Below are 127,143 nucleotides of genomic sequence, written 5' to 3'. Positions count from 1 at the left end.
ACAAAAAAGCAAGAATGGTTCAAAAAATTCTGTAGACCCTTTGCCTAGAAACCACACTCAAGCCTTAGCCAATTGTTCCAGAGTTTATTTACAGCAGAAGCATCCAAGCTAAGAGCATGTGTTGTACCCATGTGACATGTTGCTCAATCCTCCTTCAATCTAGATCAATTCTTCAGGCTCTTGGACATACTATCCCTCTCCCTCTCTTCCCCAGGGCTAACTTCTTAAGTTGATATATCAATGTCTCTTTTATTTTCTACTTTCAGTGAATTTTTTTATGTATCTGTAAATGATACTACTTATCTTCAAACTATGTAATGGGTATATATATGTTTACTTTTTAATTAGGGATATAGTACTTTTGTTTTTGTCTGCTTTTATTCTTTGTGGATCGATTTCTTTTGTGACTCATAACATTTAAACCATATCTTCTGTTTTACTCATTTTTAAATAAGAAATGGATGACCAGTTTAAAAAGTAATATCTAAAAATAAGTAACATTGCTTTACACCAGCTACCAATCAGAAAATATAACAAAAGAAAATATTTCATTCCTAGCAGTATCAGGGAAGTAGATTTTCTAGGTGTATGCAATTATTTTGCAGGACCTGTATGGAGAAAATTATAATTCTCCATTGAGGGCCACCAAAGGAAACTTGACTAAATGGGGAAACCTTGTTTTTAGTTAGAAAACCCCATATAATAAAGATATTCACTGTATTTAAATTATTTGTTTAATTTTTGGCAACATAGCTTTTTTTTTTTAAATCATTCTTAGTGACTTGTTTTAAAAATGTTTCTTCTGTCAGAGGTACCTAAAGGATATCACTGCCCAATGAGCAATTTTGGTATGAAATTCTTTCTTGGCTTGGAAGTTCCAAGATCATTTAGCTGTTATAGATTTAAAACCCAAATCAGTGGGAGTACACCATAATTATAAAATTTCAGGAAATACCCTGTCCCTTTTCAGAGCTTGTTCTATGACAGAAAATCTTCCTTAGCATCATATGGTTTAAAAGTTATGAGACACAAAATAAATCAATCCACAAAGAGTAGAAGCAGACAAACCAAAAATATTAGATCCCTAATTAAAAAGTAAACATCTATATACCCATTACAAAGTTTGAAAATAAATAGTATCATTTACAGATACATAACCATCATTCAGACATCTTCCCCATCAGCCATGGGGTAGGTTTTATCTGGTCTGCCCTTCTACTGAAGATACAGAACTTCATGATTTTTAATTTATGTGTATATATGAGGCTATGAAGTGGGGATGGGGACACTAATTGTTACCAATTCCTGATTGTAACAAAGGTCTAAGGTCTTTTCTCTAGTTACATACAGTATTTTATAATACACTATTTTTAAAATTGACATATTTATTGTATACATGATATTTTGAAATATGTATATATGTATTGGAATTAATAAACTGGGCTAATTAACATATGTATTATCTCACATACTATTTTTATGGTAAAACACTTAAATCTGTTTTCTTAGTGATTTTCAGGAATAAAATATATTGTTATTAACTGTAGTCACCATTTGGTACAATAAATCTTGGGCTCATTTCTCTTATCTAACTGAAATTTTGTATTCTTTGACTAATATTATCCAACCCCTATCTATTCCCCCCTTCCCCTGCCCCTTGTAACCACCATTCTATACTTTGCTTCTATTAGTTCAACTTAGATTATATAAGAGGGATCATACATAAGTGAGATAGATGGTATTTCTTTCTATTTCTGGCTTATTTCACAAACATAATGTCCTCCAGGTTCATCCATGATTTTGCAAATGACAGAATTTCTTTTTTTAAAGGGGTTGGGGTTGTGGCTCAGTGGTAGAGTGCTTGCCTCGAATTTGTGAGGTCCTGGGTTCGATCCTTAGCACCACATAAAAATAAATAAATAAAAAGGTATTGTGTTCAAATACAACTAAAAAATAAATTAGAAAAAAAGACGAAGTAGCATTCCTTTGTGAATATAAATACTACATTGTCTTTATCCACTCATCACCACCTAGGTTTAAATATTCAGACATCTTCCCCAACAGCCATTTCCCCACTCAAGATAGGGTCATGTTGTGTACTTATGGCTGTGGTATCCATTTCCTTCTTTATTTCTGCTGCTTGGATATTTTCCTATCTTTTTTGCAAGCTCAAGTAAGCAGTAATTTTTCCCCTACATTTTATTGGGCATGTATTTCTTTTTCTTTTTCTTTCTTTCTTTCTTTCTTTCTTTCTTTTTTTTTTTTTTTTTTGTGTGTGTGTTTGTGCCAGGGATTGAACCCAGGGTGCTTAACTTTTGAGCCATAACCCCAGCCCTTTTTAAAAATATTTTATTTAGGGACAGAGTCTCTGTGAGTTGCTTAGAGCTTCAATAAATTGCTGAGGCTGGCTTTGAACTCTCGAAACTCCTACCTCAGCATCCCAAGCCACTGAGATTACAGGTATGTTAGCTCTTTCCTTCCCTTTTCCTCCCTGCCCCAACTCTTTCTCTCTTTCTTTCTTTCCCCCCAACATTTCTAAGTGTTTGTAGTGGAAGAGTTTTCATGTTGTCTAATCTATCTGTATTAAGGACTGATTGTGTTCCAATCAAGTAATAGACGCCTGGCTACAATGACTTATCCAAATATGAATTCAATTTCTAACCTACTATGAAGTTCAGAGGTTGGCAGTTTTCTGTTTCTTTTCGGCCATTCTTATGTAACTTTCATTCCAATGTCTCCAGATGCCTTTAAGCCATCACTTAATATTTTCAAGGAAGAAAGAAGATGAAGACTAAAGTCAAAGGTACATGCTTTCTCTTTTTAAAATCAAGATATCACTTTTTCCTAAGTCCCACTGAATAAATTTTTATTGATATCATACTAGCTAGCACTGGATCATTTAGTTTCCTATAAATGCAATAGTTTGGTAAACACAATCTGCCTTTTTAAGACATAAGAGTATCTATAAGAGTATAATAACTCTTATTTTTTAAAAAAACTATATATTGTCATTTTGAACAAACTGGGATTTCTTTTAGCAAGGAAGGACAGAAGAGTTACAGGTTAAGCAATATCAGCATCTGCCCTGCTACTTTAAAGCAAGAAATGAAAATGTCCCATGCTTACTGAAATTTCCTTTCAGTTTTTAGTCTGATAAACAGAATCAACTACATAAATTTGCAAGGACCAGTGCAAATGAAAATATGGAGCCCTTTGTAGGAAAAAAGTGCTGTTAAAAGGTGCTGAAATGTAAACAAACAAAAAAACAAAAAAAACCCCACTTTCATTTCTACTGTGATCTCAGAACTTATCATAGTATTTTAAAAATTTGCTATTTAATGCCATTCTAAGCAAAAAACAAAACAAAACAAAAGCAAAAACAAAAACTTAAATTATTAGTCTGGATTTTTACTACACATCTTCATATTACACAATGCCAGTTGTAATATGCCAATACAAGAATAGTTAATATGTGTGTCTAATCATTGAAATACATAATGCTGTTTGTTTGTTTATTGGTATTGGGGATTGAATCCAGGGGTGCTTCACCAATGAGCTACATCCCCAGCTATCTTATTTTTTATTTTGTAACAGGGTCTTGCTAAGTTTCTGAGGCTTACCTTGAACTTGCTTTCCGCTTACCTTAGCCTCTCAAGTAGCTGGGATTTACATAATGTGTATTTCATACTGTATATGCATATGTGTCTTTTTCTTACCAACATAGTAGAAATGCTGCATAGAACTCACTTGATTTTTAAGTTTCATTTCTTGATATGTGCACATTCTACTAGTTATCTCAACCTTTGACTTGCTGATGATTAAGGTAAGATTGAAAGGAGGAGGAACTATGGACTTGCCCTTGTCTTCTAATATCAGTTAATTGTGTGACAGCTTCCATACAACACTTACCTTGTACTCTCATTGATCTGCTGAAATTCTTTACTCTTAAGTGTATTGCAAAAACTGTATGTGAATGGGGCCTCAAGGAATGGCAGCAGATATGTATCTTCTGTAAGTGTTGATGTAGAAAGATGTTTAAGACACCATATTTGCCAGGTGCAGTGGAACATACCTGTAATCCTAGCAACTAGGGAAGCTGATGCAGGATGATCATCGAGAGTTCAAAGCGAGCTTCAGCAACTTAATGAGGCCTGAAGCAACTTAACAAGACCCTGTCTCCAAAAAAAAAGGGGGGGGAGTGGAGTGGGGTGGGGCTGGGGATGTGGCTCAGTGGTTAAGCACCCTAGGTTCAATCCCCAGTACCAAACAAGTGAAAACAAACAAAGAAACACCATATATATATATGAAAAAGCAAGGTGCAGAACAGTGTGTGTCCTTTTATGTAAGTAAAAAAGGGATATGATTATAAATATATTAAATCCACATATATCTGTATAAGCAGAACTTTTTAAATAAAGAATTTTAAGAAAATATATACAGTAGTTGCCTTTGTGAAGAAGAGCTGTGGGGTAAGGAGTGGGAAGGGGAGGAGATTTTCACTTTCTATTTTATATTTTTCTATACAGCTTGGATTTTCAACCTGTGTGTGTTTGGGTCTATGTATAGATACACATATTAACCCATTTTTTTCATACTTTTATTTTTGGAGTTTAACATAAGAACTTAACTGATTTAGTAATCATATTACATTATCATTAAAAGTATTCAAACACCATACAAATGAACAATGAAAGAAGCAACCAGCAATCCCAAGTACCACCACCCAGAAATAACCAGTGTTAACTTTTGGTGACTGTATTTCTGCACATAAATACAGACAAAGAATGAATGAGAGAGAACGAACGCTCCACCACAGAAAACAAAAAGAAAGTCGTAAAAGATATAAATTAAATATACTTGAGTTTAACAAAAACAAAAAAACTAGAGTGAAAAGTGGATAGCTAAGTTTCATATTTCTTTCTGACAAGAGATTTTAGATCCTAAAAGACCCCTCTCAGAATCATTTTGTTTGAAGTTTTCTTTTTAGCTCTCCTTTTCCAAACTATCTGTTTCAATCTTATACATCATCTGTTAACTGTTAAAGATGAGATAATGGGATCTTTTGTTTCTTGATCTTTCCTTTATCTCCCTACCAATTTGGTTTGATTTGATTATCTTTACTTTTGGTAGAAGGTTAAACAGGGAATCAGCAATTCTGTGTAATTAGAGGGTATTAAAAAAAAAACAAGCATTCTCAAATGCTGTTGGAGGAGGTATATGCATTCATTAAGATATTTGGAAGGGTAATTTGGTATACTTATCAAAATTATAAAACATAAGTTTCTTTGACCCAGCAATTCTACTTGTCAGAATTTATCCAGAAGCAAGTTTGTACAAAGATAAGTATATAAATACATTTTTGTGACATTGTTTTTTATTTTTGGACATCAAGTCAGATTTTATTGTTCCTAAATAAAAAATTTTTGGAACATAGCCACACTGTTTTTTTTCTTTTCCTTTCTTTTTATTTATTTATTTATTTATATTTTAATTTTTTTAGTCATACATGACAGCAGAAAGTATTTTGACATATAATAAAATTTTTAAAATTTATTATTTTTAGTTATACATGACAGTAGAATGTATTTTGATGTATTTTACAAACATGGAGTATAAGTTCCCATTCTTTCGGTTGTACATGATGTGGAGTTAAACTGGTTGTATATTCACATAGTGACAGTGTTTTTAATACCAGAAAATTGGAAACATGTTAATCAGTAAGGAAATAATTTTATGACTTGTAACACACTCCCAATGTAAAATATCATGCAACTGTTAAAAGAATTATGGAGACAAATACATGTTGAAATGCAAAAATTGTGAATTTATAATGTCTTTTTCTTTTTTTGTGAATTTATAAAGTTAAGAGAAAAATTCATTAACACACAGTGTAATTCCCTGTGTTATAAAAGTGTGTGTGTGTGTGTGTGTGTGTGTGTGTGTGTGTGTTCATACATTTACATTGGCACAGAGTGGTGAACATAGAGAAAAACTGGGGAGAAGAAAAGGACTGGGGAGATAAACAAAAGTCATTTTCATATTAATCCTGTATACTTAAAAATCTGCTTTACCATTTACAATGGAAATATATACACTGTATAAAAGAGGAAAAAAGAGGAGAAAGGGCAGGAAGAAGAGAAAGAGCCCTTCAGTCTCTTCTTCCTCAAAGTTTAATTTGTGAAAGTAAATCTAATTTTATCTTGTATTTCATGTTGAAAAATTGACATAATGATTAAGTCTGCAGTATTTTCAAATGTAAAGTAAAACAAAACAACTTTGCCTTTAACACAATCCACACAACTTGCCATAGATATTAGCCATCAAACTCAAATTTTTCCTTACCTCAAAATTACATAGTTCCCTTCCTATTATGCCTACGATCCTATAATAATTTAGTTCACCACACCCTTGATCCTGAACAAAAGTGCTAGGCTACTGGCAATGCTCTTTTCTTTCAAATGATTTCTAGAAATATCTTGTCCTTTATGTCCATGTTTTCACTGGAGTGATTGAATTTTCATTCCAGTATAGAATAGAGCTCCATTATAATTTTATTTTAAACTTTAGTTAGTGATATTATCTTGTGACTTAGAATGAAGACTAAAAAGAAGAGTAAAATAACAGGTTGGCCCACATTGTTGTAATTTAGGTTAATATGACTCATACTAGCAATAAGCTTCCTGTACTGAAGGGCACATATATTTTACTGGTGCTTTGAGTTATGGTAGTAAGGAAAAAATATCATCAAATAAAGTGGTATGTGTTTAAACTCTTAAGTTCTCAAAGAAAAGTTTAAAAAGACACAGTTATCAGTTGCTTACATATCCGATGAGCTAAAAAACACCTATTATGAGCAATCTCTACGCTAAGTTCCATGGAAGACACCAATCAATATAAGATATGGTTCATTCTGCTGGGACTGGTGGCACAGGCCTGTAATCCTAGATACTAGGAAGGCTGAGGCACAAGGATTAACAAGTTCAGGGCCAGCCTAGGCAACAGAGCAAGATCATTCTCATAGTAAAATAAAGGGGCTAGGATGTAGCTCAGTAGTAGAGCACTTGCCTAGCATGTGGAAAGTGCTAGGTTTAATCCTCAATTAAAAAAAATATTGTCTTTTCTGTCAAAGGACACCACATTATCAGATATTATGGAAATCTCAATCTAAGAAAATCAGGCTTGGAATACATTCATTCAAATTATTGTGGTAAAGTTAAAGTTAAGGATACTTAGAAGTCTTGCTAAGAAGGACAAACCATGACCCTGTGCTCAGAGCACATAAAGTTTTAGACACACACACACACACACACACACCCACACATACCCACACACAGACAACCTAAATGGTAAGGCTTGTAATGCCAAGGATTGATGGAGTTGAATGAATAAGTTACAGAAAGGACATATTATTTGGGTGGAGTAGTTAGATAAGCCTCATGAGATGAGACATTTAGTGTCCAATGTCTACAATGGAATTAGAAATATGTGATTAAAATTGGGGGAGACCACCAGGTTAAAGATATAGACTTTGGAGTCATTTGTGTAAATGTGGTAGATAAGATTCCCAGCAGGAGATAAACAGAATGAGAAGGTAAGAAAGACTAAAATCTGAAAAGATAGAAAGATACTGTGAAATTAAGGACAGATTAAAAAATTGAATATCTAGAAATTTAAAATAGTCATTATAATAAAAAATTTAATGGACTGACTAATAGCATGTTGGGTACAGATGAGATTATTAAATACAAAATAATACAGATGGCAGCATGGAAAAACAGAAAATGAAAAATATGGATCAAGAAAAATGAGAACAGAATGAGAATGCTAAATATACTATGAGATTTCCTGAAAAGAAGATATAAGAAGTTTTACAAAGGGACTAAGAGAGATCTGAGCTTGCACTCTTGCTCTGTCCTCTGTCAGTTATGATGTATCAGGAAGGTTCTTGCCAGATGCTGGTCTTCAGAACTGTAAGGAATAACTTTTTTATATGTAAATCATCCAGTCTCAGGTATTCAGTTAGAGCAACAGAAAATTTACTGATTTTTCCTCAGCTTCATGAACTTCTGGCTTCTACTTTTGTTTTTGAGAAATCTGTTGCTGCTCTATTGCTAATGTAATAGTTATTTTTTTTCTTGTAGGTAGTCTGTCTTTTATATCTGATTCCTAGGCACATTGGAATAGTCTTTTATATCTATATGCCAGGTACACTGTAGTGAAATTATAGTATTGCAAAGACAAATTATAATTTTTACTACAATGTACTTAGTATATACTTCTTTTTATTTTGCTTGATAGAAATTTCTGACTCTTGACCTCTAGAGTGTCTAGTTTCTTTGCTTGTCCTCATCTTTCTAATTTTTAATTAAAGTTCCTCAAGGTATAATTCATTTTCACTATTCCTTTTACTCTATAACACAGATAATTGCCTCCACTCATATATATCTATTTATATACAGATGACACCCAATTTTCTTTTATTTCATTCACTAATATTTTAACATCTACATATTTAAAAGATAAGAACTTTTTTGGTAACTATAACCACTATACCATTATTACACCTAAAAGAAAATTAATAATGATTTCTTAATGTTAGCATATAGTCAGTAGACAACTTAGTAATTCTTATAAATACCATAAAATTTTACCAAATTTTAAAAATTAAGGTTTTAATTAAGTTCCTTTCTTGATTTCAGCTGTTTAGTGGTTTCTCTTTAGTGGTTTCTTAGGGTAAAGAACAAAAACTGTTACCTAGTCAATAGGCCCTGCATGATCTCTCATTGCTTATCTCGTCACCCAGATAGATGGAATGCAGTTGGCAGATCTTAGCTTATCTTGAGTTGATATATAAGTAATAATAATATATCAAAGAGCATCTGAAACCTTTATGGTGAAATTTGCATTTCTTGGAATTTGTTTTGACCAAAAAGGAGACAGTTAAATACTGATGTGGGAAATGGTGCAGGCCTGTCTCAGCTAAGGTGGATATGCTACTGAAAGGGTCTTGGTAGACATCAAACTTTGACAGCTCATCCCATAGTGCTCCCCAGCAAACTCTCAGGGTTTGGAAAGAACCCAATACAACTGAAATTGTTTTCTTTGTTACAGCAAGGACAAGCTTCCCAAGGACAGACTGCCTAGATTCACCTCTTGGCTGCCAGCTAGTCAATTTATTTTGAAAAATGTAGAAATGAGAATAAGTGTTCCCAGACTTTCTGTAGTTTTTATTTTCTCTCATAAGTATAATTTTTGCCCTTGTTCCTTTGTGTCTTTATACGTGAAAAAGTTTGTTTACAGGTAAATAACCATATGTCTTTGAGTTTATCTTTGATATTAAAAGTTTGGTCTTACTCTTCAAATCCATCCTCTCTATTCTTTCTCATCTCCATACTTCTATCCACTTTGTTGTTCAAGATACAAATTTGGGAGTGTTTTCAGTGTGTCCTTATCCCTCACCCCTAGCTCTTTTCCAATGTCCATTTCATCTTCAAGATCTGAATAGATTTTCAAGATACATCTTTTCTTTTTTTGTACTGGGGTTTGAATCCAGGGGTGCTTTCCCACTGAGTTATCCTCACTCCTCCATCCACTCCTCTCACCCCCAACCCTGCCAGGCTTTTTTTTTTTTTTTTTTTTTTTTTTTTTTTTTTTTTAGAGAGAGAGAGAGAGAGAGAGAGAGAGAGAGAGAGAGAGAGAGAGAGAGAATTTTAATATTTATTTTTTAGTTATCCGCGGACACAACATCTTTGTATGTGGTGCTGTGGCACGCATGCCAGCGCGCTACCGCTTTAGCCACATCTCCAGCCCCCTGCCAGGCTTTTTTGAGACAGGTCTTGTGAAATTGCTGAGGCTGGCCTTGAACTTGCTATCCTCCTGCTTTAGTCTCCTGTGTCACTGGGATTACGGGCGTGTGCCCTGTGCATGGCTCAAAATACAATTTAAGCCTTATTTTTCTCCCTACATTTAAACTTATTTTCCTCCATTTCATTTTATTTTAGGAGCTGTGATGTTCTTTTAAAACCATGTGTCTCATCATATATCTCTCCCTATTTAAGCATTTCAAATGATTTCCACGGTATCTATGATAAAGTAACAAAACCTTCAATGCTTAACTTGGCCAAATCTTGCACAGTTCTGTTTGATCTGGCTCTTATCTACCTCTCTAAACTCATCAAGCACAATTGTTTTCCTTCCTTATAATCATAGCCACACGGTGTTTCTTTCAATTCCTTCAGGCAACAAGCCTTTTACCACCTTAAGAACTTTTAAGTATTCTATTCCCTTGGCCTAAAAACTCCTTTTTTACTTATTCTTTAGAAGTTCTTCAGAGAGGCCTTCCAAAACTCCTACTAAACAAACTAAATTGAGGATTCTCTTATAAATCCATTATAGTTATAAACACAATTTATAATTATATTCATTTATATAATAATTTATTTAATAGCTTATCCCTGCTAGTCTATAATTCCAAAAGTTATTTTCTTTAAAAAAATTTTGTGTAATACATGCTTAGCACATAGTAGATAATACTTAATTTGAATGAATGATTGAGAGAAGTCATTTGTGGAAGATTTCAGTCTAGTGCCTAATACATAGATAATACTCAAATTGGTTTTTCTTCTCTATGTTAAACATATCTGCTATTAGTCTTTTACTTAATAGCATATTATTAGGTTTCTTTTCTTTTAAAGGGTGTATTTAAAATTTTTTGAATGATGTAGTTATTCCACTAGATGTCAGGCTAACCTAAAAAAAATTAATTGCTATAAAATTAAAACCATGTGTCTCATCATATATCTCTCCCTATTTAAGCATTTCAAATGATTTCTACGGTGTTCAGTTGAGCTAGAAGATGATTCTCATACTATAATTTAATGAAGAGAATGTTTTTGTAGATACCTTTGAAATTGAGATTGTGGATGCTCCATGATTGTATATTAAATAAGAAGAATGTATTTTTCCTGTGCTATAGAAGGTTATGGAGATTTTGAGTTTCTCATTAAAAACTTGAACTCTATCATTAATAATACTTTTATGAAATACAAAAAAATTAGCTTCTCATATTTTCATATTTTGCTTAATACAAACTATATGCCAAACACTTTGCTAAATGCTTTATCATATTTAATCATAATTAATGCGTTATATCAATAAATGTATCTCCATTAATAAAGCAATCCTGTGAGGTAAACAGTATTAGTCTAGTGCACCTCACAGACCTAAAAGCTCTGCCTCTGAAACTTGCTGCATTGGGAACCATGCTTCCAACTCATGAGCTTTTAGGAATATTCCAGATCCAAACCATAACATTCATATTTCTAAAAAGTAAAGATATTTTAATAGTCTTGTTAACATCCATGACTCTTAGAACTCAGTTTTTTTTTTAATGAGCTAGCTAAATAATGATGTTGATTAGGAGAGTTTAAGACAGTCATGGAAAGAGCATAGGAGTTGGAATCAGAATTTGGTTTGCATCTCAATATCATTATTTTCTAGCTTTAGACTGAGAGTTGGCAAGTTATTTCACATCTTCACTGAACCTCAGTTTCCTTATCAGTTAGGTGTGCATTCAGAATAATGTCTGTCTTGTAGTGATGAAATAAAGATTATTTTATTTATGTAATCGATTTTATTTTTTAAAATACACAACTGAGGAATGCATTACAATTCTTATTACACATATAGAGCACAATTTTTCATATCTTTTTCATATCTCTGTTTGTATATAAATTATGTTGACACCCAATTCATGTCTTCATACACGTACTTTGGATAATGATGTCCAAGAAATGAAGATTTAATGAGAAAATATGTGGCAAGTTTCTACCACAGTGTCTGCTGTCTAATAAGCTTACTTAGTTCAGTAATTTTTGTTTTTATTATAGTTACAAATTTCTCAGTCTGACAGCAAAAGATATTACTTTTGTAAGTACTATGGGTTAAAACCCCTCCTATTTTGGTCATGTATAAAATAGCAACATCACATTCATATCTAACTGACTTAAAATATCTATTGACAGTGTATATACAGAGGCTAATTAATTTTCAAAATGAGAATATATCCACTGAGGAGCTAAGAATTAAAATATCTTATACTTAGTCAATGTTTTTCAAGTACCTTTGATGCTTGGATGTGATAATAAAGCTAGAGAAATTTATTTATATTAATCTGTTCTTCTCTAGACTCTAATAGATCCCAAATTATCTCTCAATTTCAGCTTTCTTTACACGGGCTTTCAAGATGAATATTCCTAAAAGTATGGCTCAAACTGTATTACAACTTGCTCAAGCATCTGCAGGTTTCATTGCCTGTCAAAGTAAGTGTACAGTAATCTTGGTTAGTCATGTCATAGACTATTTCCCCCACTTTTTCTATATAGTATACCTCTGTATGCATGCAGAGCTAAACCAAGATATGTGGGTACAACACTTGATGTCCGTAATTCAAGTTTACATTTTGAAAATATCTGTAAATTTATTTAATGGGCCTGAAATTAGATTTTTATTTTACATTTTAAGAAATTGAAAAAATCAGGGAGAATACAAAGGACAGTATAACAAAACACTCTCATTCTCCTGATATAAAAATAACAATTAAAAAATCATATCAGTTTTTTTTCAAGGGCTAAAACATTATGGTTTAAACTTAAGACATAGGTAACAAAGTCAACACCCTCAGTCTCATTTACCTTTCTGTCCACCACCCAAATCTTCCTCTATGAAGAACCAATTTTTCAAATACTTATTTATGCTTACAAACAAATATAGTACAGTTTGTTTTAATTTATGTACATTATATCATTCTGAATTTTTCTTAATGTTATATATTTTAAATTTGTTTAATATAGATTAAATATTGATATTATTTATTTCTTTTAGCTATTGTACAGAAGTCTACCCAGTCCCCTACTTCTGGATGCTTAGATTTTTCCAGTTTTCATTCTGAAAAATATTTCTACAGGGAATGTCTTTCTTTACATGTCCTGAAACACAAACATGTAGGAATACCTCCTGTAAATAACATGCATGTTTTTGAATCTTACTAAATATAGCCAAGTTGTCTCCAGAAGAAAGTCCTATTTCCTCCCATTTTTACTAAGTAAAAGTTAATAGATATAATTTGCTGGAAATAGTATCTTTTTTATCTGCAGTTTTGGTACCTTCAAGATTGAGACATTTTTTTTCTACATTTTTTGGTCTTTTAAATTTTCCTCTATAAAATTCATTGTTGGTGTGCTTTTGCCCATTTCATTGTTGTTGAGTTGTTGATATGTTTTTTTCCCCTCTTTTTTTTGGTCTGGAAAATACCTGCTTCTTACTGTCACAAACTTGTGTGTTATTTAAATTATTACTATTATTATTTTTAAAAATATATTTTTTAGTGTTGATGGACCTTTATTTTATTTGCTTATTTATGTGTGGTGCTGGGAATTGAACCCAGTGCCTCACAAGTATGAGGCAAGTGCTGTATCACTGAGCTATAACTGTAGCCTGTAAATTATTTTTTAAGAAATATTTTTTAGTTGTCAATGGACCTATATTTTATTTATTTGTATGTGGTGCTGAGAATTGAACCCAGTGCTTCACACATGCTAGGCAAGTGCTCCATCACTGAGTCACTAGTCCAGTCCTTAAATTATTTTTTATTATGCTCTCATATGTATTAATAATCAAAATTCAAATACTTAAAAAATTTTAAAAGGCTAAAACATTATGGTTTAAAACATATTGGGTATTTTAATATATGAATATGATACGTTTATCCTTCAGATCTTTTTGAATGGTCTTCAGTGATATTTTATAGTTTTCTCTATCAATTATGCATTTTGAGTTAGATCTTTTTTTTTAGGTACTTTATATTTTATTCCTAAGTGAATGTGAATTTTATAAATTATAATTTCTGGGCTGGGGTTGTGGCTCAGTGGTAGAGTGGTTGCCTAATATGCTTGAGGCACTGAGTTCGATCCTCAGTACCACATAAATATAAAATAAAGGTATTGTGTCCTCTTAAAACTAAAAAATAAATATTAAAAAATTACAATTTCTAAAAGACTTACTTATAAATAAGGACACTATTAAGTTTCATACATGGAAATTTTCATATTCATATTGTTTGGTTGCATCTTTTAGTATTTCCAACTAATTAGATTTGTTACTCTATAATAGTCATACTTTTGATTTATTATCTTATCTTTTTATATTGGTTAAGGCCATCAGTGTAATACAGACTAATAATAGTGCTCCCTGCATCTTGCGGAATACCTAACTTTAATGGGAAATCTTCTAATGTTTCCTTGATATTATAATGCTTGGTATAGTATTGTCTTGGTAATCTGATTAAAATTCCTTTAATATCCCAGTATGATAAGTTTTTCTTTTCTTAAAAAAATCATGAATTGATCTGGAGGAGTAGCTTATTCTGTAGAATACTTGTTTAGCATGCATAAGGCCCTAGATTTGATCCTCAGCACTGTTAAAAACAAAAACAAAACACATACACACAAACAAAACAAAACAAAACAAAACAAAAACAACTTTCAGGCTAATTAAACTAGGTACTGTGGTGCCGTTCTGTAGTCCCAGCTACTTGGTAATCTCCAAGTAGGAGGATTACTGGTTTGAGTACAGCCTAGGCAATTTAGCAAGATCTTGTCTCAAAACAAAATAGAAAGAAAATTTTCAGTTAGAAATATGGCTCAGTGAAGGTGCTTGCCTAACATGCGTCAGGACCCAGGTTCATGCTCTAGGTCTAGGGAAAAAAATCATGAATGGGTAGTTCAAAATATCAAATGTCTTTCCTCTTTTATACTCATTACTTTATTTCTTAATCTGTTAATATGGTGAATTTCATTGATAGGTTTCCTTATTATTAGTAGTAGTTTTTGTTTTTATTTCTTTCATTTGAAATTCAGGTATAGAACTGAGTGAATAATTCTTCTCAATGGATAATACTCTATCATCATTGATCCTTGGCCTGCTATTGTACTATATTTTTATTTTTACTATCTATATTCGATTCCCTGTCTCTTAAATTCAAAAGCTTTTACTTTAACACATTTGTTATATATTCTGGTAAAATAATTTGTATGTCTCTGTGTGTGTGTGTGTGTGTGTGTGTGTGTAAAATATACATAAGTTTTGTGTATAATATAAAAAAGTTGTTTTTACAGATCTTACTTTGTTTCCTGCTTTTTAAATGGAGCACTATATTTTTAATATCTATTTTATTATGGTATACACATCTACTGTATTGTTTCTAACTGGATTATAATATTTCAAATTAAGCATCCATTGTATTTACTTTTCTATTCTAGTGATTGACACCTAAAGTTGCTTTCAAATTTCTGTAACTACAAAATAACACTATCATAAATATCCTCATGTAAAGTTGGCTTTTGATTTGTGTGCTGGTTTCTCTGATACTTATGTCTGAGTATGTGATTGTTGGGAGGCCAAGGTAGGGTGTATATTGAATTCATTAAATACCACTATTTTTTTCCCATAGTGTTGTTTCAGTTATACTTCTGACAATAGAAGATAAGAATCATTATTTTTTCATTTTCTCACCTCCAGTTGGTATTATTTGTATTTTAATTTTTATCAACCTGATGAATGTTAAGGTATTATTGCAATTGATGTTTCCTCTAATTAATAGTGCATTTCCTTTGTTTATACAATTATTTGCCTTTGGGCTTTTGCTGTGGTTTAAATATGGTTTGCTTTCTTTGAAACCTAAGTTGAAATTTGCCACTATGGTGGTGTTGGTAGGTGGGACCTTTAAGAGGTGATTAGATCATTAAGAGGGATCAATTCCTTTCTTACCAGAGTGGGTTATCACTCTTTCAGGTCTGGATTAGTTATTGTGAGAGTGGGTAGTCATAAATAAGGCTGTCCTCATGTTTTATTTCTTCCACATATAACCTCTTTCTCTTCTGTTTTCTATCTATCTGTATTTCTGTCAAGAGTTGAGGCAGCCTGAAACCTTAGTAGATATGGCTGCCTAATTTTTGGATTATGAGTCAAAATAAACCTTTATCTTTTATAAATTTCTCAGCCTCAGGTATTCTGTTATAGCTAAGATTTACTAATCTTCTTCAAAATTAGATCAATGTTTATAAACCTTTATTTCATATAATTTAGATTATTAGATAATTTAGTTATGTAGCCATAGATAACTAATTATGCCATGACTTAGTGGCTTAAAACAACATTTATTATCTCTCAACTTTTGTGAGTCAGGAATTCAGAAGCACCTTAGCTTCCTTGTGCTGAGTTGAGGTCTCTCATGTGATTGCAGTAAAGATGTCAGTTGGGTCTACAGTCATTTGATGGCCTGACTGGAGCTGGAAGATCCTTCTCCAAGATGCTCACTCACATGGCTGGCAAAATGACACTGGCCTTTGCAGTGTCATCACTTCTTACCACATGAATCTTTTGATAGAGAAACTAGTATTCTCACAACATGGCAGCTGACATTTCCTAGAGTAAGTGAGTAAGGTAGAGGCTGCAATGCCATTTATAACCTAGCCTTGGAAGTCACACTCCAACATTCCTGAAATAACCTAATTGTACAAATAATCTTACCTAACTGTGGTAGAGGACTATATAAGTAAGTAAGTGTGATTGGGGGGCCCTCTTGGAGGCTGGTTATCTCAGTCAGTCCTCTGGCTACCAGTAATTACTGTCCTTCCCACATATATAATCTACTTATCCTTCTAACAAGGCTTCCAAAGTTTCATTCCATTATAGCATTAGATTGAAGTATAGATTCTCATATAAATTATGTTTAGGGGCAGATGAGGCTCCTTGGGTGTAATTTCTCAAGTAAAGTTCTACTTGATCTGAAGACCAGTGAACTGAGAATAAGGTTCATACAATGGTATATATACCAGGAGGCAAGAGTCATGGGGGTATATCTTGAAGGATGCTACCACATTTCTTACAAGGCAGGTCTTCCAGAGAAAAATTTCCTTGATTGTTTTTCTAAGAAATTTTCTATTTCTCTTTTACTTTTGAAGAACAATTTTTCTGGGAACAGAATTTGATGGTGTTTTTTCTTTCAACCATTAAAAAATTTATTGGTACTGGAGATTAAACACAGGGGTGCTTTACCACTGAACTACATCCCCATTCCTTTTTATTTTGAGATAAGGTCTCACTAAATCACTGAGAGTATCCCTAAGTTGCTGAAGCTGGCCTCTAGTTTTAAATCTTCCTGCTTCAGCCCTCGGCATCACTGGAATTACAGCCATATGCCACAACACTGGGCTGTCTTTCAGCATTTTAAGAGTTCACTTCAATATCATGTGCATATACAAATATATAACAATGAATTCCATCATTATGAACAACTATAATGTACCAATTAAAAAATGTGGGAAAAATGTCTACTTCATTCTCTTTTTGCTTTCATGGTTCCTGAAGAGAGTCTGATGTAATTCTTGTCCTTATTTTTCTATAGGTAATATTTTTTTAATTTATATTTTTTCAAGACCTTGTCTTTATCTTTACTTTCTCAAGTTTTAATGTGATATACCTATTTATAGTTCTTTATTGTGCTTGGTGTTCTTTGAGTTTCTTGGATCCATGGTTTAATGTCTTTCATTCACTTGGGAAAATTTTTAGGTATTATTACTTTAAATATTTATTCTGTTCCTTTCTTCTTCTTATTCCCATTTCATGTATGCTATACATTTTTGTAATCATTCCACAGTTCCTGAAAATTCTTTTCAGTTTGTTTTTTTCTCCTTTTTTTCAGTTTTGGAAGTTTATACTGATATATATTAAAGCTACTAATTATTTTTCAGCTGTGTTATGTCTACTGATTAGCTCACCAAAGGCATTTTTCATTACTATTACAATATTTTATATTTATAGCATTTTTGATTCTCTCTTAGGATTTCTATGTCTCTCCTTCTTATGATTACCCATGTCTCATTCTTGCATATGGTCCCCTTTTCCATTAGAAGTTTTCTCACTCTGACCACAGTTACTTAAATTCTTGGTTTGATAATTCCAAATTTTTCATTATATCTCAATCTGGTCATAATGTCCTTTTTCTCCCACTTTCTCTTCAGATTTTTTTCTTTAATATGCCTTGCAATTTTTCATCAAAAGTCAGACATGATGTTTTAGGTAAAATGAACTGTGGTAAACAGGCTATTGGTGTGAGGTTTTATATTACCTGGCTAGAAGTTAGATTGTGTTTATTGTTTGCCCTAGCTTTAGGTGTCAAAAATTTTCTTTAGGGTACTTTTGTTAACTCCCTGGTTATCTTTGAGTTTCCTTAGAGGTACTGTCTTAGATTGGGTTTTAGGTTTCTAGTTCTTTCATCCATAGTCTCCTTTTCATATATAGCAGCCTATTAATGTAGTGGTATGTTGTGTGTGGAGGACTATCATGTAGTCCTAAACCTAGGTCTCAGTCTTTTAGTGTGCTTGTCTTTCCAGGGCTGTGACTTTCACAAGTGCTTTTCAGCCTTTTATTCCCCTTTGATGAGAAGGAATACTAGAGGACTCTTAAATTGGGTATTTTCCTCTTCCATATGGAAGAATATAAGAGACTGGAGTTGAGTATTTTCCCTACTCCAACTTGGTTAGGCACTAACTAACCAACTAACCTAAGGCAGTTAGGCTTCCTTGAGGACAGGCTTTTGTTAAGGTGAACAGAATTCTCTAGGCATATTTCCAAATTGTTATTATTCTTCCTTCCTTCCTGAAAGTCTCTCATTTTTCCTTAGTGCTCACTCTAAGAATGTGGTGAGGCTCCTAGACATGTTTTAACTCTCAAGCTTATCCGCTCAGAGTTTTTTGCAATTTATCATTTACAGTTTCATCATACCAGTTTCTACTGGTATTTTCACTGGCAGGTTTCTGTTCCTGATAATCTATGATTTTCTGTATTTGCCTGTCTCTCCAATTTTCTGGTAGCAGATTGCAGTGTGATTTCAGTTCTCTGATAGATCTAAGAAGAATTGATGATTTTCAGTACACCTTTTTTCTTGTTTTAAAGATGAAAGTAATGACTGGGTGCTATTGATTTTTTTTTATAATTTATTTTGTGCCTGGCAGCTTTTCAGTTGAGTTTTGTTTAATTTAAATTTTTTATTCTATTGTATTTTTATGTCACCTGCAAAATTAATATTTTTTTCAATTATTATATCTTCTATTCCTTTTTTTTCCCTTATTGCATGGGAACTTTGCTTTTTTCAGTACCTGCTAAAGCTCTATTATTCAGTATACTGGTCAAGTATAGGAACATAAATTTACCATTTCCTGATTCTATAGGCTTTCATAATTTCATAATCTATAAGCTTTCATACAACATTGATAGAATTTTTTTATTTTCCTGGAATTTAGAATTATTACTTTTTGATGTCTAATTTCTTATCTCTACCTGGAGATTCAATGCCCTTTTTCTTTATTTTCAAATGATCAGAGTTTGGACTTTAAGGCTAAAATATTAGCCTAATAATTTTCAAAAATTTCATTTTGAATGAAGAATGATGGTTGAATTATAATATACTTTTCTATGTGTATTTAGATGATAATCTAATTTTCCTTTATAATCTGTTAATTTGGTAAAATATAGTAATCTTTTAACTTTTTTTAAAATCTTTTTTTTTAGTTGTAAGTTGACACAACAACTTTATTTTATTTATTTATATATTTATTTATTTATTTATTTATATGTGGTGCTGAGGATCGAACTCAGGATCTCACGCATCCTAGGTGAGCACTCTACTGCTGAGCCACAACCCCAGTCCCATGATTTTCTAATATTAAGTTGTCTTTGATTTTTGGAATAAATCCAACTTGGACATGATATATTATTATTTTTTATATTTTCTTATGGGTTTGGTTTGCTAATATTTTATGATTTTTTATATAACTTCTTCTTTGTATGTATTTGAAAGCTTTTTGAAATTTTGCCCATAAACAAAGGATTTTCCTTTGATATAAAACTCCCTCTCTCTCCCCCTCAGAAAAATCCCACCATTGCAATATTAATAGCTTAATTTATATTATTAGCTTATAAATTCCATTGAGGTGATATACAATTAATTTTATGAACTTTATATATTGGCTCAGACAATGTTAAGTGGCTAGCAAATTACATGAAGTCCTCACAATAAATAACTATGTGCATTGATATTATATGAGCATTTTTGATGTAATAGGGTAAAATTTGTATTTCTTTTGAGAGGATAAAAATATTCATTAGCATATTTAACAAGTATTATTGAATATATACTACATATCAAGTACCCGTCTGGATGCTAAGCATAAAAAATTTCCTGTCCTAGTGAACCATCTTGGTAATACTTTTAGGACCTCAGAATAAAAATAGAACTTTATTGTGATGTTCCACAATTTATATGAAATAATACTCTTGCCAGTTATTTCATGCTTAAGGCTGAAACTTTGATACACTACTTTCAATCAATGAAAAGAAAGTAAATTTTACCTCCTAAGGTCAAAGGATTTCTTTTTATCTTTTGAATCAGAGTGTTTCCCAGGCTGACTTTGGATCATTTATCATTGAAAAATTATCTTTATAGTAATTTTGGATTACAGTTTATGTAAACATTAAGTATTCACTCATAATCAAGCATATATACATCGTTCTAAAAAATTCTATACTACTGTGTATACATAAATATTTTTTAAATAACTTGTAAAAATTTTGACTTTGTTAATATACTATATAAATCTGTGCATACTCTGAAAATGTTTCTTATGAAGCCCATAATTATAAATATGTATTTTCTTTCATATTAAAAAATATTGGATGGATTGTTTGAAGATAGGAATTATTAATTTTGATGTACATTTAGTAATTTGATTGGTATTAACTCAAATAATTAAGAAATTTATAATTTTTATACATTTATACACTACAAAGAATTTTGTATAGTTTAGTAAATTACTTCTAAATAGATGTTTACCAAGTATATGTAACATTGAATTTTAGTTAGAACAAATTTTTAGTTTAAAATACAGATAAAATTGCAGCTAATCCCCAAACTGTTAAACTGATTGCAGAGATATTGGTACCCAAAGCTGGGATGCTAGTTTCCTTTGGAGGAATAAACTTGGTTGCTTGTACAATGTTAGAAACCTCTGAAGTGAGATTGGCTTCATTGATAGCTTGAATTGCAATATAGAACTTGGTGCCATTTTCTATTTTAAAATGTTCTGGTTTAAATTCAAAAATTTCTTTTGAGCCAGCCTCCTTAGGTATTAGAGCAGAAGTATTTACTGAAGCAGCATTATCGAAATCTTTTTGGAGATCCAGGAAACATTTACTTATTCTTATATTGTAGCTCTTAGCTGAAAAACAAACACATAAACACATGTCTGTTAAAATCACCAGGATGCTTTACTGCGGTCACACTACCTTTTGTTTAGGAGCCATCAAAAATTCACAGTAGGTTTTAGTTGTGGAATATATATATATATATATATACACACACATAATTTTTTTTAGTTGTAGATGGACACAATACCTTTATTTTATTTGTTTTTATTTTTATGTGGTGCCAGGGATCGAACCCAGTGCCTCATGCATGCTAGGCAAGTGCTCTACTACTGAGCCACAACCCTGGACCCTCAGATATATTTTTTATCTAGTTATTTAAGGACAAATATATGTAAAGTTTTTTTTAGGTATAGTTATCTAGTCACAGAAAAATTTAATTCATTATCATATACTACTTACAGAACCAGAATCTAAATTTCTTTTTTAAAAGAGAAATATATAGAACTGAATCCACTTTTTAATTTAGAACAAGAAATACAATAATGTTCAAATACATTAAAGACCTTTAGTACCTTGCATTTATGTTATTTCTTAAGAGAGGGAATATTGGGAGTAAGAAAGAAGATAGAGAAGGAAAGAGAGACAAGGACAAAGAGCAAAATAAGGTAGAGATTTGTACTAACTAAATATGTGCTCAGAAACTAGGCAGACCTTGATTAGGACCAGAATTCTTCTATTCTCAAACTGTGTAATAACAACAAGGAAAAAAAAATAACCTTTCTTGTCTCCACCTGTAAAATAGTTATTCAATAATTCTAGTGGTGAGAATGGTAAATGATAATGCATGAAAAGTGTTTAGCATAATTTAATAAACATTAATGAATTAAAACATTCATTGGCTATTATAATTATGAAAGAAAAGGAAAGAAGATGCCTGTGTAAATGTTTCATGCCACACTGCTTTTAGATATACACCAGTAATTGACATAAAAATATCTTCCAACGTTCTGAAACACGAGAGTAAAACATCAAATACCCTTTTCTGAAGTGAAGACTTTATGTTTTCAGGAAATGTTGAAGATATTTCAAGTGTATGAAGAATATAACTGATTCAGTTTTTTTCCATTAAAACCTTCTATTTAATAATTTCTCCATAGATAGGCCTAATTGAGTCATTCTACCATTTACACAAATCCCATGTTCCATTAAAGTGGATCTAGGTACCAGTCCCTTACTTTAATTCTGCTATTCCATTGTGAAGTTTTGCTTTCTTGACCTTGATCATGTAGTGTGAAGGTTCCTTCTCTTCCTGTAGCGTGCTTCTCTCTTGCTATATGCAATTTATACTCACTTTTTTTAAGGTCCAACCGAGGACCAAGTTCTCATGAAATCTTGGTCAAATACTTCATGCACCCTGATGATTGTCTCCCATGAACTCATATTACATGGAATGGAGTTTTCCAGATTATTATGTGGAAGTTCAATTTTCTTACTTACTTTCTTTTCTTTCTTTCTTTCTTTTTTTTTTTTTTTTTTTTTGGTACCAGGGATTGAACTCAGGGGCACTAAGCCACATCCCCAGCCCTATTTTTGTATTTTATTTAGAGACAGGGTTTCACTGAGTTACTTAGTGCCTCGTTGTTACTGAGGCTGGCTTTGAACTTGTTATCCTCCTGTCTCAGCCTCCCAAGCCGCTGGAATTACAGGCATGTGCTACCATGCCTGGCTCGGGTTCATTTTTCATTCAGGTGAGGTCCTGTTATCTAAGGTCAAAGGTTTTCTTTTTCTTTTTTGAATCAGAGTGTTGCCCAGGCTGACATTAAACTTCTGGGTTCAAGTGATCCTGCTTTTTGAGCCTTCCAAGTAACTGGTACAACAGGCATACACCACTGTGCCTGGCTCAAAGACTATTTTTTATACTTCTTTTGTATTATCTAAGGCATCTGATACTGTAATGGGCATGTATTTGGTCACCTTAATTACTTATTGTCCAACATTACAGTTGTTGACACTTGAAATGATTGAAGTAGAGTATCATAAAATACTAGAATTCTATCTACATGTTTTAGTAATTTTGAGATCATCTGGTCTAATTTACATATTTGACAGGTATGTAGTTTTGTCCCATTGGGTTTAAGTGCCTCATTTGAGATTATATAGATGTTCATTTATTTATTTTATTTTTGTGGTGCTGGGGATTGAACCCTGGGCCTTGATGCATGTGAGGCAAGCACTCTACCAACTGAGCTACATTCCCAGTCTTCATTTATTCTTTAGGATACTGCTACTACCTTACTTTTGTAATGTCTGAAGGTAATATTTGATGGTTACTTTTACCTCTTCCTGTATGTCACAAGAAAAGAGGGAGATTAGATCCCACCAATTTAGGCACTTTCTCTTATGGATCTCAGTGTCCATAAGTAATGCATTACTTCTAATTCTAGTTCCTATAATAAGCATGAGGGACATTTATTAAGACACAATCTTGCTAAAGGTTTGGTCTTTACTGAATTGAATTTTGAACTAAATATTTGGTTAGGTAATTTCATTTGTGACTTTTTTAGTGCAAGTATTAGTATTTTAATTTTATTTGATTTTGTCATATGTTTAACAATCATTATGAGAAAATAATATATTTTAGAAGCTGTCACAGTGAGTTTTCAACATTGAAGTACAAAATATCTATTTGTGGTTGTATTATATTTTCTCTGACTTGTGAAAGATTTTGTTCCCTGGTATAATATTGCTAAAAAAAGAAATACAGCTTTAAAAATGCTGTATAAGTTGGTATAAGATTAAAAAGCATCTTTTATTTTGAGAACCTTAATATAGTAAGCATTTTATTTAAACCCAAGAGAAAGAGTTACTGACTACCTGGTGTTTCAGCACCTACAGACCTTGAGATAGAATGTTTATCAACATTATATATTGCTTTCATTTTCTCACTGTACAGGGGAAATAGCAAGATTCACTTTGTCATGTAAAAATCTACTAGTCTATATAATACTGGAATATGACAGATATTCAATAAATACTGATTGAATTTAGCTAAGTGTAAAGCAAAGATACAAGTGATATAAACTTTTTGAAATTAGGGCAATTTATTATTAGGAATTTGAGTAAATGAGATATTTCGGTCTTGAACTTCATTCAAATTCCATGGCCAAATCTCCTGAACTAGTGAGTTTCTTTGCACATGAGCATCTGTCAATGGGTCATCTTCACCTAATTTGGTCTGCAAGTTTCATTATTCAAGACTCAGGTCAGAGATAGACGCCTCTGGTATGCCTTTTAAATATATATACTCTGTGATCCCAGTGTCAACTGAACGTTTGTAGTCCACCAAAGAGATGCCATATCGTTCTGTGTTTATAAAAACCTCTCTCTTATTTCACTGTATGAAATTATCTGTCTAATTGTGTGTCTTCTGTATTTGATTAAATATTGAAAGTTGAGACTGTTTCTTGGAATTTAATAGTGTTTGAAAACTCAACAAAATTATCAGTAAATAAATAAAATTGTGCAAGTATGGAAATACTTTTAAAAATTTTCCCTTGTTTGGGGGAAAAGAATTTAATAGAAAACTGTTTGCTCAATCTTCTCAAACTAATTTCAAGATGGTTCCAATTGTGAGAGGGAGTTTTTGGCACAACAGAATCTGACAAGAGGGGTTTAGAATTCTGTTTCTAAATATTATAGAAGTGACCTGGGCTAGTTCTTTATTTCTTGGAGCTTCAGTTCTCACATTTGAAAATAAATGAATACTGGCCTATAGTAGACACTCCATAAATATTATTTGTAAATGGGACATTAGGAAATTCTCAGTAAATTAAAGCCAATGGTATTTCTTTAGTATATTTTATTAGTATCAAACTTACCTTTTCCTTTATCAAGAACATTGCCGGGAGCAGTCCATAAAAGTTGAATATGATCTCCTTTAAACTCAGCCTCAAGGTCTTCAATTTTACCAGGTGGGAACACATGAGTTTGGTTACCTTTGGGTGGCACTCCTAACACAGTAAATGACCCTCCAGAAGTTAGTCTGCTGAACTCTTCCATTTTGGATTCTGCCACATCATCTTTGACTTCAGGTCTGAGTGGGTTCAGTATAATTTTACCTACCAACCCCCCAATAAAAAAAAGTAATTTAAAAACTTTTCATTTTGCCATGTCTATTCTTTATCTTGTAAGCTGATCTTGCAACTATAGAGGATTAATGTTGTTTGATAACAGATTTTGAAAAAGTAACAGCTTTTAGTGGAAAAAAACTTGTTTTAATATTATTTTGACATGAAGAAGGAGGCATGGTATGTTAAAACTATCCTTTAACTTATCTTTCTCCATTATTTAACTCAAATTCTTTGAGGATAAGGATTATTTTATTTATCTTTGTAGCTCCTGTTTTATTCATCTTTGCTTGCTCAGTGTGTTGAATATACAGATGATTACATAGTTATGTACTTAGGTTTTTCAGAGTACATTATATGTTCAATGTTTGCCATTTGAAATTTAGGTAAACAAGTGACACATTCTATTTTAATGATACTTACCATTTTCAACATAGCCAGGTATATACAGAGCCTTGTTGGGTTGTTGTCTTAAACTTAGTCTAGCTGTGTTTTTTCTTGCCTGAACATGCACTTTTAAACTGTATCTACCATTTCCATGGTAATCTGTAAAGTACCTTGAGTAGATGCCATCATTTTTCACAGTATCAGCACCTTGATATTGAAATATAATAATTAGTTATTCAGTAAAGTAAAAAAATGACAATTACTACCATTAGTGAGCACTATTGATGTCAGCAATTTGGGAGGTAATTTAGCACAGTTTTTTAAGTATGTAAACCCTGGAATCAGAATGTTTTGGTTCAAAGCTTGGCTTGGCCATTTGGTAACCTGGTGATTTTGGGAAAAGTATAATTCATGGTAGGCATTCAATTAATATTAGCTAATTCATAAAAGAAGCTAATCAAAATAAGGAAAATATGCTAGAGAAAGAATATGTGAAACACTAATGAAAATGGAGAATAATTGCATTCTTAAATTCCAGAGGTAAAGTAAAACTGTTCATGAAATTTTAAGAAGATAAATGTGCTTATGCCTGTGCTTTGTCAAGATTACTGACAATTACAATTTAAAATTAATTTTCTTTAAAATATGATTAATAAGCATACACGGGTAATATTGACTTCTAAGACATGGAATCCAATTGGAGAATTTCAAGTTCAATGGAAGTTAATGCAGATTTCTATTACCTATACCATTGTCCCAGAGCTCCAATGTTACTTGTTGTCCATCTTGAGTTTCTATAATGGCTGTTACATTGACTCCCAGAACAGGCAGAAACCCTTGACTGACTCGAGCATAAACAATCATTGGACTAGGGTAATGTCCTGTGTTTTGATTCATGTGAGCAGTTGCAATTATTGGGAGTGTGGCAGGATTTCTTGCTCGAGTGGTCATTGTCACTGTTAGCAATTGAGAGTTGGGATGATTATTTAAAAGGCTGTAGGTCCAAGTGCCTGTCTGAAAAAGAAAGTTTCCTTGAGAGTTTTGGTAATGATTTCCTTTTCTTTGTTTGAGATGTAAACTTATTTAGAAATTTAAAGAGTAATAATAAGGATTTTTAATATCTGATATTATAAACTAGCAAATAGTATGAGTATGCATCCCTAATTATTCTATTTGACATTTTTATGACAGATGATCTGTCACTGTTATAATATTGACAGCATATAATATATTGTCTTTATTTTTTAACATAGAAATTGATTAATAAAACAGTATAATTTGATCAATTTCATTTTCCAGTGCCTCCTCTTTCCCTCCCCACAATCCACTCTTCTATTTGACTTGTCTCCCTTCTATTTTTTAAAAATATTTGTTTTTTAGTTGTAGGTGGACACAATAACCTTTATTTTATTTTTATGTGGTGCTGAGGATCGAACCCAGTGCCTCATGCATCAAACCCAGAGCCTCGCGCATGCTAGGCGAGCACTCTATCACTGAGCCACAACCCCAGCCCCTCCCTTCTATTTTTTAAAATTTGTTCTGATTAGTTATACATGACAGTAGAATGCACTTTGACACATTGTACACAAATGGAGCACAACTTCTCATTTCTCTGGCTGTACATGGTGCAGAGTCATACCAGTACTGTAATCATATTCTGTACACATATGAATCTATTATAACAAATTTTTTAAAAAAGGATACAAGTAACAATAAATGTTGGCAAGATTGTGGTGAAAAAGGTACATTCATAAGCTGCTCGTGGAACTGCAAATTGGTACACCCACTCTGGAATGCAGTATGAAGATTCCTCAGAAAACTTGAAATGGAACTACTATTTGACCCAGCTATCCCACTCCTCAGGATGTAACCAAAGGACTTAAAATCAGCATACTACAGTGATGCAGTCACATCAGTGTTTATAGCAGCTCAATTCACAATGGCTAAGCTATGGAACCAACTTAGGTGCACTTCAACAGATAAATGAAGAAGAAAATGTGTTATATATACACAATGGGGTAGCCACAAGGAATGAAATTATGGAATTTGCTGGTAAATGGATAGAAGTGGAAAATACCATGCTAAGTCAAATAAGGCAATCCAAAAACTAAAGGCTGAATATTCTCTCTGATATGCAAATGAAATACATAATAGAGAGGGGGGAAGGGAAGAACAGAAGTTCACTGGAGTAGACAGAGGGGAATGAGGGGGGGGTGGAAGAGAGGGGAGGTGGGAATAGGAAAGACAGTAGAATTAATTGAATGTAACGTTTCCTATGTTCATATATGAATACATGACCAGCGTAACCCCACATCATGTACAACCACAAGAATGGGAAGTTATACTTCATGTATGTATGATATGTCAAAATACAGTCTACTGTCATGGATATCTAAAAAGAGCAAATTAAAAAATGCAAAACAAAAAGAATTTGATTAATAAAACATGATGAAGATAAAAGATGTACCTCTGCAATGTCTGGTATTCGAAGTCGGGCAGAATGAATATTTAGTTTATCATCTTTGAAATCCAAGGTTTTATATATTTTCCCTTTTGGATCCTGAAGAATAATTTCTGGCTTTCGTATTGTCCAGGTGACAACAAAGAAAGTGTCATTTCCAATTGTACTGTCCACGGGAACTGTACCATTTATCCACTCCCTTCTTGTAATATTCAAGGCTTTACTTTCCAACTGTTACATAATTAAAAGAGACACATAAAATCCATTTGTTATTACAGGTAATGACATTTCAAAGTTTATTCAGTTCAAAGTAATTTTAAATTTGGTTTTAATATTTCAACTAAGGAGTGGGTATGTGGCACAATGGTACAGTACTTGCTTAGCATGCATGAGGCCCTGGGTTCCATCCCTAGCACAAAATACACAAAAGATTTCAATTAAAATAATTAAAAATGAAAGAATTTTCCAAATAAAAGCATATGTAATTATAAAGAATAGAAGAATGGAATAGAATGACTGTAAGTGTCATGGAGAAGCAAACACAGCAAAGATATTTTTCTTCCATATACCTGATAAAATTTTAAGCAAAAGATTTGTTATTAGAGAAAGAAAAGTAAATAATTAGGACAACAGAAATTTATTACAGCTGTGAGAAAGCAAAGACTTTTCTTAGTATACCAACCTGAAGAGCCTGTTGAGAGATGTTACCACTTCTAGATGAAATTCTACTGAATGCATCTATTAGGCCATTTATGTCTTTATTGGCATAAAAACGAAGTCCTCCTAAATGGAATTTTAAATGAGTAAATCATATTTGTTATTCTACTGTCATCAGTATACTTTAAAATCAATTTTATATTTCTTCTTAAACTTATAAAAGACGAATTTCCAATAAATTTATGAAATTTTCAGTGTATAAGTGTTCCAACTGTAATCCTACAATAACTAAAACCTTACTCAAATAAGTTAGAATGAAGGAAAATTTAAGTAAAGTCAAGTTTTATTGTTTTTATATCAATTTATTGTCAAATGTAGCTATATACCACATTAGTAAAGCTGGCCTAAGCACTAAATAATGTTGTAAAATGAAATCTAATATAGTTTATATGAACCAGTTGCTTATTTTCTAGTTGGCCCCAAAACATACTGAAACAATCAGAGAATGACAGTTTAGAATTAATTAAAAACTGATTAATTGCAGAAGTAAATAATATAGGATTTAAGGAAGAGAGATTACTTGGTGTGAAGAGTCAGGAAAGAATAGTTGGAGAGGGCAAGAATTAACACAGTGACTGCTAAAAAAATGTGACAATGTGTATTTATTGAATTAATAAATGGAAGTAAGGCCAGCTGGAATATTATTGAGTTAGCCTAAGCAGGAGGTTGGCAGGGTTTTATTAGAATGTAGTAGCAGGACTAACTAAAAAGGGGAAAACCAGAAATATTCCAAACAGAGTTAGCAGGATTTGGGGAGGTGGGAGCAGGGTGGGATGATGAAAACAGGCCTCAATCAGTAATCAGGACTGTGTCCTTGGGCAAATAATTTGTAGTCCCTAGGTTACTATTCATTTATAAAATGGGAATTTCTAAATTTTTGCTGTGGGACTTAATGGTATTTTGGAATTGAGCAATAATTTTGGACTTGCAGTTGAATAGCCATAGAGAAGACAGTGGTAGTGACAGAAAGTAGGTGAGGAATAAATGAAGACAACAAATATTGAATAATTTGAGAAGCTGATATATGAAGAACTAGAGGAGGGGAAGAAGAGCTTAATTTGATGGACAAGGAAGGGACAAAGATTAATTTTAAGATGGGAAATTTTTGAGTAGTTTTACTGTTTAGGGAGAAGGAGCCTTTGACATGGGAGAGATTAGAAATTTATTTTCTATCCAAACAATGTTCCAAAGGTTTACCTGTCATATTTGACAGAGTCTCCAGCTCTTTGGCAGCAGAAGGTCCTAGAGCAATGGTGTGGATGATTACACCACTCTGTTTGATGTCCTCAAAGCATGAGCTTATTGCATCATCTTCCCCATCTGTTAGTAATATGATTTCGGCACCAAAGGTACTCAGGTTACTGTAGGTAATTGCCTGGTAGTGAAAGCCAGATTTTTAAATTATAGAATGTCGTTTCTGAATACATTTAAATTAAGAATAAACCTGTTTTCTACTCTTAGAGAAGTCTTTAGTCTTATACATCAGAGTAAGCCAAAGGAAATTTTTTATATTATTGTTCCAGAATGAGTGGTATATGGAAATGATGTAATGAATAGATTTTTAAGCTAGTCTCAACACTTCTAACTCTCTAATATACATACTCCTGCTATCCCAGAAAGGAAGAATAAAGCACTTAGAAGAATTTCTGGAACATAGTAAATACTCAGTGAATGCTAGCCATTGTTATTATTATTTGAGGAGATACTTGGGATAGAGGCTAATGATCCAGGCAGTTCTGGCAGGCTACAGATTAAGTAGCATCTGTAAAATCATTATAAATTGTGGGTAAGCAGGGTTGAATGATGTGGTATATGCCTTTTTAGTGCATTTTATTTGATTATTACTATAGAATCTTAGGATTTCTCAGAAAAAAATTTTGATTTGCCACGAGGAAGGATGTTTATAGATTCATCAAATATCACAAATATTTTTTCATCTTTTTTTTTTTTTGTACCAGGGATTGAACACAGGGGCACTTAACCACTGAGAGCCACATCTCCAGCCCCTTTTAGACAGGGTCTCACTAAGTTGCTGAGGCTGCTTTGAACTTGCGATCCTTCTCCCTCAGTCTCTTGAATCCCTAGGATTGCAGGCATTCACCACTGCATGGGGCTTTTTTTTTTTTTTTTTTTTTATCTTTTGCTTATTTCTACCAAGAATATTAGCTAAGAACACTGGCACTGGTATTAGATGCCTTGAAAGCAAATTCTGGCTCTGCCATTTGCTTATTAGAGTAATTACTATTTAGACTTTCTCAAGACTTAACACATGCACACACACACACACACACACAAACACAAACACACACATGAGTTCTATAAATAGCTTAGTGTAAGGATTAAGTTTACAGGCTCTAGAGTCAGAAAGATCAGGTTTTGAATCCTATATCTGGTAATTATTGACTGTAAGACACTGAGAAGGGTTTGATTACTCTGCGCCTCAGTTTCTTTATGTGCAGAATGGGCATAATAATATTCCCAACTCAGAAAGTAATAATAAGGATATAAAATCATGCATGCAAAGCATTTAAATAGGTAATATATAGTAAAAAAATCTAGCTACTATTATTTTGATTTTGTTATGTAAAATTGATTGTATGTATTGATATGGTTTCAGCATGTAAATAAAGAAGAACTTTTAAAACTTTGAATGTGATTTGGCATAATATATCAGCAATAGACTTTGTGATTAAACTATCATAAGAAGCATGCAAAAATATATTAAGAAAAAGCATACAGGCTGGGGATGTGGCTCAAGCGGTAGCGCGCTCGCCTGGCATGCGTGCGGCCCGGGTTCGATCCTCAGCACCACATACCAACAAAGATGTTGTGTCCGCCGAGAACTAGAAAATAAATGTTGGAAAACTCTCTCTCTCTCTCTCTCTCTCTCTCTCTCTCTCTCTCTCTCTCCTCTCTCACTCTCTCTAAAAAAAAAAAAAAAAGAAAAAGCATACAGACCAGTATGCATGAATATTCTGTCACATTCCCAAAAAATATAAAACTTGTCATATTTTAGAATAAATAGACATATATAACAAGAATCATGATAATTTTCATAATAGCAAGCCTTTTTTCAGCATTTATTTATCTTACAAAATTCCCACAAATAAATAAGTTAGGCCCTACTTATACCCACATGACCTAGGTTGAGGAAACAGACTTTCTTAGGTCAGTTATTTACTCAAGATCATTTAGTTAATAAAATAATAAAGCCAGGATTCCAAGCTTTTTAAGCTAATGTGCTTTAGGATGAATAGGTACCATAAGGGAAGTTAAGAGATGGGATTAATTAGTGGCCTTGAAAAGAGTAGCACTACCACTTTAACTAAGGTACAGGAATCAGTGAGGGCAGTAGTTTTTTGTTCTTGTCACTTACAACATGACAATAAGTAGGCTTAAATGGAAGCTAACTTAGGTTGGAAGAAATTCAAATGATACTAGAGGCAATTTGGTATAGTACTCAAAAGGTGCACCTGTTTTTTTTTTAAAAGTGTTTTTATTAGTGTATTATACATAATAGTGGGGTTCATTTTGACATATTTATATATGTATGTAATATAATTTACTGTATTTCAAAAGTAATTCCACTTTCCCTTACCTCCTCTTTTCTCCTACCTCCCCTTCCTTTACCCTGCTAGTATTCCTCTTATTTATTTATTGTTTTTTAAAATTGTACCTAATTTTTTGAGTTCACACTTTTGTTTTTATTAAACTTCCACCTTATATTCATTGGATTTGGTCCTATACTGCCTGTGGAGCGACTCATCTCTGATTTTTAAATGTCAGTTTAAATTGACGAATAGGACTTTCTTTATCCATAATATAAATGTGTTATTAATTTCTCTCTTCCACAATCTCCCAAAGATATTATTTTCTACTCATAGAGAATTGTATTATGAGCATGTCAGAGATTTGGCTGTGCCCACTGGATTTCTTTCCTCCTACCTATCCACTGTCACTTAGTAGTTCAGGAGGTCGTTGGTGAAACTGCCCATGAGAGATTTACCACAATGGTGTCAGAATGCTATTTATTTATTTTGGTGGTGCTGGGGATTGAACCCAGGGCCTTGTGCATGCAAGGCAAGCACTCTACTAACTGAGCTATATCCCCACCCCTAGAATGTTATTAAATGAGGAACTCATTAACACATGACCCTTGTTCAAAGATAAATGGAAAAATTAAAAACAATAGTAAATGGCAAATGATATTAAATTAAAAATAATTTTACCTGGAATCCAGCTTTGAGTCCATTGCAAATTGAAGTTCCTCCACTAGCAATTTTAGGCAGATTTGCAGTGAGCTTTAGGTAAGTGTTATCATTGATTACTTTTGTTAGCTTATTTTGGATCTCAGCAGTACTATCAAATGTGACCATTCCAACCATAGATCCCTTTTCAATAATTTGAATTAAGTACAGTTCTGCTGCTTGATTCATTCGAACAAGACGAGTTGAGACAAGATGGTCTACCTGTAATAAAAAGATATATTAACTGAATTTTAAAAAATTTTGACAGATTATTGAAAGACAGAGTCTTTTATGGGCCATAGATCATGATAAAAATTGATTGATATATTTTAAAATTTAAGTCCTTTATTTTATTAAGATCTTAAAAAATCAATTGTTACACTTGTAAAAACCTTAAAAATCGATACATTTTGTTAAAATTTTAAATTCGGGAATTTTTAAAGGAAATAATTTAAAAGTATATATGAAGATGTACGTTGCAATGTGTTTTTATAGTAAGTTGAAAATCTCTAAAATATCCAACAATATGGAATTGTTTAAATTTGTTCTATGTTTATATATATATGTATATGTGTGTTTGTGTGTATAACACAACCATTAAATATTATGTCATGAAGGTCTAGGGATATAGCTCAGTGTGTGTATAATCCCCAGTACTGCCAAAACAAAACAAAACAAAAGCAAAAACCAAAAACCTCAAAAACCAAAAAACTCCTGGAAACATATTCTATATGTGGAATGTTTAAGGTATATTATGTTTAAAAAAGCAGATTATAAAACATTATATAAAATATACTCACATTAAATAAGTTGAAGTTTTTATTAGAATGACATGTTAAATGGTGGAAATTTATATTTGGTTAAAACTAAAGGTTAATAAATAAAAAATTATCCACAATATACTAACCTTAATTTAACAATTTTTTAACATTATCTTCTAGTACTTATTTATATAAAATCATTGTGCTAAAATTTATAAGAACATATATACATATTTTAGCATACTAAAACTAAAACTAAGATTAAATTATATTTCTATTAAGTATTTAAAAGTTAGCAAAAACTGTCTTACTGTATTCATGCTTCCAGATTTATCAAGTACCAAACAGACTACTCGATGTTTGGATTTGAGCAATGAAAATGTAGGATGAGGTGGTAGATTTGTTCCTGTCATGGGAGATGCATTCTGAAAATCATCAGATTCCTTGATTACATCCCATGTACTTTTGTGATTGCACATTTTGTTTTGTAGGTTTGGAGCTTCTGTGTTGTGTGTTTTTGCTGTGCAAAATTCAGTTACCTGGAAAGAAACCAATTAGGAGACAATATTGCAATAACTTGTGAAATATGACATTCCTTTCCAAATATGCAGTTAGCTGCCATATACATCCTCCACAGATTTTATTTTTTGACAGTGAGAGATTTCTTCATAATAAAATATTCTGATATCCATTTTGCATACTTGAAGGGTTGGAAGCAAGGTGAAGCCATCAACATATACTGATAAAGTTTTTGGTAATTCTTTTAGGTATAAGTAGATAATGTCAGTGGAAGATGATGGCAGCTTGCACACCTGCTTGTTAGCTTCTTACTTTCCCTTCCAGATTTTGTGGGGCTCAAGTCTTAAGTTTAAAGAAAAAGAGAGAGTGTTAGTTTGTGGTAATTTTGAACTGTTTCTTAAAAGTGGAGTAGAGGAAATGGTCTTGTATAATTGTCTAAGTATATTCCACATTGTCACAGTTGAGTGAAAAACTTGAGGACAGATATTGTAACAATTTGAATTTTTATTGACTCTGGTACATTTTGACAGAAATAAAATAATACCACTAAAAAAACAATGAAGGTATAGGGAGAAATGAGGACTATAATTATTTGTCTTTTAATAGCAAATGGTGAATTGAATCCAATAACTCTTCCAATGGAAGTTTCAGTATTGTAGAATCTGTAAAAATCCTCCAAGTTTTGAAGACTTAGTAACTTAAAAAAAGTTCTCATATACTAGTGGCATATTCAGGTAGGAAATCATCTTGCAGTCTTAGCATCTAAGAACTACGTTTAATAGTGTCATTATTTTAATGTCCTCCCAATGCAAACACTCTATTTGTAAACTCATTTTTAGAAGAACTAAATTATGAACTTTGAATGCCTTTTATTTAAATTTTAAGATAATTTAAAAATTTCAATTAGTTTCTGACATGGCTCTGATTTACATCTCCCAAGTGGGGTTATATTAGATGGGAGAATCTTATAGTTTGCAATTAAAGCAGTGGTTTATGATCAGTTTTAGCTGTTGTGAAATTCCTGTCAGACCTTTCCTTTACCATTGCCACTGTCTTTATTCAAGTCTCTTACCTACCTATTGCCTTGGCTTCCCAACTGGTCTCCCTGCCTCACTTCCTCTCATCTCATGCCATCCTATTCTTCACAATTAGAACTGTGTTCCTTAAAGAATTAAGCTGATAACATCACCAGTCCAAAACTGAGAGGACAAAACCCAAACATCTTAGCTTTGTAGGACTACATTTCTTGCTTCAACCTAATTTTGACTAATTTTCTGACTCTTACTATGTATCCTTTGCTTTTACAATAGGACTTCATTCTGTCCCCCTAAAATATGCCAGAAACTTTCACCACGTTCTCTACTAACTTGAATGGTAATTCTGTACAATTAGAAAAGTGCACTTCTTAAGTTCCTTAACACTATGTGCCTGAGATTTGTTCTAGTCAATGTTAAATTCTTTAATTTAGGCAATGTGCAACCCTTGCCTTATTCCACTCTTTGCTTTTGTAAATCTGTTTTTTTTTGAATAGAATATTCTTTCCCTTTCTGCTCTGGAAAATTCATACTTATTCTTTTCAAATCCCAGCTCAAAACTCATATCTTCAGAAACCATTTTTGGATCTCCAGTTAGAAATGTTTGCTACTCTTATAACATTTGGTTCATATCTCTTCCTACTTTGTGTTGAATGTATTTTTCTTGTATCTGTATACTTCTTACTAAACTGAATTCCTCAAGGACAGCTTATCTTTAATTATTTCTGCATTTCTAGCTCCTAATAGAGTTCTGGGCTTGAAGTAGGAATAATAAAGATTATGGAAAGGAAGTCATGAATTTGAATTTCAATATTTCATACCATATCTCTCCTGGGTCTTACTTTATGCCCTGGATACAAATTTTATGCAATATATTTGGTCTGTGACATAGTAATTGGAAGTTAGTGTTATTCTGGACAAGATGTATCACTAAAACATTTATCTCTGAGCCATATCTTATATAATTACTCACTCTCCATATTTTAGCTACATAATCTCATTATTATTTAAGTTTTGGGTAGATGCCATAAATCTCCTGATAATCAGTTAATTTTGGAATATATCATTTGGAACAGGTAGTACATACTCTGATCATCCTCTTGTGTCACATTTTTAAAAAATCTATTTAGATGTAGAACTTCTTGGCTAGCCTTTGTTGATTAGCAGATACAAGTAAACTTCCCTACTTGTGTGAAATATCTTCAGGAAGGAGATTTATTAAGCTGGAAACCAATTTTTATTTAAAATTTGGGTTAGTGTAAGCATTTTAGAAGAAAATATCAAGCCTATATTTTTACTCAAGCCTTTCAAAATTAATGCCCTATGCACCAAAATAATTTTAAATTTATGGGATGAAGGATGTGGCTCAGTGATTGAGTGCTTGCCCAGCATGGGCAAGGCCCTAGGTTTCATCCTCTGCAATTCAAAAAGAAGAAAATAATTCATTTTTTTTCAGAAACAATAGATCTTTATAAACTTGCCTATAGAAGTATGTTGCTAGTTATTTCGTATATGAAAATCTGCTTCTTTAAATAAGGTGGCCTTACTATTTAGAGGTTGTGTACTTTATTTTGATATGTTGTTTTTGATAACTTTCATATGTTTTGTATTTTAAAATATTTTTGTATGTATAGAAACTCATTAGGTAGCTACAATAAGTTTGCATTAATTAAGATTGGGCTGCACAACAAAGGAAATAATCAGTGGAATCAAGAGACAACATTCAGAACAGGAGAAAATATTTACAAACTGTCCATCTGACAAGGTATTAATATCCAGAATTTATAAGGAACTCAACAGCAAAACCACAAATAATCCAATTAAAAAGTGGGCAAATGATCTGTATAGCTATTTCTCAGAAGAAGACATACAATGGCTGATAAATATAAGAAGAAAATGCTTGACATCATTGATAATCATGGAAATGCAAATCAAAACTATGATGTAATATCGTCACACTCTATTTAGAATTGCTATAATAAAAAAGACAAATACTGATAAGATGATTAGAAAAGAGAGGAGCTCTTATATACTGTTGGTGTAAATGTAAATTAGCATAGTCAATATAGACAACAATGAGGAGGTTCCTTTAAAAATTAAAAAGAGAACTATCATATTATTTTGCAATTCTACCATTGGGTATATATCTGAAGGAAATCAAATTAATAGATTAAAGAGACATATGCAGTCTTGTTTATCGTAGCACTATTCACAATACCTAAGATATAGAATCAATTTGAGTGTTCATCAATGGATAAATGGTAAGAAAATATGGTGTATATATGTACAATAGAATATTATTCTGCAATAAAAAGAATGAAATCCTGTCATTTTCAGCAACATGGATGACTCTGAAGAATATTGTATTAAGTGAAATACCTAGACACAGAAAAACAAATACTTTATAATTTCATATGTAGAAGCTAAGAGTTGATCTCATAGAAGCAGAATCTAGAACCGACTAAGAATAGGGGGAAGGAAGACAGGAAGAGGTTGGGTAACTGCTATAAAATTAAAGTTCTAAGAAATAAGTTCTAATATTCTATAGCTCAGTAGGGCAACTATTATAAACAATAATTTATTCTATAGTTCAAAATAGCTAGGCAGGATTTTGGATATTCTTGCTACAGAAAAAAGGATAAATATTTGAGGTGGTGGGAAAATTAATTACTCTAATTTGATCATTACACATTATATACATGTATCAAAATATCACACTGTTCAGGATGTTATTATATGTGAATAAAAATTAATTATGATGTGTGAATTAAAAATAAAAAAGTGAAAAAGAAGAAAACAAAGATTGGGCTTAATTATCCAGGGAAAGAGATAACTAACTTTTTCTCAAATATTTTACATGCTTTAAAAATTAAAAATTTGAATTTATTTTGACTTCCCTTGTGCTAAGCTCTGTGCTAATACTTTATGTTAGCTCTTGCAAGCCTAACAATGACAATGTGAAGTAGATGTTTTAATTCCTATTTAAGAGATGAAAGTACTAAATTTAGCAGTTTGCCCACAGTGACAAAGCTTGAAACTTATAGGCTGGGTTTTTATAACAAGCCTATCTGACTCCAGTGAACTTTCCCTTGTATCTTTTCTGTGGTGATAGACCCATATGTGTGTGTTTTCATAATATCACTTTGCAATAGCTTTGTATGCCTTAATAGGAAGATAATGGGAAATCTAGAATGTCAGTCCTTTCCAAAGCTGCATTATGAATTACTTTAGAAAAGTAGTATAGCTAATTCTTAGAAAAGGAATTAAAAGTAAGGTTGTAGCTCTTGACACAGTTCACAGAAGTTAATGAGGGAAGGATGCCCTAGGTATTTATTATGTGACTCCAATGAGAACAGTATAGTGCTACTTGTGAATAAATGAAACAGGTTAATAAGGAGAGGATGGAAAATTTTCCAGATACATCCTGACAAGCTGGAGGAAATGACCTCTATTTAATTGCCTATATAATTTCTTCCTTTCTATTAGTAGACATAGTTTCATAGTAAAAATTCATCTCCCCAGTTAACTTTTTCCTAGGGGTTCTATACTTACAGAGTTGAGATTTTGCATGAACATTATGGAGTCTCTTGCAGTCTGAGATTTGTTTGGGATAAATGTACATTTTGCTTCATACAGCCCCGTTTTTGAGTCACGTCTGCATTGCCTTGTTATACAGCTGCCTCCCTTGCATTCATTGAAAACCACATTCATACCAGTAATATGAGTGGAACACCTATGATGAGATAGATTACATTTATATATGAAGACTAAGCAAATCAAGAATAAAGACCAACATCCTAAAATCTTACTTTCAGTGACTACTGCTATTGATCATGCACCAAACATACCATTTTGACAAAAGTAGGCACAACGTTCTATCTCTATTTACCATAGATTTCAATAAAAACAGTGTTTTCAGTTTATGTTTATTAAACATTCATTCTTCACTATTGTTATCAATAAATCTATTATATTTGTGACTTTGGGCTAAAGACGACAATTCCTAATTTACAGAGATATTTGAAAATTAAATGAGTTAAAAGATACAAAGGAATTGGTTCTTAGTGGGGAGGGGAAAATCAGCATTATGTTTAAGGTCCTTTCAGTTTGCATGTGTGGTACACAAGTTTCATATTTCTAGCACTTGGTAATTTATGTTTTGAGAAATAGTAGCCTAGACTGAAGGAAGAAATAAAAAATAAACCCTGCATGGAAATGCATGTGCATTCAAACTATTTCATCTGCATGATGAAAATAACTATCAAGTCACTGGCAGGGAGTGTGTGTGTGTGTGTGTGTGTGTGTGTGTGTGTGTGCGTAAGAGAGAGAGAGAGAGAGAGAGAGAGAGAGAGAGAGAGAGAGAGAGAGAGAGAGGAGAGAAGCTTCTAAAGAATCTGCTTATATGTAGTGTATTCTCATTTTATGTTATTCTTAAATTTCTTGAAATTAGTCCTTGTTTGTTTTTCAAGCATTAAAGGAGATAGTGAGTAATATCTTCCAAGAGAATTAGCTCTAGAGTTAGTCTGAAAGTTGAACTTAAACATGATAAGAATCCACTGCCTTAATGTGCCTGTCGCACATAAGAGCTCAATAAGTGTTGTTTTAGATATTTGTTTTTACTTTTATGTCTTTTTGAATAACTGATTATAAGGAAACTCATTGTTTTTTATTAATTTATACAAATTTACTTTTTGATTATTTGTTTTGCTTTGCCTTTTTAGCAGGCCCAAGGCTAGAGGATTAAAAACAAAAGTCACTGTCCTCAAGGATCTTGAAGCATAGTGAGGAAAATCAAATTACATGGACAATTGCTATGTGATATAAGTGTTAAAGACATATTGCTGTGGGACCTCTCCCTAGGTCATATAACCTCAAATGGAAGGAAAGGAAAGGCATTTAGAGAAGCATTTAAAGGATCAATAAGTATTTTTTTTTCCTTTTCCATGCAGGTCACCAGATCAATAGGTATTTTAGGACAAGTTAGGAGTTTTGTGAAATAAGGGTGGGAGACATGAGTGTTCTGGGCTGAGCACTCCCTCCGTCTGTGTGAAAGATTCCAGGCAGCTCAGTGAAGAACAGGTGAACAAACACAGAGCACCAGGGAGAGCTGTTTCTTCTAGCGCCCCTCTTTAATACATTTTTTTCTCTCAAAGATTTATTTCTTTATTACATTGATTTTTGTAGTTCTTCAATACTCTTTTAAGTACTGCATATGCTTGATTTTTTAAAAAAAGCTTAAACATCTATTTATATATAGGACCTGTTTCTATCCACCCCCAGAATTATATTTCTTAAAAAAACAGATTTACTCACTTACCCTTGTAAAATAGATCTATTTTCCTCAAATGAAAATATGTTTACCATGAAATTGTAGCAGCTTAACTTACCTCCATGAAACAGATTTCATCTTAAAAAATTATGAATCAAGTTGAACAAAAAAGTGGGTAGAGTTGAATTCTAATTCTCTAATCTCTTAGGGTTTGGTTTTTTTCTTTCTCTTTTGCCAGTAACACACATTAGTACAGTTCTGTGAGTGGAGAAATGATTCCCAGTTCCTGATTGATCTTGATTCCCAGATGGACTCCCCAGACATAATTTTATACATTCATAATGGTGCAGGTTGGATATTGTAATTTACCATATGAAAATTCAACCACTTGAGAGATAGTCTTTGTGTATTGTAAAAAATTGGAAAATCATTAAGTGAAAAGTTTTGAAATTGAAGTTGTTCAATACAGTGATACCTTGTTGCTTCAATAGTGTTCTTTCTGGAAATATAGAATGGCCGGTCCACATTATACTCATCAAATACTCCCCACCGGAGATGGGCCCACTCATGGACAAACACTTTGCCTATGAGAGAATATTGCCACTTATAAATTTATATTTCTAATATTTTCATACAGTTTTCTTATATTTTAAATCTCTCCCTATTTACCAACCTAACTGAGTCAAGATACTCTAGAAAGTAACACTTTTCATTAGGTCAAAAAAGTTGAAATGGGTTAGCACCAATAAACAACTCATTTTATTTATGTATTTTTTTAAATATTTATTTTTTAGTTGTAATTGGACACAATATCTTTATTTTATTTATTTATTTTTATGTGGTGCCTCGAATGTCCTAAGCAAGTGTTGTACCATCATGCCACAATCCCAGCCCACAACTCATTTTATTACTAAAACCATCACACAAAAGAAATAGGTTAAATATAATTTGCATATTTCCAAACAAAAGTATAACTTAATACCTATTTTTTCTTCTTAAAAATCTTTAAAAAATACTCTCAATCACAATTTTATGTGTCTTTCCCCCCATTGGAAGTAAGAACATAAATATAAAATAAATATCCCGACCTCGAGGCCCATAGATAGACATATTATCAGTCAACAGGAAGTTTGGAGTGAAATGTATATATTGTCCTTTCTCTCCACACTGTCCGTATTGAAGAGTATAGGGGTCATCTCCATATTTCAGGTAAGGATCAGCAACTATGACATCTGCCTGAAAAGCAAACAAACAAACAAACAAACAAAACAAATGGAAGCAAATTCTAAGGGGATTTTAAAAGCAAGGAATTTTCATCTACACTAAGAAAAGTTACTTCTAATTTAATTACTAAGTTAGCAATTACAAAAATTATAAGTATGAATTTTTAAAAACCACAGAAAGCACTTTAGGAACTACACAAAATAGCCTACCTGGTCATACGATTCTTGCTTTGGCATTAAGTACTCCGATTTTGACTCCCAGGTAACTGGAATTAAGATGCTTACATTCCTGAAATAAACTCTTCTTTCCGTGGCATGAAACAGGTATGTAGAAGCTTCAGTTACCATTTCCTGATAAAAAGTACCTCATGGTAACAATTTTGCAGTGAAATAAGCATAAAAATAGGCATACAGACTAGAAGAAGCAAATGTAAACTCCTTTTCCTCAGATAGTTTAAAGACTATCACTGAAGAATAGACTGAATTTTATTACATCTCTCCAGTCTGTAAACTTATTTTCATATGACCCCCAAAGCCAACTGTTTTTCACTTGTCCACAACTGCCATGAGCATTATGAGTTGAAGATGGAAATGAGGGTGCTGGGTGAGATACAAAGGTGATTAAGACTGGGAGCTAATTGATAAGTTGCTTATTTAATCAAATGGGTTTTTCTGATTGGGTTGTTTAAGTAAATTGGGAGTTTAAAGTTTGTTTAAAGTTTAAAGATTATTATACTTGTTAATTAAAACTTGCTAGATTTATTTTGAATTTTCTCATAAAAGACTAAAAGTTTTGGGCTGGGGATGTGGCTCAGTTGGTAGAGTGCTTGCCTAGCATGCACAAGACCCTGGGTTCAATTCCCAGCATGGAAAAAAAATACTGAAGTTTTATCAAACAGCAATATTTACTTTTGCCACTTACGTATGTCTGTTCAAATCACCTAATTTCTCTGATTTATACAAGAGTCATAATCCCAATTCTTGACCTCCTCACTGGGATATTGAGAGGATCAAGGAAGATAGCAGATATTAAAATGTCATATATAAATTGTTTTTTGTTATACTAATACAGATTAAATCAGGAAGATAAATCAATTTTAAAATATTTTCTTTAACATAAAATACATAACATTTTTATGTTATATTTTCCAGAAGTAAAAATATGAATAACTGGGAAATCATGTAAGATAGCGAGCCTCTATAGTTTAAATGTAAATTAGTTTTTTAAACTTGATAAAAGTAATTTTTGAAGACAAGTTATGAGGGCATTTCTCTACTTTCTCTTAAGTTTTTCTGTTAGCTTTACTAGGTGAAAAAATCTTTAGTAATTCAGTCTTTCAATAATCCATTAAGGGAATTATATTAATATATAATAAAACATAAAACTAGCAGATATTAATCTTGAAAGTTTAGATAAATACTACATAAATGATGAACACTGTCAAGCAACTTTGGGAAGCTATAACTGTGTGAGTGTTATGTATGTCTAGGTAAAGATAGTCATTGAAACAAAAATAAGTGGATAATAAAATTTTCTCTTACCTTTATGCTTTGAATGAGTGTTTCATTTTCTGGTACGCTGGGATTAATTGCAATGACAATGTCTTCATATCCATTGTTATTCAAACTTACCATTGAGCTTTTCACCTTAGGCAAAAAGTGCAATACTAAGAACAGAATAAGCTTCAGCCTGAACACCATTTTTTGCAGGAGCTACAATAGCCCTTATGGAAATGTAAGGTGGTATTTATGTGTCTGCTTAGCTCAGAAATTTGAATCAAGACCAACATATTTGCATGACATAATAGAGTAAAATTCAAAAATTTCTTGGTGAGCTTCCTCATCTTATTCATCCTAAAGATTTAGTTGTTAAGTGGCAGTTGAGATTATGCTGAACATATTCATCATGCTTTCTAAAACAGCTAAGGCATTAAGTAAGCATTCATTGGATTGTGACATTCTTTTAGATTGTTTGTGTAGTACTCCTCTTAGTGGTGGGTGGATATCATTGCAATCATTATTACCATCAAATACTAGTAGAGAAGTCAGTCTCTGGATCCGTTTACGGAAAGACAATCTCTGGAGGGGTGAGGAAATGAACACAATAAATTGAACATAATAAAAGAGCACATGAAAAAGGTTTGTATTAAAAAATGCTGAAGTGGGAGTGGCAGTAAAGTAAGGGTTTATATTCTTTCTTTAGATGGGAGTGATACAAACACAGTGGGTGGCAACAACTATAGATCAAGGGGGAAAATTTTTTTTTATTACCTTCTGTGATAGTTACTTGTTTATTCAATTTTCAAATAACATTGAATGCTTTAGATCCTTGTGTAACTTGAGAAGTCCGTATGCTTCAGTTAAGATTTCTTTATGGGAGTTAACACAAATGTTCCTTGGTTTGAAATAGTTGTATATATACCATTGTGAGCTTGCTCTGGAATCTGATGAACTAAGCCCAACTCTTGCTTCAGTCATTTAAATAGAAATGTGATTCTTTGTAAGAATTGTATGACTGTTTTTTCAAGCCTAGTTTCTTTTCTGTGAAATCAGAATAATTGTGGAATGTTGGAAGAACATTTAGTTCTTAGACAACCTATGAAAAGCCCTTCACACAAGACTTCTGATATCTAATAAGCCTTCAATAAATGTTATACACTATTATTAAATATTGTATGGTACAAATACAAAGCTTGTTTTTTTCTAATTAAATTATGTTTTCATTGGTTTATTTTGTAAAAGTTTATGTAACCTTACAGTGTTTAACTGGGGAATGAGAAGTCTCTGAGACTAGAGGAACTGCCTGTTAGAAAGTTTCTTTAAGATTTTGGGAATGTTCTCTATGTCCATCTATTAACAATATCTAGGTTTGGCCTCATTGGTAAAATCATCCCAAATCATTCCCACTAGAACTAATTTTTCCTTTGAACTTACTTGAAACATTATATTACATACCCATTACATTGTTTTGTTATTAATATACACAGTACATCTCCAAATTAGATTGTAAACACCTTGGAGGGAAGAGTGATTTTCTGAGTTTAACCTCTCTCAACTTCAATTTCCTTAACCAGAAAACAAGGATAGTAATACTTGTTGAGAAGGAAGATTGTGAAGGTTGAATGAAATAGCATGTGTGAAAGCACCTATTGTAAATGCTAGTGTATTGTAGATCTCCAATAAATGTTTATTCCTTGCTTTTTCTTATTTCTTTTAGCTCATACAGAAAAGTTTTGTGGCTTCTATGTGCCAGGCCCAGTGTTCTGCTCTTTAGCAAGAACAGAAATGAGGAAAACATAGGCATTGCTTCCAAAGAACTTGAAGAACTTGTTTCACAGATTAGATTAGAGTATAAAAAGATTAAAACAAAAATAGAAAAGTTCTATGAGTTACAAACACAGCTGCAGCAAGCCAAAAGTTGGAGAATACTTTCTGTATGAAGAGAGAGTCAGGAAAGATATGGTGGTAGGCCGTTTCTTAGACAATGGAGAAATTAATTTGCTGTAGATTATACTTTTCAGAAAAGGACAACTACAATATTGAAAACTCAGGTCAATCAGTTTCAGAGTCTATATTTTTTTTTAAACGTGTGGCATATAACACTTTCAAAAGGATGATAAGTGGATATTAATCTTAAAAATTATTTTGAAAGTAGTTTCTTTTTATTATAAACAGTAGTTGTCAGTAGAAGATTCAAAATGTGGATTTCTACGATTGATTTTGTATGAGTCAGAGGAATTTCTATTTTGTTTCAATTTTAGGCTGAATGATGGAATTTTCTTTGGCTGGTTTGCCTTAAGAATTAAGAATTAGATACAAGTCTTTCAGAACTTAATTATTCATTTTTGATAATTTGGAGGCCAAAAACCTTTCAAGAAGTCATTATTAAATTGTATCTGAAATAGAAGTGGACAAGCATAAAAATCATATTGCCACAAAATTTCAGAAATTTAATATCTAAGAGTTTTTAAAGTGATATTTATTTATTAAAACTGATTTTTAAAATTCTTTTGCTAGTGCCTCTTCTTCCTAAAAGATATTTTTTTCTGAGTGGAGAGTTGTAAGCTGGGAAGGGTTCAAGTATTGATGCAATAGCAAATCAGTTTTTACATAGTTACACTGCCTTTCAAAGAGGCAAATGAAGATCAATTAAAAGTAAATGACATTCTTTGTAATATGGAATCTAAAGAAGGGAATATTAAGAGCTCACCGATGGATGTGATTCACTGATTTAAAAGAACGAGACAACACAACTGCACACACCCATTCATGCCCCAGTGCAGTCATTCTTAGATGTCATATTTAATTCCTATAGAGATAAAGCCGGAATTAGCTGTTACAAAAACTTGAAACTGAAGAATACAGTGAATTGGCAATTTAATTTCCTTGTAAATACTCCTTCAGAATTGCCTTTATTGACTCTTTCTTTGCTTCTTCTGTTATATCATCATCTTTGAAACATCATTCTATTTGCTACCAATAATCATACCCTGAATTTGAGAATATTCTCTCCATTTTTATTAATCTGTTCATTCATTCAGTAAACTTAATGAACATTTAAAATATGTCAGGGGCTCTGCCATGCAGGGTTATAATAGTATTGTTTTAGTTATGGTCATTACCTTCTCAAGGTGCTTATGATCTAGTGAAGATGCTGGACACGAGTGATTATGTTGATTGATTTTCTGCTTGTTCTTTATACAACACTAAGCATTGTTTCAATTTAGAGAATGCTCTGATTGATTATTGTCTATTTCTCAAGAATTTTGCACTTAACATTATCTCAAGCAAACTTTGTTAACTTCTAAATTCAGTAGCACACCATGTAAATTGCCTTAATATCTACTCGCCTGCCCTTCTTGCTAAAAACTTTATTTTTTTCAGCCGTCCTCAATTCTTATATGATTAAAAGGATAGTTGTTCCCATTGCAAGCTCAAGTGTAAATCCAGGTTAGTCCAAGTTCATGGTCTTCAAAGTGTAGTTTGCAGCTCCCTGAAGCCCTCCTAAATCCCCTCTGAAAGTTCAAAACTATTTTAATTATCATGTTAAGAAGTTTGCATTTTTAAGTGTGAATCAGGCGGTATAGCGATACCAGATTTCAAACTATATTACAGAGCAATAGTAACAAAAACAGCATGGTACTGGTGCCAAAACAGGCAGGTAGACCAATGATACAGAATAGAGGACACAGAGACTAATCCACAAAGCTACAACTATCTTATATTTGATAAAGGAGCTAAAAGCATGCAATGGAGGAAGGATAGCATCTTCAACAAATGGTGTTGGGAAAACTGGAAATCCATATGCAACAAAATGAAAATGAATCCCTTTCTCTCGCCATGCACAAAAGTTAACTCAAAATGGATCAAGGAGCTTGATATCAAATCAGAGACTCTGCGTCTGATAGAAGAAAAAGTTGGCTCTGATCTACATATTGTGGGGTTGGGCTCCAAATTCCTTAATAGGACACCCATAGCACAAGAGTTAATAACAAGAATCAACAAATGGGACTTACTTAAACTAAAAAGTTTTTTCTCAGCAAGAGAAACAATAAGAGAGGTAAATAGGGAGCCTACATCATGGGAACAAATTTTTACTCCTCACACTTCAGATAGACCCGTAATATCCAGAGTATACAAAGAACTCAAAAAATTAGACAATAAGATAACAAATTACCCAATCAACAAATGGGCCAAGGACCTGAACAGACACTTCTCAGAGGAGGACATACAATCAATCAACAAGTACATGAAAAAGTGCTCACCATCTCTAGCAGTCAGAGAAATGCAAATCAAAACCACCCTAAGATACCATCTCACTCCAGTAAGATTGGCAGCCATTATGAAGTCAAACAACAACAAGTGCTGGCGAGGATGTGGGGAAAAGGGTACACTTGTACATTGCTGGTGGGACTGCAAACTGGTGCGGCCAATTTGGAAAGCAGTATGGAGATTCCTGGGAAAGCTGGGAATGGAACCACCATTTGACCCAGCTATCGCCCTTCTCGGACTATTCCCTGAAGACCTTAAAAGAGCATACTACAGGGCTGGGGATGTGGCCAAGCGGTAGCGCGCTCGCCTGGCATGCGTGCGGCCCGGGTTCGATCCTCAGCACCACATACCAACAAAGATGTTGTGTCTGCCGAGAACTAGAAAATAAATATTAAAAATTCTCTCTCTCTCTCTCTCTCTCTCTCTCCCTCCTCTCTCACTCTCTCTAAAAAAAAAAAAAAAAGAGCATACTACAGGGATACTGCCACATCGATGTTCATAGCAGCACAATTCACAATTGCTAGACTGTGGAACCAACCCAGATGCCCTTCAATAGATGAATGGATAAAAAAAAATGTGGCATTTATACACCATGGAATATTACGCATCACTAAAAAATGACAAAATCATGGAATTTGCAGGGAAATGGATGGCACTAGAGCAGATTATGCTTAGTGAAGCTAGCTAATCCCTAAAAAACAAATACCAAATGTCTTCTTTGATATAATGAGAGCAACTATGAACAGAGCAGGGAGGAAGAGCAGGAAGAAAAGATTAACATTAAACAGAGACATAAGGTGGGAGGGAAAAGGAGAGCAAAGGGAAATTGCATAGAAATGGGGGGAGACCCTAATTGTTATACAAAATTACATATAAGAGGTTGTGAGGGGAATGGGCAAATAAACAAGGAGAGAAATGAATTACAGTAGATGGGGTAGAGAGAGAAGATGGGAGGGGAGGGGAAGGGGGATAGTAGAGGATAGGAAAGGTAGCAGAATACAACAGTCACTAATATGGCATTATGTAAAAATGTGGATGTGTAACCGATGTGATTCTGCAATTGTATTTGGGGTAAAAATGGGAGTTCATAACCCACTTGAATCTAATGTATGAAATATGATATGTGGAGAGCTTTGTAATGTTTTGAAAAACCAATAAAAAATAAATAAAAAAAGAAGTTTGCATTTTTTAGTGTGTTGACATTTTTAAAGTAATTAATTTATTTTAATTAGGTATATATGACAGCACAATGCATTTTGACTCATTGTATACAATGGCAGCACAACTTTTCATTTCTATGGTTGTATATGATGTAGCATTGCACCATTTGTGCAGTCATACATATACCTAGGGTAATGATGTCCATCTCATTCCACCATCTTTCCTGCCCCCATACCCGCTCCTCTCCCCGCTTTGTCTAATCATACTTCTCCATTTTCCCCAGGGCTCCCTCACCCATTATGGATAAGCCTCCACTTATCAGAAAGAACATTTGATTAGTGTGTTGACATTTGATAATGATGGTGCAAAAGATGGCACCTTAGCATGAGTCTAAACAGTGACCCTAAAGTGTACTTACGTATAGTCATTGGATTCTTCACTACCAAGCACTAGAAGAATAAAATGTCTATTTCAATTAAGACTGGTATGATGAAGCAATAAAAATTAATTTTGTTAAATTAAAAAACAACTATAAGCATTCTTAGTCTATATCCTGTGTTTAATAACTCTAATAGTAACATTTTTTGGGGGCAGGTATTGGGAATTGAACTCAGGGGCACTCAACCACTGAGCCAAATTCCCAGCTATTTTGTATTTTATTTAGGGACAGAATCTCACTGAGTTGCTTAGTGCCTCACTGTTGCTGAGGCTGGCTTTGAACACTCCTGCCTCAGTTTCTGGATCGCACCCAACCAATAGTAACATTTTGTAACTCTTTTTATATATTTTTGTTGTTGTTGTTGGATCTCACCCATGGTGGCTTGTTTCCTTTATGTTTAGAGATGTTTGACTTTCACTTGCTTATTTTCTTTAGAATTTTATTTATAGATCTTTGAAGTCCTAGATGAAGAATTTCTTAGAAGAATTTATGGTTGTGAGTAAAGCTATCTGAGTGCACTACTGCTTTGACACCGCTTTTTTTCTTAAAACAGATTTCTGCTATGTGAAGTTAACATATAGACCAATGGCGCTTAAGTTTTAAATCTTTGGATTTACTCCATGGAAATAGTTAAAATAATTTCAGAGGAAAAACTTGCTTGACCTAACTTTAAACAGAGATGCCCCAAGCTCAGCTATTTGACTATTGACAAGCATTGGGGTAATGAGTTTCAGAACTCAAGACTGATCAATCAATTGTAGGTAGGGAGGCTGGATCATGTGAGAATATAGTAGCTTCTAAAGGAACATGGTAACTTCTAAGGGAATAATGAGTGAACAAACATTTCTGCTTGTTCTTTCCCGAGTAATGCCCAACTTTTGTAGTACTTGGTTAACAAGGATCTAACAACACACCTGTTTTACTGTTCTAGTAGTTTTAGAAAGTGAATTTTGTGACTTAAGTATTCTGAAAATATGGATGAGTGAAATTTGTTAATTTACTAAACTCTCTGGGGTTCTGTGTCTATATCTTGTCAGTGAAAGTGTTAGATCCAATGGTTACTAGGGTCCCCAATATGGAAGCACTATTATTTTAAGAGTTACTTCTTCATTAATCAATGAATTAAAATTTTATCAACAACCATGCATCTAATAGACTTTTGTGAATACCTTCTATGTGCAAGATATTGAATGATTTTAATCAATTTTTTAATTCTATTGATTATAAACTAATCTTTCTCATTGATATATTGCTTATATTTTAATAATACTGCTTTATTCATATAGTAACAAAGACAATCTTTAGTATAGTTTTGGTTTAAAAAATTCACAAATTTTACATTAATATTACAATAAGTTTTTATGTATAGATATTATGTAATTGATTGACATTAAAGGTAATTAAAAATATTTGTGAATGAGCAATGAGGTGGCTATTATCATTCCTTTCTTGTGGAAGGATAAATTGGTATATCCTTTTGGGAAAGCAAGATGAAAATACATGGTATGTGATTATTTTTAAAATTATATTTGATTCAGCAATCTCATGTCCATGGATCTATTTTAAGGTAATATACAAGGTTATATATTTAGTACAACTATATTTATGACAATATTATTTTAAAATAAAAATTCTGAACAATATACATATTTATTATTAGGAAGATAGGTAACAAATTATATCTATCAAGAATATTACAGAGTCAAGTTTCTGAAGGTTGTTTATGAAAACTGAATTTAGAATTTGATTTTAATATTTATATATGGATAGAAAATATCTGGGAACAATAAACAAAACTCTTTAGCATTTTTCCTTTGTTTATTGGTATTACAATTTACTATTATTTTATTCTTTAATTCTTTTCTATATTATCCACATTTTTCGTAATAAATGTTACTTACATAAAACATTTTAAATTATTTTTTGTTTTATTTGTTTTTGTTAGATATATATGACAGTAGAATGTATTTTGACATATTATACATACATGGAGTTTAACTTATTCTAATTAGGATCCCATTCCTGTGGTATATGATGTGAAGTTTCACTGGTGATATATTCACATATGAACTTAGGAAAGTTATGTCAGATTCATTCTATTGTCTTTCCCATTCCCATTCTCACTCTCTTCCCTTCATTCCCCTTTGTTTAATCTACTGAACTTCTATTCTTCCCTTCCCTGCCTTGTTGTATGTTAGCATTGGGATATCAAAGAGAATATTTGACCTTTGGTTTTGGGGATTGGCTTATTTCACTTAGCATGATAGTCTCCAGTTCCATGCATTTACTGGCAAAAGTCATAAAGTCATTCTTTTTTATTGCTGAGTAATACTACATTGGGTATATATACCACATTTTCTTGATTCATTCATCTGTTTAAGGGCACCTAGGTTGGCTCTAGAGCTTAACAATTGTGAATGGAGCTGCTATAAAAATTGATGTGGCTGCTGGTTTTAACTACTTTGGATATATGCCAAGAAGTGAGATAGCTGGGTCAAATGGTGGTTCCATTCCAAGTTTTCTGAGGACTCTCCATATTGCTTTCCATTGTGGTTGCACCAATTTGTAGTCCCAACAGCAATGTCTGAGTGTCCATTTTCCCCTACATCCTTACTAACATTTATTGTTTACTTGTATTCTTGATAATTGTCATTCTGACTGGAATGAGGTGGAATATGAATGTAGTTTAATTTGCATCTCTCTAATTGCTAGAGATGTTGAACATTTTTCATATATTTTTGATCATTTGTATTTCTTCTATGAAGTGTCTGTTCATTTCCTTAGTCTCTTTATTGATAGTGTTACTTATATCTTTGGTGTTAAGTTTTTTGAGTTCTTTATATATCCTGGATTAATGTTCTGAGGTGCAGGTGGGTAAACATTTTCTTCCATTATGTAGGGTATCTACGTTCTTGATTGTTTCCTTTGCTGTGAAAAAGCTTTTGAGTTTGTTACCATCTCATTTATTGATTCTTGATTTTACTTCTTGCACTTTAGGAATCTTGTTGAGGAAGTCATTTACTAAGCTGAAATGATGGAGTGTTGGACCTATATTTTTTTCTAGTAGGTGCAGGATCTCTGGTCTAATGCCTAGGTCCTTGATCCACTTTGAGTTGATTTTTATGCATGGTGAGAGATAGGGGTTTAATTTCATTTTGCTACATGTAGATTTCCAGTTTTCCCAGCACCATTTGTTGAAGAGACTATCTTTTCTCCAATGTATGTTTAAGGCACCTTTGTGTAGTTTGAGATAATTATATATGTGGGTTTGTCTTGTGTTTTCTATTCTGTTCCATTGGTCTTCATGTCTGTTTTGGTGCCAATACCATGCTGTTTTTGTTACTATAGCTCTGAGGTATAATTTAAGGTCTGCGAGTGTGATGCCTCCTGCTTCACTTTTCTCATTAAGAATTACTTTGGCTATTCTGGGGCTCATATTTTGCCAAATGAATTTCATCATGGTATTTTCTATTTCTATGAAGAACATCATTGGATTTTAATAGGAATTGTATTAAATCTGTATAACACTTTTGGTAGTATGGACATTAATATTTTTACAACATTAATTTTGCCTCTCCAAGAACATGGGAGATCTTTCCATATGCTAAGGTCTTTTTCAGTCTCTTACTTTAGTGACTTATGTAATACACTTTAAAGCAGTGTTTAAAATTAAACCATAAATATTATTTTCAGTGAATATATGTAACTCTCATAGCTTTTGGTATATCTGACTTGGACATATTGAAATTTGAAATTATTTCTTAAAATTGGGATGTTTAATACATATCTCTTATGCAAAATATCTCTTTTCAATATGAAATTTGTTATATTATACACTATGTCTTAGTGAAAAAGATATGCCAACCAGTTGTAGATTTTAACTTTTGACCAATTATTTTCTTTAATTTGTTTGTGTTGCCATTAGCACTGGTCCTGGATTATGATTTTTTTTAAACTGATATATCACCTAAGATCAGTTGATTATTATTTAATCCTTTCCATATAATCAAGCTTATTATCAAGATCAAAAGTCCCAAGCAGATGATGGAAACTTCCTTTAAAACCAAATGTTTATCCCAACTTATATATTAAATTTGTTCAATGATTTTTTAATTAAGTTGTGATTGAATACTTAAAGTTGTGTGCCTCCATTATATAGAATCTTTTTTAAAAAATAAAACTGCTTTATTGAGGTATAATTATTATTAATAGCCATGTACATCTAATGTCTGCAACTTGATGAGTTTGGGATAAGTATTTAATCATAAAGCCATCTTCACCTTTAAAATCATAGACATATCCATCACCTTGCAAAGCTTCCTACTGAACTTTTCTTTGTTAGAAGGCTTTGATTAATGATTCCATCTCCTTACTTGCTATTGGTCTTTTCAGCTATTTTATTTTTCTTAAATAATTTGGGCTCAATAGGTGTGCTTTTAGGAATTTATTCATTTGTTCTAAGTTATCCAGTTTGTTGGCATTTATTGTCCATGGTAATCCTGATCTTTTGTGTTTTCGAAATATCAGTTGTTATGTCTCGTCTTTCATGTATGGTTTTATTTATTTGAGTCTTTTCCCTTATTTTCTTAGTTTTAGCTAAGCGTTTGTCAATTTTATTTACCTTTTAAAAAAAACAACTCTTGATCTCTTCTTTTTTTGTGTGTCTCTATTTCACTTATTTCTGTTCCAATCTTTACTATTTTCATACTTTTGCTAATTTTGGACTTATTATTCTTTGTCTAGTTCCTTTATGCATAATGTTAGGTCCTTTACTTGAGTTCGTTCTTTCTTTCTTTCTTTTTTGTTTGTTTTTAATCTCTCTTAGAATTGCTTTTGCCATATCCCACAAGTTTTGGTCTATTCTGTTTCAATTTTTATTCATCTTAAGACACACACTCCACACACTTATTATATATATTTATGTATCTATATATTTACCTTTTATTATAGTTTTAATATGAGGTGTCCTCATAGTGCAAGAGTATTCAGAGGTAAAATGGTTAGTTTATGAGAACTGTAATCTAATTAGTTCATCCTAGTTTGAATGGACTGATGGGGTGCTAACTGTAGGCGGGTGGGCATGACTGGAGGAGGTAGGTCCCTGGGGGTGGGCCCTGGAAGAGTTGTTATTCCTAGGGCTTCTTCTGACCTCACCATGAACTGAGCTGTTTTCCTCTGCTATGTCCTTCTCTCATGATGAGCTGCTACACCCTGGGCCCAGAGCAATAGAGTTGGCAATCTCTATAAACAGAACTGTGAATCTGTGGACACCCAAATAAACCTTCCTCCTCTAACTTGTTCTTGTCAGGTATTTTGGTCACAGCAATGCAAAAGCTAATTAAAACACCTTTTGATTTTTTTCAACCATTGGTTGTTTAGCATTGTAGTATTGAAATTCCATATATTTTTGAATTTTCCAGTTTTTCTCCAGTTATTGATTTCCAGTTTCATACTGTTGTGGTCAGAAAAGGTATTTGATATAATTTCAGTCCTCTTAAATGTGTTAAAACTGGCATTGTAGTCTACATATGTTCTATCTTGGGGAATACGCCGGGTATATTTGAAAATAATGTATTCGGGAGCTCCCAATGATCCATCCTTGTGGCTGCTTCCTTCAGCCTTGCTGCCGTTGATTCTGGGGCAGAAACTGTCGACACTGCCTCCCTCCCTTAACTAGGCACCCACTGCAGCGATGCATTGCTGGGGGCCTCTTTGGTTTCATGGCCTGGACCTCCATCTTCCTTGGGCACATGGGCTCAGGAGCAGGCACAACCCCTGGGGACTCCCATGTTTAGAATCATAGGAGAGTTGGTGGGACACACTGAAAGAGTCTCTGGCTTCACATTTTCTCATCATCCTGGTCAATACAACCTCTGTGCCACCAGCTCCAATGATGGGACCATGAAAATCTTGGATTTTCATGCACTACATCAGTATACCAAATTAACATTGCATTGGTCTCCTTGAGTAAAGGATTTAATAGTATCCCGGGATGAAAAAAGAGTAGTTTTCTGTTATTGGTTTAACAGAAATGACAGCTAGCACCTCTTTGTAGAACCAAGGGCAATTTTCTGTCATACTTGTTCATGTCATCATGAAGCTTTAATTGCTATCTGCTACAAGGATGGCATAGTGGTTATAATTTACATTCATAAGAAAGGAGAAGTTATTCACAGGTTTGGAGTCTACCTCAAGGCCACATTCTGCAACTGCTCTCAAGACAGAGGAGTGATGATTTTGAAACTTCCCTTTCTGAAGAGAAGAGGACAGGGTACAGATCCAACTGTCAAAGAATGCCTGTGGTTGACACTCTGCTGGCCTAGGGATCAGCCAATGCACCTGGTGACAAGTTGGTTTTGAGGTGAACTGCTGCTGTGGGATCTCACTTAGTCTTGGAGACAGAAATATATCCTCTTTCTCACTTCATCAGAAGGACAGGCTCATTCTAGAATTTCATTTAATTTATGTCCCTTGCAAACTGAGGATGACAAACAGCTGCTTCTTTCCACATCAATGGATACAAATGTAAAATGTCAGGACCTGGCCACCCTGGAGTGATGCTGGACCCTGCCTTCCCTTGGTGGTTTTGCCTACAGCCTGGCTTTCTCTCTTTTGGATGTGGGCTGTTTGGCCATAGGCATTGGGCATGGCATGATCCATGTATGGAATACACTCTCCATAAAGAATAACTGTGATGTGAAAAACTTTTGGCAGGGTCAAGTCCAACGTTACAGTGCTGTGCTGGCACTCAAACAAGGAAAGTTACTTAGCTTTTGGAACTGATGACAGAAAAGTGACATTTACTCTAACAAACATCCACAACTTTATAGCACATATCATAAAAAGACTGTATACACATTAGCTTGGGGACAACAAGCACCCCCAATGTTACTCAGAGGAGAAGGGGACAGACCCTCCCTCAATTTATACACCTATGGAGGGGAAGGGATTGTCCTATAGCATAAGCCCTGAAAGCTGAGTGGAGGAGCCTTTGACATCAATAAACCCATCAGGGAATCAATTTTATCAAAATACAGATTGCTGTATACACATAAATCAGCTGGAAAGCAGATGGCAAAATCATGGCTCTTGGCAATGAAGATGGAAGACTGCTTTTTTTGTGTGTGTGGTGCTGGGGATTGAACCCAGGGCCTTGTGCATGCAAGGCAAGTACTCTAGCAACTGAACTATATCCCTAGCCCTTGACAGTGAAGATGGATTAATAGAAATATTTCAGGTTCCCAACCTGAGGCTGATCTGGACCATCCAACATAGTCACAAGCTTGTGAATACCATTTCCTGGCATCATGATCATGGCAGCCAGGTGTAGCCAAGCTCTCTGATAGTTTCTGTCTCCAACAATGTGGTCATTTTATGTGAACAATCTGAAAACTGTCCTAGAGAGCAATCTTGAGTCTCTAGTGACCATTATAGAGCCTACTAGGCCCTCTCAGGACATACAGCTAAGATAACTAGTCTGGCATGGAGCCTACATCATGATGGAAGGCTACTGTCTGCTTTCTGTGATGGTATGGGATATCACAACAGGTATGGGATATTCTCCAGTAAAAGCCTCTTTGTGTGGCATAGTCCTTATTGGTTCCAGATTGCATCTACTCAGGGGGAGGTGACTTCTGTGTGTACAAATGGCTGACTTCCATGCAAGCTCATTCTTGGCCTCTTCATGACCAAAAAAGTATTGAATTAGAGAAAAAATGGCTCTCTCAACTGAAGCCAAAGTCCAAAAAGAAGAAAAAGCCCACCTTGTGAGTGCCTGTAAAGCAAGAGTCACTTGACAGGAGCTAAGAAAGGAGCACAAAGGAGAACTCAGGACCTGTTAGAATGGCCTGTCAGACCAAGAAGGGGAGAAGGAAGCACAGGAGCCAGAGTCACCTTGTGGCCTTGCTTCAATGGTTTCTAAAGAACCAGTTATTAGTACTCCAGTTTCCTCATGCTTTGAAAAGTCAAAAGTCACGGTTAATGACAAAAATCTCTTTCCTGAGAAAGGAGCCACCTAAAAGAAGCCAGAAGCCTTAATCAAAAAGAGAAAAGCTTGTTCCATGCTTCCTCTGAGCTCAAGCCTAGGCTACAGGTCTAAAGAGGAGATTTATCAGGACTATTTGGTATTAGCAACTGCAAAGCACTGCAAAGAGCTAAATGAGGATGTGTCTGCAGATCTTGAGGAAAGATTTCACCTGGGGCTTTCCACAGGCAGGGCTGCCTTGTACAGAATGATTGAAACTGAAGGAAAATGTCACTTGAAAATTGGCCACGCAGAGTTATTTCACCAGTTCATGTTTTGGAAAGGAGATCTAAAGGGTATTTTCCAAACAGTATCAGAAAGAGGGGAGCTGAAAAACAATCTGTGGCTATGGCACCAGCAGCTCTCTACCATGTATGCTATGGGCTGTAGAAGCCTTTGCCAAACAGTTGTGTTTTCAGGATCAGTATCAAGGCTGCCTCTCATCTACTTTCTATTCACAAAGTGTATGAAGCTGTGGAGCTACTCAGGTCAAAACATTTTTACAGGGAAGCTATTGCAGTTGCCAATGCCTGGTTACACCCTGAGGATCTGATTCTGAAGGACCAGTGTCTCACCTGGAGATCCATCTAGAAAGAGATGGCCATTATGCCATAGCAGCAAAATGCTATTTAGGAGCTACTCCCCCTTATGATGCCACCAAAGTTTGGCCAAAAAGGGAGATGCAGCATCACTTAGGATGGCTGCAGAGCTGTCTGCAATTGTAGGAGAAATGGGTTGTCTGCTTCTCTGGCTTTCAGATATACTCAAGAGCTGCTTCTAGCCAGGAATTGGGTGGGAACCCAGGAAGACTTGCAGCTGCCTGAAAGCCTACAGAATCAGAGACTGGTGTTGTCTGCTTGAGCTACTATGAAGGCATCTGGATGAAAAGCAGTTTCTAGAAGGCAGAAGCTCCTCATTTTACCACTTTTGGGCCACAGGCAGACAAGCATTGCTTTAGCTTGTGATTCAGAGCTACGACTCTGGGAAGTTCACCATCATGCAAGACATCTACTCGGCCTTTCTCCCTGATGGCTGTGACTACCTAAGAGACAAACTGGGTGGCCATAAATCCCCAGCCATATCAGCTTTCAAAAGTTTGGAGACCTTTTGTATTTATGAGTGTCAGTATGAAATCCGGTGTTCTCTCTCTCCAGGCCTTGCCCTGAGTCCAGTGACTGGGTAAGGGCCGGTCATAGGAGGATACTCTCTATTGAGCAGGTGGAAAGTTCCAGGGCTGAAAAGACTGACCCTGAAGCTGCTTTTCACCCAAAGCCCAAGCAGACCTGCAGGACTACAATTGAGACTCAGAAGAAAGTAAGCAAATGCTGAGAGCTTGTAAGGAGCTCTTTTCAGAAAAGCTTGCCAGTTTCCAGAACTCATGAAAAACTATTGCTGAAGTCCAAGAGACTTTGGCTGAAATGACCCATCAATACCAGAAGAGTCAGCTCTGTAAATGCACATCCAATGGTCCTGATAAGAATTAACCTGAACAGAAAGAAGAGGACCTTGCTAGTCCTCAGAGCCCATGTAAAGAATAAAAAAAAAAAAAATGAGAGAGTCTCTTTGCCTGAATGAACCAAAAGTCTTACAGAGACAAATGAAAGAATGGCTAAATTTCCTGAGAGTATTTAAGATCTGGCCCTTGCCAAATGTGCAGGAGTACTGCCTTATCCTGCGTCATATCAAGTCCCAGTGTCCTGCTGTGTGATCCAAGAAATGCTGCAACAGGCCCAAGAGCTCCTTCAGAAATGCAGCAACACTAAAGCCTATAAAAGACACTGCCAGACCTTCTGCACATGAACTTTCAGGGACCTTGAAGAAACATGCCACAGAATTATTGACATTTTTTATCTCTGCAGTTACACCTTGCCAGGCATTCACTCTGATCCCTAGATGTGTTTACAGTAATCCAAACTAAAACAGTAAGGGTTAAGCTTGAATAAACTGTCTACCCTTAGACACAGTGGAATTGACTTGGGGCTCAAGATCATGAAAAGCCAGCAGTAGTTGTTCAGAACAAATACCTGCGGAGTAATTGTGTCATCTCTAAAGGCTTATGCAAGTTTCACCCAAAGATGAGAAACTTTTGTAATCACCCAAAGCATTATGTTCTTGAACACAAGCTACCTTTATAAATATTTCACCTGATTGTAAACATTTTATTCTTATTGGAGGTGAAATTGCCACATTTTATGACTATTGATATAGATTTGTTTAAATTTTTTTGTTAACCTAGGCTCTTCTACTCTTTCAAAGACTAAAGTTTGAATGTGACATAGGCCTTCCTCATCATGTTGACTCTTTACCCTGAATTTTAGGCTGAAATTTTGATACTGTTTTATGGAATTGCTTATTTGGACAAATCACTTACTAAAGTTTTAGAGGAACAAATAAGTAACTCATATGTGTGTAATCCTTCCAGTTTTATAACAAACAATTGATGGTGACCAAGTAGCACAGGAAGAAATTATTTCCGTGGTTTTTAATCTTTTGGGGTTACAGAATCCTTTTGAGAATTAAAGCCAAAAATACTCTTTGAAGAAAAGTGCATATTTCTAATTTTACATATATGACTTTTGGATCATTTGACTCCTATTTTTACCATAAAGGAATTCTAAATACTATTTAATTACAAATCCTTAATCTCTCCTCTGTGGTTATTTACACAGTTGAACAATATTTCATATCCAGCTACTAAGACAGAAAAATTAGACAATCTAGGTGGCAGAGGGGTTACTCCTTCCCAATAATTGAACTGTTTTTTTTTTTTAAGATTCATTGTGAAGGCTTTTTTACTAGAGTATCTAGTTTTTCAATTAATTTCTAAGGTTGGAGTTGTGAGCAGCAAGAATGAAATTAATTGACAGGAATTCTCAAAGAAGGAAAAATCTTGCGAGACAATTTTGTTTAGAAGACATTTATGTGTGCCTAGCTTTAGCATTTAAAAAATGCTAAGTCCCAAAAAGGAAACACAGTAAAATTTAAATCCTCATAGTTATTTACATAATAACTGAACTTTCATAAGAGGATGTAGTGCTCCAGGGGTATAGAATCTTCTTGAATACAAAGATAAATGGGCATGGCTAAAGTACATACTGGATGGCAGTTCCACAATCTCCTAAAATAAAAAAGTTTATTCCCTTCCACATGGGTAAAGAGCAGTTATCAAACTGGAAATTCTAAAAAAAAATAATATAATGATTACTCTTGGATGGAATGTTCTGTGTAGGTCTGTTATGTCTATTAGACTTAAAGTGTTCAAATCCAATTTTTCTTTTATTATTTTTCTGCCTGGATGGTCTATCCATTGTTGAATGTGGGATTAAAGACCCCTATTATTGTTATATTGCTATTCATTTCTCCCTTCAGTTTGCTAATATTTGTTATGCATATTTAGGTTTGCTGATGTTGAATGCAAATACATATTTATAGTTGTTATATATTTTTGATGAATGGAATCCTTTTTATTATGTAACATTTTTGTCTCTTTTCACAGTTTTTTACTTCAAATTTATTTGTCTGATGAAAGTATAGCCAATCCTGCTCTCTTACTAGAGTTATCATTTGCGTGGAATATCTTATTTAATTCCTTAATGTTCAACTTATATATTTCCTTAACATTAAAAGGAGTCTCTTATTTTACCTTGTATATAATTGGATCCTGTTTTTTTATACATTCAGCTGATCTACATCTTCTGACTAGGTAATTTAATGTACTTACTTTAAAATAATTATTGATAGATAAGGACTTAAATATTATCATTTTGTTAATTATTTTCTGTTTTACAGTTCCTCTGTTTCTTTTTTCCACTCTTGCTATATTCTTTTGTGATTTGATGATATTTTTATAGTGATATCTTTAAAGTTTTCTTTTTCTCTTTTGTGTGCCTACTACAGTTTTTTTTGTGAATACCATGAGATTGCTTACATTAAAAACTGTGTTATAAAAGTCTATTTTAAGGGTTAAACAACTTCAGCCACATTTAAAAGAAAAAAAAAACTAACACTTTTACTTTCATCTTCCACACATTTTATTTATTGATATCACAACTTAAACCTTTTAATATTGTGTATCTACTAAGAAATGATTGTAACTATATTTTAATACTTAAAAAAACCCTTATGCCGGAGTTAGAAGTGACTTATGTACCATTATTATCATAATAGTTTTCTGAATTTGATAGTATATTTACCTTTACTAGTGAATCTTGTATCTTATATGTTTTTCTGTTGCTAATTCTTTCATTTCAACTTGAAGAACTCCCATTAACACATTTTTTTTTGTAAAGGCAAATCTAATGGCAATGAATTGCCTTAGCTTTTGATTATTTGTGAACATCTTTATCTCTACTTCATTCCTGAAGGACAGTTTCATCAGGTAAAGTATTCTTGGTTGACAGCTTTTTATTTCAGTGCTACATCATCCTACTTTCCTGATTTGTGAGATTTCTGATGAGAAACCACTGATAGTTTTATGAGTTTTCTGAATGGTGATATATCTCTATCATTGATTTTTGAAAACTTGATTATAATGTAACTTGGTAAGAACTTCTTTACACTCAATATATTAGGAGTTCTTTGAGATTAATTGATCTGGATATTCATTTCATCCCCCAGATTAGAGGAGTTTTCTGTCATTATTTCTTTTTTTTCATTTTTAATTTTAATTTGTTATATATGACAGCAGAATGCATTACAATTCATATTATACATATAGAGCACAATTTTTCATATCTCTAGTTATACACAAAGTAGAGTCACACCATTCATGTTTTCATACATGTAATGATGTCCATTTTATTCCACTGTCTTTCCTACCCCCTGTCAACTCCTTACCCCTCCCTCCCCTTTTCCCCTTTGCCCTATCTAGAGTTAATCTAATCTTCCCATGTCCCCCCACTACCACATTATGAATCATCAGCCTTGAATCAAAGAAATCATTCAGCATTTGGTTTTTTGAGATTGGCTGACTTCACTTAGTATTATATTCTCCAATTCCATTTATTTACCTGCAAATGCCATGATTTTATTATCTTTTAATGCTGAATAATATTCCATTATATACATATACCACATTTTTATTATCCATTCATCTACTGAAGGGCATCTAGGTTGGTTCCACAGTTTAGCTATTGTGAATTGTGCTGCTATAAACATTGATGTGGCTGTGTCCCTATAGTATGCTGTTTTTAAGTCCTTTGGGTATAGACCAAGAAGTGGGGATAGCTGGGTCAAATGGTGGTTCCATTCCCAGTTTTCCAAGGATTCTCCATACTGCTTTCCATATTGGCTGCGCCAGTTTGCAGTTCCACCAGCAATGTTGTGCCTTTCCCCCCACATCCTCGCCAACACTTATTATTGTTTGTATTCTTAATAGCTGCCATTCTGACTGGAGTAAGATGAAATATTAGAGTAGTTTTGATTTGCATTTCTCTAATTCCTAGAGATGTTGAACATTTTTTTCATATATTTGTTGATTGATTGTATATCTTCTTCTGAGAATTGTCTGTTCATTTCCTTGGCCCATTTATTGATTGGGTTATTTTTTTTGTGTGTGTGTGTGAAGATTTTTGAGTTTTTGATATATCCTAAAGATTAGTGCTCTATCCAAAATGCATGTGGTAAAAATTTGCTTCCATACTATAGACTCTCCATTCACCTCACATATTGTTTCTTTTGCTGAGAAGAAGCTTTTAGTTTGAATCTATCCCATTTATTGATTTTTAATATTAATTCTTGCACTATAGCAGTCTTATTAAGGAATATGGGGCCTAATCTGATATGATGGAGATTTGGGCCTACTTTTTCTTCTAATAGATGCAGTGTCTCTTGGCATCAACAAATTTCTACAGTCATATGATTTGCCCAAATTGAATCAGGATGATATATACAATTTAAACAGATCAATTTCAAGTGACGAAATAGAAAATACCATCAGAAGCCTACTAACCAAGAAAAGCCCAGGACCAGATGGATATATAGCCAAGTTTGACAAGACCTTTAAAGAAGAACTAATACCAATACTCTCCAATTTATCTGAGGAAATAGAAAAAGAGGGAGTACTTCCAAACTCATTTTATGAGGCCAATATCACCCTGATTCCAAAACCAGGCAAAGACACATCAAAGAAAACTTCAGACCAATATCTCTAATGAACATAGATGCAAACATTCTCAATAAAATTCTGGCCAATTTAACACAAAAACATACCAAAATGATAGTATACCATGATCAAGTGGGGTTCATCTCGGGGATGCAAGGGTGGTTCAACATACGGAAATCAATCAATGTAATTCATCACATCAATAGTCTTAAAGATAAGAATCATATCATATGATCATCTCAATAGATGCAGAAAAAGCATTGACAAAATACAGCACCCCTTCATGTTCAAAACACTAGAAAAACTAGGGATAACAGCACACATATTTCAACATTGTAAAAGCTATCTATGCTAAGCCCCAGGCCAACATCATTCTAAATGGAGAAAAATTGAAAGCATTCCCTCTAAAAACTGGAACAAGACAGGGATGCCCTCTTTCACTGCTTCTATTTAACAGAGTTCTTGAAACACTGGCTAGAGCATTTAGATGAAAGAAATTAAAGGAATACGGATAGGTAAAGAAGAACTCAAATTAGCACTATTTGCTGATGATATGATTCTATACCTAGAAGACCCAAAAATTCCACCAGAAAACTTTTAGAACTAGTAAATGAATTTAGCAAAGTAGCAGGATACGAAATCAACACCCATTTGAAACCCAAAGAATTTCTGTATATCAGTGACAAATCCTCTGAAAGGGAAACAAGAAAAACTACCCCATTTACAATAGCTTCAAAAAAAATACTTGGGAATCAACAAAAGAGGTGAAAGACCTCTACAATGAAAACTACAGAATGCTAAGGAAAGAAATTAAAGAAGATGTTAGAAGATGGAAAGATCTCCCTTGTTCTTGGATAGGCAGAATTAATATTGTCAAAATGACCATACTTCCAAAAGCACTATACAGATGTAATGCAATTCCAATCAAAATTCCAATGGCATTCCTCATAGAAATAGGAAAAGTAGTCATGAAATTCATCTGTCATCATTTCTTTAAAAAACTTCCTGCCCTTTCTCCCTCTGACCTTTCTCAACTGCTTCTTTTGGTACTCTTATAATACATTTACTGGTTTACTTGGTGATATCCTATAAATCTTGTAGTTTTTCTTAATTCTTTTTTTTCTGATTGAGTGGAAATTTTCAAATGTTCTATCTTTGAGTTTACTGAATCTTTATGTTACTTGATTAACTTTGGTGTGGGAGCTTTCTATGGAATTTTCACTTAAGTCATTGTATTTTTCAGCTTCAAAATTTCTGTTTGATTGTTTTTATGGTTTCTGTTTTGAATGTCTCATTTTTTTCATGCATGGTTTCCCTGATACCAATAATTTATATATTTGTATTCTATTTTAATATTCTGAGTTTTAACACTATTGTTTTGGATTCTTTGTTAGGCAATTTATATACCTCCATTTCTTTATGGTCAGTCAGTGGAGCTTTATTTTGTTCCTTTGGTGGTGTCATATTTTTTTTTTTTTCATGTTCCTTGAATACTTACACTGTGTTCTTCTCATCTGAAAAAGCAGTCACATGCGCCATTCTTTGCTGAGTAGCTTTGGAGAAGAAATACCTTCACTACTCAGATTGACTAAAGATCTGGAGATCTTTTAGAACTTTTCTACTGCTATATCCAATCTACTACTCTTGTTCCTTCTTAGGTGGGTAAAGATTAGGATTGTGAGCCTTTTCTTTTTTTTGTAAATTTTTTTTAGTTGTTGATGAACCTTTATTTAATTTATTTATTTATATGTGGTTCTGATAATCGAACCCAGTGCTTCACACATGCCAGGTTAGTGCTGTACCACTGAGTCACAACCCCAGCCCTTGTGAGCCTTTTCTTGATCCCACAAAAATAAGCCAGTTTCTTAGAGCCTCTAATTTATTTCTTCTAATATAGTACCCTGAATGATCAAGATTGTGTATCTTCTTCCAATTCGGAAAAGTTGAGCCATCTACTGATATATATGTGCTGTTTGTGGAGGCTAATTTCTGTCATCTATAGGGGAACATGTGCACTGTCTACAGGATAGAGTTTGGGATGCCATCTGGGAAAGATTGTGGGGATGCTTATGATGGTGAGGGTGTATGTGGCATACTAGGATGTGTTTCAGCTATTTGTGTGGGTAGTCTGTGGGTTAGACTCCTGATAGAGTCTGCAAGTGGCCTATAGGGTCTGTGGGCTGTTCTGAATTTGGAATTCTGTGAGTTACTACCCCATTTTCCCATTCCTAGTTTTCCTCAAATGATTCAGCTGTGCTGATCGCTTCAGTCTTCTGGGTAGAGTGAGATAGAAGTAGGTCTTTTGGGCATTGTCCCACAATGGGGGGAGTTGGGTGCTTATTTCATCTTTACTTTCTTCCCCTGTGGGAAAAAAACCCATCAGCAAAGAGATGTTATTGGCACTAAGCTCTGCTGCTTTGGAAAAGTAGGTCTTTTGGGCATTGTCCCACAATGGGGGGAGTTGGGTGCTTATTTCATCTTTACTTTCTTCCCCTGTGGGAAAAAAACCCATCAGCAAAGAGATGTTATTGGCACTAAGCTCTGCTGCTTTGGAAAAGGGTGACATGTGTAAAGTAATACTGGTTTACACTTTAATGCATCTATTCCTGGATTTTTTTTTCTCCACTGAGGTCTTCAAACCTTTCAGTTGGACCCTTAAGCCCTCATAAAGGCATTCTTATTCTTATCCATGGGTGTTTGTTATAATTGGTGTTTCTATGGGGGTTTGAGAGTTGAACTCTCCTATTCCTGTTATGTTATATTACTGTCTAGTTAGAATCTTTTTACCTTTATACCCTGAGGACAAAGCACAAAATTTGGTAGGTACACATTTAAAAGACATGTGTTGTAGACTTTATAATTATAAATAATTGAATGACTGATCTAAACATTAAAAAAACTTTTGAAATTCATGAACAAGTATTTATCCAGTGCCTGTATGAATCATTCTAGGCTTTGTAAATGCACTAAATTGCAAGCTGGATGGAGTCCCTATCTTCAAGGTTCTTATTTTCTAAAGAGGATAATAAATATGAGGGTCTTATCAAGAGATGACATTTGAGTTGAGGCTTAAATAATGAGGAAACTTAGCAGTTTGAATATCTAGAGAAACAATATTCCAAGCAGAAAAGCAACAAGTACAAGGTGCCTGGGAAAAACAAATATACAAGCAAACAGGTAAGTGAAGAAGTGGTAATTCATAAGGAAACTGGGTAGGATCAACATGGTTAAGGGGTAAATCACTGGCAGCTCAAGTATTACCCTTGTTTCCTGTGAAAAGTTGTAAGTTCCTCATCTAGCCTAAGGATTGATGACCTTCTCTTATACAGAGGCTCTTTTATTATATTTTATCACTTCTCATTTCAAAGATATAATGTGGAGTAATGATCAAAAGAAGCACTATTCTGCTAGTCACTGCTATATTCCTTGGGGCTTAGCCATATCCACCACTGCTTGGGCCTTTCTCATCTGCTTAACTGGCCTTCCTTGGCCTAGTGCACTGACCCTGCCAGGCCTCTGCTGAGACTCCCTCTTTCAGAATCCTTTATAGTTTCTTCTTCAGGGGGAACCTCTCCCTCTATTCACCTGCCTTCCCTTCCCACCACACCCCTTATACAAAATGAAGTGATCATTCTCCTTTCTCAGTCATTAAAGCTTGCCAAACAGATACTACTCATGCATGATAAATTATATTAAGTCTGTTCTCATGGACTAATGTGAGAGGGCTAAGAACTTTGCTCCCATGCAATGAGCATTTGAAACATAAAATTTTTGTGCAACTAATAGGCACTCAAAAAATATTTGTTAGTTCACTTGAACCTGAAGAAGTGACTTTATTAATCAGAGGTGAAAAGTCAGGAGGCGAAGAAGGGGTGAAGGAGATGTGATAAAGATAGGGAACTTTATACAAAAATAACTGCAAGTAAACAACTGCTTTACACCTGTATAATTCTGTGAGGTATTTTTCTATGACAATAATCAGATGACATTTTTGTTAATATTTCTCCTTCACAGGGTCATGTTCTATATACCAAGATGGCTAATGTTATTATATATTTGAACTAAAGTAAAGAACCATTTATTATTCTGATTTAGGAAGTTTGAATGTTGCTACAGCAAAATAGTCATTAATAGACATTTACCTCTTTCTGAAAGCCAAGAAACATAAAAACTACACAAATGAAAAGACTGAGGGGTGATCAGGGCCTTATTGAGGTATCTATAAACATGCTGAAAATGGGCTTATTAATTTCCCAAAGCAAATTAAAACAACTATGGAGAACTTTTGTATTTTTAGTGCCTGGCACTGCATTAACAGAGTTAAAAGCCAATTGATAACAAAGGCTCCTTCTCTTCCTCTTCTTAGAATTCAGTTGTAATTGTAATTGATTAATTTCACTTCTTTTCAGTCTGAGATTAATTCTAAGAGAGTGGGGATTACATTTGTCACATTTATCCTGATAGCTCAGGACCATAGTAGATACTCAGCAAACATTAGAAAGGAAATGATATGAAGACAGGAAAAAATGATTGAGCACATACTAGGTGTGATCATTTTGACAGGTGCTTATAAATTACAGTAGCTACGTCATTTTTATTTCCCATGACTATTCATTTTATTTATTTATTTAAATTCATGATGTGACCTAAATGCCATTTTTTTTATATTTTAATTTTTATTATTGGTTGTTCAAAACATTACATAGTTCTTGACATATCATATTTCATACATTTGATTCAAGTGGGTTATGAACTCCCATTTTTACCCCTTATACAGATTGCAGAATCACCACGGTTACACATCTACTGTTTTACATATTGCCATACTAGTGCTTATGACTATTCTTGAGGAGATTTATTATTGCAATTTTATGCTTAAGAAAACTGGGAAGGAAAACTTACATTGTTGAATATTTACTATTTGCTAGATTTTATGCTAGGAAATTTATATATATTTTCTACATGTAGATCCTTAAAATACCACAGAATAGGTGTTTTAAATTTAAAGAATGTTGCTACAGCTCATTACAAATTGGATACAAATAATGTTTGATGAATAAATTCATGGATCTTTGGTTCTTATTAGTTTATTTATTGATTCATAGACTTATTTGTTCATAAAACTCTTATAAAAAGTAACTTTACCAGTAACACTTACTTTAAGCAAAAGTAAATGTCAGGCTTCCACCTAAAAAATAAAAACTTGTACTTTGAAAATGTTTTCTATATAACTAACAATAAATGTTGGTGAGGACGTGAGGAAACAGGAACACTCATACATTTCTGGTGGAACTGTAAATTGGTGCAACCACTCTAAAAAGCAATATGGAGATTCCTCAGAAACCACCATTTTATGCAGTTATCTCACTCCTCAGAATATACCCAAAGGACTTAAAATCAGCATACTATACTGTTGCAGCCATATCAACTTTCATAGCAGCTCAATTTACAATAGATAAGCTATGAAATCAATTTAGGTGCCCTTCAACAGATGAATGGATAAAGAAAATGTTGTATATATATAAATAATAGAGTATTATTCCGCCATAAAGAAGAATGAATTCATGGCATTTGCTGGTAAATGGATGGAACTGGAGACTATCATGCTAAGTGAAATAAGCCAATCCCAAAAAATCAGAGGCTGAATGTTCTCTCTGATATGTGGAGGCTAACACAAAATTTTAAGGGGGTGGTGGTGGGAAGAATAGAAATTCATTGGATTATACAAAGGGGAATGAAAAGAAGGGAGAGAGATAGGAATAGGAAAGACAGTAGAATGAATCAGATATAACTTTGTTATATGTTTCCTATGTTCATATATGAATACAAGACCAGTAAACTCCACATCATGTACAACCACAAGAATGGGAAGTTATACTCCATGTATGTATGTCAAAGTACACTCTACTGTCATATATAGGTAAAAAGAACAAATAAAAAATTAAAAAAAGAAAATCTCCTCTAAAATTTAGTTCAGCTTCTACTTATCACATTTAAATAATCTCATTTTCAATAAAAATCTAAGAAATTTATTCATAATATCTGTTTTTAATTAAGAAATTTCTTCATAACATACGTTGAAACTAATTTTCTCCTCTTTTCTTAGTGGGGGAAAAATTCAATGGTAATATATTTTGCAAGTATTAGTCTTTATGGAGTCTCACCTGTGCATACAATGTGATTCTTTAAATACAACTGGAACTTTAAAAGACTAGCTTTAATAATAAGTATATCATTTGCAGCCCTTTAATTTCATGGCCTTAGAATGATATTCTAATAATTTGAATCTTTGAAATTCCACATCCTTCCATTTCCTGGCCTTGGGTTGTAAAGTTTTCTCCATTTTTAATTTATGCCAGTAGTAAGTCTCCTTTTCTGATATTTACTGATTTGTATTCCTTTTTTACATTTAAAGAAAAAAAAGTTTTCTTAAGAAAAAAAAAAAAAAACCTTTGTTGAAGGTCTTCCTTTTCACAGAACTTTGTTAGAAGGTCTTCCTGTCAATAAAGTGACAGTGTTGGAAGTTCTGGGCACAAAAATAGTTTATGGTCCTTCAGATTAGCTGAATCAAAGAGGGTAATCAAAGTGATATGTTTTACAGGCCTATTCCTCTCTAATCCATATTGAATGTTCCAAATTAAATAAAATGAAAGATAAAATTTGATTATGAATGTGTTCTGTGTGTATATAAACAGTTGAAACCTTTCTAATTATATATGCAAGATATAATTCAATCTGGGGCTGGGGCTGTAACTCAGTGGTAGAGCACCTGCCTAGCATATGTGAGGCACTGGGTTCAATTCTCAACACCATAAATAAATAAATAAATAAATAAATGTCCATCAACAACTAAAAAAATTTTTTAAAAAGATATAATTCAATCTTACGAACTGTCAGATTCAGAACAGAATTTTAAAATGTTGCTAATCCAGTTTAAAATCTAAATGAATCAGTCATTAGAAAAACACAAATTAAAACCTCCAAAGTATGCATTCATTTAAATATCATAATAAAATAGGCAAATTTCATATTGCAAATACAAATCATCAAAGTAGAACCAGTCAAAGAAAACCTGATTAGATAAAGAATCAAATTCTGCCTAATGAATCCATAAGGAAAAGATGAATATTCTACCTAAAAGATGAATCAGACATAAATACCATTCATAAATAAAACAGACAATAAACACATGGAAGACTATAAATTCATTAGTGAGTAAAGAATTTAAAATAAAAACCACAATGAAATATTTTAAATATTAAGTGACAAAAATGTTAAAAGGACAGTAATATCCAACTTGGTGAGAATTTAAAGAGGAAAATACTATTATATACAGTTAATAGTAAAATGAGTTGCTAACACTTTCTTTAGAGTAAACTGCCAATGTGAATTTTAAAAAAGTAAAAAAAGGTTCTTGTCTCTGAAAATTCACTTCTAGAAATTCTTCCTAAAAAAACTAGTAAAAGATATGAACTAAGATTTTGCTATAAGAATATTGATTTATAGAGAATGTCATTTTAAAAGAGTGAAAAATTAGAATGGATCTAAATTTCCTTGAAAAATTTTTGTTACATGCACATAAGAATATTAAACATGAGTTTGTATTTCAATGTTAGTGTATAGCATTGAATTTAATAAGTTTGTAATGTACTTCAATGAGAATGAACAAAATGTAACACTACACAGTGATATAGGTGACTCTCACATATATATTTGAGTGAAAGCAGTCATCGACAAGAGTATGTACTCTAGATGATTCCACTTAGATAAAGCCCACAAACTGGCAGAAACAGTCTATGCTGTTAGAAGTCAAGATAATAGGTATCTTTGTGGGAGATGATGACTGGAAGAGAGCAGAAAGGGGGCATCTGGGATGCTGGTAATGTTCTTTTCTTAATATTGGTCTTAATTATATGGATGTATTTGGCTTGTGAAAATTCATCTAGTAAATAACCAAACCTTGTATATACTAAGCTCTAGAAAAAAGAGTAGAAAAACTGATAACCTAATCAATAAATGGGCAAAGGAACCAAACAGAAACTGTTCAAAAGAAGAAATATGAATGGTCAACAAATATATGAAAAAATGTTCAAGATCTCCAGCAATTTTAGAGAAATGCAAATTAAAACTACACTGAGATTTCATCTCATTTCAGTCAGAATGGCAATTATTAAGAACACAAGTAACAATAAATGTTGGTGAGGGTGTGGGGAAAAGGGTATACACTCATACATTGCTGGTGGGAATGCAAATTGGTGCAAACACTCTGGAAAGCTTTATAGAGATTCCTCAGAAAACTAGAAATGGAACCATCATTTGACCTGGTTATACCACTCCTGGGTATATATATTCAAAGTATTTAAAATTAGCATACTATAGTGACACAGCCACATCAATATTTATAGCAGCATAACTCCCAATAGCTAAACTATGGAACCAACCTAGGTGCCCTTCAACAGAGAATGAATAAAGAAAATATTGTATATATACACAATGGAGTATTACTCAGCCACAAAGAAGAATGACTTTACAACATTTGCCAGTAAATGGATAGATCTGGAGAATATCATGCTAAGTGCAATAAGGCAATCCCAAAAAACCAAAGGTCAAATGTTTTCTCTGATATATGGAAATTAACCCAGAGTAAGGGAGGTGGGAGGAGAAGAGTAGAAATTCATTGGATTAGACAAAAGGAAATGAAAGGAAGGGGTGCTGTGGATAGTAAAAAGAAAGACTGTGGAATGAATCTGACATAAATTTTCTGTGCACATATACGGATACACCACAGTGAATTTCACCATCATGTACACCCACAAGACAGGGGTTCTAATTAGAATAAGATATATTCCATGCTTGTATAGTTATATCAAAATGGATTCTACTGTTATTTATAACTGAAAAGAACCAAAAAAAAAAAAAAAAAAGAAAAAGAAGTCACCACTGAGAAATGTACAAAGGAAAAAAAAATGATAGTGACTGGGTTGTCAGGTAGGCCTCTCTGAAGAGATGAAAAGAGATCTGAAGAAAAAGATTTAGTAATTAAAAATCAAGTAGATGGAACAGCAATTTCAAAAGAAAAGGGTTTGAATGCTGGGTGGATCAGTGCTATTGTTTATATAGGATGTAGAAATGTTTGGAGGGGTTGAATTTCTCAAGAGTGAAATAAGTTTTTTGGCTGCTTTTGGATGAGTCTGGCCTTTATATCTTTGAAGCTGATTTGAAAGACCAAAGTCAGGGGCAGATGTGGAAAGGGTCACGGGGGAAGTGGGAATTGAAGGAACATATTAAATGAAAGAAAATTCATGTTAAGGTCTGAATCAACCTAAATGCAGGCTGAAGGCTAGTTGGGAGATTACTTAAGAGGAAACATTAAATCAAAGTTTGTTATTGTAGTAACAATGAGGCTATAGTTCAAGGTACGTTTTCCTTAATTTAGATGGGATGACTCAGCATTTATGTCTAAAGATATCGTATTTCCTTCCTGTAGCTTATGCCATGATTTTCAGGTTGTTATTGGCTTCTATTTGTGATCCTTTTGTCAGTCCTGTGACTGATTCATTAAAATTGATACTTAGAAGAAGATGGACTTCATGCTATAATTTAACAAATATTTACTTAAAAGCATAGTGATGTTTTTGAGGCATCACGATGAATAAAGGATTGTCTCCTGCCCTTAAGATTCTTATTTCCTGAAGGGAATAAAGACAAATAAATGGTGATTATGATACAAACAGTTAAAGTAAACTCCAGGGATGAGAATAAGGTGTGGTTAGAGGAATTTAAGCCAGTGGGGGCAGGAGATGGAGGAGTTAGGGAATGCTTCCCAGGACCTAAGATTGAGCAGGACTTACCCAGGTGAGTGTTGTTGTGGATGTGGACAAATATTGGAGAGGGGGCATTGATAGAGAATGATAAGCACCTACCAGTCTTGGAGAGAGAGCTCCTGGAAGGTATTCAGAGAACTAGATGCCTTCCAGGTCATAGGGATGGATCCCTGTGTGTGATGTGAGGAGATGTGAGACTGGAGAGGGGAGACGGGAGAAGGACTTAGGGCACTCATTATCAATTATACTGTGGGGATGAGACTGTTCTGAGTGCAAAGGAGAGTCATTAGAAGGTTTTAAAGAGTGACAGGATCAGATTTTTCATTTTAGAAAGACTGGATACAAGGTGATAGTGGTTGGAATAGGCCTGGGTTGCTAGCACTGAAGTCTTGTGTGAATTAGAAAAACACTCGTAAATTAGAACACTGTGTCCCGTCCGGTACACAGGCTCTCTAATAGTGCCCTTCAACCCTGATCCTGAGAGTGGAGTTGGATGGTACTTCAGGTCCCACTCCTTGAACCTAGGTGCCTTCAACAGGTGTAAGAACTGGCTCTATTTGTAAAAGAGTTTTGTGAGGAATCCTGGTAAGAAATGCAGAAGGCAAGAAGAGATAAGCAGAGGCTCTTTAAGATATTAAGAATTGGCAATGATAGGATTGGTGACTGACTGGGTGTAGAGGGGAAAAAAAGAGAGAGGAGTATATCTGTGTATTTATGAGTATGTTAGAATGTTTAATACTCTGTCCTTTCCTTTCTCTCTTTTACTCTCCTCAGGATGTAGTCCTCCCCAGCCCAAAGAAATCACTGAATAGTTGAGGATTGCTGGGGAGGGCAAGTATATGAACAAAAGGGGTTCACTTTGTTTGAATGTGGGGAGAGGGAAACAAGAAGGGCAGTAGATGTGGCATTTTAAAAGAGGGGCTTGTTGTCAGAAAGTAGAGGAAGGAGGCTGGAGTGGGTGGGGTTAAAAGTGGAGAAGGAATAAGGGAGATGGTTTTCTGACAAAGTTTTGTCTTTGACAAAACTGAAAGCCCACTAATTAAAGCTATAGAACAAGAGGATATGGTTCAATTAGAGAAGAGGAAGCAGAGGCAAGGGCCAAGTGTTGGTTAGCATTCATTCTTTTGACAAATATGTAGATGCCTTGCAAAAATTGGTGAATAAAATAGGCAAAGTCTCTGCCTTTTCAGCATTAGGACTTCATTTATGTATGTATGTATGTATGTATGCATGTATTTTTTTTTTTTGAGAGAACAGAAAAAGTTTTATTGCTTTGCTAACAAAGGAGAAACACAGGGGACTCCTATCCTAGAGACTGTGATTCTGCCCATCAGCAGGAACAAGGGACTTTTTTTTTTTTTTGAGTTTAAATGCACTTTATTTTTAGACAACCTACATGACATGTTTTCTTAAAAAACAATGCCTCCACTCCAAATAAATCACAGTCAAAATAAATGTGCTCAAGATGACATCAGTTCCATTTGTCTTAAGTCCTGGTGCTGTGTGGATGACAAGCAGCAGCCAGTTATGATGACAGATGATAGGTCCAAAGTAACCGCCAAATTTGTTAACATTTCTCCATTTCTAAACCATCCTTAAAGAAAATCATATATGGGGTCACACCATCCTCACGGTAGTCCAGGAGAGTGACCATGCCATCTGGATTCATGTTTTCACCAATAAAGAACTGGTAATTTTTAAAATTAGCAAGGATGTGCTTGATTTGTTCTGCAGCCCCTGTCATAAAAGGTTTTACTCTCTCTGGTCTCTGTTCTTCAAGTTTGCCTTTGATTGATTTCATGTAATCTTTGATGTACTTCTTGTATGCTTCTTTTGTGAAGCTGGTTTCCTGCAAGTGATGGTTCATGACAATATCAACACCAGTGATTACTGTGCTTTAGGTACCTTCGCCCTCGGGTCCTTCAGCGGAGGCATTTCCACCAATGAGCGAGTCATCAATGTTACCCTCGGTCCTACTGACCATCTTGCCCTCCACCTCCAGGCAGAGCCCATCCGCGATCTCCCGGATCTTGTAAATGTCGAAGAACATCTCATCATGGCTGATGAGGTCCCGGTAGATAATCATGATGGCGACTGGAGGGAGACCGCGGGCAGCGCTAGCTTAGCAGGAGCCCGGCTCAGAGCGAGCGCGGTGCAGCGGGAGCGGTGCTGGGGGGGGGGGGGGGGGGGAGAGGGCGGAAAAGGAAACAAGGGACTTTTAAAGAGTTAATTCACCTGTTCTCTGTCTGGAGTTGTAATTCACTTGTTAATTTGGGAGATAGTCATTTCTGAGATCCTCTAGTACCATCCCCAAAGTCTGGATTACTTTATTTCTATGGTGGGTGTGTACCCAAGGACAAATAAATCTGCCTAAATGGGAATGAAAGGTAATTTTATTTCTCCTGAGATTAGGGATGGGAATAGATTAGTGGAGGACCAGAGAGGAAGAGAAACATGCCCATTTAAATACTAAGTTGAAGTGGCAGAGAAGAGCTATATTCAAAGCATAAAGTGGACCATTGTTACATTTCCCCACTGTCAATTTCTACATTCCATTTCTATGTAAAAATGGGTGACAACATCTCCAAGCTGCTTCTTATTGAAAGAGCATAAAGTTGGGGGAATTAACCCAGATTCCTTGAGGATATTCCGTATTAGAGCAATTCAGAGGTCCACAGTGGCTAATAGCAGGTGACTGGACAGGCATATATAGGGCAGGGATCATGCTAAGACAACAATAAACCAAGACAGCACAACATTATTTTTTGTAAACAATTAGCACAAAAACAAAAGCAATTAGTATTTCTGCCAGTCTCTGAAAACCATGAAGACAGTATCTCATATCAATGAAAAACAGATCAAGTTCATCACTGTAAGAGGTTAGGAAGATTTGTAAGTCTCAAATGGACTTAAAAAAAAGGTTGTGACTCTGATAGTCTCTCCCCCTCCATCCCCAGAAATAATATACTTTATGAAGGTATGATTATCCTGATACTGAAATCAGACAAAGACAATATCAAAAAAGAAAGAAAACCCCAGGGACTGTAGGTGCGAAAATCCTCAAGAAAATACTAGCAAAACAAAATATTAACTATTTTATTAAATATAAAAACTATGTGCTGTGATCAAATTGGATTTATCCCAATTTTAGTAATTTAAGTGTTCTCTCTCTCTTTGTTAGCATGGCTAAGAGTTTACCAATTTTTTAAATGTTTTTTCAAGGGTCAAATTTTTGTTTCATTAGTTTTTTCAATTGTTTCAATTTTATTGATTTCAGATGATTTTAATTATTTTCTGTCTCCTACTGCTTTGGGGTTTGCTTTGTTCATATTTTTCTAGGGCTTTGAGATGTAATGTTAGATCATTTATTAATTGGCTTTCTATTCTTTTAATGAATGAGCTCAATGCAATGAATTTTCCTCTTAGCACTGCCTTTATAGTGTCTCAGAGGTCTTGATATGTTGTATCATTGTTCTCATTTTTATCTAAGTAATTGTAATTTCATCCCTGATTTCCTCTATTCATTTATTATTTAATAACATATTATTTAGTCTGCAGGTATTATAGTAGCTTCTATTTTTAATTTTACCATTGATTCATAATTTTACTCCATTATTAGCTGGTATAATACAAGGTATTTCTCTCTCTCTCTATTTCTCTCTCTCTCTCTCTCTCTCTATATATATATATATATATATACACACACACACACACACACACACACACACACACCACACTTTGTATTTGCTTAGAATTACTTTGTGGCCTAAGATATGGTATATTTTAGAGGAGGATCCATGTGCTGCTGAGAAGAAAGCATTTTCAGTTCATTGATGGATGAAATATCCTATCTATGTTCATTAATTTTAAATTATTGTGTTGATTAGTTCTATAGTTTCTTTGTTTAGTTTTTGTCTGGAAGATCTATCCAGTAGTGAGTGAGGTGTGTTAAAGTCACCCGGTGTTATTGTGTTGTGGTTTATTTGATTCTTGAAATCAAGGAGGGTTTGTTTGATGCACATAGATGCTCCATTGTTTGGGGCATAAATATTTGCAATTCTTATGTCTTGCTGATGTATCATTCCCTTAAGCAGTATGAAATGTCCCTTTTTGTCCCTTCTGGTTAGCTTTGGCTTGAAGTCCACTTTCTCTGATATGAGGATGAAAACCCCTACTTGTTTATGTGATCCAGATGAATGATATGTTTTTTTCCCCATCCTTTCACCCTCAGTCAGAGGATGTCTTTGCCTATGAGATGAGTCTCTTGGAGGCAGCATATTTTTGGGTCTTGTTTTTAATCTGATCTCCCAGTCTATGTCTTTTGATTAATTAGATTGATTAGTTTAAGCCATTAACATTCTAGGTTATTATTTTTATTTACATTTTTTTATTGATTGATTTATTTTAGTTAGGTATATATGACAGCAAAATGCATTTTGATTTATCCCACTCCAGTCAGAATGGCAAATATCACAAAATCAAGCAACAATGAGTGCTGGTGGGAGTGTAGGGAAAAAGGTATATTGATTCTTTGCTGGTGGATTGCAAAATGGTACAACCACTTTGGAAAGCAGTAGGGAGATATCTTAGGAAACTTGGAATGGAACCACAATTTGACTCAGCTATCCCACTCCTAGGTCTATACCCGAAATACTTAAGAGCAGCATGCTACAACAGTGCAGCTACCTCAATGTTTATAGCAGCTCAGTTCATAATAGCTAACTTGTGGAAACAGCCTAGATGCCTTTCAATAGATGAATGGATAAAGAAACTTGGTATATATACACAATGGAATACTACTCAGCCTCAAAGAAGAATGAAATCATGGCATTTACAGGTAAATGGATGGAATTGGAGAATATCATGCTAAGTGATGTAAGCCAATCCCCTCAAACCAAAGGCCAAATATTTTCTCTGATAAGTGGATGCTGGTCCATAATGGGCACAGGGCAAGGGAAGAATGGGGAAATTTTGGATTGAGAAGAAGGGAGAGAGAGTATGGAAGGGAGGGAAAGAAGAGGGTGTGTATGGGGGGAAGATGGTAGAATGGGAAGGACATTATTACCCCTATGTATGGGTATGGTTGCATGAATGGTGTGACTCTACATCATGTATAATCAGAGAAATGAAAAGATGTGCTTCATTTCTGTTGAAAAAATTAAAAAATTCTATTCTTATTTTGCATGTTAATCATTCTCATTATGATGTGCCTTGGTGTGGGTCTATTGTAATTTTGTACATTAGAGGCCCTATAAGCTCTTATATTTGATTTTCCATTTCATTATTTAGGTTTGGGAAAATTTCTGATATTATTTCCTCAAAAAGATTGTGCATTCCTTTGGTTTGTAGCTCCACACCTTCATCTATCCCAATAAATCTTAAAGATGACCTTTAAATTTACCCCATAATTCTTGGAAGTTCTGTTCATAGTTTCTTACCATCTTCTCTGTGTGGTCAATTTTATTTTCAAGATTCTATATTTTGTCTTTATTACCTGAGGTTCTGTCTTCCAAGTGTTCTAGCCTGTTAGTGACACTTTTTATTAAATTTTTTATTTGGTTTATTGATTCCTTCATTTTGTGGATTTCTGTTTGCTTTCTTTTAAGAATCTCTATAGCTTTATTGAAGTGATCCTTTAACTCCTAAAATTTATGTCTGATTTCAGTCCTTACATTATTCTTTACATTGTAGGTCAGTTTAACAATGTAAGTTCTAAACTCCCCTGAACTTTCTTTTACCTTGTTGCCAGTGGATTCTATAATTGGAGCATCTTGGTTTGTTTGGGGTGTTTTGTTTCCTTTTTTTTTCATGTTATTTGTGTGTCTCCCCATCTAGCAGTGTGGATCTGAGGAAGTATAGTTTCTACCCTATAGATTTAGTGGTCCTGAAGGTTTTCAGTACCTTGCCTTTAAGAGGGAGACCAATATTAACAGTGCCCAATGCAAATAATATACAGTCTTAAACCAAATATTTCCTATTAAGACATCTACGGTTTTGTCACATGATAAACACAAATGATATTTTCGATTATTATCTATAATATCAATAGTAAGTTTGTAAAATGGTATAATTCTAATCATGGACAAAGAGAGAACAGAAGTGGTGTTGGATGTGATGTTTATAAGGAAGGAGAAGATAAGATAGAAGTAAAGGATTATAAGAAGAGTGAAAGAGGAATCAATAGAGGTTGGCTGTTAGCAGGAGAAAAGAGAGAAAGAGAATCCAGGGGAACAAGTAAGTGAGAGGATATATATGTGTATGTATACACACACACACACACACACACACACACACACATATATATATATATATATATATAGAGAGAGAGAGAGAGAGAGAGAAGTAAAAATAAGAAAATACACAACAAAACTGTAATATACTATTCAGACGTCCCAGTCCTCAATAAACTGATGCATGAAAATATTTGATTTTAAAAATGGTAGAAATGTGAGAGAGAGAGAAAAAAAAAAGAAAAACATCTCCATAGAAAGTTGAACAATTGTTTCTGTTGGAGTTCAAGAGTTTCTCAGCTTCCCTTCTCAGCCAATAGGTGGTGTTGTTTGGAGTTTGAGGATAGCTCCACCCTCAGGATGGTGAGGGTTGCTAGGGTGGAAGGGCTAGTCCTGGAGGTAGAACTTCTGGAGGTGGGGTATAGCAATTGCCAGTCCACATTGATAGACTATACCCCTGGAATCTCCTCTGGGTTCCACTTGTGTGATGTAGGAGCCTGATCTTAGCCCTTTACCTTGCCTGCAGACCCCAGAATTCCTGGTTTCTGACTTAGACTCCAAACTTAATCTCTTCTACTCCTGCCATTTTGAATTCCCTGTCAGGCACTTCTATCCCAAGCGGTCCTGAGGGCTGAGTGCTGGGGACCTGTGCACCTGTCACGGAAAGCTATTCTGTATCAAGACCAGATGCTGAGAGCTGTGGGCTGACCACATAGCTGTGAGTTCTGGGCCTGGTTGGTGGCTAGGGAGGGTTTGGAGACTTGGAATTAGGGAGCTTGAGTGCCCCTATTGGGTGTTGGATCTTGTGGGACCAGGGGATCATTGGATTTCAGACTGGGGAGGAGGTCAGGGACTAGGCTGGTGACAGGGCCTCACAAGTGCTGGCCCAAGTACGCTCTGGGAACCTGGTGGATGCTGGACCAGCTGGCTGGGTGAGCCGAAAGCAAGATGCTCTCACACCCACTTCTAACCTTCTAACCCATTGTTGCCAGCCCTTTCTGCTTCAGGACTCACAGAACTGGGGAGAGCCCAGCTTTCCATAGGATTGCAGGCTTGGACAGGCTCACATAGACCTAGCTATGAACTCATGGATCTGGGTTTCAGTTTCTATAGGCTCTGCCATGCTTCCGGCCTAAGATCTCAATGTTATTTTAATTTACAATTAGACACACTACCAGGAATGTGCTCACATAAAGGAAGATACAGCAAGATGGTAGCTATTAGCACATATTAGACCATGTGAAGAAACAGCAAGATGGTAGCTATTAGCACACCTAGCAGGAAGACCTCACGTGTAAACAAACCTGCATGCACCTTGATAATGGAGTTCCAGGCCCTTGCTCATGTCCCAAGATGGAATTGGGCATGTGGTGATGGTGGTGGTGGCGGCAAACCTGCAGGCACCTTGATATTGGACTTTCAGGTCCTGGCTAGTGCCCCAGATGGAGGCTGCCACCTCTCTAGATGGCAATGGTGGCAATGGTGGTGGTGTCCCAAGACAGAGGTGGCTGCATTCCGAGACGGGATGGAGGCATTGGGTTGGGTGTCAGTGTTGGGTGGCATGGCAGTCTGATAGTGTCTCTCTCTCTCTCTCTCTCTCTCTCTTTTTGGTACTAGGGATTGAGCTCAGGGGGAATTCAACACTGAACTACATCCCCAGCCTCCTGTGTGTTTTATTTAGAGACAGGGTATCACTGAGTTGCTTAGTGCTTTAGTGCCTTAGTGCTGTTGCTGAGGCTGGCTTTGAACTTAGGATCCTCCTGTCCCAGCCTCCCAAGCCACTTGGATTACAAGTGTGTGTCACCACATCTAGCCTGATAGTCTCTTTTGATAGTTATCAAGCACTCCTGTCTAAGAAACTTTCCTTTATAGCTTCCGGCTTTACTTATTTTTGGTGGGACTGACAGAAGTATAAATCTTATAGTAAAAAAACTATTGTTTTCCCTTTTGAATGCCCATGTATGGCTGTCCTTTGGCTGTAACTCTCTTGCCAGGTGTTTAAGACCAAGCTGGTCAATTGACCTTTTTCCTATATATTGTTAAGAGTCAGCTGAGTTTCCTCAGGGTGTCACTCTTGGGAATTTGTGAGAAGCCTCTTAGTTTCTCTAGAGGAATCTGCTAGGATAGATCAGGGTCTTGCTAACCATGCATGGCTTTTGTTGGAAGCATCAGGGACATTTTCTTCTCTAATAACTCTCCTTTTTGCAGAATGTTCATTGGTTGGTGTCCTGTTCTCTAGGGTCCCATTGATCCCTGTGTTTGGGATATTATGTGGCCCAGAGTTGCAAAGCCCTTAGAGAAGTAGGACTTTGTCTTGAAAGCAGTGTGGGGGCTATTTAGGTTTTTATCAGATTAATTTGGGGTGAATGTGGTTTGGGGAAAGACTGATCATACAGAGAGTCTTTTCCAGAAGATAAGGAAGGCTGAACTAAGGTAGTATTACTGAAGTGGCAGGAGTAGGTGCGGAGAGAGGTCAGGGTGAAGGGGATGTCACAGACAGCTTGTTCACATATTTGATCTAAGGGGTAATAAAATTGGAGGCTGAAGAGATGGCCTTCCTTTTGTTAGGTGTAAATGACTAGGTGGTGAGATACTTTTCTTTCACCAAAATAGAAATTCAGCAGATAAAGTTGAAGAGAACGAACTTAGTTTCATAAGAATTATACTATTTATTGACCCAAACTCACAAACCTAGATCTAAATATGTCTTGAAAGCACATGTTGGCTTAGATTGCATTAGGTAATATTCCTGAGGATGAAGTGAGGATTAGAGGTGCAACAGGAAGACCATAGTGGACTTTCCTATTTTCTTCAGATAGCATTATCTGACACTAGACTCTTTGGAATTTGGAGAGTTCTGATTTGCACTATAAAGAAGGCCTGATTGAGACTGCAAACACATTTGAAAAACTGTAATGCAGGTTTGGAGAAAACCACAGCATTTTGATAGATGATAATTACAAGTCCAGTTACAACTTCAAATTGTGGAATAAATGATGGCTCTGATTTTATGCTACCAGACTCTTACTGTTCATTTCTCTTAGGTCTAAAACAACTTGTAAAAGGCACTCCCTTATTTCCTGAAGATCAGGTGACAACAGATAGCAGGACACACAGCCTGTAGGACTTTGCTCATGATCCTAATGCGGTTAAATGTACCAAGACCTAATGTGCTGATTATCACATAGATTATCAAAGAAAATAGGGCACTGGGACCATAAATCATATAATTAATTTTCAACTATTATCATATAAAGAGGCATTATTTATTAAACTATGCTGTCAGGTCTAAGGCTTTAAAACAACTTCCTATCACAAGGAACAATATAAAATCATCCACAAAGAACACTTATTTTCTCTTATGTTAGAGTAGGACTGCCACAGGAGGATGCAGACATTGTGTTGTAAAACTCCAGTGGTTATTCATGAAGAGTATGATTTGAACAGATCCCTTTAGAGTTCTGTGATATGGTAGCCCTAGATAAGAGTGAGGGTCATATGAGAGGAAAATACAGAAACATAGGGAAATCAGGCTGATACAAAGCACCAGAGCAAAAGTATTGCTGGGAAGCAGAAGCATACAGTAGATGTTAAGGAGCATAGGGTGTGAGATGAAGACAAGTACTTGCCAAGAAGTCATTATGTAAAAAGATTGGAAAAAGGAAGAATGAAGGATCCTTGAAAGAGGGAGAATGGATGATGAAAGTAAAAACAAAAGAGTTCTCTGTAGAATGGAAGGAAGTAGAAAGACAAGTAGGAGTTTGGTGTCCAGAGAGTAGGTCTGTATGTCAGTAGATTTGTCACCATAAACTTAAGCAGTGATATTGTTGAATATGATTGCTATGAAACACGTTTACTTGAGCAATCTCAACTCACTACAATATAAGCATGAAAAACCTCAATATTTCCTGGTAGCTATAATTGTGTATGTTCTGTTGAATTCCCCATCTTATCCCAAATGGATTAAGCCCAGCCACCTTCCACAGTGTCCACTTTGTAAATAAGAAACTCTCCACTCCTTGGTGTACCAAACATACATGAAAACCCATCTCTTTAATTTCAGCAGTATAAAAATGCTGTTCATCTAGTGGTCCAGTCATGCTGAGAGGTTTACCATCTCTTGACTTTCATGGTCTCCTAAGAATCACACTGTACTTGGCAGTGAACTTTCAGAACATCTCACTTTCCTTTAATGCCAACTAATTGCTCTCTTCTGGTTTTCTTTTATATTGAGAGTTTCTTAGAACAGTGGAAATGGTGGATAGGACTACAATTTCGGCTGACCCAGCATTTCTTACTTAATGTAAGAAGTTGCAGCTGGAAAATTTCTAAGCTTGAAAGCTGGGATACATAATACTCTTTGTTTTCAGATTTGGTCCATCATAATTGATTTTGGCAAAATGAAATTCATATAACTATTAAATTCTATTCAATTTAAATAGCAAAGGTTTTATGTTGAGAGGAACTCTGTGGACTCCTGGACAATCTGAAAATGAAGAGAAGGTCATGTTGTGAAAATGCCAGGATTTTTGCTATGGGCTTGGTGAGTTTCATGGGAGATAGGGTTTGCTAACTCAGGGTGTGTCTTAGAAAGGGATAGCAAACTACTGGGATCTAGTGGAGCCTACTTATTGTACTGGAGTATTTGGGAGGGAAATAATCAGGTTGGCAGGCTTTGCTTCCAGAGATATAGGGTAGATAGGTGGGAAGGACACAGGGAATATATGACTGCTATATAATATTTCTATTGGCAACACAGAATTTTGGGTCTTCATTCTCTTCTTGGCATAAGGCCAGTTGTCTTATACTTATTTCTTTTCCAGATTTTCTTCATGTTCACTTCTATAGCCCTAGGCATCATCACTGACTTATCCTGCACTAGACCACTAGGGGAACTATGATTGCCAATAGACCTTGTCTGAACAGCCCAGTCCCCAAATGTCTAAATACAGACCTCATGTTCCACTGAATCATGAGAGTAAATTAGAGCATCCCTGTAATCAAAGGTTTCCCACTTTCATTTTCTCATGCTCTTTTTCCATTCCCATTTAAATGGTAGGGCTCATCTTGCCACATCTGCAATTTAAATGGGAAGTAGAGAAGGAAGCAAATTAATTCATAATAAATTAATTATGCCAGGCTAATAAGTGTGATTGAAAATTGTTAGGGGTGATACTAGACTCAACTGACATAGTTTACATTTTGGTTTACTTCCAAACCAGCAAATAACTCCTGCCAAGTGTACCTGAGATAAGGATGCAAATGAGAGGATACTGTTCTTCAGGTAATCAGGGAGCTGAATTTTGGTGGTAAAGTTTCCAATATAAAGTGGGAAAACTGCCAGTTGAACGAACAAAGAAACCATATATTTGTAAACTTAGACTTAAAAGTCTACCTACTTAAGGGAAATTCTTTCAGCACCCAGATGGGCCATAGTTATATGATCTGTGTTCCAGTTTGTTTACATCATTAGGGCCTCAGCATGCATGGCCATATCTTGCCATTGAACTCTGCTCTTCTTAATTTCCATGCTGTTGTTATCGATCTCATTCATTACTGTTTTTAATGCCATCTACATACTAACAGCAGTGAAATGTACATCTTCAATTAGTAACTGATGTTGAGCACTAGGCCTTGGGATCCAATTGTCAGTGTAACAATACTGATTAATATTTATTCACATGTTCCTCAAATGTCTTATCACCAAGGTCAGCTATCCGTTACCTTTATAGATATTTCTTCTCCCTGAGTCTTTCCACTTCTCAGTAAATGGCACTTCCATTTTTCTGTATTTTCAGTTTGAAACTTGAAATTCATCATTGACCGGCTTTCCTTTTTTCTCCATACATGACCATATCTTCTCTGCTCCCCTTAATTTATTTTTAATGTACCCACTTTTACTCACCATTCTCCTCTAAGCTAAACTCATTTCTTTCTGTAGACTTATCACAGATAGTATTTCCCTTCATGTGTCTTCAGATTCCCTTTGCTACACAGCAAACACAATCATTGTTTTTAATAGTTTGTCAATAACTTTCTCTATACTTAGAATGAAAGGAACTTGGACTCATTTTCATAATTTTTGGGCTTGTCAGGATGTGGTAGATAACTGTAACTTGAACACTTTCTTTTGAAATTAAGAAGATGATGTTTTGAATTCTGTTTCTTTCCTTTAGTCTGTGACTCAAAGGATAAAAGATATAGTGTGTATTAAAAGTATTTTTAATTTTTTTTGACCTGAAAACAAGAGCAATATAAAGTAGCTTCATTAATTCTTTCCCACTATGAAAGAAAAAGTATCTAGGGATGTGTGACTTCTTAAGGACACAGGCACAGATTATATGTTTATATTGAGATGAAATAAGGAAAACATGACATCACAGATGGTGAGTGATTTCAATGTTTTTACTCTCAATTTCTGTAAACCAAAGTAAACATAACCTTGGTTATTATAGCATAATATTAGATGTGATAATGTTGATAATTCTCAATAAACTGAGACCAAATCTGTTTTTTCCAAATATATTGTTCTTTTTTTATTTGTTTCAACTATATGAATATATAATTTTAACTTCAATGAAGTTTGAAATAAATTCCAAAAAACTTTTGTATAAAATAACAGACAACAATAATATAAAAGCTCTTTTATTCATCGCTATATATGATAAAATGAGTAAATACAATTATTAAAGTTGATTTAGTCTGTATTTTGAATATCTTTGGATGTTTATATTTAATTATTCTTTCTAGACCTCTTAAATTATTTTTATGAGTTAATTATCCAAAGAAGAATTTAAAAATTCACAGGTATCCCTCAATTTTGTTGATCATATTAAAACCAAGTCCTTGGTCTACTTGCATTTTTTTTCTTCTTTAAAATATAAATGGTGGTACTTAAAATAATACTAACAACTACCACAGATCCAACCACTGACAACATCAAGGTAGAAATGTTAACTCCGGGGTTTGGTTGGCTTTCATCAGGACCAGGATCTGCTTGGGGGATAAACAAAGCTACACGTACAATGTTGGATACTTTTGATATCAAATTGCTTTTATCTACACTTTGAATGGCAATGAATATGTGAGTTGCATTTTCTTCTGAGATGTTTCCTGGTTTAAATGCAAAGGTTTCCTTGGAGTTGGCCTCTTTTGGTAACAGGTTGGTAGTATTAACTTGAAGCGCATCATCAAAATTGTCTCTTAGATCCATAATACTTCTACTTATTCTTATGATATACCGTTGAACTAAGAAAAAAAGTTATGCATGTTGTAGGATCTAGAGTATACCATTTTAAATTCCTTTTTATTTATTCTTTTAAAAATGACTAATCATGCAAAGAGATGCTTATATTTACATCATTATTTACCTTTTGATAGCTGTTAAATTCTGACTTTTACAACTTTGCCAAATGCTAACTTTTTTTTTGGTGAGAAAAGTTTGGACCAGGTTAACATGTGTCATTTGATTAAGTCAAAGAATCAGATTATAAAACTAATTCTTTGTTAAGTCATCAATTAAAAACTTCCCCACTCCTCCACCTTTATACCTTCAATTTTGCAACGAGTACCTTTCATTTATAACCATAAAACATTCATCCTTACCTTTTCCAACATCAAAATTATCTCCTGGTGCTGTCCATGTTAGATTGATCTGATTCCCCTCAGCTGTGGCATCAAGGTCTGTGATTTGACTTGGTGGGTACTGGTCAGGCAAAGGAAGCTGTGGAACTTGGGATACCACAAATGCACCTCCAGATGCTGTTCTGCTGAAACTCTCCAAAAATGTTTGAGTATCCTCATCATTTTCAGGACTTGGTAGATTCTCTTCAATTTTACCTGTGTTAAAAAATTCCTGGTTTTTAAGGAACAGAACAGTACTAGTACTTTTAAAACTCAACAAATGAAATTCTCCACTGGTCTTTTACTTTTTCTTCATATACATGTCACATTTTACTAAGTTTGGTGACAAAGTCAAAGGTCAAGAAAGAAAAAAGTGTTGTGAAACTGTAACCCAGAAGTATTATATAAAAGTTATAAAAATCATTTGCTCAGTATTGTTTTTAATGATTTCTAGAATATTCCTACACCTGATGTTTTTAAATATGTAACATCTAATTGATCAGATATTCTTCTCTTGACTACTACAGATTACCCCTTTACTATCCTATGTCACACAAATTATATAGCTAACTTGGTAATTCAAACACTGCCTATGCATAGGTGATACTGTTCTTCAAAAGTTATGAGATTCATTGACTTTGTTTTTGTGCATTCAAAAATCTTTGGTAAGGGAATTCTATCTTTAGCATCTTGACCAGGATATTGAAGGATACAATCAAATAATGAATTGTTTTGTAATTAAGGGTACTTAGAATGGAAATAATGCTACATAATTCAATAACTTCCCTTTTACAGTCACATAATAATTGTACATATTTATTGAGTATAATATAATGTTTTAACACATGTATACATTGTGTAATTGTCAAGTCAGGGTAATTATATATCCATCACCTTTTATCATTTTTTTTGTAATTGTGAGAACATTTAGCACTATTAATTTCTTTTTCTTGCCTAGTTGCTTTGGCTAGGACTATTGGTACTGTCAAATAGAACTGGTAAGAGTAGCATTCCTGTAATATTTTCTGATCTTATAGGATAAACTTTTAGATTTTCAACACTGAGTATAATGTTAATTTTAGGTTTTTTCATATGTGGGCTTTTTATGTTGAGCTACTTTTTTTCTAGTTTGTTGAATTTTTATCATGAAAGACTTAAGTTTTGTCAAATTCTTTTTCTGCATCAATTGAAATAATCATTGTTTGATTCTGATAATGTGGTATACTATACTAATTGATTTTTATTGGACTATACTTGCCCTCAAAAAATAAATCCCACAAGGTCATGGCATATAATCTTTAAAATATACTACTAAATTTTGTTTTCTGATATTTTGTTGGGGACTTTTGTTTCAGTATTCATAAGGAGTTGCAATGTCTGAATGTTTGTCTCCAGAATTCATATTCTGCAATCCTAGCCCTTTTGGTGGTAATATTAGGTGGTGGAGCCTTTGGGAGGTGATTAAGTAATGAGGGTAGAGTCCTCATAAATGGAATTTGTGTCCTTATAAAGGAGGTTGAGAGAGTCCTTACTCTTTCTGTTTTGTGGGGTTACAGCTAGAATACAGATATAAACCACGAAGTGGGCTTTCACCAGACATTAAATTACTGGTGCCTTAATCTTGGACTTCCAAGACTCTGGAACTATGAGAAAAAAAATTCTGTTGTATATAAACTACCCAGTTTAGATTATTTTTATGATAGTAGCTCAAATGGATTAAGATAGGGATACAGTATGCAGTGTTTTTTCTTGTAATATTTTTGGCATTGATATCAGTGCTGGCTTTATAGGATGAATTTGGAAGTAATTGCTCCTTTTCAATTTTGGGGGGGAAAAGTTGAGGATTGTTGTTAGTTCTTTAAATGTTTTGTGGAATTCACCTGTGAAGCTATCAGGTTCAGGGCTTTTCTTTGTTGGGATTCATTCTTCTTACTAGTTAGAGGTCTATTCTGATTTTGTATTTCTTTTCATTATAGTCTTGGTAGAGTTTGTGTATCTAGGAATTTCTCATTTTATCTAAGTCATTTAATGTGATTATTTACATTTTTAAAATACTTTCTTCTAGTTCTTTGTGTTCCTGTAGAATTGGTAATAATGTTCTCACTTTCATTTCTAATATTTGGTTTTAGTGATTTATCTTTTTTTTAGTTTATCAAGATAAAATTTCATCATATTTGTTAACCTTTTCAAAGAACTCTGATTTTATCGATTTTCTCCATTTTTCTATTTTATTTTTGTCTATTCTGATCTGTATTATTTTATATCTCTGCCAAATTTGAATTGTTTGTTTGTCTTTTTCCTAATTCATGAAGTAGAAATGTTAGGCTGTTGACTTGAGATATTTATTCTTTTTTAATGTAAGTATTTAGAGTTGTAAGTTTCCCTCTTAGTTCTGAATGTATGTGCACTTAAGAATTGTTTTTTTTCTTGTTCAGTAGATTGTTCTATATAGATCTATCAGATTTTGTTGATTTATTGTGTTGTTAAATTCCTATTTTTCATTATTTATATTTTCTCTGTGTGTTCTCTCATTATTGAAGTCTCAATAATTGAAGTCTCAAATTATCATTGATGAACCTTCTGTTTTAGTATTAAATTCTTTCAAGTTTGTATTATAGGTTGAGGGTATTTTACTAGGTGGATATATGTTTATAATGGCTATATCATTTGCTGTGTTAAATGAATCTTTTATTAATATATAATGCCTTTCTTTATCTCTTATAAACTTTTTAAATGTAAAAATCTATTTTGTCTGATATTAATATAGCATTCCAGTTCTTCTGATTATTAGTTTCATGGAGTATCTCTTTTTTAATATGTATTTTTTAGCTTTAGGTGGACACAGTATCTTTATTTTATTTTTATGTGGTACTGAGGATCGAACCCAGTGCCTCATGCATGCTAGGCGAGAGCACTCTACCACTGAGCCAAAACCCCAGCCCTGGGATATCTTTTTATACTTTTTCACTTTCAAGCTATTTTTGTCCTTGGATCAAAAGTAAATCTCTTATAGCCTTTATATAGTTGGATTTAAAACAATCTATTCTGCTATAATCTGTCTTGTGTGTGTGTGTCTGTGTGTCTGTGTGTGTGTGTGTGTGGGGGCTGTTGCTAAGGATCAAAACCCAGATCTTGTATATGCTAGGCAAGCACTCTATAACTAAGCTACATAACAATTCTTGTCTTTGTTTTTTGATGACAGAATTTAGTCTATTTGTATTTAAGGTAATTACTAATAAGTAGGGCCTTACTTTTGCTATATTTGTATTTGTGTTCTATATGCCTTATAGCTTTTTTGGTCTCTAATTTCCTGTATTACTGTCTTCTTTTTGTGTTTAGTTGATTTTTTTGTAGTAAACATTTTATTTCTTTCTTATTTTCTTTTATGTTTATATTACAGCCTTTTTGTTGTAACATAGACTATATTTAAAATCTAAATTAATAACATTCTAATTTGAAATCATACCAGCTTAACTGCAAAGGGATATAAAACCCCTGCTCTTATACGGTTCTGTACACATCACCTCTCAAGTACTGGTGTTATAAATTGTATCGCCTTGTGTGTCCAAAAACATGGACAAATAATTGTTTTTACTCATTAGTTTCTTAAATCATGTTGAAAATAAAAAATGTTGTAGAAACCAAAAATACAACAAAAGTAGCTTTGATAATTTCTCATGTATTTTCCTTTTTCAGAGATTTTTATTTCTTAATTTGGCTTGAGAATATTTCCTGATTTTTTCATTTTGAACTGAGAGATTCTGTTTAATATTTTTTTGCAGGGCAGATCTAGTGATAATTAACTACCTTAACTTTTGTACATATTGATCCACATGAGTTCTTCCACAGATCCTTTCAGCCCTTTTCACTTTTCTGCAGCTTTTTCTTTCTGTTCCTCAGATAAAATAGTTTTAATTTTATTAACTTCAAGTTCTCTGTTTTTTCATTCTTCCCACTTAAGTCTTTAGAATCTGTGTAATAAATTTTTAATTTCAGTTATAATTGTCAGCTCTAGAATCTATTTTTGGGTCCTATTTATATTTTTTAACTATTGATATTGCCATTGTGTTCACATGTTTTTTTCCTTGACTGTGCACATCTTCCTTTAGTTCTTTGAGCATCTTTTTAAAAGGTTGTTTCAAAGTCTTTGTCTAATCAATCTACACCTGGTCTTCCTCAGGGACATTCCTTATCAATTTATTTTTTTTGGATGGGCCATACTTTCCTGTTTCATTATATACATTGTGATTTTTGTTGTTGTTGGAAACTAGACATTTGAATATTATATGTGATAATCCTGGAAATCAGTTCACCCTTTTCCAGAGTTTTCTGTTTTAAAGAAATAATCATAGAGTTCCTCTATGACATAAATGAGCCTGAGGTGTAAACTTAAGGATTCTCTGTTCTTTTGTGAGCCTATGTTTTTCCTTAGACATGCATAGTGACTTTCTAAATTACCTACATATGTGGTTGCATTTGAATGTCATAATCTTTAAGTGTTGGGATCACAAATGTGGTAATAGGGAAAAATGACAGAGAAAAAAATAATCTGTGTCTTTAAGTCCCTTGAAAACTATTCAACTGGAGGGGCTGCTTCTGTTTCTATTCTCCATAATTGGAAAGAACATTTAGCTAGTAGTGAGGGTAAGGTTTTATTGCCCACCCTGACTCATTCAACCACCCCCAGAGTATGGGCCATATGCCATGGAACTAGAAGGAAAGAGTAATTGCTATGAGAATAAGAGATGAAATTAACCTCAGTTTCCTGCAAAGTATAATTGAAATCTTCCCCTGGAAGCTGAAAGCATTCAAATAAATTCTAGAGTTCCATACTCATTATATTAGACAAATTATGCCAGTACAAGTATTCTCTGGGTAGAGATATGGATTCCTGGCACTGCCTACTCTGCTGTCTTCCCTGATAGCAATTCATCAAGAATGTATACTTTTTTCAATTTTTTCTTTTTTCACTGTGTGCATTATAGTTACACATAATGGTAGGCTGGATTTGTGTTACGTATTCATACATGCACTTAGTATAACAATATAATTTGGCTGATATCATTCCCTAGTGTTTCCCTTTTTCCTCCCTTCATCCTTTTACTCTACTCTACTGATCTCCCTTTGATTTAAGAATACATTCTTTTTTTGATACTGGGGTTTGAACTCTGGGGCACTCAACCACTAAGCCACATCTCCAGTTCTATTTTGTATTTTATTTAGAGACAGGGTCTTACTGAGTTGCTTAGTGCCTCACTTTTACTGAGACTGGCTTTGAACTTGCAATCCTCCTGCCTCAGCCTCCTGTGCCACCTGTAATTCACAGGTGTGTGCTACTGTGGGCGACTAAGAATGTATTCTTAATCCTTATCACTAAGTGAAACCAGACATTTTTTTCTTTTTAATTTAATAAATTGTTTTCTTATTAACATTTCTTTTATAGCATATGTAATCTGAGGGATAAATTTTGCTACTGGCTTGTATTTAACTTCATGACATATAGGCTTGTTTCCTTTGCCCGAGCTGAAAATTTGATTTATTATTGTTGATCTTTGTAAGGTGCTCCAAATTAATATAATAACATCTGACATTTACTGAATGCTTACTAGACACCAGATACTATGCTATGTCTTAGATTAATTTGGAGGCAAATCTCAATATGACTGAGATCATCAGTACAGAAATATGAGAAGTTATATAGTTGGCCCTTTGTTTTTGCAGGTTCCATGTTGGAAGATTTAACAAATGATGGATCAAAATTATGTTTTTAAAATATTTATGTTTGACCCTTGTACTGAATATTTACAGACTTTTTCTTATCATTATCCCTAAGTAACATAGTATATCAATTATTTACATGGCATTTAAATGGAATTAAGTATTATAAGTAATCTAGAAATAATTTAAAGTGTGCAGGAATATGTGTATGTGTTACGCAAATACTATAATATTGAAATAAGAGACTTAAACATCCATGAAGTTTGGTATCCATGATGGGTCATAGAACAAATCCTCCATATACTTAGAAATAACTATACTTTGAGTTATAAAATCTTTAAAGCTTTAATCATATCACCCCATAAATATTATTCAAACCAGCACTGGATTTCTGAGGTAATGAATTACTCACCATTGACTACCCAGCCTGAGAGACGTGCAGCAGTATTCAGTGGGTGTTTTAAGCTTCTCATGGCAGTATTTGTTCCTCCATATGCCTGTACTTTTAAGCTATATATTCCATTTTCTTCATAAGCTGTGAAGTACCTGGAGTATACCCCATCATCCTTGTAAGAATCAGCACCTTATTATAGAAAGAAGGAAGAAGTTATTATTGAAAAAAAGAGAAATTTATTATTTTCTAAGCCAAGCATATAGGGCTACCATCTCCAAAATAGAGAATATTTCCATTATGCTTTGGTAGAGCATAATATCTTGTGTTGATAGTTTTGAATAATTATGAAATATATAGATTTGTGGATATATTTCATATTACTTATGGCATTATAAATTCATGTTATTTAATATATATACAATAAATACCTCACATGTATATGATGAGTGAAGATGATGTAGAATTTCCTCATACATGTGTGCATGTATGTATGATAAATACCTCTGGCCCTTAACATATTGTATTGAGATTATCCTATTATCCTTCTTATTGTTTTCCCAGCTAAATGGCCTAATTTTAGCTTTATATAAACATTAATTATGCCATCTCTGTTCAATTCAAAAGGCCTTACTAAAGATGTATCTTTGCTTAGTATTGAATTCTTATCCTCATCAACTACCAAGTATCTATTTAGACTTAGCCTCCACTTTATTTATTTTTTAATCCATAGTTCTTGCTTTCTTGATTCATTAGCTCTCTGGTTTTTCAGTGGAAAAATCCCATTTACTTTTAGAATGAATATCTAGGGGACTCAAGAATACTGTGTTATAAGTATACTTCTAGATTATTACCAGCATTGGAGTTCCTCATTAAATTCCCAATTCATTTTCCAGGGGGTTTTATACTCTAACTCAGAGATCCTGAAGTGATATCCTTAGTCCAGGATTATCTGCTTTTCTCTGGATTGTTTTCAGAAATGCATGCTTTGTTCCAGCTATGGGAATTACTCTTCTTTCCCTTTTCCTCCCAAGGGCCTGGTTAATCCCATCTGACTGCTTGGCTTCATCCTCCTTGGCCAGACTCTTTTGATGATGCTCCCCCTACAAAGCAAATGTCTATATTGATTCTATCCTTGCTCTCCTGAAAGAGACCTTCTTAACTGGTGATAGACAATTGGCTCTCTAGTGACAAACAATAAAGATGACAATAAATAACATTTATTGAATGGTTAGCATTCGCAAGACACTTGCACTTTGTAGGTTTTACCTTATAGAATTTCCTGCTGGTTCTGCTATTCCTCCATTCTTTGGGTACCTGTCTTTCTGCCCCAGGCTACCACAGAGCCCCTTACTATATCCTGGGTTATAACAATATAAGCTTATTCATAAAAGTCTGTGAATCACCTGCACCATTGTCCAAAAGTTCCAAAACTTGTGATTTTCCACTGTTTGATTCAATAAAAGCAGTCACACTGGCTCCAATAATGGGGACATATCCTTGTAGAACTTGTGCATAAATGATCATCGGGCTGGGGAAACTGTTTGTTTCTTTGTTCATTTTAGCATTCACTGTGATTGGAGGCACAGAAGAATTTGCTGCCCGAGAGGTTACTGTCATTGTTAGTGTTTCTGGGTTTGCTTTGGCCTGAAGACTGTAAGTCCAAATGCCCACCTAAAATTTTCATGGAAATATAATAAGTTTCTGTTGGCAAGCCATTTTCTGTGTTTCCATTATGCAATTTGAAAAAAAAAATCTTGTAAGAGAAACCAAACAGACTTTTGAGGGATTACATGATATCCCATGATAAGAACTAAGGCAATTCATTTATAGAATCTTGATTAATGTCATGAATAGTGTCTACACCTGGTGAAATTTCTGGTTGGAAATACATAGTTTGAAAGGTGGTCTATATTTAGGTCTTTATTCTTTGGCTTGAACCTATACATTGCATTCTTTTTTAAAAAATTTTTTAGTTGTATATGGACACAATATCTTTATTTATTTATTTTTTATGTGGTGCTGAGGAACGAACCCAGTGCCTCCCACGTGTTAGGCAAGCGCTCTACCGCTGAGCCACAACCCCAGCCTTATACATTGCATTTTAATTGGAGTTAATTAGGAAGGAAATTTTAGCAATGTGTATGCCATGTTCAAAAGATCTCTTACATTTACTCTTCAAAACCTTTTTAAGGTAACTTATATTTTATGCCCCACACCCCGCCGCTTTTTTCTTCTTACTCCTACTTATGTTCTTTTTTTTTTCTCCTTACATAAAATTCTTAGGATCACACATAGATGGAAATAACATTCTGTTTTACCATAATTTTGAACATGATATCATTATTGGCACACAGACATTTAAAAATTACATTTATAGCATTAAAGAATTTGTTTTTATGTTCTGAAATTTTTTTGAAAGAAATATAGAAGCTGATTGCTTACCCGTGCATTTCCTGGAATACTGAGATAGGCCATTTTGGAATGACTGTCCACTATGAAACTTCTCATCAGTGTTCCATTAGGATCCCAGAGAGAAATAGTAGGAGGCTGATTATCCCATGTGATGAAAAAGAATGAGTCTTTTCCCACTGTGCTATCAATTACTAGAGAGCCATTCATCCAGGGATTGTTGTTCAGTGCTAATCCCTTACTTTCAAGCTGTTTAAATATATTTAAAAAAATTAATGATTGCAGAAGAGAATATTATATTCTTTTTAAGATGATTCTTACTTTTTGGCCTGAGAGCAAACTTACATATTACATACAACCATAGATTCATGATCTTTCTAAAGCTGATTGGGATGTGAGAATTGTCAGAAAGCACAGAAATATGGGGTCTGAGTAAAGAATAGAGTGCATTGAAAGTCTTAGAGCAGAGACTGGGTTATGCAGTTGGAAGTATAGCCCTATTATTATTTCATAGTTGTCATGGCAAATGCCCACCCAAGGCTTTAGCATTTAAGGATGGTGTAACAATAGAACATAATTAACTGTAGGGGGTGTACTTGTGTGTGTTTGCACCAACCCTTGTTTGTATATCTTCATGACCTAAAAGAAAATACAGGGGCTGGAGATGTGTCTCAAGTGGTAGTGCACTTGCCCAGCGTGTGTGAGGCAATGTGTTCGATTCTTGGCACCACATAAAAATAAAATAAAGATATTTAAAAAATAAAATACATATTGGTGAATAGAGTAATTATTATTTTATTTTTTTTGGTACTGGGGATTGGACCCAGGGCACTTAACCACTGATCCACATCCCCAGCCCTTTGTTATTGTTTATTTTGAGTCAGGGTCTTGCTAACAGGTTAGGGCCTTGCTAAATTGCTGAGGATGACTTTGAACTTGAGATCTTCCTACTTCAGTATACTGAGCTGCTGGTATTATAGGTGTGCACCACTGCACCCAGCTGGATAGAATATTTAAGTAGAGATAGTCAGGGGGACCTCAACACAAAAAGGAATATTAGCATATAACTGGGGCAATTTCACCATGGTTTTTTCTCCATGTGAGAGTTTAATTTTTTTTTCACAGAAAATAAGTGAGTAGTACCTGAGTAAAAAATATGTCCAGGAAGAGAACAAACAAATAGGGCAAGCTGATGTCTATGAAAGTTGGAATCCTGAGAGGAAGGAAAATGAAATGGAATTTCTCTGAGAGGAGCTTTGAAGAAAAAGTTTTTAGAAACTTTGCAGATAATCCTTAGTCAGAAAATTCAACTTTATGACCAAGAAGATGTTTCCTATAATGGTGTCATTTCAGGAACAGTGGGAAGTACCACTTCTATTCCAATTTAGTCCTAAACCCACCTTGACTCCATTTCTGAAGGAAGTAAGAGAATTCTACCATTCAAACATCAATGATTTGATTAAAATCTCAGTCTTCTATTAAGTCCTTGAGTGGACAAAGTATTATCAAGTTAAATATGAATGTGAATACCTTTTAGGCTTTTATCAGAAATTACTAATAAAGGAAGAGCTCTGGCTCTATAGTAGTACTATAGTAGTACTCCACTGGGAAGATAACCCAGTGGAGTGTGGAGTGCAGCTTTCCTTCCATATATCACCTGCCATCATTCAAGTACAAGTTCTCACCAACTTATATGTTATCATCATTCTTTAGTTAGACCAGTTGAAAAGCTCAGAATGACCTGTATTCTCCCTTCAGTTTTACCTCTCTTGACAGCCAGGTACATCTCTAAACCAATTTGTAGAACAGGTTTCAGCTAAATTTACAGACAGATTTTCAAATCAATCTGTGCCTATTCAAAGTCTGCATCCTAGGATATCTGCTCTTCATTGTTGAGAGGAAGAAAATAGGTTTATCAATATAGGCTGTAATTTGATGAACTAAAAGATGGGATACATTAGTTTTGATATAAAGTGATATGATATAGACTTGGTAAGAGTAAATATGGCAAGAAATTAATTGATTTTTGTAAAACATTTTGAAGGAAACAATCTTTGTTGACATTTGTACACATCATGTACATGAACAACTCATATACATGTACATGAGTCAAGGCTACTCAAAGATTTTGAGTCTAAGTAGCAACAGTAATACTATTGAGATCCAGATGTTGGGAAAAGGAATTGAATTCAGAAGAAGGTATAAAATAAAAAGCCAGTTGGACTGCTAGAAGAAAATATAGGGTTAATACTCCAACATATTGAGCAGGTACTTACTTCCCAAATAAGACTCCTGGAGCTCAAGAAATAAAACATTAAATTTAAAAGCTCTATATAGCAAGGGGAATGATTAAAAGCATGAAGAGAAAGCCTACAGAATGTGAGCAAAATCTTTGACAGCTACTCCTTTGACAGGGGATTAATATTCAGAATACTTAAAGAACTCAAAAAACTTAATACCAAGAAACCAGATAACCTAATCAATAAATGGGCAAAAGAACTAAATAGGTATTTCTCAAAAGAAGAAATACAAATGACCAACAAACATATGTAAACATGTTCAACTTCCCTAACAATCAGGGAAATGCAAATCAAAACTTCATTGACATTTCATCTCATTCCAGTCAAAATCATAATTATCAAGAATACAAATACTATAAGTAATGAAAAGGATGTTGGGGAAAAGTACACATTGATATATTGTTGGTGGGACTGCAAATTAGTACCTCTCTGGAAAGCAGTATTGAGATTCCTTAAAAAACTAGGAATGGCACCACCATATAATCCAGCTAACCCATTCCTTGGTATTTATCCAAAAGAACTAAAAGAGTATAGCATAGTGATACAGTCACATCAAGATTTATAGTAGTGCACCACATAATAGCAAAGTTATGCAACCAGCTCAGGTTCTTCAATAGATGAATGGATTAAAATATTATATATATATATATATATATATATATATATATATATACACACACACATACACACACACAATGAAGTTTTACTCAGCCATAAACAAGAATGAAATTATTATATTTTCTGGTAAATATATGGAACTGGAGAATATTGTGCTAAATATGGCAATAAATTGATTTTTGTAAAACATTTTGAAGGAAACAATCTTTGTTGACATTTGTACACATCATGTACACGAATAAAGAAGAGTCAGGATTACTCACAGATTTTGAGTCTAAGTAACAATAGTAATACTATTGAGACTCAGAAAATCAAGAGTCAAATGTTTTCTCTCAAATGTGGAAGCTAGAGCAAAGTAAGGGAAAAATCATCAGAAGACATAAGAATAGAGGGAAGACCAGTGGAGTGGAAAGAGGCTAGAAGGGGGAGGGAAGGAAATTATGCTATGTGTATGTATAAATACACTACAGTGAATTCTACCTTTATGTATATCTATAAAGCGCCAATTAAAAATAAATAGATTAATAAACATAAGGAAGACAAGTAGAAGAGTAGAGGAAGGGGAATAAGGGTAGGAAGAAAGAGAGGGAAAGAGGAAGTCTGGGGACTGAAATGGAGCAAATTAAATTTCATACATGTATGATTATGTCAAAATAAACTCAACTAGATATAACTATAATGCACTAACAAAAGCATAAAAATCAACAAAAAAATCCACTTGTAAAAATATATGAAGAGTCAAAAGAAAGAACTATGATCATAGATAAGTAATGACTATTGACTCATTCCTGCTTAATTTATTTTTCAAGAGATATTCTCTCCATTTCCAACCTAAATTGTTGAGTTCAGTTTTATGACTTTGAATCTATTTCACAGTTGGCAAGGGGTGGGGTAGGTGGAAGACTTGGAAGTAGGAGATTTTCTAGCAAATTCTTAGAATAATGGATATTATATCTTTGTAAAAAATTTAACTTTAGGAATGAAAATTTGACATCGTTAGGTTTTGATGTTATTTCTTAAACTAAACATTCTGAGAAAGAAACCCAATATATCTGTCAGTGCTGTTTATTCACAGATGTTCTTTAAATTTATATATTCTTACTTGATTAGAATAAATGGACTAGAAATTCACAATCTTCTCACTTTTTATTGTTCCGAAAGTTTAAAAGTTTATAACGAATCCCCAGGAATTTTACATAGAGACATCATATGGTTTTACATTCCAAATGAGGAACTGAGACACTGAGAGCTTAAGAGATATTTTGTGGTCTCTGAATTCATATTATAACTTAGTGCTATTAATTTGATTGTCTGAAATTCTAGGGTTTGCATGAATGCTGAAATATAGAAGATAATTCCTGAATTACCTCTCCAGAAAAATGGAAATTAAAGACAACATTTACAAAAAAATAGTAAAACAATTTTATGAAATTGTTTATTAACTGGTAAATAATATCTATCCTTATCATTTAACCAGTTTCAGACATGCTTTTCTTGTGTAACTTGATTTTTTCTTTCATTGCATTTACCATTGTCTTTAAAATGTATAAACCCATTTTATCACACAATTGGACAGTGTTGTGTTTTTTAAAAATTTTAATATTGAAGTTTTTATATTTTACGTAAAAATTTACTATGGTACAAATATAAAACTCAAAACATAACTATCAATTTTTTTTGTTTATGTCTAAGCATAAGGATAAAAGCCCAAGGAGTGGAAACTCTGACCTGAAGAGACTGCTGGGAGATATCTGTGTTTCCTAATCCAGAGGTCCTGAAAGAATCAATGAGACTGTTGCTCTGGGCTTCATCTGAGGCAAAACAATGAATTCCTCCTAAAATGCAAAGGCATTAACCAAGTCAACTGTCTCAAAAATAAGTATTTATCTCATTTTAGTGCTAAATAAGGTAACAGTATAAACAAAATCACAGTTTTGTAAATATTATTAAAATAGACTGAAATAGATACGTGCAAAGATTAACTCAGTGTTATTTCAGAAATACCATTAAGTTAAGCTGCCTTAGTACCTCACTTATCTGGAAAGTTTAGCTAGCTGACATGCATCAAATAACCACAGAAAGTGATCTCATTATGTTATCTATGTGATTAAAAACTAAAAATTCTGTTATTATATGGAACTCTGAGCACTATGAAAACAGAAAGAAGCTGTAGGGCAGAAGCTAAAGAGAAGTTGTTGTGGTGTAAGGTTCTATTTATGCCTTTTAATCAAAGGACTAGAATATATAGGTCATATTTTACCTGTTATTATGCTCATCTCCGTTAATATTGTGTCAGCAGATGGTCCTAATGCAATAGAATGAATGATGACCCCACTTTGTTTCACTTTGTCTATGCAATTCCTTGCATTTTTGTCCTCTCCAGCAGTCACCAGTATTATTTCAGATCCATCTAATTGATGGTATTTTCCTCTAATTACCTAAAAACATAATTCAGGTCATTAATTATCAGTTGGCCCAGTTCAAATGAACTGATGAGGAATTAGAAAAAATAATTTAGAGGAAGTAAAACTATGTAGAATAGATGAGGTAAACTTTATTTTGAAATAATAGAATCTGTAATCAATAAACCTTGGGGAAATTTAAATACAACTTTTATTTTTGTTTTCCTGCTGCAGGGAATATTTACTTAAATAAAGTTATAAGAAGCAGGCCTGTGGAAATCTTCCTATGTTAAATGATACTGATGACTCAGACTGTGAAATTCAGGTCAACCAGACACCAAAACCATAATTAGGTAAGTGGCATTGACTGTGTTTCTACTTTCTTTGACTTGATTACACTGTAAAAAGATTTTTATACACAATGGAACATTATTTAGCATTAAAAGTGAATAAAATCATGGCATTTGCAGGTAAATGGATGGAGTTGAGAATATAATGCTAAGTGAAATAAGCCAATCCCCAAACCCCAAAGGCCGAATGTTTTCTGTGATATGAGGATGCTGACTCATAATGGCCATGGGGTTGGGGAGCATGGGAGGAATGGAGGAACTTTAGTTAGGGCAAAGGAGATAGAGGGGAAAGGAGGGAGAAAGGGGATAGGAATGATGGTGGAATGAGTTAGACATCATTACCCTAAGTACATGTATGAAGGCATGAATGGTGTGAAAATACTTTGTGTACAATCAGTGACTTGAAAAATTGTGCTTTATGTGCAATATGAAATGAATTACATTCTGCCATCATGTATAACAAATTAGAATAAATAATTAATTTAATAAAAAATAAATTAAATTTTAAAAAAAAGAGACATTTGAGGACCAGAAAGTGAAGAATTGCACTTAATTCAATTAGAATTTAAACCTAGCATTTCATGTTGGAAACATACACTAGAATGCCATGCAATTCAGAAAAGGGTATGAGATTCTGTAGGGGTAGGAGTAGCGGACAAAGCTACAAGAAGGAGAGAAGATTTTGAAGAACTGGTAGAATTATAACATGCAAAGACAGGAAAGAAAAAAACATTTTGGTAGAGAAATTTCATGAGCGAAAGTATGGGGCAGCTAGCACTTGGTGGGCTTGGAGCACAATACGTGCAGTAAATTTTTGGAGCATAGAGCAGAAGGGAAGAACTGAGAAGAAGGCTGGGAAGGTAAAAGAAGCTGGAAGGCTCCGAATAACATCAGGCAGACAAATTCAGATTTAATTTTATAGACTGAGGGGACAGAGAGGATTTCCAAGAAGGAAAATGACACTGATATTGATTATAAGTGCAAGATGACCATTTGGATAAAAGTGAGATTCATAATAGCAACTATTAAACATCATATATTACTTGAGAGTATAGCATTATGGTTCTAAATATGTAAATGTATCATTTCATTTAACCTTCATAATAATCCTATATTGTGGACATTCTTGGCCCAAAGTGTTGTTATACAAGGTAATTTGTTTGTTGCCCTAAAAATTGTTGACTTTTGCTGCCTTAGAACATTAATTTAACAACCATTTATTTAGCACTGATTTTTCCATGATAACAAGACAGAAAAAATCCACAAAGTGAATTTTTATCCATTTATTCACCCAACAATTTATTCATTGAGTAAATGATTCATTTAAAAATTATTTGAGTTTATTTCTATGGGCTTAGTGCTGTGCTTTTAATTATGTTAAAAACAACAGAAAGTATGTGCAGTAGCAATTAACAGAAGTTTCCTTACAAATTAAAGAAGTCTAACTATTTTTGAGAGAGAATTTTCACCTGAAATGCAGCTTCAATTCCAGAGCAGATGGAAATTCCTCCTGAAGCTTCTGTAGGTAAGCTCTCTAAGAGCTTTCCTCTTTCATTGTTGCTTATTATTTGAACTAGCTGACTTTTGATTTGGGCAGTGATATCATACTCAACTATTCCTACCCAGGATCCATTTTCAATGGTTTGAAGAAGGAAATATTTGGCTGCTTGATTCATTCGATTTAGCCGGTTAAAATCCTAAAAAATAAACCACAGGAAAAAGAACCAAATAGTTTTGACTAAAGTATAATAAAAGATCACACAAAATATGTTGATAAGACTTTTCTATAATAGTAACTGGTCTTATTAAAGGAAGCAATTATAATATTTTACAATTGATAAAATAGAAAAATAGTGTTATATATATTACAGAGCATGTGTAGTTATCAAGGATCTCATCTCTCTTTAACTAGAGATGATTCTTGGTCACTAAGCAACCAAATTAGTTATGGGGAGAGATGAGGAATGGATTGAAATTGGGGACTGATAATGCATATTGTAGAGACTCTATTATTACTCCTTAAAGTCTTGGTGCCTGCTGGTTCAAGATAAAAACTGCCCTAGAGCTCACAGAATCAATTCATGCTGTGGTGGATGGACCTCAGTCAGAGACTAGAGTCTTTCAATCAGCTGGGCACTAGATTACTAGACTCCAAAGGCAAAACTTATCAGAGATTCAAATGAATCCTGAGAGACTCAGTTCTTGCCTCTGGAAAAAAAAATATGTATATATACATATGGATGTATATATATTTGACTTTCAAACATACCTTCCCTATTTGGTGAAGAATGTATTTTTGATCTTTAGCATTCTCTATTCTGCCTCAAATATGCCATCCTACTGGGTACTTCATCATATTGCATCTGTTTGTTTGTAATCCATTCATTTCAACAATTATTTATTGATTATCCATATGTGATAAAGTCTGCTCTAAGGCAATAGGGATGCAAAGATGATTCAGTAAAAGTTTTGATATCACATGAAGCTCCCAATGTATTAGGGAAAGGCATTTAATCTATTCTGGGGAATGAGGATAAAAAGATAAATAAGACATGAATCCAAGTCCTAGAGAAGTTCCCAGTCTGTTATGGTTTAGATATGAAGTATCCCCCCAAAGCTCATGTATGAGACAGTGCAACAATTTTCAGAGGTGAAATGATTGGTTTATTGAGAGCCTTAACCTAATCAGTGCATTAATCACAGATATGGATTAATTGAGCAGTAACTGTAGGCAGGTAGATATGGCTAGAGGAGGTAGGTCACTGGGGGTGTGACTTTGGGTTTATATTTTGTCCCTAGTGAGCAGAGCTCCCTCTCCCTGTTGCCATGTGATGAGCTGCTCTCCTCCACTGTGCCCTTCTGTCATGGTATTCTGCCTGACCTCTGGCCCACAGTCATGGAACCAGCTATCTATGGACTAAACTTCTGTACCATGAATCCCAGATAAACCTTTCCTCAGATAATTGTTCTACGTTCTCCTAAAATGTAGTCTTAGGAGAGGTGTTGTGTCTGATATCAAAATAATATATGGAGGCCATCAGAAGGACCCTTAGTCCATCTACTCCTGGAGAACATATTTACCAAATTTTGAAGGATGAGTCTGAGTTAACCTGCTAAAAAAGAAGGAGTGAGAAAATGTTATGTATTCAACTAGACACTCCTCAAGTACATGGATCTCTATTCTTAAAGTCTAGCACAAATACCTACTATTTACTAAATGTAGAAATTACTGGTTGGATATTGCCATTTATTTTTCATGGTGATGAATTTTACTTGGTTCTCTGAATATAAATCATTTATATAGGTGGTACACATCAGATAAAGCTGCATTAAGAATTCTTATTGATCTTGGTCCTTAATCTGATTTATAAAGTTTGGCAGCCCCTAATCCACTTTATTTTCATGTCTTTCAATTATTTCCAGTAGATAAAAAAGCAAAGAAAATATTTCCATATTTCAATCCATAATTCTGAGTCTCTAAATTAAAACATTACTAAGGGCCTAAAAGTCTTAATACTAAGACTTCACCCTTTTCTAGAACAAAAGGAATATTTCAGTTTGGCCTGTTTAACTCTGTTGGCAACTTTCCTTCAATAAAATATTTCACTGTCCTTCTTGAGGTCCTTACTACAGAAAGTAGTGTCACTTTCTGTCATTGTGAATTTAGAATAACCCAGGTACAGGAAGAGCTCAGAGGGTTCTTATCTATACAATCTTTTGAAACTTACCTTCATGTTTTCAGACTTATCAAGAACTAAACACACAATTCTTTCACTGATCCTCAGCAATGAGAAGGCAGGTGGAGGGGGCAGTGCCACCATAGGCATGGTGTTTTTAAAATCCTCAGAATTGCTGATTACTTCCCATGTACTTCTGAAATTGCACTTTATATTGTGTAGGCTTGGAGCTTCTTGGTTATGGTTTTTTGCATTACAGAATTCAACAACCTGGGAGGTTAATATAATGAAAAAATATTTTATGCATTTGAAAATCTGTAAACCACCCAAATATCAATCTCTTAGGCAATTTTGTTTTTTGAATAAAATATGACTCATTCAATCAAAATTATAAGGCACATTTTCAATAATTATAATGATAATAACTAAAATCAAGAGCTTATCATGTGCCCATCAATGTTAAAAGAACTTTTTATTAATACTAATACATTTAATCCCTTATTACACCTGTAGAGATGTTTCTACAATATATATTCTTTGATTATAAATTCTTATAATATTTTAAGCATTGGCATACTTACAGAATCAATACTTTGCATAAACATTATGGATGCCTTTTCTGTTTGGATTTTATCAGGTAAGAATTGACAGTTCTTTTCATACAATTTTGTTGTAGAATTAATTCTACACGATCTATTTAAACAATTGTCTCCTTGACACCTATAAACTCTATTTCTGCCGGTGATACCTGTGGAACACCTGAGAATATTTGACAATTAATCTTTGAGGCAATTTAGGCATTAGCTTAAAAAAGTCTTTAGAGGTTGTATTTATGATGATCACAGTTTTTCTTCTTATTTTATACTGTATACATCCTATTTTGCTATCAAGCATTAAAAGTTCCTATCAAAGCAATTATCTATTTTCTAAATATTGCAGAGGGAAATTTTTGGTAGGACTTCCTGATAGATGAAAAGGCTGAGTTCTTTGTGGGATTAGTTGCTGCTGTCTTGTTTGCACTAATGGCTAGAAGATCCCCTCTCTCAGATCTCTTCCTGCTGGCCTTATATTGGTAAGTGCAGGCACCTGGATGAGGGAATTAGAAAACCAATCACTCTGGATATCACCTTAATTTTAAGTTCTTTGTAGATTTCTTTTAAAAGGAGACTTCTACAGAAGGATATGTCATGACATAGCCCAAATTCTTTGATTATTCAAGGAGAATTTTTATCCAAAGGGAAATGTGATTGTGAGCAGACAGTGAGGTGCTGTCAAGAAGGATGATACAATAAAAAATTATGGAGGAATTTTAGACACATGTTTCATTGCATGGAATCAGCCACAAGTGGCAGTGATTATAGCAAATATACTGGAATGTAACTGTATCTCATTTTTTCCATAGGCTCCAGTTCAAATCAAAAATGGTAACTGGATTTCATTGTCATTTAGTGAGTATCTTAAATATGTATGCTTCCATTGCCCAAAACTTGGTGGATCTGTATGAACAATCATGATGAATATTCTGCAGCAGGAACTAGATATTTAGGAGGAATATGACATAAACAAATGTAATCAATGTAATACTTTAAAAAATATTCCCCTGAAAATTGATATGGGGCAGAGGAAAGGTCTTTGTTGAAATCCTGTATCTTTCAGTTTGTTCATTATGATAAATCCATAGCCCCAGGAAGACATATGACATTCATGAAGTTGATGGCACCCAATTTTAAGAGGATTTCCCTCAATCATTTTGCTCTTTCAATATAAAAATCAAGAGGATAGTCTATTATTACCTATGATGCTAGGTTGAAGTTCTAAAATGACCTTTATAAATACCTAAGAAGTTCCTGTTTGGCTCCTGAAAGCTGTTTGGCTTCTAACTCAGTCCACATTTAGCAGTACTTAACTATTTTTATTTATTCTTATATAATAGGGATAACTTTGATCTCCCAACATACGGTAAGTCTATCTATCTAGTGTACAACTTCAGTCTGAGTTCTGGCAGCTATGGTAGACAGGTGTAAAATATGTCAAATTGTCTATAAATGCTCTGGAAGTTATGTGAACTTTAATTAGACAATCAGCTGCTTTAAACTATATATACATAGACACACACACATACATACACTTATGTATGTATATGAGATTTGTAGATTCTGTAGAAATATATATATATATATATATATATATATATTAGTACACTGATGTTTTTATTTCTTAAAATAACATTATATATGTTATTTTAAGAAATAAAACATCAATTATTATATATATGTTTTATATATATAATTACATTATATATAAGTTATTTTAAGAAATAAAAACATCAATTATTACATATTGGGGCAAACATGAATGTCATTTGAAAAAAGTCAGGGAAAGGAAAATAAGACCAGTTAAAAGCCTCAGGTCATCAAAGAATTTGAGTATCCATGCCTTGTTGCTTCAATTTTTTTGACTTGGAGAAGTAGTAAGGCTTCTCTTCATTGTACTCATCAAACACTCCCCAGCGGAGATGGGCCCACTCATGGACAAACACTTTACCTGTGGGAAAACATTTCAAATATACAGTTATATCAGGTGACAATTTTTTCTGTTAAATATTTAACTGTCAACATTTAATGTTTTTATATAGTATATCATATGACATTACAGTTTATTACAAAATACAGCATATCACTGTTTTTTAATTACACAAGTTTGATAAAGAAAACATTTTTTGAGTATTTGCATGGACCTCAAAAGATTGTTCTTCAGGCATTTGTAGCTATATATTAGGAGAGACTAACATTTACAACATAGTTTGTAAGTTTGTTCAGGTCAGGAAAGGCAACATTCTTTTTGCATTATTCATCTTTATATATCTATCCACCTAATTATTCATTTATTATTTTATTTATCTAAATTTTGTTGCCCACTTTTAATTGTGTTCTTGAACAAATTATTTTTCTATGCCACAATTTCTTATGCTAAAATTCATTCTCAAGGGAATAGTAATGTTTTTAATGGGGCAAAAATTTGTTCTTGGGGGTAAAAAGTCAGATATTACAATGATGTGAGTCTCAGCATCCTAAGTCCAAAGGTAACAGTGTAAATAGTTATATAGTGTTTCTGGGACAGTAAAATGTCATAAGGGACATTAGGAAAAATTGCATAAGAAGATTCAATTACATGAGAAAAGATGATAAAAAGATGGATAAACTCTACTATAGATTATATATAATTACAGTGATGTGGAAATAAAATGATTCATTCAAAGTGCTTAATACATCATTAACCTGCATTATATAACAATTACTATTATTATTAATTTTATATTCATCATGGCACTAGACACCAGAAAATATGAAGATGAGTAAGACACAGTCCTTGGCTTGGAACTGCTTAGAGATGAGAAAATTCAAACCTTTTTTTTCCCTAAAGAACTCAGTGGATGGAAGGATATAAATAAATCAACAGTGTAAGTTGCAGGAAGGAAAACAAGTGAGGGGAATTTTGCATTAGCCATGATAAGTAAAAAGCTTCTCAGGATCTGGGTGCAGTGTCCCATGCCTATAACCCTAAAGTCTTGTGAAGCTGAGGCAGGAGGATCACAAGTTCAAACCCAGCCTCAGCAACTTAGAAAGACCCTTAGCAACTTAGACCTTGTCTCAAAATAAAAAAATATAAAGGGACTGGAGTTGTAGCTCAGTGGCAAAGCAACCCTGGGTTAAATACCTAGTACCAAAAAAAAAAAAATCCAACAAAAAAATCCCAAAACAACAAAAAAACCCAACCAGCCAGCCCCTCGCCCCCCCACCCCTGGAAAAAACACAACAGCAAAAGAAAACAAAACTTCTGAGAAAATGGAGATAAAAAAAGGAGGGGTCAGAAATATAGTCTGTTCTGTTATGAAGTATGCTTTTGTATTGTAAATTTACCACATGAGATCTGAAAACAGGTGAAAATATCAGTATTATACAGAGTTCATGTTTTTTCATTTTGTCCTTGATACTCAAAATATCATTTTGAATCATCAGGATGAACATCTCCTGGGAGCTTATTAGAAATGAAAATCTCACCTCAGGAGGTCAAGCCCTGGCCCAGATCCACCCATACCAACCTGTATGGGTCCCAGGCTCACAGCAGGCCCTGTCCATTCCTCCCCTGGCAGGGCAGACACCCACCAGAGCCTAGCCTCTGGTGAAGGACCACCCCTTCTGACCAGCAGACCATAGAGGGAGGTCAAGCCCAGAAGCCTAGATCACCCACACTAACTTGCACAGGACCCAGATACAGGATGTAGTAGCATTCATGGAGGGACATCAGGAGAGTCTGGAAGCCTAACATCAAAGTGAGGTACAGACAATCTGCATGGAATATAGGAAAGAAAATGCACTATCTTAGATCCACACTGCAAGAAAGGAAGACACATAGACAACATATAAAAACAAGGGAGGAAAGTGCCCCAAACAAACCAGGACACACTATAATAACAGAACTCACAGACAGTGAAGTTGATGAAATGTCAGAGAAGGAGTACAGAAGGTTCATAATTAAAATGATCTGTGAATTAAAGAATGACCTAAATGAGCAAATACAGGCAAAAATTGATCATTCCAACAATGAGATAAGAGAGCAAATACAGGTAGCAAAAGATTACTTCAAAAGAGAGGTAGAGACTCTGAAAAACAACCAGTCAGGAATCTTTGAAATGAAGGATACAATAAATCAAATAAAAAAACTCAATAGAAAGCATAACATAGACTAGATCACTTGGAAGAAAGATAACTTATACAATCTGGAAAATAAAGTTGATCACATAGTGAAGATAATTAGAAACCATGAACAGAACATCCAAGAATTATGGGACAGCAACAAAAGAGCAAATCTAAGATTTGGTATAGAAGAAGACACAGAGTTTCAAACCAAAGGAATGCACAATCTCTTCAATGAGATAATGCCAGAAAATTTCCCAAATATGAAGAATGAACGAATTGGCAAGCCAAATACAAGAGGCTTACAGGACACCAAATGTACAAAATTACAACAGATCTACACCAAGGCACATCATAATGAAAATGCCTAGCATACAGAATAAAGATAGAATCTTTTAAGAGAGAGGAATCAAATCACATATAGGGGGACACCAATTCATATCTCAGCAGATTTTTCAACCCAGACTTTCAAAGCCAGGAGATTGTGAAACAACATTTACCAAGCTCTGAAAGAAAATGGATGCCAACCAAGAATCTTATAACTAAGTTTTAGATTTGATGATGAAATAAAAACCTTCAATGATAAGCAAAAGTTAAAAGAATTGACAACTAGAAAGCCTGCATTACAGAACATCCTCAGCAAAGTATTCCAAGAAGAGGAAATGAAAAACAGTGATGAAAATCAGCAGAGGGAGGGATTACATTAAAGGAAAATCTAATTAGAGAAGAAACCAAGACACATTAAATACCAAAAATAAACAAAAATGACTGGGGATACAAATCATGTCTCAATAATAACCCCAAATGTTAATGGCCTAAACTCACCAATCAAAAGACATAGACTAACAGATTGGATCAAAAAAAAAAAAAAAGACCCAACAATATCCTGCCTTCAAGAGACTCATCTCATAGAAAAAGACTTCCACAGGCAGAAAGTCAAGGGTTGGGAAAAATCATACCACTCACATTGACTGACATAGACTATGGAAGCAGGGGTTTCTATCCTCTTATCAAATAAAATAAACTTCAAACTAAAGTCAATGGAAAAGGATAAAGAAAAACACTTCATATTGTGCAAGGGAACCATACACCAATAAGACATAGCAATTATAAATATATATGCTCCAAACAATGGAGCATCTACTATGTTCAAGAGTCAAATAGACCACAACACAATAATTTAGGTTACTTTAACACACCTCTTTCATCACTAGATAGATCTCCCAAACAAAAGCTGAACAAAGAAACACTAAACTCAATAATACAATCAATAACTTAAACTTAATTGACATATATATATATATATTTTGTCCTTCAACAATTGAATACACTTTCTTCTTAGCAGCACATGGATTCTTCTCTAAAACACACCATATATTATGCCACAAAGAAACTCTTAGCAAATATAAAAAAAGTAGAGATACTACCCTGAATTCTATCAGATCATAAAGGAATGAAATTAGAAATCAATGATAAAATAAGAAATAAAATCCAAGGCTGGGCTTGTGGCTCAGTGGTAGAGTGCTCACCTAGCACATGCAAGGCCCTGGGTTCGATCCTGATCCTCAGCACCACATAAAAATAAATAAACAAAATAAAGGTATTGTGTCCAACTATAACTAAAAAATAAAATATAAAAAAGAAAGAAAATCCACTACAACACCTGGAGACTAAATAATATGCTACTGAATGAATAATGGGTTACAGAAGACATCAAGGAGGAGATTAAAAAATTGTATCGGTGAATGAGAACACAGATACAACATATCAAAATCTCTGGGACACTATGAAAGCAGTTCAAAGAGGAAAGTTCATTGCATGGAGAAAAAGTTAAAAAGAAGAAAAGTTAACAAATAAGTGACTTAACATTATAGCTCAAAGCCCTAGAAAAAGAAGAACAAATCAACACGAAAATCAGTAGAAGATAGGAAATAATTAAAATCAGAGCTGAAATCAATGAAATTGAAACAAAAGAAACAATTGAAGATGTTGACAGAAAAAGTTGGTTCTTTGAAAAAACAAATAAAATTGACAGATCCTTAGCCATGCTATCAAAGAGAAGGAGAGAGAAAACTCAAATCACTAACATACCTGATGAAAAAGGAAATATCACAACAGACACTACAGAAATACAGAAGATAATTAGAAATTATTTTTAAAACTTGTACTCCAATAAAATAGAAAATATTGAAGGCATCAAAAAATTTCTAGAGTCATATAATTTGCCCAAATTGAATCAGGATGATATACACAATTTAAACAGATCAATTTCAAGTGACGAAATAGTGGACATCATCAAAAGTCTAACAACCAAGAAAAGCCCAGGACCGAACGGATACGTAGCTGAGTTCTACCAGACCTTTAAAGAAGATCTAATACCAACACTCTTCAATTTATTTCAGGAAATAGAAAGAGAGGCAGCACTTCCAAACTCATTCTATGATGCCAATATCACTCTGATTCCTAAACCAGGTAAAGACAAATCAAAAAAAGAAAACTTGAGACCAATATCTCTAATGAACATAGATGCAAAATTCTCAATAAAATTCTGGCAAATTGAATACAAAACACATCAAAAAGCTTGTGTACCATGATCAAGTGGGATTCATCCCAGGGATGTAAAAAAGTTGGTGCAACATACCTAAATCAATAAATGTAATTCATTACATTTATAGACTTAAAGATAAGAATCATATGATCATCTCAATAGATGCAGAAAAAGCATTTGACAAAATATAACACTCATTCATGTTCAAAACACTAGAAAACTAGGGATAACAGGAACATATCTCAACATCATATAGGCTATTTTTGCTAAGCCCCAGGCCAACATCATTCTAAATGGAGAAAAATTGAAGGCATTCCTTCTAAAAACTGGAAAAAGACAGGGATGCCCTCTTTCACTACTTCTATTTAACATAGTTCTTGAAACACTGGCCAGAGCAATGTGACAGATGAAAGAAATTAAAGGGATACACATAGGAAAAGAAGAACTCAAATTGGCACTATTTGCCAATGATATGATTCTATACCTAAAAGATCCTAAAAGTTCCAACAGAAAATTTCAGGAACTAGTAAATGAATTCATCAAAGTAGCAGGATATAAAATCAACACCCATAAATCAAAGGCATTTCTGTATATCAGTGACAAATCCTCAGAAAGGGAAATGAGGAAAACTCTCCCATTTACAGTAGCTTCAAAAAAAAAAATACTTGGGAATCAACTTAACGAAAGAGGTGAAAGATGTATATAATGAAGATTGCAGAACCCTAAGGAAAGAAATCAAAGAAGACCTTAGAAGATGGAAAGATCTACCTTGCTCTTGGGTGGGCAGAATTAATATTATCAAAATGACCATACTTCCAAAAGCACTATACAGATTTAATGCAATTCTGATCAAAATCCCATTGACATTACTCATAGAAATAGAAAAAGCAATAATGAAATTCATTTGGAAAAATAAGAGACCCAGAATAGCTAAAGCAATCCTTAGCAGGAAGAGTGAAGCATGGCATCACTATACCAGACCTTAAACCACACTACAGAGCAATAGTAACAAAAACAGAATGGTACCAAAACAGACTGGTAGAACAATGATACAGAATAGAGGACAGAGACTAAAACACAAAGTTACAATTATATTATATTAGACAAAGGGCCAAGAGCATGAATTGGAGAAAAGATAGTATCTTCAACAAATGGTGCTGGGAAAACTGGAAATCAATATGCAACAAAATGAAATTAAACCCCTATCATTCACCATGCACAACACTCAACTCAAAGTAGATCAAGGACCTAGGAATTAAACCAGAGACCCTGCATCTAATAGAAGAAAAAGTAGACCTTAATCTTCATCATGTGGGATTAGGCCCCAACTTCCTTAATAAGACTCCTGTGGTGCAAGAATTAAAATCAAGAATCAATAAATGGGATGGACTCAAACTAAAAAGTTTCTTTTAAGCAAAAGAAACAATCTGTGAGGTGAATAGAGAGCCTACATCTTAGGAGCAAATCTTTACTCCTTACACATCAGATAGAGCACTAAACTCTAGGGTATATAAAGAACTAAAAAAGTTAAATACCCAAAAAACAAATAACCCAGTCAATAAATGGGCCAAGGACCTGAACCGACACTTCTCAGAAGATGATATACAATCAATCAACAAATATATGAAAAAAATATTCATCATCACTAGCAATTAGAGTAATGCAAATCAAAAACACTCTATGATTTCATCTCACTCCAATCAGAATGGCAGCTATTATGAAGACAAACAACAATAAGTGTTGACGAGGATGTGGGGAAAAAGTACACTCATACACTGCTGGTGGGACTGCAAATTGGTGCAGCCAATATGGAAAGCTTGGAAGTATGGAGACTTGTATGGAGACTTCTTGGAAAATTGGGAATGGAACCACCATTTGACACAGATATCTCAGTCTATACTCAAAGGACTTAAAAACATTATACTACAGGGACACAGCCACATCAGTGTTTATAGCAGCACAATTCACAATAGCTAAACTGTGGAACCAACCTAGATGCCCTTCAGTAGATGAATGGATAAAAAAAAATGTGGCATATATACACAATGGAATATTACTCATCAATAAAAGAGAATAAAATCATGGCATTTGCAGGTAAATGGATGGAGTTAGAGAAGATAATGCTAAGTGAAGTTAGCCAATCCCAAGAAACAAATGCTGAATGTTTTCTTTGAAATAAGGAGGCTGTTTTATAGTGGGATAGGGAGGGGGAGCATGGGAGGAATAGACGAACTCTAGATAGGACAGAGGGTTTGGAAGGGAAGGGAGGGGTCATGGGATTATTAATAATGGTGAAATGTGATGATCATTATTATCCAAAGTACATGTATGAAGACACTAATTGGTGTGAATATAGTTTGTATACAACCAGAGATATGAACATTGTGCTGTATATGTATAATAAAAATTGTAATGCCTTCCGCTGTCATATATAAATTTTTAAAAATGTAAATCTCAGGCTCACCTCTGACCTAGTTGGTTGAAATCTGCTTGTTACCATAATATCTATATACTTTAAATTATTCTTACAGGTTAAAATTTAGTAACACTGGGTAAAGTTTTCTTGAACAAAAACTATTGGGTCTAGAATTATAACCCTGGATGGAGGAAAAACCACTATGATAGGAATTATAAGAAAATTTAAAATTGCCTGTACCAGTGGCTCTTTTTACCCAAGGAATACTCTTAGCTTAGGTTACATCATTCTCAGCTGAGGGCAGATTCCTCTACCTTGTCACAGATTTTCCTTCTCCCTTTCTCTTTCTCTGATTCTTTTTTTTTTTTCTAAAAAAAAATCAACAGATTTCATTGTGTTGCTTAGGCTGGCGTTGAGATCCTGGACTGAAAAAATCCTCCTGCCTCAGCCTCCTGAGGTAGCTTCCTGGCATTTTCATTCTTTAAATAGCTTTTGTGTGTGTGTGTGTGTGTGTGTGTGTGTGTGTGTGTGTGTGTGTGTCTGTTTAATAACTACTGTGGCAACGATACTGAGTCATTGCATAGGTGGGTAAAGTCATCTCTCTAAGTACCTATTATTTTTTTTTAATTTAATTTAATTTATTTATTTTATTTTTATTTATTTTTTTATTGGTTGTTCAAAACATTACAAAGATTGCAGAATCACATCAGTTACACATCCACATTTTTACATACTGCCATATTAGTAACTGTTGTATTCTGCTACCTTTCCTATCCTCTACTATCCCCCTCCCCTCCCCTCCCATCTTCTCTCTCTACCCCCTCTACTGTAATTCATTTCTCTCCTTGTTTTTTTCCCATTCCCCTCACAACCTCTTATATGTAATTTTGTATAACAATGAGGGTCTCCTTCCATTTCCACGCAATTTCCCTTTTCTCTCCCTTTCCCTCCCACCTCCTGTCTCTGTCTAATGTTAATCTTTTCCTCCTGCTCTTCCTCCCTGCTCTGTTCTTAGTTGCTCTCATTATATCAAAGAAGACATTTGGCATTTGTTTTTTAGGGATTGGCTAGCTTCACTTAGCATAATCTGCTCTAGTGCCATCCATTTCCCTGCAAATTCCACGATTTTGTCATTTTTTAGTTCTGCGTAGTACTCCATTGTGTATTAATGCCACATTTTTTTTTTATCCATTCATCTATTGAAGGGCATCTGGGTTGGTTCCACAGTCTAGCTATTGTGAATTGTGCTGCTATGAACATCGATGTGGCAGTATCCCTGTAGTGTGCTCTTTTAAGGTCTTCAGGGAATAGTCCGAGAAGGGCTATAGCTGGGTCAAATGGTGGTTCCATTCCCAGCTTTCCCAGGAATCTCCATACTGCTTTCCAAATTGGCCGCACCAATTTGCAGTCCCACCAGCAGTGTAGAAGAGTACCCTTTTCCCCACATCCTCGCCAGCACTTGTTGTTGTTTGACTTCATATTATTGTTTTTTTAATTGTTATTTTTACAAAGTTCCAAAAGTTTCTCGAATCAGGAATCATTTTCTAAGTCTATTTTTTTAAACAAATCATGTTGTTTTTAGGGCATAGTTTTGAAGAATATGAATTTTTTAAAGAAACATATATAGTATATATGCAGAAGTTTCTAAGACGAAGAGGGGAAATTTATGTCAATCATATGATAGAGCTATGGCGGGGGAGTTGAGAAAAGAACAAGAGCTTGAGAAGGCATAGAGGCATTGAAAAATTGGAGAAAATTCTCTTCTATGATAAGGCAGAGTTGAAGAGAGGTGCTAGGGGACATGATTTATAATGTAGAAAGGAAAAGGTAGGGGCTTCAGTTTGCTTTATAAAGACATCTGTTGATTTATGGGAGTGAGAAGAGTGGCTAGTTATCTTGAGAAAAATGGTAAAAGCTTTAAAACAGTTGCTAGGGGAAATGAGAAAGGGAGCTGAGAAAAGTCAAGTAAAAGTTTTTTGAGTACCTTTGAGGGCATCAATGAGTTTAGAAAATGTGTATTTGTAATGATGTCAATTGGTTTTGTAATTTTCTTGAACAACATGAGAAACATAGAAGCCAAAAGAGAGACTGGATCATTCAGTACAGGAGACTTCATAAATTGAATCAAAGCTAAGGATAAGAGTTAGTGGGGGGGAATCAAACTATTTGTATTTATGGTTGAAGTGACTGAGTTTGCTATACATGACAGGAAAGAAAGTACAGCTACACAGATGCAAAGAATTAGAGGGACCAAGGAAAGCAATTCTGGTCAGGATAACACATGGGAGAGAGGTAAGATTGGGATTGAGGGAATGATGGAGCTTTCAAGGTTGGAGAGGGGGAACTGATACAGATATTGATGACTAGAACTGGCTATGTTGGTAGAAAGAGGGATTAATGATTGTTCACTGAACTGGCAATAGGAGAGGGAGGCAATTCTGGGGCATGGGATTGCATGAAAGTTTTCATTGAATAGTGACATGTGAACTGGACTCTCCTTTAACAGTGATTTGCATTTTTATCTGTAAAATAATTTCTTTCATTTCTCTGAACCAATGATCTTAATATTTATATTGAACTAGTGAAATTTCCATTTCAATGGGTCCAAATGATCAACTATAGACAATTTCATCTGATACAAGCAAATAATTTAAATAATAAATTCAGCAACTAACAGCCTATGGATTTTTCTCTTGATCAAAAAGTGGCATGATGACTCTCTCCAGCTTACTTTGCCTCTGTTTTCCATGGAACTTACATATGATTGTTAATAACCACATGTGGATAACTAGAAAATTGAAATCTAAAAATTATGCCTTAAGAAAACATTTATTAATTATGCTCTCTGTCCAAATTTTTGAACACATTATTGATACTATATTATGTACATTTACATGAATTCTCTATTTTAATGTTAATAAAATTTCTACAAGGCAGAAACTCAACTGTTCACCATTTTACCATGAATAAGCACAAAAAGGTCATTTGTTTAAGTTTACACATAGCTAATAAACAGAGGAGTCAGGATTTGAACCTTGAGACTTCTTCTCCAAGCCCTGTTCACTAAATCTGGGAACAGAGATGCTTGTTTAAAATGAGATGTTTCATCCACATTTCCTACCTGATGGTCCATACTCATTGTGTTCTCTTCCTAGTATGAAGTCGGGAGTGAAATGCGTGTATTCTCCTTTTTCCCCACACTCTGTGAATTGCCTGGTGTATGGTTTATCTCTGCCTGGGAGGGCTGGTGCTGCAACTCTAACATCGGCCTGAGAATGTTTAAGAATTTATTAAAACATCATAAATAGAAATTATAATATTAAATCTGAAAAACCATGAAACAGTGAATTGAGGTTAAAATTAGAAAGCAGCAGAAAGCACTTAAGAGAAGACTTTGGACAATTACGTGTTTGTAGGTCTCATGTTTCGGCCTTCTATACTGAGGATTTTCCTTCCAATTCTCAGGAATTAATATAGATACATTTTTGAAAAAAAATCTTTTTTCTGTGGCTTCAAATAGGTATGTAGATGCTGTAGTAACCATGTCCTGTTATCAAATGAAAAAAATGCATGTGAGTGTAGCTGAGTGAGAATGAACTGGCGGAGCACAGCTTATCTCTGACATCTCCCCTTTGTACCTGTCAACACAAAAGCACCTCCCTGATGAACATTGTCTCCACCCCCTGTACCATTGCTGCAACCTGTTAGATTCAAACTATTGCTTTGTCCTGCACATTGAAAGGCTTCTCAGTCTTCTGTTCTCTTACCCTAAAAGGTAACTGCTTATGTTTGGTGTTTAGAAGAACCAATTAATATGAATATGCACATTAATGGACTTTGGAATAATCTTCTTGGTCCCAGTACTGGTGTTAGTACTTTCTTGGTTGATTTATATAGTGTTCTGAAGTTCAGTTTCCTCACCTCTTTAATGGACCATTGCTACACACTTATCTTTATGGTTGCCATAAAGATGTAACGAATTAGTAAGTACCTTAAACTTCAAAGCTGCAATAGCATTTGTACAGATAGAGTGACAAGTGAAAACCCTCCACCATTTTCTCCACACTGCAGTTAGAATGATCCTAGGACATGTAGGATAGTGCACACCACCTCTGCATAAACCCTTCCATTGATTCTCATCTCAGAGTAGAAGCCACATCTTTCCAGTGGTCTGAGCCCTGCTTCCTCTCCAACATCAGCTAGCCCCAGGCTTCCTCTTGTTCATCCACATCATTTCTTTTGTCACAGCAAGCATGCTGTCACCTACCACTGTGCCCAACCTACAGGTTGTCAGTGGGCTCTTGCATCGGACTCTGCTGAGATGTTACTTTATCAGTGAGGTCTGCCCTGACTATCCTACATAAAAGAATATCTTCCCCTGATTGCAGCCCCACCCACACTCTATACCCCCTTTCTTGATTTAGTGTATTCCATAGCAACCTGCTAACATCTGGTCTGTTAATTTACTCATTTTTATTATTCAGATCTCTCTTCCATTCTCCATGAGACCAGAGACTTTTTTCTTTCATTCACTGCTCTTTCCTCTAGCATAACATAAGCATTCAATAAATACTTATTAAAGAGCAGATAAATCCAACTACTAATTTACAAATGAGGAAACTAAGGATCAGGTGGGACCTGGGCTTTATTTAAAATATTGTGTTGAGAATCCCATCTGGAACCTCCATCTTTTTTTATCCTTTCCAACATTGTCCCCATTGCACCATGTTGCTTTAAAATTTTCTGGAGATTTCAGAGTTTCCATAATAATTATTTCACTATAATTATTTTTTTTCTTTTTCATGATGCAAGCAAAAGGAATTCCATCAATCTTACCTTTATTTTTTCAATTAATTTTCCATCTTCTGGCACACCAGAATCTATAGCAATGACAAGGCCTTCATATCCATTGTCGTTCAGCCTCACAAGGGAAGTTTTTGACCTCTGTATCAGGAATATAACTAAGAAGGAGACCAAACCTCTGAATAACCCCATTGTTCCTTTCTGGTTATTCAAAAGGCTTCTTTGACTTTGTCTCTGTCTGTCTATATATACCTCTAAAAATTATCAGTGTTTGCTTATTATGAGATGTTGACTGTTTAAAGGTCAATATTACATGCATGAGAAGATATTTGACTTCAATTTACATTAAAGTTTTATTGTATGTTACTGTAAAGGTGATCAAGAATCATAATAAAAATCATATCTTTGGATAAAGTGCACTACACATTTTCCACTTGAGACATTTTTATCCCTAATTTTGGTTAATTTTCTATATAGACATAGGCTATATTTTATGTAGAGTGGAATGTGAAAATTCATAAAAACTCATAATAAAATGAGTAGACACTGAAATGCTAGTGCTATTCTTCAGTGCTATAGAGCAACTGAATTATCTTAATTATTTATCATCTAGGAATAATGGTGTTAATAATGGAAGAGAATATTAGATCATTAGATGTAAATAATCCCAAATTAGGTAAAATAGATTTGAAACCCAAATTAAATATCTTAAAGACTTTTATAAATTAAAGATTTGATAAAGTGATTAAAAAATCTTGTCCATTAAAGAATGGAAATCATTTGTTTTGATCCAAGTATATCAAAAACACCTAGGGGAGATCCAAGATGGTGGGCCAGAGGGAGACATCATTCTGTCTCCCTCTGTTTCCTGGGACTCAAGTAGTGAGAATACTGCTTCTCTGTGAGGGATATTCCTGCTCCTGCGCAGGAATCACAGCTCCAGGCCTCAGCATCAGAATAGGTCTCCCAAATACTCGCCCACATCGGGACCATTGACATCACCACCCATGCAGAACTTTTGGCCACTCACCTGAACAGAAATCCTTGACGCTGCTCCCATGCAGGACACCTGGAAGCTACCCACATGCGGGAATTCTGGCGGCCACTCCTGTGTGGACCCCCGTCTACTAATGTGGGGCTCCCCTGGTCTCCTCCATCTTGGGACTCTGCAGCAATAGAGATAGTCCCCTACACGCAGTAGTCTGACTGTGGTGAACCCACCCTAATTTCATTTGAAGATTGAAAGCCATCTCATCACAAAGTCATGAAAAGTTTATTTCTGTTTTACTGTAAAATATTAAGATTTATCTTTGGCCTGACCATAATTTGATGTTTTAAAAACTTGCTAGGGATTCTTGCCCATGCTTTGAACTTACCTGTGCCTGGTTCTCCTTGACCAGATAACAACCCTCCCTGAAATCCCAGCTGCTCCTCATTAACTTTGATGTTGGAATCTGAGTTTGCTCCCTACCTTAAGATGTTAAACAATGTAGATCATAAACCTACTAAAACAATGTAGATCATAAACCTACTATCTGCCCTTGTATTACATTTGCCTGAACCCTGTCAAGCTGTAAGTTCCCAAGACACCTCCCTTTTTGTAACTTTTTGTGTTATAAAAAATTCCCTGTTATGAGACCAGCTGCTGTTCTCTGGCCCTGTTTTCCAAGGTAAGGCAGCTGCTGGCCAGCTCTCTTGGTGTATATAATATAAGCTTGCTTTAATTTGGTTTTGGAGTCGGTGGTCTTTTCTTTGCATGGTGGTTCAACACCTGCACCTGGGAACTTTAAAACAGGCTCTGAAGACAGCCGACAGCCACACACTGCATGCCACAGAGCTCGTCTCTGAACATATCCTCAAACACCATTGCCTGGCTCTCCCCACTGGACCTAACACACCATTGCTGAAAGCAGCCACCTCCAACTTGGTTGACCAGATATCCAGTTTCTAACTCCCCCCCCCCCGCCAGCAGCTGCTGTCCTAGCACAGTGACAACCAACACAAAATAACTTGTAGTGGCAGGTTCACAGTGCGCCCAAAGTGCCACAAACAAGACTCCTGGAGAGAAAGGGTCCTTATTAGGAAGTAGTAAGGGAGAGGGTGAGTGTGATACAGTTTAGATGCTAACATAGAGACCAGGAACTAGGAGGTCTTCAGGAGAGATAAGGAGAAAAAAACAGGCTCTCACATGATATGAGCAGGCCCAAAAAGAGATCCTTGAGGTGTAGTCTCCCTTTGGGGACTGGTGGGTGCCACAACCCATTTCCAGGTGCCCTTCACCCAGGACCAACCCTCCAACCCTGGTTACCTTTACCATCCCGAGGGTGGAGATACCAGCTAACAACAGACTACCCCACCTATTGGATGAGAAGGGAAGCAGGAAAGAAACTGATCTCCAACCAAAACAATTCTTGTTTCTTCCTTCAAGATTTTTTTTTCTTCTCCCTGTCTATTCTCCTTCCCTCACATCCCCAACATATGTGAAATCAAGTATTTCACATGAATTAGAATTTTGAGGACTGGGACCTCTGAACGGTATATTACAGTTGTGTTGTATATTCTGTTTTTTTCTTTTTTCCTCCAATTTTTACTAGTTTATTATTTTCAATATATATATATGTGTGTGTGTGTGTGTGAGTGTGTGTGTGTTTGTTTTATGTACTTTACTGTCTTCCCACTTAACTTGTCTAACCAAAACTACTTCCTCTCTATTCTCCTGCTACTAACTTTTTTCTTTAGATTTCTCTTTCGCACTTCCTAAGATATAATAACTTTATACCCTCACCTCCTTCCTCCTCAGCATATCATCCTACACCTAACTCCTGGTTCTTTGTTCACTGTCAGAAACTGTAAACCCTTTTACAAGCCTACTGATTATATTGTAGATAATAATTAAATTTACCAATTCTGCACATGTGACCAAACTGTAAATGTCTTAATAGCAACTATTTGTTTTTAGGTTGTATATTCGTTTATATTGGGATCTGTTAACATTGTCCTGTCCCCCAAAGGAGAGGCATTGTAACCCTAAAGGGGCACTATAAGCCTATAGGATAAAAATGATAACTCCACAATTCCACACTGCTGGAAGCAAAGACACATGAGTAACGTGAAAAGACAGTAAAGTGCCCCAAACAAATCAAGAATTAGAATCAATTGCCAGCACAACAGAAGAAATTACAGAGAAGGATTTCAGAATATACATAAATAAAATGTTCCATGAATTAAAGGATGACAAACAGAGCAAATACAGGCAGCAAAAGATTATTTTGACAAAGAGCTACATAAGCAAATATAGAAAGCAAAGATTACTTCACTAGGGAGATAGAGGTTCTAGAGGAAAATCTAACAGAAATCATTGAAATGAAAGAAACTATAGGGGATCCAACATGGCGGCCGGTGAGGAAGCAGCGATTCCAACGTCTCCACTTTAATGGGATAAGAAAAACCCACCTGAACAGATGCAGCCTACCTATGGAGGAACTTCTAGCATAATTCCCTTAAGAGGAGAGCAGCCGTGAACTGGTAGGTTTATTGGAAGTGACAGTTTGTCCCAGAGAAGTGGATCTTGGACAGCCTCTCGGGCACAGAGGTATAGTCCCCTAGCCATCAGCCCCTCGGCAAGCGGCTACCCAGGGAGGCCTAGAGCTCGCTCTGGGAGCAGCAGCCTCACCTGCCCGGTTCCTAATCACGCGGCCACAGTTAACCGGCTCCACAGGTGGCCCAGCGGCGGGTGCAGAAGTCGAGTCCTGAGGCCAGCGGTCACTTTTGCAAGCGGCTGACACCCGAGGGGTTTGGCCCGCCCCGCCAGAAACGGCAGTCAGCCTCCGCCATCAGGGCTCCCCTGGGAGGCATAGAGCTCGCTCTGGGAGCAGCAGCTTCACACGCCCGGTCCCTAACCACGCGACCACAGCCACCTGGCTCCATGGGTGGCCCCGCGGCGGGTGCAGAAGTCGAGTCCTGAAACCAGCGGCCACTTTTGCAAGCGGCTGACACCCGAGCAGTTTGGCCCGCCCCGCCAGAAACGGCAGTCAGCCTCCGCCATCAGGGCTCCCCTGGGAGGCCTAGAGCTCGCTCTGGGAGCAGCAGCCTCACCTGCCCGGTTCCTAATCACGCGGCCACAGTTAACCGGCTCCACAGGTGGCCCAGCGGCGGGTGCAGAAGTCGAGTCCTGAGGCCAGCGGTCACTTTTGCAAGCGGCTGACACCCGAGGGGTTTGGCCCGCCCCGCCCGAAACGGCAGTCAGCCTCCGCCATCAGGGCTCCCCTGGGAGGCATAGAGCTCGCTCTGGGAGCAGCCACTTCACCTGCCCGGGTCCTAACCACGCGACCACAGCTACCTGGCTCCACAGGTGGCCCCACGGAGGGTGCAGAAGTCGAGTCCTGAGGCCAGTGGCCACTTTTGCAAGCAGCTGACACCCGAGGGGTTTTGCCCGCCCCACCTGAACCGGTAGTCAGCCTCCGCCATCAGGGCTCCCCTGGGAGGCACAACCTCATTTGGAGTAGGGGCTGTGCAGAGCTGCCATCTGAGCAAGCAGGGCAGGCAGACTTGCGGCCCACTGGAAAGACAGGTCAGGTAGCTTGCCAGCGTGGTGGACACGCAACACCGAGGCAGTCGCGTCACACTGGTTGGAGTGGGGGTGGAGCAGGGTCGCCGCCCGGGTCCGGAGGGGGCTCAGCGACCCATTGGAGAGGTAGTCAGGTACCCCCATTGGGAGTGGGGGCTGTGCAGAACTGCGACCTACCGTCCTAGAGGCCTGCCAGCACGGTAGACACGTCACACCAATTGGAGTGGGGACCCAGCAGAACTGCCACCCACATCCAGACCAGGACCAACGACCCCAGGGCGTGGCAGTTACGTCACCACAATTGAAGTGGGGGCAGAGCAGAGTCGCCACCCGTGCCCACAGGGGGGGCAGACCTGCGACCGATTAGCGGGGTAGACAGATCACCCTAATTAGAGGAGCAGCAGAGCCACTACCCGCCCTGCAAGGGAGACTTCCCAACTATACAAGAGCAATATAAATAAATAGGGGGTAAAAATCAAAAACACAACAGTTGCACCAAGCAGAAAGAAACGCAAGCAGTATGAAAAGACAAGGAAAGAAAGGACCACAAGCAATGCAGGTCAACTCAACTTTAGAAGAGGTAATAGCTGCAACAGATGGAATGTCAGATAAAGAGTTGAGGATATATATGCTTCAGATGATCTGGAGTCTCAAGGAAGACATGAGACAGCAAAATCAGACAATGAAAGATCACATCGACAAACAAATCCAGGAAGTAAAAGATCAATTTCACAGGGAGATAGAGGTAATAAAAAACAAACAAATAGAAATCCTAGAAATGCAGGAAACAGTAAACCAACTTAAAAACTCAGTTGAGAATACTACCAGCAGAGTAGATCACTTAGAAGAGAGAACATCAGACAATGAAGACAAAGTATTTCAACTGGAAAAGAACATAGACAGCTCAGCAAGACTGCTAAGAAACCATGAGCAGAACATCCAAGAATTATGGGACAATATCAAAAGGCCAAATTTAAGAGTCATTGGGATACAGGAAGGCACAGAGCTCCATACCAAAGGAATAAACAGTCTATTCAGTGAAATAATATGAGAAAACTTCCCAGACTTGAAGAATGAGACAGAATCCCAAATCCTAGAAGCCTACAGGACGCCAAATGTGCAAAATCATAAGAGATCCACACCTAGACACATTATAATGAAGATGTCCAACATACAGAATAAGGAGAGAATTTTAAAAGCTGCAAGAGAAAGAAAGCAGATTACATTTAGGGGTAAACCAATCAGGATAACAGCTGATCTCTCAACACAGACTCTGAAAGCAGGAAGATCCTGGAATAACATATTTCAAACTCTGAAAGAAAATGGGTTCCAACCAAGAATCGTGTATCCGGCGAAATTAAGCTTCAGGATAGAAGATGAAATTAAAACCTTCCACGATAAACAAAAGTTAAAAGAATTCACAGCTAGAAAACCATCTCTTCAAAAAATCCTTGGCAAAACATTACAGGAAGAGGAAATGGAAAATAACATTGAAAACCAACAATGGGAGGTAGGACAGTAAAGGGGGGAAAGTAGTCAAAGTGGATAATAAATCAGGTTTAGTAACATCAATAAACAAATATGGCTAGAAGAACAAACCAGATCTCAATAATTACCCTAAATGTTAATGGCTTAAATTCACCAATCAAGAGACACAGGCTAGTAGAATGGATCACAAAACAAGACCCAACAATATGCTGCCTACAGGAGACGCATCTGATAGGAAAAGATATTCATAGACTGAAGGTGAAAGGTTGGGAAAAATCATACCACTCATATGGACTGCGGAAACAAGCAGGAGTGGCCATACTCATATCTAATAAAATAGATTTCAAGACAAAGTTAATCAAAAGGGATAAAGAAGGACACTTCATACTGCTCAAGGGAACCATACACCAACAAGACATAACAATCATAAATATATATGCCCCAAATAATGGTGCAGCTTTGTTCATCAAGCAAACTCTTCTCAAGTTCAAGAGTCTAATAGACCACCATACAATAATCATGGGAGACTTCAACACACCTCTCTCACCTCTGGACAGATCTTCCAAACAAAAGTTAAATAAGGAAACTATAGAACTCAATAACACAATTAACAACCTAGACCTAATTGACATATATAGACTATACCACCCAACATCAAGTAGTTACACTTTTTTCTCAGCAGCTCATGGAACCTTCTCAAAAATAGACTATATATTATGTCACAGGGCAACTCTTAGACAATATAAAGGGGTAGAGATAATACCATGCATCTTATCTGACCACAATGGAATGAAACTGAAAATCAATGATAAAGGAAGGAAGGAAAAATCAAGCATCACTTGGAGAATGAACAATAGGTTGCTGAATGATCAATGGGTTTTAGAAGACATCAAGGAGGAAATTAAAAACTTCCTAGAGTTAAATGAAAACACAGACACAACATATCGGAATCTATGGGACACATTGAAAGCAGTTCTAAGAGGAAAATTCATTGCTTGGAGTTCATTCCTCAAAAAAAGAAAAAACCAACAAATAAATGATCTCATACTTCATCTCAAAATCCTAGAAAAAGAAGAGCAAAACAACAGCAAAAGAAGTAGAAGGCAAGAAATAATTAAAATCAGAGCTGAAATTAATGAAATTGAAACAAAAGAAACAATTGAAAAAATTGACAAAACTAAAAGTTGGTTCTTTGAAAAAATAAATAAAATTGACAGACCCTTAGCCATGCTAACGAAGAGAAGAAGAGAGAGAACCAAAATTACTAGCATATGGGATGAAAAAGGCAATATCACAACAGACACTTCAGAAATACAGAAGATAATCAGAAATTATTTTGAATCATTATACTCCAATAAAATAGAAGATAGTGAAGGCATAGATAATTTTCTTAAGTCATATAATCTGCCCAGATTGAGGCAGGAGGATATAGACAATCTAAACAGACCAATAACAATAGAGGAAATAGAAGAGACCATCAAAAGATTACCAACTAAGAAAAGCCCAGGACCGGATGGGTATACAGCAGAGTTTTACAAAACCTTTAAAGAGGAACTAACACCAATACTTTTC

The 127,143-nt window shown here is 34.6% G+C and overlaps 2 protein-coding genes and 2 pseudogenes across 2 annotated transcripts; 1 reads left to right on the top strand and 3 right to left on the bottom strand.

The window, feature by feature from the left end:
- Nucleotides 1-20,994: 20,994 nt before the first annotated feature.
- Nucleotides 20,995-43,710, bottom strand: LOC113193026 (calcium-activated chloride channel regulator 1-like). The gene is made up of 14 exons (XM_026403340.2): nt 43,552-43,710; nt 42,220-42,360; nt 41,875-42,022; nt 41,262-41,370; nt 39,070-39,250; nt 34,276-34,503; nt 33,186-33,425; nt 30,154-30,331; nt 28,922-29,022; nt 28,246-28,470; nt 26,522-26,792; nt 25,815-25,985; nt 25,143-25,382; nt 20,995-21,335 (listed from the first exon to the last, which is right to left on the bottom strand). Exons 1-14 carry the CDS (start codon nt 43,708-43,710, stop codon nt 20,995-20,997), a joined length of 2,733 nt encoding a protein of 910 aa, XP_026259125.2.
- Nucleotides 43,711-55,089: 11,379 nt separating this feature from the next.
- LOC113193027 (gem-associated protein 5 pseudogene) lies at nt 55,090-59,204 on the top strand (annotated as a pseudogene).
- Nucleotides 59,205-74,722: 15,518 nt separating this feature from the next.
- On the bottom strand, nt 74,723-75,456 carry LOC113193018 (translationally-controlled tumor protein-like; annotated as a pseudogene).
- A 10,937-nt stretch (nt 75,457-86,393) lies between these two features.
- LOC113193025 (calcium-activated chloride channel regulator 4-like) lies at nt 86,394-119,708 on the bottom strand. The gene is made up of 15 exons (XM_077791324.1): nt 119,550-119,708; nt 118,120-118,260; nt 117,835-117,982; nt 107,497-107,596; nt 106,540-106,548; nt 105,634-105,811; nt 105,104-105,322; nt 102,845-103,072; nt 100,884-101,061; nt 100,352-100,458; nt 95,739-95,954; nt 94,700-94,967; nt 93,315-93,485; nt 87,167-87,400; nt 86,394-86,809 (listed from the first exon to the last, which is right to left on the bottom strand). The coding sequence occupies exons 1-15, from the start codon at nt 119,706-119,708 to the stop codon at nt 86,394-86,396; spliced, it is 2,772 nt and encodes a 923-aa protein (XP_077647450.1).
- Between the last annotated feature and the right edge of the window lie 7,435 nt (nt 119,709-127,143).

This window comes from Urocitellus parryii, chromosome 11 (genome assembly GCF_045843805.1).
Source record: "Urocitellus parryii isolate mUroPar1 chromosome 11, mUroPar1.hap1, whole genome shotgun sequence".
NCBI classification, from domain to species: Eukaryota; Metazoa; Chordata; class Mammalia; order Rodentia; family Sciuridae; genus Urocitellus; species Urocitellus parryii.
Note: the sequence above shows the minus strand (reverse complement) of the source record. Positions and strands in the feature narration are given on the sequence as shown.

Coding starts and splice junctions, on each gene's coding strand:
- LOC113193025 (XM_077791324.1), bottom strand. CDS start 119,708: ATGGGGTTATTCAGAGGTTTGGTCTCCTTCTTAGTTATATTCCTGATA. Junction 117,983..118,119: donor AACATGAGACCTACAAACAC/GTAATTGTCCAA, acceptor AAACATTCTCAG/GCCGATGTTAGAGTTGCAGC. Junction 101,062..102,844: donor GAATTGAAGCTGCATTTCAG/GTGAAAATTCTC, acceptor TTATGTTTTTAG/GTAATTAGAGGAAAATACCA.
- LOC113193026 (XM_026403340.2), bottom strand. CDS start 43,710: ATGGTGTTCAGGCTGAAGCTTATTCTGTTCTTAGTATTGCACTTTTTG. Junction 34,504..39,069: donor TCATGCAAAATCTCAACTCT/GTAAGTATAGAA, acceptor GTTTCTTTCCAG/GTAACTGAATTTTGCACAGC. Junction 29,023..30,153: donor GACTCTGTCAAATATGACAG/GTAAACCTTTGG, acceptor AATTCCATTTAG/GAGGACTTCGTTTTTATGCC.